Below are 144,179 nucleotides of genomic sequence, written 5' to 3'. Positions count from 1 at the left end.
ATGATGAAAAACGGTGTGCTATAGCCGTACGATATGGGCTATAGCCCATGGTCCAAAATGATGACGTTCTCTCTACCGCAACATACTTAAAAGTATAGCGGTGTATGAGAATGGGTGTTGCGGAGGATGAGAAACATTAGCATGTTTTGCTAACAACAGAGAAGCCTACGTACTTACACCTAGCAACCCCATTCTAGCCTACTAGGTTCATCTTACGGTGGACATGTTTGCCTGAAAAGGAATCTTTGAAATGTTTCATAGTTTTAGAAATATAGTGCTTTCAAATTTACAATGGGGCTCAATGGCAGACATTGGCACGTCAAAAATCACTTTCACCTAGAAACTCCATTCACACTTTTTATTACTCAGCTTACTGTGGAGACACATGCTGGAAATTTTTACTTTGAAATGTTTTATAGTTTCTGAGTTATTTAACTTAAACGCCCAATGCATTCTCTATGGCAATAGCACAAACTTTGGCATGCTACTAGTCCTACATACAAAATGATGAAAAATTAGGATAAAAAAAAAAAAAAAAAAAAAAGAAAACGATGGGCTATAACCATTTTTTTCAAATCCTCAAAAAGGATGAAAAACGGCGTGCTATAGTATGCCCTACGATATACAGTAGGCTATAGCCCATGGTCAAAAATGATGAAAAACTAGGATTTTCTTTTTCAAAACTTCAAAAAACGATGGGCAATAACCCATCGTTTTTTTAATTTAATTGTTTTTTTCAAATCCTCAAAAATTATGAAAAACGGGGTGCTATAGTTTGCCGTACGATATGGGCTATAGCCCATGGTCCAAAATGATGAAAAACGAGGATAAAAAAAAGAAATAATAATAAATAAATAAAATGATGGGCTATAACCCATCGTTTTTTTTCATTTTTTCATTTTTTTTCAAATCCTCAAAAATGTAGAAAAACGGCGTGCTATAGTATGCCGTACGATATGGGCTATAGCCCATGGTCCAAAATGATGAAAAACGAGGATTAAAAAAAATTCAAAAATTCAAAAAACGATGGGCTATAACCCATCGTTTTTTTCATTTTTTTCAAATCCTCAAAAATGATGAACAACGGCGTGCTATAGTATGCCTTACGATATAGGCTATAGCCCATGGTCAAAAATGATGAAAAACTAGGATTTTCTTTTTCAAAACTTCAAAAAACGATGGGCTATAACCCATCATTTTTTTTATTTAATTGTTTTTTTCAAATCCTCAAAGATTATGAAAAACGGCGTGCTATTGTTTGCCGTACGATATGGGCTATAGCCCATGGTCCAAAATGATGAAAAACGAGGATAAAAAAAAGAAATAATAATAAATAAATAAAATGATGGGCTATAACCCATAGTTTTTTTCATTTTTTCATTTTTTTCAAATCTTCAAAAATGATGAAAAACGGCGTGCTATAGTATGCCGTACGATATGGGCTGTAGCCCATGGTCAAAATGATGAAAAACGAGGATAGTTTTTTTTTTCTCAAAAATTCAAAAAACGATGGGCTATAACCCATCATTTTTTTCATTTTTTCATTTTTTTCAAATCCTCAAAAATGATAAAAAACGGCGTGCTATAGTATGCCGTACGATATGGGCTATAGCCCATGGTCCAAAATGATGACGTTCTCTCTATCGCAACATACTTAAAAGTATAGCGGTGTATGAGAATGGGTGTTGCGGAGGATGAGAAACATTAGCATGTTTTGCTAACAACAGAGAAGCCTACATACTTACACCTAGCAACCCCATTCTAGCCTACTTAGGTTCATCTTACGGTGGACATGTTTGCCTGAAAAGGAATCTTTGAAATGTTTCATAGTTTTAGAAATATAGTGCTTTCAAATTTACAATGGGGCTCAATGGCAGACATTGGCACGTCAAAAATCACTTTCACCTAGAAACTCCATTCACACTTTTTATTATAAAAAAAAATAAAAAAAATAAAAAGATGGGCTAAAACCCATCGTTTTTTTATTTTTTTTATTTTTTTTAAATCCTCAAAAATGATGAAAAACGGCGTGCTATAGTATGCCGTACAATATGGGCTATAGCCCATGGTCCAAAATGATGAAAAAGTAGGATAAAAAAAATAATCTAAAATTCAAAAAACGATGGGCTATAACCCATCGTTTTTTTTTCATTTTTTAATTTTTTTCAAAATCTCAAATTATGATGAAAAACGGCGTGCTATAGTATGCCGTACGATATGGGCTATAGCCCATGGTCAAAAATGATGAAAAACAAGGATATTTTTTTCTCCAAAAATTCAAAAAACGATGGGCTATAACCCATCGTTTTTTTCATTTTTTCATTTTTTCAAATCCTAAAAAATAATAAAAAACGGCGTGCTATAGTATGCCGTACGATATGGGCTATAGCCCATGGTCCAAAATGATGGCGTTCTCTCTACCGCAACATACTTAAACGTATAGCGGTGTATGAGAATGGGTGTTGCGGAGGATGAGAAACATTAGCATGTATTGCTAACAACAGAGAAGCCTACATACTTACACCTAGCAACCCCATTCTAGCCTACTTAGGTTCATCTTACGGTGGACATGTTTGCCTGAAAAGGAATATTTGAAATGTTTCATAGTTTTAGAAATATAGTGCTTTCTGAGTGATATTTTTGCTCCGTTGAACCCTAGATAACTGACATTGATTGACATTCCGTTAATTCCGTGAACGGGAGGTTTGTATTTTTAGAAATATTCCGTTTTTTTCGTTAATTGTAGCCCAGGGGTTAACTTAAACGCCCAATGCATTCTCTATGGCAATAGCACAATCTTTGGCATGCTACTAGTCCTTCATACTAAAACCTACCAACCCCATTCTAGCCTACTTATGTTCATCTTACGGTGGACATGTTTGCCTGAAAAGTAATCTTTGTAGGTTATAGTTTTAGAAATATAGTGCTTTCAAATTTGAGACTTTTAACATGGGGCTCAATGGCAGATTATGGCACGTCAAAGGATCACTTTCACCTAGAAACTCCATTCACACTTTTTATTATTCAGCTTACTGTGGAGACACATGCTGGAACGTTTTACTTTGAAATGTTTTGTAGTTTCTGAGTTTTTTAACTTAAACGCCCAATGCATTCTCTATGGCAATAGCACAAAATTTGGCATGCTACTAGTCCAACATACTTAAACCTACCAACCCCATTCTAGCCTACTTAGGTTCATCTTACGGTGGATATGTTTGCCTGAAAAGGAATCTTTGAAAGGTGTCATAGTTTTAGAAATTTAGTGCTTTCAAATTTGAGACTTTTAACATGGGGCTCAATTTTGGCACGTCAAAAAATCACTTTCACCTAGAAACTCCATTCACACTTTTTATTATTCAGCTTACTGTGGAGACACATGCTGGAACGTTTTACTTTGAAATGTTTTGTAGTTCCTGAGTTATTGTGGGCTCGCCTCAACGAGCACACTATTGTTATCCACAGATTTCAAAAACTTCTGTTTCCTATACAGTTCAATCGCAGGCCGTTTCGCCTAATTAGTGCCAACTTAGAGTGCGGGGCTTCTTTGACTAGAATGTGGAAACTGAAATTCTTTCCTTGAAAATTTACCAAACAAATTGTCGTCCCGACCAGAATATTCATTTTACACGCATGTTCTTTGGTCATTTTGTAGCCACACATGTCCTCTTTCACACAATGTGACCACCAAAGCACAGAGACATACAGAATGTGAACTACGGCCTTTTAAGTGACACAAATACAGTCAAGCTGCTCATTGACCTCCATTGTATAATTCTTACGAGGAAATTATCGCGATGACAATTCTTAACTCGCTCTTATAACCACATTTTCGATCGTACCAACACCACGATCGCACATGGTGTACCTCAATATCTCAAGCCACTCACAGCGAAAAAGAAATTTGCATTCGACTCGGCATAGTTTCCCCCATTCAGGACCATTGAAATATCCCAGTCATAGTGCTGGCAAGTAGTAGAACTCTTTTTACTTCCACAGCTGAGACATATAAGGGCTTAATTACAGGGCTTGACATTAAAGTTACAAGATCTCAATGAGTTGCTCTGCGATACCTTGTGAGCTTGTAGGTCTGCTATTTGAGCAATTGGCTGGCCTTTACACAGCTCTCGCAAGAGCACGCACGCTCGCACACACACACCCTGTCTTCCTATTGGCTGGCCTTTACACAGCTCTCGCAAGGGCACGCACGCATGCACGTACGCACGCACGCACGCACGCACACACGTTTAATTAAAAAAATAAATAATAATAATTAAAAAGAAAAAAAGAAAAAATTGAAAAAAATGAAATAATAATAATAAGAAAAACTTTAAAAAATGAAAAAAATGAAAAAAATGAAAAAAATGAAAAAAATGAAAAAAATGAAAACTTAAAAATATAAAACTTAAACTATGATTCCTCATAGTTTGGCTTTTGTTTTAGGTTGTTCTTCTGGTTGTCACTTCAGATGGGGCCTCCTTGGGATAATGTACAGAGCATCTTAACAAAGTTCCATCACTTTACTGTTTTGTTATCATGGAGAAACAATGATAGAACACAGATAGTGTGATAGCTCACAGTGATAAGTGTCTGGCTGTCCACATGATCCAGACATTGTGGGTTCAAATCCCCCTCTGCACTATACTCTGAAACTTTACTTTGAAGAAAGAAGATAAAAGCACACGGAAATCTCACCCAGTCTGGCAAAGGTATAGTGGTGGAGCAGATAGATCGCTGATACCTGCATGTTTGCACTGCAGCACTTTCAAGATTGGAGTTTCTAGGTGAAAGTGTTTTTTTTTTACGTGCTGAAAACTGCCATTGACCCCCATTATAAATTTCTACAATTTGAAAGCACTATATTTCTAAAACTATGAAACATTTCAAAGATAATTTTTCAGGCAAACATGTCCACCGTAAGATGAACCTAAATAGGCTAGAATGGGGTTCCTAGGTGTAAGTATGTAGGACTAGTAGCATGCCAAAGTTTGTGCTATGCTCCCTCAAGTACTTCAATGTTCCCCAAAAATCTGTTATATACAGGCCATCATCAACCTGAACTAGCAACAAAGCTACTAACCATGAAACTGCAAAAGGAGGATAGTATAGTTGAATGGAGGAATAATGTTTACGTATCCTTATTTTACTCAGCTTTAGTCTACCGTTGTAAACAAATTTCTGTTGTATATCTACCACACTGTCAAGGTCTGTCTCTCCACAGACCATGTCAGTCCCATTCATTCACCTGTCTCCAACTCCCTCGTCAGCCCACCTGTGAACACTTTGACAATTTACCTGCTCACTATATAACTGGACTCTTTACAAACACTCCCTGTCAGAACATTTGACATCTTCCCTGAGCTGTAGCCTACCCTGGTTCTGTTTCTCCTTGAAAGGGTTGCATTTTGGACTTTATGATTTACTGCCTTGTACTCGACAGTTTGCCTTTTTGGACTTCCTAGTTTATTTTTGTACTTTTAGAATGTTTGGAATTGTCTCCCGAGTAACCTGAGCTTATAAGCTACGTTTAGTTTGGTACCTGTTTCTGCCTTGGATTTAAATAAACCTTTTTGATTTTGAACCTTCCTGTTGTGTCTCTGCATATTGGGTTCAGTCATCCCCTTATCCTGACACACACTCTAAACATCAAATCAAATACATGCTCATAATTATTATCTAAGACCAAAGGCTTTGAACGGTCCACAAATACAAATTCTGTTACAATCTACAATGGAAAATGTTGCATATAGTTCTGAGGGGTGGAGAGTTTTGCTTTGTTTGATTGTAAATGTTAAAACATTTACCACAACAAGGTTCCAACGCTTCATACAGCTCAGGTGTCACAGAAAACATTCCACTGACTCAACTAGCCAATGACAGCGATTATCGTTCTGTCATGCTCATCATTTGACATTCAGTATAAAAGAGCTTTGTCACTGCCAACTTCATGCAACGATCTGACATATAGGAAAGATGCATCTGCTTTTAGCTGCTGTACTAGGTAAACTTTACTTCTTGAGGAAATTAATGATTTATTTCTTATAGGTTGCTCTTTGATAATCCAATAATTAATTTCGTTTTATTTTATTGTGCAGTTGAAGTGATTACACTGACATGGTTCACTTTCTTTTCCTTTTCTATTACTTTTTGGTTTCCAGGTGTTCTTTACGTCTGTCAGGATGGGGTCTTTGGATTAGAAGTGCAGATGAAAGTCAGACAAGGAGACAACATCACAATCCACTGTGACTGCAAACAATTCCCAACAAAAGGAGTTTACTTCAACTCTTAACGAGCTTACACTTAAGACGGAGGGTGGAGGTTGGAGGTGAGATTTATTGCAGATGAATTGATTACAGTATGGAGCTGGGATTGAGTGAATGGACAGAGAAGTGACTGACAGTATGATAACAGAATGATAACAGAATGATGACGGTACGAGGAGGAGACAGTGGAGGAGCTTTGGCGTGGGCCCCCTGGGGACGGACCAGAGCCTCGGTTCGGATCCTGCCTGGCGGAGGCAGGGGGGGCTCTTGAGCCTGCCCCCCTGGGGCCGACCTGGTGGAGCCTGCTGCTGGGCGGTCGTCGGGGAGGTGGCGGGTACCTGAACGGAAGCACAGATGAGCGAAGGGAAGTGAGGACCGTTTATAAAGGGGTGCGGACAAGGTAACGCAGATCTGATTGGAGCAGACGGATGATGGAGCATTACAGCTCTAAGTTGAACTAACGTTAACAACTAAAACTTCAACTCTTAACGAGCTTACACTTAAGACGGAGGGTGGAGGTTGGAGGTGAGATTTATTGCAGATGAATTGATTACAGTATGGAGCTGGGATTGAGTGAATGGACAGAGAAGTGACTGACAGTATGATAACAGAATGATAACAGAATGATGACGGTACGAGGAGGAGACAGTGGAGGAGCTTTGGCGTGGGCCCCCTGGGGACGGACCAGAGCCTCGGTTCGGATCCTGCCTGGCGGAGGCAGGGGGGGCTCTTGAGCCTGCCCCCCAAAAGGAATTTAAAGAACATACCTGGAGGTCGTTTACCGCTTGGGTTGCCCTAGGGCGCCATTGGACCGCCTGGGGCCTGGAGGAGAGAGAGAGGAGCCTGCGGAGATGGGACCTTGCAGAGGCGGATGGAAAAGAGAGAGTGGGGTTAGTAGCGTAGGAGTGGACGACCTCTCGGCAGAGGGTTGCGAGAAGGAGCAGTGGCGAGAACTTTGGTTCACCTGGCGATGGTGGTGAGACAGAGAGACTCCCGGCGGAGGAGGCCCGTGTGGCCGGAGGACGGGTCGACCGTCGTTTAGGAGGAAGTGAGTCATGGGCGTCCTGAAGAGGGAGAACATGTTTAGAAGTGGGCAGAAGAGGAGGTACCCGCCACCCGACACATCCACCAGTCAATGTAGGTACCGCGCTGGAGGACGCCATGGACTTCTGGGCATCGAGCACGGAGGCGGAGGAAGGTCTAACGTAGGAGGAGAAGGCGTTGGACGACCATCTGCCCAGGGCCCGCAGGGTCGGGACAGAGACGCCGCTGGCAGCAGCGGTGGTGGCGGCGCCGATCCTCAGAGAGTGGCTGGAGTAACGGTCAGGCGGGAGGCCACATCTTTGGAGCAGGGAGCGGAGGTGAGAGGTGAAGGCGTGCTGGTGGAGAGGGAGACCATTCGGGAGGCTGAAGAGAGGAAGGTGGCCGGAGGAGCGTTTTCTGGCGGAGAGGAAGCGCAGCATGGAGGAGAAGGGGCAGAAGCTGCCGGGGACCTTGGCCACCGAGACGAGGCAGCCTCTGTGGTCACGGTCGGCTTTTGAGTGTTTCAGAGATAGGTTGAAGCAGGTGGGGGTGAAGCGCAGGTCGGAGACGCAGACGTCTCTGGAGGGGTCGAACGCCGTGGACCTGGTTGTGAACTCGCCTACTCTAAGGAATCCATAGAAGGCGAGGAGAAGGGCGGCTTCGAGGAGGAGGTCTAAATACGGAGTGAAGACTCCTTTCCTGAGTTCCGAGACGAGGGAGTGGAGAATGTTTAGAGTAATGGGGAGACGCTGGTCTGGGGCGTGGCGTGACGATCGCTGAAAGCCCTTTAGGAGGAGTTTGATATATTGGTTGGTGAACAGGCTAGGGAAAAAGGGGTCATGAAGGCGGGCGTGGAACTGGACCCCTGCTAATAGGCTGTTCATATAGCTGTGGCTGAGGTGGTTAAACTTGAAATTAAAAGTGAGAAAAGGGGCGACGGTCGAGACTAGTACTGGGAAGAGGGGAATGGAGTGACAGGCGCAGAACTGACCGAACTTGCGCCAGGCCGAGGCATAGCAGGAAACAGTGGCGGGGGAGAAAGCGGATTTAATATAGATGTTGGTGAGAGCACGGAGGTGATGGATGTGGGGCATCAGGACAGAACCAGTTCTCGGTGCGCCGGGCAGATCAGGGGGAGTGGCTTGGCGGAAGGGCATCGCCGGTGGAACTCCTGGAGTTTGAAACGAGAGAGGCAGTCGGCGATATTGTTAAGGTGGCCGGGGACGTGAGCTGCGCGGACCGTGAAGTTGAGCATGACGGAGGACCAGGTGATGAATCTCATAAGGGGCATGATCTGATTGGAGGAGGAGCGGCCTTTATTTATGACGAAGACTGTGGCCTCATTGTCGCAGTTGAACACTATACGCTTGCGAGCCCAGCGGGACCCCCAGAGCTTGCAGGCTACGGCGATGGGGTACAGTTCGAAGTGGGCTATAGAAACCGGTGGCTGAGTTAGTTCGACGGGCCATCTGTCGGAGAACCATTCCCTTTGGAAGATCCCCCCAAAACCTGCAGAAGGCGCCGCGTCGGTGAATAAGTGCATTTCGTGAGCCGGAGTTACGGGGTCGTGATAGAAGAGGGAAATACCGTTCCAATCTTGCAATAACTTTGACCAAAATGAGAGATCGGACTGACAGCCTGCGTCTAGAACAACTACGTCGCTGAGGGAATCGACGCTGCTAGCCAGCTCCAGCAGCCGGGATATGAACGAGCGGCCCTGGGGAATTATTTTGATTGCATAATTAAAATGACCCAGAAGTGAAAGCAGCTGGCGCTTGGTGCGCGGTGAAGCGGCGCTCTGGATTAATTCTTTGACACGAGTTAGCTTTTCCAACGGGAGGGAAGCTTTCATTTCTACGGAGTCTAGGAGGATGCCGAGAAACTCGACGGACTTGGCCGGGCCGACTGTTTTTTCGGACGAGAGGGGAACCCCTAGGGCGTTAAACGTTTCTTTGAGTGAACGGAGGCTGGTGGGGGGGGACTGGGAGGGAAAATCTATTAACAGAAAGTCGTCGAGAAGGTGGAGGACGAAGGGTAGACGGTTAACGTTCAGCAGAACCCAGCAGAGCGCCTCCGAAAGCTGGTTAAAAATGTGGGGGCTGCTTCTACAGCCAAACGTTAAGCGAGTGGCGAAATAAAACAAGTTCTCCCATTTAACGCCGAAAAGGGACCACTGGGACGGATGGATTGGCATTACTTTAAAGGCGTCTGTGATATCTGCTTTTGCCAACCAAGCGCCTTGGCCTGCTATTTTAATGAGTTTTATTGCGTCGTCGATAGAAGCGTAATGCAGAGAAAAGTTTTCGAGCGGAATCATGAAGTTTACGCTGGGGCACAGGTCGTGACGGGGGGCTGACAGATCTATGATTAAACGTTTTTTCCCTGAATACTTTCGCGTAGCGATCCCGATGGGATTGCTGCGAAACGGATTGAAAGGCGGGGTGGGGTAGGGCCCTACCATGAAGCCTTTGAGAACCTCTTTCTCCAGGAGAGAAGCGACTATTTCTGGTTCTGACAGGGCAGATTGGAGATTAGGAAACACGTGAGAGTGAGTGAGGGGTGAGAGAACGCCGACGCGGAAACCTTGCGATAAGCCTGTGAGAAGATAGTCCGTGAATACTGGGTCGGGGTGAGATGATAGAGCGGCGGATAAAGCGTGAATGTGGATGGGGGTGGAGGGGTGGCTACTTAGAATGGTTTGGAGTATCGAGGAGTTTTGTGAGATGGACCCTCCCTGCTGGCATCCCTCGGAGGGCGGGTTCGCCTCGGGCACACGGACTTTGGGTGGGGGTCTTTGCAGTAGCTACAGACGTGAGAGAATTGGCATTTACCGAAAGTACAGACATTTTCGTTAAAGTTATTACATATGGGCATGTTGTTAAAGAAAGTCACCTCTCTTCCGCGGGAGTCCCTCTGGCCCGGGGGGGGCTGGTCCTGGGGGTAGGGATCTTGAGAATCGAAGGCGGAAGGATTCGAAGTTTTTGGGCGGTTTTCTTTTTTCACAGAGGGAGCGAGAAACACGGACTTGGGACATGATTCGGCGGAGTGATCTACTTGGTTGCACAGATGGCAGGTAAGGGCCCTGTGGCCGCCTACGTGCAGAATGAGCAGCTCTGTGTCTAGGCACGCCCAGTTGAGTCTAGAATTGAAGCGAGCGAGGAAGTTAGCCGCTTTAGCTGAGAAGGCTTTATGATAATCGTAAAACATGGGGCCGCCGTATCTACGTTTGATTTCGCTAATGAGAGCGAGGTAGGAGTCTAACTCGGATCTACGCTCTGGGAAGGCATCACACAGGGTGTCCCTAAACAGGCCGAAGGCTATGACGAAGTCGCAGAAGTCGAGGGAACGGTTAAGGCGGGGATCGGAGGCGCGGAACACGGCAGAGAGCTGGTCGGAGCCTACCAGCTTTCTGTCGCATTCGGGAGTGGGGAGGATGAGAGAGGCTAGGTTAACGTCCTTCCCTTCGGTTATTTGGGCTCTGAGGTGAGAGGAAATGGCGGAAAAGGGAGAAATGAAATAATTACCGGCAGGGGCAACTGGCTGGGCGGAGGAGAGTGTGAACCCGGACCGCGGGTGGGGTGGCACTGGGTTGTTTGGAGGAGGAAAAGAGGACGAGAGCGTGGCGCTGCCGGCCGCTGGAGGAGGGAGCACGGGCGCTTGCTGAGAGAGCCGTGATTCGAGTGCCCCGACTGCGCTGGCCAGGGTGGCCATGGCTGACAGCAGCAGGGCGGTGGAGTCGTGAGATGGCGGCGAATGCGGATCTTGAACGGGGCCAGCGTAGGCCTGGGAGCCGCCGGGTTCGTCCTGGGTGAGCTCGGCTGAACGCGGGGTTGCATTTTTCTTTTTACCCTTACTCTTGCCTTGGCTGGGGGACTCGTGCTGCTGAGTCTGCGAGGACTCGATGGTGGCGAGAAGGAGATCCACTAGCTGAGAGTGGGTTAGGCCCCGTTCGGGAACGATGCCGTGGCCGGAGAGCGCGGCGTAAATAAGTTCGTCTGGCCAGGAGACGTACTCGGCGGCAGCAAGCCTGGAGCTGCGGCGGTGAGAGGTGCTGTCATCTGGATCTGACATGATCGATGGGCGTTTACCTGACTACCTGAACGGAAGCACAGATGAGCGAAGGGAAGTGAGGACCGTTTATAAAGGGGTGCGGACAAGGTAACGCAGATCTGATTGGAGCAGACGGATGATGGAGCATTACAGCTCTAAGTTGAACTAACGTTAACAACTAAAACATTGTGTGGTTCAGAAACTGCTCTCATAAAAATCAACCCACTCTTGAAATTGAACTACAGGAATCATATGATCAAAATCCCTCTTCCTCTTTTAATTTCAAATGGAACCAATCTACTGAATCCTATGATCTGCTGATAGCGAATATAACTGATTCTGACCTGGGTCTCTACTACTGTGGAACTGAACATCGTAAAATAGTCGAGGATAAAGTAGGTCATATTAGAGGTGAAACATCCTACGAGTATAGTAACCTCACCACAAGGATTTCATTCAGTAAGTATTTTTAATACATTTTCTCCATCATTTACAGTGTATTGGGACATAATTGGAATTATTCTATGCGCATTTGACTAATGTTTCTCACCTAGTTTTAGATCTGCAAATTCATAGTAAATTCATACAATAACACTTGTTTGGCGTTATATCACAATTGGTCAAACGTATAGGAATAAACCTTTTCATGTCGTAAATTGAACTCATATGAAGTTTAAACAGTAGCTTTTAACATGTCAGTTTCAAATTTACATATGCTGCAATTTGAACAGTGTACAGTATAAGGTATACATCTGCTTTTAACAATACTTATTATAAAAAAGTTTATATTCCAAATTTCCATCCCAATTATCATTGTTAAGTGTTTCGTTGCTAGGCTAGAGTTTCTTGGCAAAATGTTGGTCTACTCTAGTGGCTACATCTGTCATTAAAAAAATATGATTTTCTTTAGTGAATATCTTAGTTATAATGATTTTCTTTTGTATAATCGCAATATTACACTCGAGGGTTGAGCTTTATCCATTAATGGCACTTCTGCACTGCTTACGGAACTCTCGGAGCGCCATTAATAACGGTAACGCACACCCTTTTGTGTGATATTGCTTAATTAAAACTCAGCAACATTAGGACATTAAAACAATACCAAAGAGCATAAAAACGGCAACATAGGCAGAATTAAAGTTCGGTGTGACTTGTACGTGACAATGTTTCCTTACAGCAAAAGGCTGACCATTGTGTGACAACGAGGTTTCAGCCTAATTTACAGTACGCTAAAAAGGTGTACTTTTATTTCTAAAATAATGTAATAACACAATTATCCCCAATTACATACATTAATTCCTACATTATAGTGTAATAAGGAACCACATAAGATGTAACGGGGCACAATTAGAAATAAAGTGTTCATTGTTTTGCCTTTATTTAATATTATTTCCACTTCCATTAAAGATAATTATAGAAGACAATTGTACCGCAAATTGTATGTACAGTATACAACCCACCATTCAGCTGAAGGTGGGCCTTGTTACGTCTTATGCGGTTCCTTATTACACTAAAATGTAGGGATTATTTCTTATCATTGGTGTAGTTGTGTTTCTGTCTAATAATAAACATATTGTTTCTAATAGCATGTTACGTGTTATTAATAAGACTTTAATGTAGGAATTATTGTGTATAATTTGAATATAATTTGGGAAAGGTTTCAGCCTGGTCAGAGCACCATTGACTTCAAAATAAAATAAATGTTAAATGTAAAAAAACATGGAACATTATGCTTGGCCTGGCATATATAGGCTATATCAGTGGGATTGGCGGAGCGACGGAGGTTTGAGACACATGAAAACGTTCAATTCAAGTAGGCTAAGAGCACGAAAAACATTCAGGAAAAAAAGAGTAACCACACATGACTTTGTGTTCGTCCCAGACTCCACGGAGGTCTCCCACCCTTCTCCTGGACAGAGCTGTGATGATGAGTGCTGCAGCCGGTGCATGATCTTGATCTTCACGCTGTGTCCTGCCACTGCTGTTCTCTTCTCCCTCCTCTCCTCCGTGCTGGTGTACCACTTCCACAGGAACACAGGTAACCTATACATTTAGCATAATTATTTTTATGTATTATTTATTATTTAAGTATAACATAATGCTTAAAACACCAAAAAGGGTTCCCGTCCTGAATAGGTCAAACTCAAGATCCTTTGTGTGGCTCACTTGAATATAAAGGGATATTTCATTTTCATGTGCATGTGCGGGATCATTTTATAGTCTACTCTGGCTTTTGTGAGCATCCCGCTGATCCCGGACAGCTTTTTTTATTCAGTATTTATATATTTGATATTATTTTTAACCTACTCCATTCTGAACATCTTATTACTTGGAAACAACCGTCCTTGGTTCTGGTTACTGATTGTCCTTCTAATACTTCTTTTATTTATTATTTTATTTCTCCAACATTAAAAAGAAAAGAGTAAATGGAAATAAACAAACAAACAGTACCCTCACACATGTTTTCAATGTATATAAAAGTTCAAATGTAATTTGAAGTTTTTGCATAGGTTTTGCATAGGATATTAAATCAAGTCTGGGGATTGATTGGGGTGCTAGATGATGAAAGAGTAGATGATGGCATGACCAGACACCCGTTTGAAAGTGAAATATCCCTTGAACTATATTCTGTATCATGTTATTTTCTACAGACAAAACACCTCAAGTCCATCAGAGAATACGTTCCACCAGAGAAAGCAGAGATCCTCAGGTAAACATTGTGACCAATTAACTTTTGTGAGCGTCACGTGGAGTGATGATTTAGTGACTATTGACTTTATTACTGTGTTGTAGAAAAGCAATGTGTTTGGTGTTCTGTCAAAGAGCCTAATGCTGTTCATGTTGTTTCGCACTCTTCCACTTTGGAAGCCATGTGTTTCTAACGTTAGATATGTCCACCTAAATGCACAACAGTAGCCAAAATTATGATTTGAAATCAATTAAGATTACTTGAATTACAAATGTCAAATTGTCTCTTAGGAGGAAGACGTGTGTTATGCTGCACTGGACATCCGTCCAGGAACAAGCAGAGCAAAGAAGAAGGCAGCGCTACAGACTCAGAGTCATTGTACATATGCTGCTGTTAATACTAGGAGGATGTGAAAGGCTACAAATTTGCGCGCACGCTCGCAGACTTCTTCTTGTGGAGCTCAAACTGTGATGCACTGTGGTGAAAGCACTGACTGATAGGCTGTGGTACTGGCTTCATGTCTCTTTAGATATTTCCTGGTCCATTGATTGATTGATAATTTTATTAGACAATAAAATGAAAACAGTACAGGGTACAGTCAAGCACATTGGTCCAAAAGGACAGCACCGAAGAAAGACCTTGAGGTCATGCATTCATTCACAATAATGTGATGTCAGAACATCCCAGCTCCATATATGGAGATCTATAGGGGGTGATCAGGTGTGATCAATAATTGTCCGGATCCCGGACAGAGGCTTTTGTGCTGGTTCTTTACAACCGGCTATCTGACGGACTTGACACCAGGCACTGCACTCCCTGTGGTGGTGTGGAACCCTTGTGTCAAATTCGAAGTCGGTTGGGTGAACGGTTCTGAAGTTATGTGGATTACAGACGTACGTACACATAGAGATGTGGTGCATGTACTGTATAATAGAATGTCAGCCAAGTCTGCGGACTTTTACTGTTTGTTTAGGGCAGCAGTTAAACAAACATTGACGACGTAAGATGTCATGTGGCAAATATAAATACATCTTGTGACTAATACTCTGGGCTTTCCAAACCACCTCTTTGACATAAAGTACATCAGTGCATGAGGAATGAGGATGGTCTGCTGACTAATTATTTTATTTGCCACTTTTATATCACAGCTGGAAAGATTTGTGTTATTTTTTTTCGGTTTATTTGTTTCCTTGCCAATTTACACCTGGATTAAATGTTTTGTTTTGTTTTTTGTTTCTGTATCTTCTGACAAAAACAAAATGCAAATTCTGAGGAACATCAGGTGTCTGATTTGAGGACTAGTCACGACTCACTAGTGACTGAAAATGTCAGGATTTGAATGTCATCGTGCCTGAGTCCTGACATAATGCCCGGGCGTGCGTAGGCTGTACTGTAGTCACCCACTGACAACTTGTATCCTCAATTCAACAAGTCAGACAATGTGGATATTAATCAAAAAATGTTTAACTTTTCTTTCCTATCACAGTGTAACATGAGTCTGAAAGAACCTTAATCAGGATATTCTGTTCAAATGATAGACTATATTAATTCCTTAGTTGTGTTTTTGTTAGTACTACATTTCAACCTTTTAAATTTACACCTTCTATAGTTAGAAGAAATGTGCATATTTCTATTCTATATTTCCTTCTCTGCCTCATACAGTAATTAGCCTGCAGCACTTGCTGTAGCACTTGCCCTAGCCTCGACGACCCTGCAAGGCTAAATCATACTATAATTCTAACAATGTCTGAGTGTCCGTGTGTGTGTGTGTCTGTCAGAAACAGTGCCGTAACTCCTTACTGCCTGCACCAATCACTCCCACTTGTCACACAGGCATTGACCATATGGAGGGCGTAACGAATCCCTTTTTCGATTTGACACATTAATGATTATTAATTAATTAATTGGTCAATTACAAACGCACCCGGGCACAGTACCCTTCACGGCCACAAGGGGGGGGGGGCGGGGCAAATATCTCACAACGGGTAAGGACTAGTTTATATAATTTAGAATTTTAGATATAGCAGAATGTAGACATAGTATTCTATAGTGTATATAATATTCTACTGCAGATGGATGTTAGATTCTTAAATTCTTAGCTAAGTTAAGATTGGTGGTCATTGTGTGTTTTGTTGAATAGCTTATTTTCATTAATTGCATGTTAATTGCTTTCTTACCTAATTTCAAATAAAGTCTGACTGCATACATACAATTAAAACTGAAATGGTCTATACTGTTACACAAATAATGATACAGTAGTCTACTGATTGGTGTTGTGCTCATGCATACAGTATGAAGTGCTTCTGATGATACTTATGGACCATCTGCAATCTGTAAACAGATCAGTCCGTGCACGGACGGACGGACGCGGACAGACAGACAGACAGACAGACAGACAGACAGACAGACAGAGTTGTGGCTCAACAAACCCACTCAACAAACCCAACAGAGGATGTGCTGCTAGATCGCAACACATACCCATGGTGGGAGTTTCACCACAATATCAGTTTCCCATGAAAAGCCCCACAAGTTTCCACTCAACTGATCTGTTGTTGTATCTTCAAAGATACAGTTTGCATCTTAACAAAACATGACAAGACGGTAGGTTGACAAACTTGACACTGTAGGCAGTGTATAAGTGTCAAGTGTCAACACCAAAGGTTCACATAGATTATGTCTCTAGCTTTTGCACTACTTGGCAAGTATGCTTTTTAATGTGCAATAGCCTCCACAATTGCTTTAATCCACATTTTGTCACACCATCATTAAACCTGCGGGTATATTTTCCCGATATAATAAATTCCATAAAATATATTTCTCATAAAAATATATTAAAGTGCAACAATACATGCCTGGCAATTTGAGGTACTTTGTTGGTGAGAATTGAGGTATTCTGACCAACAAATGTACATCATTTTTGTTTTGATTGTATTGTTGTATTGTGCTTTGGCAATGTAAACGCATGTTTTCTCATGCCAATAAAGCCAATTGAATTGAATTGAATTGAATTGAATTGAATTGAATTGAATTGAATTGAATTGAATTGAATTGAATTGAATTGAATTGAATTGAAATTAATCTGGCCATAGATGACCATGTCAGTCTCACTACATTGAAGCACTCTACAGCTACATATTATAGTCATTCACTTTCCTTTTTGCATAATTATCTGCTGCTATTTGATATGTTTTCTATTTCCACAAGAGACTGCGGGAATACGGTCACACACAAGGGCTCCAATTTCATCGCCACCTTTACCCGCAAAGCGGCACACAATTCAGCCGCTGCCCGAAAATATAGGAGCTTTCTCTGTCCCTTAATGGTATTTTCGTCCAGCATCACCCAAGGGATCTCTTAAAGGCAAAGGCACGTGATTGGTTTAATTATTGTAACGCCCAAACCACACCTATGCATAATATAACGGGTAACAAAGGTGTTTTAGGGATTTAGACAGGTAACCAAAATACCAACTTTAGTGGGGGAACACCCCTTCCCCACTGCTAAATCCCAAAACAGTGTATTTAGAAAGATCAGACGAAAATGGAGCCCTTTGGGCCCTATCTTGTGCCACCCCTTACCCTTTATCCCTAAACGTAAATTTGCAACTTTTTCCTATTTTGAAAAAAAAAACATTTTAAAAGTTCAACTTGCTGATCTACATCGACACGTTGTGAGCTTGTAGATCGGCTATCTGAACTATAAAATAGCAAAACATGGCAAATAAGTTTAGGGATAAGGGGTAAGGGGTTGGCGCAAGATATAGCCCATGTACCTGTATATTCAATATTAATTTAGATTTGTTTTATTCTTACTTTCTCCAATATTTATATAACAGTAATAGGTAGAGGGTATGCTCATGCATAAAGTGAGTGGAAAATCAAGTGGTAAAGTAAGTGGTAAAGTGAGTGGCAAATCAAGTGGTAAAGTGAGTGGTAAAGTGAGTGGCAAAGTGAGTTAACGTTGGTTAACGTCATTGAATGCAATCAGATATGACTTTTCTGTTTGGATGTATGGGCTGTCAAGGCCAGAAAGTAGTTTTTTGCCACTCAGAAGGCGTTCCCACATAACTTCCGGGTATGATGATGATGTCACGCGCATACCCTCTATAAGCTACACTGTCTTCAAATTTGAGACATTTTTAATGGGGCTCAATGGCAGCTCTATGGGATGTAAAAAAGTCACTTTCACCTAGAAACTCCATTCACACCTTTTTATTATTCAGCTTACTGTGGAGACACATGCTGGAACTTTTTACTTGAAATGTTTTGTAGTTTGAGTTATTTAACTTAAACGCCCAATGCATTCTCTATGGCAATAGCACAAACTTTGGCATGCTACTAGTCCTACATACTTAAACCTACCAACCCCATTCTAACCTACTTAGGTTCATCTTACGGTGGACATGTTTGCCTGAAAAGGAATCTTTGAAATGTTTCATAGTTTTAGAAATATAGTGCTTTCAAATTTGAGAAATTTACAATGAGGCTCAATGGCAGACATTGGCACGTCTAAAAAGCACTTTCACCTAGAAACTCCATTCACACTTTTTATTATTCAGCTTACTGTGGAGACACATGCTGGAACTTTTTACTTTGAAATGTTTTGTAGTTTCTGAGTTATTAACTTAAACGCTCAATGTGTTTTCTATGGCAATAGCACAAAATTGGCATGCTACTAGTCCGACATACTTACACCTATAGCAACCCCATTCTAGCTTATTTAGGTTCATCTTACAGTGTACATGTTTGCCAGTAGTTCTCTATTTCATGTCAAGGACGCCCAACTGAAAATATGTTGTTCCAGGGACTCCCGCAGAAGCAAAGATTTGAGTTAAAAACGCGCTGAAAGAATATATTCAAAGATTTGCACCACATTTTCACGATTTTTGCCACACTGTGAGCTTGTAGATCTGCTATTTTTCAATAGCTAAAGTATAACATAATGCTTAAAACACCAAAAAGGGTTCCTGTCCTGAATGGGTAAAACGCAAGATCCTTTGTGTGGCTCACTTGAATATAAAGGGATATTTCACTTTCAAACATGTGCGGGATCATCATTTCTGAGTTATTGTGGGCTCGCCACAGCGAGCACACACTAGTTACTCTCAGTTTATATTTATTCCAATTTCCGCCGTTATTTTTGGCACCTAACTACTTCCACATACTTTATGCTAGAAATTTAGTTCAAACTTCAAACTGTTCAGCTCTTTGCAGTTATTTATGCTCCAATTAGAATTTTTACAAAGTTTTATACTTTTTATACATTTTAACTTTTAAACTTTTTTTTACATTCTTTATAGTGAGAGTCGATGGAAGAAAGGTCCCATTTTTCACAGTTAACTTTTTTGAGCTCTTATAACTCCGTCATACTTTCACTTTGAAACTTCATTCAAACTTTATAATGTTCATCTATCTTTGAACTTTCATTGGTGAAAAAGTTGTTTTGAAAAAGTTTATACTTTTTAAAATATTTAACTTTATTTATAGTTTTTTCCTCCCATTGACAATGTATGGGATTTATCTCTAAATCAACCTAACTTTTGCAGCCTCATTACTCTGGCATACTTTGTTGTAGAAACGTGATTTAAACTTTAGAAAGCTCACACGACTCTGGACAACAAATTGTCGTCCCGGCCAAAATATTCATTTTACACGCATGTTTTTGGTCATTTTGTAGCCACACATGTCCTCTTTCACACAATGTGACCACCAAAGCACAGAGACATACAGAATGTGAACTACGGCCTTTTAAGTGACACAAATACAGTCAAGCTGCTCATTGACCTCCATTGTAAAATTCTTACGAGGAAATTATCGCGATGACAATTCTTAACTCGCTCTTATAACCACATTTTCGATCGTACCAACACCACAATCGCACATGGTGTACCTCAATATCTCAGGCCACTCACAGCGAAAAAAATATTTGCATTCGACTTTTACTTTTTGCGATAGAGCAATTTGTTCGGGCATAGTTTCCCCCCATTCAGGACCATTGTAAAATAGCAGACCTTCAAGTTGCGCGCCACTCCCAGTCTTTTACACTTCCACAGCTGAGACATATAAGGGCTTAATTACAGGGCTGAAATTAAAGTTACAAGATCTCAATGAGTTGCTCTGCGATACCTTGTGGGCTTGTAGGTCTGCTATTTGTGCAATTGGATGGCCTTTACACAGCTCTCGCAAGAGCACGCACGCACGCACACACACACCCTGTCTTCCTATTGGCTGGCCTTTACACAGCTCTCGCAAGCGCACGCACGCACGCACGCACACACACACACACACACACACACACACACGCACACACGTTTATAAAAAAAATACTCTTTTTAAAAAAGTTTTTAAAGATAGGCCTATATGCTATTTGAACCTTCTTTTTACATGTAAAAGTATGCTATTTCTGTTAAGCTCATGAATGCTTTTATATGTATACTCCATTGGATTTACTTTTTTTTTTTTACCTTTTCTTAATTCATCAAGAATACATTGTAAAGCATTATTCATACATTACAAATCATTAGTAGACAGTAATACTTTACTTACTTTATTCTGCCACTTTTTGGGCATCGTACTACTTCCACATACTTTATTCCGCTTTATGCAGTTATTTATGCTTATTCTTTATACCAATTTTTATACATTCTTTTTTTAACTTTTCTTTCAGCTTTAATACATTTTCTACTGTACATTATATACATTGCGTCTTTTGGCGAGCCCACGCAGTTTCTGCAGGGAACTGCTTTCTAGTTAACTTAAACACTCAATGCTCTATGGCAATAGCACAAAATTGGCATGCTACTAGTCCGACATACTTACACCTAGCAACCCTATTCTAGCTTATTTAGGTTCATCTTACAGTGTACATGTTTGCCTGAAAAGGAATCTCTGAAATGTTTCATAGTTTTAGAAATATAGTGCTTTTAAATTTGAGAAATTCTGAATAGGGGTCAATGGCAGCTCTATGGGACGTCGAAACCATGATAGAACACAGATAGTGTGATAGCTCACAGTGATAAGTGTCTGGCTGTCCACATGATCCAGACATTGTGGGTTCAAATCCCACTCTGCACTATACTCTGAAACTTTACTTTGAAGAAAGAAGATAAAAGCACATGGAAATCTCACCCAGTCTGGCAAAGGTATAGTGGTGGAGCAGATAGATCGCTGATTCCTGCATGTTTGCACTGCAGCACTTGCAGATTCAAGATTGGAATTTATAGGTGAAAGTGTTTTTTTTAACGTGCTGAAATCTGCCATTGACCCCCATTATAAATTTCTCAAATGTGAAAGCACTTTATTTCTAAAACTATGAAACATTTCAAAGATTCTTTTTCAGGTCCACCGTAAGATGAACCTAAATAGGCTAGAATGGGGTTGCTAGGTGTAAGTATGTAGGACTAGTAGCATGCCAAAGTTTGTGCTATGCTCCCTCAAGTACTTCAATGTTCACCAAAAATCTGTTGTATAAAGGCCATGGCATCATCAACCTGAACTAGCAACAAAGCTAGTAAGCTACTAACCATGAAACTGCAAAAGGAGGATAGTATAGTTGAATGCTTTATAGTGTACACATGCAAAAATAATGTTTAGGTCTCCTTATTTTACTCAGCTTTGGTCTACTGTCGTAAACAAATTTCTGTTGTATATCTACCACACTGTCAAGGTCTGTCTCTCCACAGACCATGTCAGTCCCATTCATTCCCCTGTCTCCAACTCCCTCGTCAGCCCACCTGTGAACACTTTGACAATTTACCTGCTCACTATATAACTGGACTCTTTACAAACACTCCCTGTCAGAACATTTGTCATCGTCCCTGAGCTGTAGACTACCCTGGTTCTGTTTCTCCTTGAAAGGGTTGCATTTTGGACTGATTTACTCCCAGCTTGTACTCGACAGTTTGCCTTTTTGGACTTCCTAGTTTATTTTTGTACTTTTGGAATGTTTGGAATAGTCTCCTGAGTATCCTGAGCTTACAGCTACGTTTAGTTTGTTACCCGTTTCTGCCTTGGATTTAAATAAACCTTTTTGATTTTGAACCTTCCTGTTGTGTCTCTGCATATTGGGTTCAGTCATCCCCTTATCCTGACACACACTCTAAACATCAAATCAAATACATGCTCATAATTATTATCTAAGACCAAAGGCTTTGAACGGTCCACAAATACAAATTCTGTTACAATCTACAATGGAAAATGTTGCATATATAGTTCTGAGGGGTGGAGAGTTTTGCTTTGTTTGATTGTAAATGTTAAAACATTTACCACAACAAGGTTCCAACGCTTCATACAGCTCAGGTGTCACAGAAAACATTCCACTGACTCAACTAGCCAATGACAGCGATTATCGTTCTGTCATGCTCATCATTTGACATTCAGTATAAAAGAGCTTTGTCACTGCCGACTTCATGCAACGATCTGACATATAGGAAAGATGCATCTGCTTTTAGCTGCTGTACTAGGTAAACTTTACTTCTTGAGGAAATAATTATGATTTAATTCTTGTAGGTATTATTCTTTGATAATCCAATAATTAATTTTGTTGTTTTCTTTTATTGTGCGGTTGAAGTGATTACACTGCCATGGTTTACTTTATTTTCTTTTTCTATTACTTTTTGGTTTCCAGGTGTTCTTTACGTCCGTCAGGATGGGGTCTTTGGATTAGAAGTGCAGATGACAGTCAAACAAGGAGACAACATCACAATCCACTGTGACTGCAAACAATTCCCAACAAAAGGAGTTTACATTGTGTGGTTCAGAAACTGCTCTCATAAAAATCAACCCACTCTTGAATTTAAACTACAGGAATCATATCTTCAAATCAAATCCTCTTTGAATTTCAAGTGGAACCAATCTACTCAATCCTATGATCTGCTGATAGTGAATGTAACTGATTCTGACCTGGGTCTCTATTACTGTGGAACTGAACATACTGAATTAGTCAAGGTTAAAGGTAAACTTAGAGAGGAAACATCCTACGAGTATAGTAACCTCACCACAAGGATTTCATTCAGTAAGTATTTTTAATACATTTTCTATTTTTTCCATCATTTACAGTGTATTGGGACATAATTGCGATTAGATGTGTTTTTTTGTTATTCCCAGTTGGAGTTGGAATGATGTACGTACAGTACATCATGTCTCTGTCGTCTTGATCATCTTATTGAATCTTATTCTATGCGCATTTGACTAATGTTTCTCACCTAGTTTTAGATCTGCGAATTCATAGTAAATTCATACAATAACACTTGTTTGGCGTTATATCACAATTGGTCAAACATATAGGAATAAACCTTTTCATGTCGTAAATTGAACTCATATGAAGGCTAAACAGTAGCTTTTAACATGTCAGTTTCAAATTAACATATGCTGCAATTTGAATAGTGTACAGTACAAGGTCTAGATCTGCTTTTAACAATACTTATTATACAAAGTTCTGATATTCCAAATTTCCATCCCAATTATCATTGTTAAAAACTGTTTCGTTGCTAGGCTAGAGAGTTTCTTGGAAATGTTTTGGTCTACTCTAGTGGCTACATCTGTCATTAAAAAAATATGATTTTCTTTAGTGAATATCTTAGTTATAATGAAATTGAGTTGATTTTTTTTTTTTTTTGTATAATCGCAATATTACACTCGAGGGTTGAGCTTTATCCATTAATGGCACTTCTGCACTGCTTACGGAACTCTCCTATTGGCTCGTTCCTGCAGCAACGAGGAACGAGCAGCGCCATTAATGACGGTAACGCACACCCTTGTGTGATATTGTTTAATTAAAACTCAGCAACATTAGGACAGTAAAACAATAACAAAGAGCATAAAAACGGCAACATAGGCAGAATTAAAGTTCGGTGTGACTTGTACGTGACAATGTTTCCTTACAGCAAAAGGCTGACCATTGTGTGACAACGAGGTTTCAGTCTAATTTACAGTACGCTAACAAGGTGTACTTTTATTTCTAGAAATAATGTAATAACACAATTATCCCCAATTACATACATTAATTCCTACATTATAGTGTAATGGAACCACATAAGATGTAACAGGGCACAATTAGAAATAAAGTGTTCATTAATATGCCTTTATTTATTTAATATTATTTCCACTTCCATTAAAGATAATTATAGAAGACAATTGTACCGCAAATTGTATGTACAGTATACAACCCACCATTCAGCTGAAGGTGGGCCTTGTTCTTACGCGGTTCCTTATTACATAAAATGTAGGGATTATTTCTTACCATTGGTGTAATTGTGTTGCTGTCTAATAATAGAAATATCGTTTCTAATTGCATGTTACGTGTTATTAATAAGACTTTAACGTAGGAATTATTGTGTATAATTTGAATATCATTTGGGAAAGGTTTCAGCCTGATCAGAGCACCATTGACTTCAAAATAAAATAAATGTTATATGTAAAAAAAACATGGAACATTATATGCTTGGCCTGGCATATATAGGCTATATCAGTGGGATTGGCGGAGCGACGGAGGTTTGAGACACATGAAAACATTCAATTCAAGTAGTCTAAGAGCACGAAAAACATTCAGGGAAAAAAGAGTTACCACACATGACTTTGTGTTCGTCCCAGACTCCACAGAGGTCTCCCACCCTTCTCCTGGACAGAGCTGTGATGATGAGTGCGGCAGCCGGTGCAGGATCTTGATCTTCACGCTGTGTCCTGCCACTGCTGTTCTCTTCTCCCTCCTCTCCTCCATGCTGGTGTACCACTTCCACAGGAACACAGGTAACCTATACATTTAGCACAATTATTTTTAATTTTAATATCATATAATGTTACTTAACCCATTTAGACCCGAGGACGATTTGACAAGTGTCTTTTAAATCACAACAGTTTTCTGAAAAACCCATGTTTCCATCAGTATAACTATTTCATGTCAAGGACGCCCATCTGAAAATATGTTGTTCCAGGGACTCCCGCAGAAGCAAAGATTTGAGTTAAAAACGCACTGAAAGAATATATATTCAAAGATTTGCACCACATTTTCACGATTTTTGCCGCACTGTGAGCTTGTAGATCTGCTATTTTTCAATAGCTAAAGTATAACATAATGCTTAAAACACCAAAAAGGGTTCCTGTCCTGAATGGCTAAAACTCAAGATCCTTTGTGTGGCTCACTTGAATATAAAGGGATAAAGGGTCTACTCTGGCTTTTGTGAGCATCCCGGACAGTTTTTTTGCTTGCTTCAGTATTTATATATTTGATATTTTTAACAGATACTCCATTCTGAACATCTTAGATTACTTGGAAACAACCGTCCTTGGTTCTGGTTACTGATTGTCCTAATACTTATTTTATTTATTATTTTATTTCTCCAAGTGGTGTACCACTTCCACAGGAACACAGGTAACCTATACATTTAGCACAATTATTTTTAATTTTAATATCATATAATGTTACTTAACCCATTTAGACCTGAGGACGATTTGACAAGTGTCTTTTAAACAGTTTTCTGAAAAACCCATGTTTCCATCAGTATAACTATTTCATGTCAAGGACGCCCATCTGAAAATATGTTGTTCCAGGGACTCCCGCAGAAGCAAAGATTTGAGTTAAAAACGGAAAATGGAAATGGAAATAAACAAACAAACAGTACCCTCACACATTAGAATGACACACAGAAACAATTAAGGACATGTTTTCAATGTATATCAAAGTTAAAATGTAATTTGAAGTTACAATGGGTTTGCAACTTTGCATAGGATATTAAATCAAGTCTGGGGATTGATTGGGGTGCTAGATGATGAAAGAGTAGATGATGGCATGACCAGACACCCGTTTGAAAGTGAAATATCCCTTGAACTATATTCTGTATCATGTTATTTTCTACAGACAAAACACCTCAAGTCCATCAGAGAATACGTTCCACCAGAGAAAGCAGAGATCCTCAGGTAAACATTGTGACCAATTAACTTTTGTGAGCATCACATGGAGTGATGATTTAGTGATTATTGACTTTATTACTGTGTTGTAGAAAAGCAATGTGTTTGGTGTTCTGTCAAAGAGCCTAATGCTGTTCATGTTGTTTCGCACTCTTCCACTTTGGAAGCCATGTGTTTCTAACGTTAGACATGTCCACCTAAATGCACAACAGTAGCCAAAATTATGATTTGAAATCAATTAAGATTACTTGAATTACAAATGTCAAATTGTCTCTTAGGAGGAAGACGTGTGTTATGCTGCACTGGACATCCGTCCAGGAACAAGCAGAGCAAAGAAGAAGGCAGCGCTACAGACTCAGAGTCATTGTACATATGCTGCTGTTAATACTAGGAGGATGTGAAAGGCTACAAATTTGCGCGCACGCTCGCAGACTTCTTCTTGTGGAGCTCAAACTGTGATGCACTGTGGTGAAAGCACTGACTGATAGGCTGTGGTACTGGCTTCATGTCTCTTTAGATATTTCCTGGTCCATTGATTGATTGATAATTTTATTAGACAATAAAATGAAAACAGTACAGGGTACAGTCAAGCACATTGGTCCAAATTTGAAGTTGGTGGGGTGAACGGTTCTCAAATTATGTGGATTACAGACGTACGTACACATAGAGACGTGGTGCATGTACTGTATAATAGAATGTCAGCCAAGTCTGTGGACTTTTACTGTTTGTTTAGGGCAGCAGTTAAACAAACATTGACGACGTAAGATGTCATGTGGCAAATATAAATACATCTTGTGACTGATACTCTGGGCTTTCCAAACCACCTCTTTGACATAAAGTACATCAGTGAGGAATGAGGATGGTCTGCTGACTAATTATTTTATTTGCCACTTTTATATCACAGCTGGAAAGATTTGTGTTATTTTTTTTCCGGTTTATTTGTTTCCTTGCCAATTTACACCTGGATTAAATGTTTTGTTTTGTTTTTTGTTTCTGTATCTTCTGACAAAAACAAAATGTAAATTCTGAGGAACATCAGGTGTCTGATTTGAGGACTAGTCACGACTCACTAGTGACTGAAAATGTCAGGATTTGAATGTCATCGTGCCTGAGTCCTGACATAATGCCCGGGCGTGCGTAGACTGTACTGTAGTCACCTACTGACAACTTGTATCCTCAATTCAACAAGTCAGACAATGTGGATATTAATCAAAAAATGTTTAACTTTTCTTTCCTATCACAGTGTAACATGAGTCTGAAAGAACCTTAATCAGGATATTCTGTTCAAATGATAGACTATATTAATTCCTTATTATTTTGTGTTTTTGTTAGTACTTTACATTTCACCTTTTAAATTTACACCTTCTATAGTTAGAAGAAATGTGCATATTTCTATTCTATATTTCCTTCTCTGCCTCATACAGTAATTAGCCTGCAGCACTTGCTGTAGCACTTGCCCTAGCCTCGACGACCCTGCAAGGCTAAATTTATATAATTTAGAATTTTAGATATAGCAGAATGTAGACATAGTATTCTATAGTGTATATAATATTCTACTGTTGGATGTTAGATTCTTAGCTTCTTAAATTCTTAGCTTAAGTTAAGATTGGTGGTCATTGTGAGTTTTGTTGAATAGCTTATTTTCATTAATTGCATGTTAATTGCTTTCTTACCTAATTTCAAATAAAGTCTGACTGCATACATACAATTAAAACTGAAATGGTCTATACTGTTACATAAATAATGATACCGTAGTCTACTGATTGGTGTTGTGCTCATGCATACAGTATGAAGTGCTTCTGATGATACTTATGGACCATCTGCAATCTGTAAACGGATCAGTCCGTGTACGGACGGACGGACAGACAGACAGACGGACGGACGGACGGACGGACGGACGGACGGACGACAGAGTTGTGTGTACAAAACAAAGCTCAACAAACCCACCAGAGGATGTGCTGCTAGATCGCAACACATACCCATGGTGTGAGTATCAGTTTCCCATGAAAAGCCCCACAAGCTCAAATGTTTCCACTCAACTGATCTGTTGTTGTATCTTCAAAGATACAGTTTGCATCTTAACAAAACATGACAAGACTGTAGGTTGACAAACTTGACACTGTAGGCAGTGTATAGGGCCTACAGTGTCAAGTGTCAACACCAAAGATTCACGTAGATTATGTCTCTAGCTTTTGCACTACTTGGCAAGTATGCATTTTAATGTGCAATAGCCTCCACAATTGCTTTAATCCACATTTTGTCACACCATCATTAAACCTGCGGGTATTTTCCCGATATAATAAATTCCATAAAATATATTTCTCATAAAAATATATTAAAGTGCACCAATACATGCCTGGCAATTTGAGGTACTTTATTGGTGAGAATTGAGGTATTCTGACCAACAAATGTACATCATTTTTGTTTTGATTGTATTGTGCTTTGGCAATGTAAACGCATGTTTTCTCATGCCAATAAAGCCAATTGAATTGAATTGAATTGAAATTAATCTGGCCATAGATGACCATGTCAGTCTCTCTACATTGAAGCACTCTACAGCTACATATTATAGTCATTCACTTTCCTTTTTGCATATTTGATATCTGCTGCTATTTGATATGTTTTCTATTTCCACAAGAGACGGCGGGAATACGGTCACACACAAGGGCTCCAATTTCGTCGCCACCTTTACCCGCAAAGCGGCACACAATTCAGCCGCTGCCCGGAAAATATAGGAGCTTTCTCTGTCCCTTAATGGTATTTTCGTCCAGCATCACCCAAGGGATCTCTTAAAGGCAAAGGCACGTGGACTGGTGATTGGTTTAATTATTGTAACGCCCAAACCACACCTATGCATAATATAACGGGTAACGAAGGTGTTTTAGGGATTTAGACAGGTAACCAAAATACCAACTTTAGTGGGGGAACACCCCTTCCCCACTGCTAAATCCCAAAACAGTGTATTTAGAAAGATCAGACGAAAATGGAGCACTTTGGGCCCTATCTTGTGCCACCCCTTACCCTTTATCCCTAAACGTAAATTTGCAACTTTTTCCTATTTTGAAAAAACATTTTAAAATAGTTCAACTTGCCGATCTACATCGACACGTTGTGAGCTTGTAGATCGGCTATCTGAACTATAAAAAAGTAAAACATTGCAAATAAGTTTAGGGATAAGGGGTAAGGGGTTGGCGCAAGATATAGCCCATGTATATTCAATATTAATTTAGATTTGTTTTATTCTTACTTTCTCCAATATTTATATAACAGTAATAGGTAGAGGGTATGCTCATGCCTAAAGTGAGTGGAAAATCAAGTGGTAAAGTAAGTGGTAAAGTGAGTGGCAAATCAAGTGGAAAAGTGAGTGGTAAAGTGAGTGGCAAAGTAAGTTAACGTCAGTTAACGTCATTGAATGCAATCAGATATGACTTTTCTGTTTGGATGTATGGGCTGTCAAGGCCAGAAAGTAGTTTTTTGCCACTCAGTAGGCGTTCCCACATAACTTCCGGGTATGATAATGATGTCACGCGCATACCCTCTATAAGCTACACTGTCTTCAAATTTGAGACATTTTAAATGGGGCTCAATGGCAGCTCTATGGGACGTCAAAAAGTAACTTTCACCTAGAAACTCCATTCACACTTTTTATTATTCAGCTTACTGTGGAGACACATGCTGGAACTTTTTATTTGAAATGTTTTGTAGTTTGAGTTATTTAACTTAAATGCCCAATGCATTCTCTATGGCAATAGCACAAACTTTGGCATGCTACTAGTCCTATACTTAAACCTACCAACCCCATTCTAGCCTACTTAGGTTCATCTTACGGTGGACATGTTTGCCTGAAAAGGAATCTTTGAAATGTTTCATAGTTTTAGAAATATAGTGCTTTCAAATTTGAGACATTTATAATGGGGCTCAATGGCAGCTCTATATGGGACGTCAAAAAGTCACTTTCACCTAGAAACTCCATTCACACTTTTTATTATTCAGCTTACTGTGGAGACACATACTGGAACTTTTTACTTTGAAATGTTTTGTAGTTTCTGAGTTATTTAACTTAAATGCCCAATGCATTCTCTATGGCAATAGCACAAACTTTGGCATAATACTAGTCCTACATACTTACACCTAGCAACCCCATTCTAGCCTATTTTGGTTCATCCTATGGTGGACATGTTTGCCTGAAAAGGAATCTTTGAAATGTTTCATAGTTTTAGAAATATAGTGCTTTCAAATTTGAAAAATTTACAATGAAGCTCAATGGCAGACATTGGCACGTCTAAAAAGCACTTTCACCTAGAAACTCCATTCACACTTTTTATTATTCAGCTTACTGTGGAGACACATGCTGGAACTTTTTACTTTGAAATGTTTAGTAGTTTCTGAGTTATTTAACTTAATGCATTCTCTATGGCAATAGCACAAACTTTGGCATGCTACTAGTCCGACATACTTACACCTAGCAACCCCATTCTAGCTTATTTAGGTTCATCTTACAGTGTACATTCTTTGCCTGGAAAGGAATCTCTGAAATGTTTCATAGTTTTAGAAATATAGTGCTTTTAAATTTGAGAAATTCTGAATAGGGGTCAATGGCAGCTCTATGGGACGTCGAAACCATGATAGAACACAGATAGTGTGATAGCTCACAGTGATAAGTGTCTGGCTGTCCACATGATCCAGACATTGTGGGTTCAAATCCCACTCTGCACTATACTCTGAAACTTTACTTTGAAGAAAGAAGATAAAAGCACATGGAAATCTCACCCAGTCTGGCAAAGGTATAGTGGTGGAGCAGATAGATCGCTGATACCTGCATGTTTGCACTGCAGCACTTGCAGATTCAAGATTGGAATTTCTAGGTGAAAGAGTTTTTTTTTACGTGCCGGAATCTGCCATTGACCCCCATTATAAATTTCTCAAATGTGAAAGCACTATATTTCTAAAACAATGAAACATTTCAAAGATTATTTTTCATGTCCACCGTAAGATGAACCTAAATAGGCTAGAATGGGGTTGCTAGGTGTAAGTATGTAGGACTAGTAGCATGCCAAAGTTTGTGCTATGCTCCCTCAAGTACTTCAATGTTCCCCAAAAATCTGTTGTATAAAGGCCATGGCATCATCAACCTGAACTAGCAACAAAGCTAGTAAGCTACTAACCATGAAACTGCAAAAGGAGGATAGTATAGTTGAATGCTTTATAGTGTACACATGCAAAAATAATGTTTAGGTCTCCTTATTTTACTCAGCTTTGGTCTACCGTCGTAAACAAATTTCAGTTGTATATCTACCACACTGTCAAGGTCTGTCTCTCCACAGACCATGTCAGTCCCATTCATTCCCCTGTCTCCTACTCCCTCGTCAGCCCACCTGTGAACACTTTGACAATTTACCTGCTCACTATATAACTGGACTCTTTACAAACACTCCCTGTCAGAACATTTGTCATCGTCCCTGAGCTGTAGACTACCCTGGTTCTGTTTCTCCTTGAAAGGGTTGTATTTTGGACTGATTTACTCCCAGCTTGTACTCGACAGTTTGCCTTTTTGGACTTCCTAGTTTATTTTTGTACTTTTGGAATGTTTGGAATAGTCTCCTGAGTATCCTGAGCTTACAGCTACGTTTAGTTTGTTACCCGTTTCTGCCTTGGATTTAAATAAACCTTTTTGATTTTGAACCTTCCTGTTGTGTCTCTGCATATTGGGTTCAGTCATCCCCTTATCCTGACACACACTCTAAACATCAAATCAAATACGTGCTCATATTATCTAAGACCAAAGGCTTTGAACGGTCCACAAATACAAATTCTGTTACAATCTACAATGGAAAATGTTGCATATATAGTTCTGAGGGGTGGAGAGTTTTGCTTTGTTTGATTGTAAATGTTAAAACATTTACCACAACAAGGTTCCAACGCTTCATACAGCTCAGGTGTCACAGAAAACATTCCACTGACTCAACTAGCCAATGACAGCGATTATCGTTCTGTCATGCTCATCATTGACATTCAGTATAAAAGAGCTTTGTCACTGCCAACTTCATGCAACGATCTGACATATAGGAAAGATGCATCTGCTTTTAGCTGCTGTACTAGGTAAACTTTACTTCTTGAGGAAATAATTATGATTTAATTATTATAGGTTGCTCTTTGATAATCCAATAATTAATTTTGTTGTTTTCTTTTATTGTGCGGTTGAAGTGATTACACTGCCATGGTTTACTTTATTTTCTTTTTCTATTACTTTTTGGTTTCCAGGTGTTCTTTACGTCCGCCAGGATGGGGTCTTTGGATTAGAAGTGCAGATGAGAGTCAGACAAGGAGACAACATCACAATCCACTGTGACTGCAAACAATTCCCAAAAGGAGTTTACATTGTGTGGTTCAGAAACTGCTCTCATAAAAATCAACCCACTCTTGAATTTAAACTACAGGAATCATATAGTCGAAATCAAATCAAATCCTCTTTGAATTTCAAGTGGAACCAATCTACTGAAACCTATGATCTGCTGATAGTGAATGTAACTGATTCTGACCTGGGTCTCTATTACTGTGGAACTGAACATCGTGAAGTAGTCAAGGATAAAAGTGGTATTATTAGATATGAAACATCCTACGAGTATAGTAACCTCACCACAAGGATTTCATTCAGTAAGTATTTATAATACATTTTCTATTTTTTTCCATCATTTACAGTGTATTGGGACATAATTGCGATTAGATGTGTTTTTTTGTTATTCCCAGAGTTGGAATGATGTACGTACAGTACATCATGTCTCTGTCGTCTTGATCATCTTATTTAATCTTATTCTATGCGCATTTGACTAATGTTTCTCACCTAGTTTTAGATCTGCAAATTCATAGTAAATTCATACAATAACACTTGTTTGGCGTTATATCACAATTGGTCAAACGTATAGGAATAAACTTTTTCATGTCGTAAATTGAACTCATATTAAGGCTAAACAGTAGCTTTTAACATGTCAGTTTCAAATTAACATATGCTGCAATTTGAACAGTGTACAGTATAAGGTCTAGATCCGCTTTTAACAATACTTATTCTGATATTCCAAATTTCCATCCCAATTATCATTGTTAAAAACTGTTTCGTTGCTAGGCTAGAGAGTTTCTTGGAAATGTTTTGGTCTACTCTAGTGGCTACATCTGTCATTAAAAAAATATGATTTTCTTTAGTGAATATCTTAGTTATAATGAAATTGAGTTGATTATTTTTTTTGTATAATCGCAATATTACACTCGAGGGTTGAGCTTTATCCATTAATGGCACTTCTGCACTGCTTACGGAACTCTCCTATTGGCTCGTTCCTGCAGCAACGATGAACGAGCAGCGCCATTAATGACGGTAACGCACACCCTTGTGTGATATTGTTTAATTAAAACTCAGCAACATTAGGACAGTAAAACAATAACAAAGAGCATAAAAACGGCAACATAGGCAGAATTAAAGTTCGGTGTGACTTGTACGTGACAATGTTTCCTTACAGCAAAAGGCTGACCATTGTGTGACAACGAGGTTTCAGCCTAATTTACAGTACGCTAACAAGGTGTACTTTTATTTCTAAAATAATGTAATAACACAATTATCCCCAATTACATACATTAATTCCTACATTATAGTGTAATAAGGAACCACATAAGATGTAACGGGGCACAATTTGAAATAAAGTGTTCATTATTATGCCTTTATTTATTTCATATTATTTCCACTTCCATTAAAATAATTATAGAAGACAATTGTACCGCAAATTGTATGTACAGTATACAACCCACCATTCAGCTGAAGGTGGGCCTTGTTCTTACGCGGTTCCTTATTACATAAAATGTAGGGATTATTTCTTACCATTGGTGTAATTGTGTTGCTGTCTAATAATAGAAATATCGTTTCTAATTGCATGTTACGTGTTATTAATAAGACTTTAACGTAGGAATTATTGTGTATAATTTGAATATAATTTGGGAAAGGTTTCAGCCTGATCAGAGCACCATTGACTTCAAAATCAAATAAATGTTATATGTAAAAAAAAACATGGAACATTATATGCATGGCCTGGCATACATAGGCTATATCAGTGGGATTGGCGGAGCGACGGAGGTTTGAGACACATGAAAACATTCAATTCAAGTAGTCTAAGAGCACGAAAAACATTCAGGGAAAAAAGAGTTACCACACATGACTTTGTGTTCGTCCCAGACTCCACGGAGGTCTCCCACCCTTCTCCTGGACAGAGCTGTGATGATGAGTGCGGCAGCCGGTGCAGGATCTTGATCTTCACGCTGTGTCCTGCCACTGCTGTTCTCTTCTCCCTCCTCTCCTCCATGCTGGTGTATCACTTCCACAGGAACACAGGTAATATACATTTAACACAATTATTTTTAATTTTATTATCATATAATGTTACTTAACCCATTTAGACCAGAGGACGATTTGACAAGTGTCTTTTAAATCACAACAGTTTTCTGAAAAACCCATGTTTCCATCAGTATAACTATTTCATGTCAAGGACGCCCATCTGAAAATATGTTGTTCCAGGGACTCCCGCGGAAGCAAAGATTTGAGTTAAAAACGCACTGAAAGAATATATATTCAAAGATTTGCACCACATTTTCACGATTTTTGCCGCACTGTGAGCTTGTAGATCTGCTATTTTTCAATAGCTAAAGTATAACATAATGCTTAAAACACCAAAAAGGGTTCCTGTCCTGAATGGCTAAAACTCAAGATCCTTTGTGTGGCTCACTTGAATATAAAGGGATATTTCACTTTCAAACATGTGCGGGATCATTTTATCGTCTACTCTGGCTTTTGTGAGCATCCCGGACAGTTTTTTTTAAGTTGCTTGCTTCAGTATTTATATATTTGATATTTTTAACAGATACTCCATTCTGAACATCTTAGATTACTTGGAAACAACCGTCCTTGGTTCTGGTTACTGATTGTCCTAATACTTATTTTATTTATTATTTTATTTCTCCAACAATATTAAAAAGAAGAGTAAATGGAAATAAACAAACAAACAGTACCCTCACACATTAGAATGACTGCACACAAGAACAATTAAGGACATGTTTTCAATGTATATCAAAGTTAAAATGTAATTTGAAGTTACAATGGGTTTGCAACTTTGCATAGGATATTAAATCAAGTCTGGGGATTGATTGGGGTGCTAGATGATGAAAGAGTAGATGATGGCATGACCAGACACCCGTTTGAAAGTTAAATATCCCTTGAACTATATTCTTTATCATGTTATTTTCTACAGACAAAACACCTCAAGTCCATCAGAGAATACGTTCCACCAGAGAAAGCAGAGATCCTCAGGTAAACATTGTGACCAATTAACTTTTGTGAGCATCACATGGAGTGATGATTTAGTGACTATTGACTTTATTACTGTGTTGTAGAAAAGCAATGTGTTTGGTGTTCTGTCAAAGAGCCTAATGCTGTTCATGTTGTTTCGCACTCTTCCACTTTGGAAGCCATGTGTTTTTAACGTTAGACATGTCCACCTAAATGCACAACAGTAGCCAAAATTATGATTTGAAATCAATTAAGATTACTTGAATTAAAAATGTCAAATTGTCTCTTAGGAGGAAGACGTGTGTTATGCTGCACTGGACATCCGTCCAGGAACAAGCAGAGCAAAGAAGAAGGCAGCGCTACAGACTCAGAGTCATTGTACATATGCTGCTGTTAATACTAGGAGGATGTGAAAGGCTACAAATTTGCGCGCACGCTCGCAGACTTCTTCTTGTGGAGCTCAAACTGTGATGCACTGTGGTGAAAGCACTGACTGATAGGCTGTGGTACTGGCTTCATGTCTCTTTAGATATTTCCTGGTCCATTGATTGATTGATAATTTTATTAGACAATAAAATGAAAACAGTACAGGGTACAGTCAAGCACATTGGTCCAAATTTGAAGTTGGTGGGGTGAACGGTTCTCAAGTTATGTGGATTACAGACGTACGTACACATAGAGACGTGGTGCATGTACTGTATAATAGAATGTCAGCCAAGTCTGTGGACTTTTACTGTTTGTTTAGGGCAGCAGTTAAACAAACATTGACAACGTAAGATGTCATGTGGCAAATATAAATACATCTTGTGACTGATACTCTAGGCTTTCCAAACCACCTCTTTGACATAAAGTACATCAGTGAGGATGGTCTGCTGACTAATTATTTTATTTGCCACTTTTATATCACAGCTGGAAAGATTTGTGTTCTTTTTGGTTTATTTGTTTCCTTGCCAATTTACACCTGGATTCAATGTGTATTTATTTATTTTATTTTTTCTGTATCTTCTGACAAAAACAAAATGTGAATTCTGAGGAACATCAGGTGTCTGATTTGAGGACTAGTCACGACTCACTAGTGACTGAAAATGTCAGGATTTGAATGTCATCGTGCCTGAGTCCTGACATAATGGCCGGGCGTGCGTAGGCTGTACTGTAGTCACCCACTGACAACTTGTAACTTTTTTTCCATCAGTGTAACATGAGTTACCTTAATCAGGATATTCTGTTCAAATGATAGGCTATATTAATTCCTTAGTTGTGTTTTTGTTAGTACTTTACATTTCACCTTTTAAATTTACACCTTCTATAGTTAGAAGAAATGTGCATATTTCTATTCTATATTTTTCTTCTGTACAGTAATTAGCCTGCAGCACTTGCTGTAGCACTTGCCCTAGCCCTGCAGGCGTATGCAAAGGCTAAATTTATATATTTTAGATATAGCAGAATGTAGACATAGTGTATATAATATTCTACTGTTGGATGTTAGATTCTTAGCTTCTTAAATGCTTAGCTTAAGTTAAGATTGGTGGTCATTGTGAGTTGTTGAATAGCTTATTTTCAATAATTGCATGTTAATTGCTTTCTTATCTAATTTCAAATAAAGTCTGATTGCATACATACAATTAAAACTGAAATTGTCTATACTGTTACACAAATAATTATACAGTAGTCTACTGATTGGTGTTGTGCTCATGCATACAGTATGAAGTGCTTCTGATGATACTTATGGACCATCTTCAATCTTTAAACAGATCAGTCCGGACGCCCGCGCGCACGCGCACGCGCACACGCACACGCACACGCACACGCACACGCACACGCACACGCACACGCACACGCACACGCACACGCACACGCACACACACACACACACACACACACACACACACACACACACACACACACACACACACACAGTTGTGGTTTTAAGACACCACCCCTGGAGAGGCCAGAGAAGAAAACAAAGCTCAACAAACCCACCAGAGGATGTGCTGCTAGATCGCAACACATAACCATGGTGTGAGTTTCACCACAATATCAGTTTCCCATGAAAAGCCCAACAAGCTCAAATGTTTCCACTCAACTGATCTGTTGTTGTATCTTCAAAGATACAGTTTGCATCTTAACAAAACATGACAAGACTGTAGGTTGACAAACTACAAAAGTGTCAACACCAAAGATTCACATATATTATGTCTCTAGCTGCACTTTCTTTGGTGGATTTTGTGCTATCACTTGCCAAGTATGCATTTTAATGTGCAATACCCTCCACAATTGCTTTAATCCACATTTTGTCACACCATCATTAAACCTGCGCGTATATTTTCCAGATAATAAATTCCATAAAATATATTTCTCATCAAAATATATTAAAGTACAACAATACATGCCTGGCAATTTGAGGTACTCAAAGGTTTCAACATGAAATATCTGGCCTAGACCCACTGTACTTTTGATTCTGTTTTGATATTAATCTGAAGATTCTGACCAACAAATGTAGTGTACATAATTTTTGTTTTGATTGTATTGTTGTATTGTGCAATGTAAATGCATGTTTTCTCATGCCAATAAAGCCAATTGAATTGAATTGAATTGAATTGAATTGAATTTAATTTAATTTAATTGAAATGAATCTGGCCATAGATGACCATGTCAGTCTCACTACATTGAAGCACTCTACAGCTACATATTATAGTCATTCACTTTCCTTTTTGCATATTTGATATCTGCTGCTATTTGATATGTTTTCTATTTCCACAAGAGACTGCAGGAATACGGTCACACACAAGGGCTCCAATTTCGTCGCCGCCTTTACCCGCAAAGCAGCCCGCAATTCAGCCGCTGCCCGAAAATTATGAATATAGTAGCTTTCTCTGTCCCTTAATGGTATTTTCGTCCAGCATCACCCGCTATCTTTTTTGCTGACACCAGTATTTGCGCCTAGAGGTGTGGTCATGGGTGTGCTGGCACGCTTTCCCCTAAATTGCTATTTTGGTCAAACATATTTGGGAAAGCGATGCATTTTAAAAGCACCCGTAAACCGTAGAAAGATCAGACGAAAATGGAGCCCTTTGGGCCCTATCTTACCCTTTATCCCTAAACATATATTTGCAACTTTTTCCTATTTTAAAAGCCTTTTCAAAATAGTAAAACATGGCAAATAGGTTTAGGGATAAGGGGTAAGGGGTTGGCGCAAGATATAGCCCATGTATATTCAATAATAATTTAGATTTGTTTTATTCTTACTTTCTCCAATATTTATATAACAGTAATATGTAGAAGGTATGCACATGCAAGTGAGTGGAAAATCAAGTGGTAAAGTGAGTGGTAAAGTGAGTGTCAAATAAAGTGGTACAGTGAGTGGCAAAGTGAGTTAACGTCGGTTAACATCATTGAATGCAATCAGATATGACTTTTCTGTTTGGATGTATGGTCTGTCAAGGCCAGAAAGTAGTTTTTTGCCACTCAGTAGGCGTTCCCACATAACTTCCGGGTATGATGATGATGTCACACGCATACCCTCTATAAACTACACTGTTTTTATTTAAAATATAACTGCAATTTGTGGGAATATTGCACAAAATAATTTCACCCCTTATTATACACCTGTATACTTGTGATTTGATTCAACTAAAGTTGAGTTGAAGTTGATGTAATAATTATGTAATTTATATGCTATACAGACATGAGGCCCCTTAAAGTGTAAACGCTTTACGCAACCCTAGTGTGAAAACATTCCACTCAACTAACCAATGATAGCTTCTCAACTAACCAATGATAGCTTCATTAGTTATGTCTGCTCATCATTTGACATCAGTATCAATGAGCTCTGTCACCATCCAGCAGACATGGGAAAGCTGCATCTGCTTTTAGCTGCTCTACTAGGTATACTTTAATTATCTTATTGAGGGAAACATTTTGATTTAATTGTTAGGTTGCTCTTTGATAGTCCAAGGCAATAATTACAATTATTTCTAGCCGTCATCTTATACGGTGGAGTTGAAGTGAGTATGGTTCATCTTTTATTTTTCTTCTTTTTTTGGTTTACAGGTGTTCTTTACGTCTGTCAGGATGGGGTCTTTGGATTAGAAGTTCAGATGACAGTCAGACAAGGAGACAACATCACAATCCACTGTGACTGCAAACAATTCCCACAAAAAGGAGTTTACATTGTGTGGTTCAGAAACGACTCTCATAAAAATCAACCCACTCTTGAAATTAAACTACGGGAATCATATGTTCAAGATCCCTCTTCCTCTTTTCATTTCAAGTGGAACCAATCTACTGAATCCTATGATTTGCTGATAGTGAATGTAACTGATTCTGACCTGGGTCTCTATTACTGTGGAACTGAACATACTGAATTAGTCAAGGTTAAAGGTAAACTTAGAGAGGAAACATCCTACAAGTATAGTAACCTCACCACAAGGATTTCATTCAGTAAGTATTTTTAATACATTTTCTATTTTTTCCATCATTTACAGTGTATTGGGACATAATTGTGATTAGATGTGTTTTTTTGTTATTCCCAGAGTTGGAATGATGTACGTACAGTACATCATGTCTCTGTCTTGATCATCTTATTGAATCTTATTCTATGCGCATTTGACTAATGTTTCTCACCTAGTTTTAGATCTGCAAATTCATAGTAAATTCATACAATAACACTTGTTTGGCGTTATATTGGTCAAACATATAGGAATAAACCTTTTCATGTCATAAAATGTACTCATATGAAGGCTAAACAGTAGCTTTTAACAGTTTCAAATTTACATATGCTGCAAACAGTGTACAGTATAAGGTCTAGATCTGCTTTTAACAACACTTATTATACAATTTTGATATTCCAAATTTCCATCCGAATTATCATTGTTAACTGTTTCGTTGCTAGGCTAGAGAGTTTATTGGAAATGTTTTGGTCTACTCTAGTGGCTACATCTGTCATTAAAAAAATATGATTTTCTTTAGTGAATATCTTAGTTAGTTAGTTAGAACATACTGAATTAGTCAAGGATAAAGAAGGTAAACTTAGAGAGGAAACATCCTACGGGTATAGTAACCTCACCACAAGGATTTCATTCAGTAAGTATTTTTAATCCACTTCCTATTCTTTCCGTAATTTACATAAAGATCAACCTATTACCTACTCTTGTTGTGTCAACAAAATATGAATCCGTTGAATCAGACCCAAGTTACTTTCAGTAGTGGAATTAACCTATAATTCCTATGATCTGCTGATAAACAATGCAACTGATTCTGACCTGGGTCTCTACTACTGTGGAACTGAACTTATAACAGTATAGTCACAGATAAAGATTAAATTAGAAAGAAACTTTTCTTTTTTTACATATGGTTTACATATGGTAATATCACCACAAGGATTTATTTCAGTGAGTATTTTGATCTGATTCCTTTTATTTGAATGATTGAAAAATCGTTTGAAAAATATTTCCAATATTATGAAGGGAGATGAAGTCAGACAACATCACAGTCTATTAACTATTAACTGGAGTTCTCGTTGTGTGGTTCAGCAACGGCTCTCATAACAAACAACCTACTCAATCATTCAAGATTTTGAAATTCAAGTGGAACCGATACTGATTGCTATGTTAGAGAATGTAACTGATTCTGACCTGGTCTCTACTGTGGAACTAAAGTTACTGGGAATATTGGGAGGTTATGGGAATATAATCTCAACACAAGGATTTTTGCACTTCCTATTTTTTATTTACAATTAATTAGGACTAGGATTTTCCATAATTACAAATAGATTAGGCCTACACAAATTACAAAAATAATACGGTGGATGTGGAAATAATTTTAGTCTTTTTAAAATGAACCTGGCGGTGGCTCAGGGGTAGGTAGAGTGGCTGGATGGTTAACCGCAAGGTTGCCAGTTCAAACCCAGGCTCCCCCAGAGTTAGTGTCGAAGTGTCCTTGAGCAAACCCCTAATTGCTCCTGATGTGCTGATTGGTGCCTTGCATGCTTTCCTCCGCCATCGGTGTGTGTGAATGGGTGAATGTAATGCACAATCTATGTAAAGCACCTTGGAAAAAGGCTCTATATAAATGCACCATGGCATTTACCTATGAGACGTCATCCCAAGTATTATGTTGGGTGAGCGTTTTAGTTTGTGACCACTATCGCTAGCCTGACATACGCTTTGCTTTGTACTGTATGTCAAGCTTTCTTCGGGTGTAGAACAGGTCATATAGTTACTGATTTGAAAACGAGTCAGTTTCCAATGAAAGTTAACTTGGATGAAGAGTTTGTCAAATTAATTGATTCGAAAATCGAATCGTGAAAATAAGATAATTTAATAAAATAATCAATTAAAAATAGATCCCTTTGGGCATGTTAATATAGGGGCCACATTCCAACATGTCAATGCGTTGTGCGATGGCTATGGTTACTCTTATACAACAACTCTTCAGTGGTTAATCTTTTTCTTGATATATAGGCCTATCATAATGATAAAAATAATGAATTATCATCATTATGTATGCTTCTTGATTATTCAATTAATTGAAAACCCAATAGATCGCTAGCAAAGGTTTTCAGTGCCCTTTCATACAATGTCCCAGTATGATTACTTTTCCATGACATACTGTATGTGTTTTCTTTATTCTCAAACATAAAATATTTGCATGAGCTAGATATGACCGTAGTAGAAATGTACTAGTAATGGCATATGTCATTATTCATCAGATCATTCTCTTACCGAGATCAAGGGTGACAACGCTGTGAGCTGTGACTGCAGTGTGAGCTGGCTCCTGCTGGTTCTCTCCAGACTTCTGCTGTTTGTCCTTCTACCAAGTGCCTACTATATTGGAACCATCTGTGGTAGGTCATCATTTACATCACAGATTCTCAACCTTCTTAATTTCAAGGACCCCCTGTTTTTTAAATGCATGATATTAGGCCACGCACAGGCCGACACTGTCGTTTGATACGGTCAGTGGTGGAAAAATTACTCAATTTTTTTTACTCAAGCAAAAGTATCAATACTGCAATGAAGAAATACTCTGTTACAAGTCAAAGTCAGGAATTCAAAAAGTAAATAAAAGTACACAAGTATCGGCATCAAAATATGTACTTAAAGTACCAAAAGTAAAATACTCATTATGAAGAATGTCTCGTTTCAAGTTTTGAAATGTATAAAAAAAAAGAAATCAAAATAGCAGATCGACAAGCTCACAATGCGCCTCATCGTGATGCATTGTGAGCTTGTAGATTGGCTCTTTTCAAATGGCCGAAATGTACCTTGTAAAAAAAAAAATGTACTTCCCGTTGATTTCACCATTTAAAGATCTGGGTCCGGATCCACTTTCGGATCCAGTCTGGGCTTTCTTCCTAATAGAAATGGCAAAATCAAGAGGAAGTTAACATTTTTATATTAAACAGTAAAAGGTTTGGTGATGTTCTATATTGTCTGAATCAACTTTGTTTGTGTTTGTTTCATCGTACAATTTAAGTCAATGAAGAGCTCATTTTGAATTATCAATTCAAACCTCTACAAAAGTGGTCTAAGTAAATGTACTTAGTTACTTTCCATCACTGGATACAGTTTCTGGATTATGGACTATGCTGTCAAATTGTCTCGAGTACAAAATACAAACGGATGCCATAATCTAAGGGTCCATTTTCAACACGAGTTAACGAAATGACGATTGTGATCCAGCTATATACACTTCACATGCTTGTATGATTCTATATTTCACTTTTGGTCAAAATAGATGTATCCGTTCTCTAATTCCTCTGTAACCATGCAGAGATCAACCGTAGGAGGAGGGCAGATCTTGAGAAGAGCAACAGTGATACACGTGTTACCTGGCAGGGAAGACGTCATGCTGACCTCCAAGGACACTCACCCAGGGGGAGACGTGGCCAGGCCACCCAGGCCACAGTGACCACCGTCTATGAATGCCGCAGATAGAGGGATCCCTAGTCCTACTGCATAATGCCTAGCACAGTGTTAGTTTTGACAGAACATTTAAAATGTTGACTTTTGAATAACACACCATTTAGTTTCAGTCATTTGAAATTGTTTAGTCTATAGTCTCGTCTTAGTCGACTAAATGGACACTGATCTGGTATTGTGGGAATGGATTCACACTTTTGGGTGGCCATAGCTAAGTGACCGATTTGACCCTTGGCTCGGCCAGATGGCTGTGTCTGAAATCACTCATTAATGACATCATTGCTGTCCCCGGGCCAGATAAACATCAGCATTTTGCTTTCAGCGCAATGCATGATGGTATATATAGGGTTTACTTTTCACAATGCATGATGGTATATAGGGTTTACTTTTCACAATGCATGATGGTATATATAGGGTTTACTTTTCACAATGCATGATGGTATATAGGGTTTACTTTTCACAATGCATGATGGTATGAGTTTGCAAATAGTGACCATTGGTTGTGCCCTACTTCTCACAATGCATTGTGGGTTAACTAAGATGGTAAAATTATCACTATACTGGACACCAGTAAACAATGGTACTGTAAAGTAGGGAGTGATTTCGGACACCCTACCCAGGCGCTGTATTAATAGTCCATTGTCATCTGACAAATATTCCAGGTATGTGCAAACATACGGTAATTAAGTCATTTTAAATGCCACAGCTGTTACCTGACAATCTCTGTGTGCGCGTGTGTGTGTGTGTGTGTGTGTTTGAGAGAGAGAGAGAGAGAGAGAGAGAGAGAGAGAGAGAGATTTAATTTTTAAATTGCTTGCAAAGGCCTTGCATGTATACACATACTGTTAATAAGAGAAGAATTGGAACAGACCAGCCCTGATGTATGTGTTTGCTAATGAGCCTGCGCTGACCCCTAGTGGCACGATTAAGTCACATATAGCAAACAGCCATCACTGCAGAAGTATTGTCTTCACTCGTTATGCTATTATACTGTATGGGTCTACTGTAGGTATCCACTTAAAATGTAGGGAGAGGGATTCCCTATATTGTCCGACTCCTAATTTACGATACCGGTATCAACCAATATCAACCGGTTGTGGAATCAACACATTAGGCCTAATTGTATTGTGATGCCTTGATGGATGCATTCATAAATGTAAGGTTTTCCAAAAAAAAAAAAAATCATCATAAATTCAGGAGAATTTTTAACACACTCACTGCCAGGTATTAATTAATTCATTCTCACTTAACCGCCAAGAATAATTTTCCAGCATTAATATACCCTGTGTTCTGTGTCATTTTGATTGCTTATCTCTGTGAAGTAAAGTTGGAAAAAACAAGACGCCTATTAATTGTCATAATATGAATCATGTGATCACAACTACAAACCCATTGCCCTCTACTGGGGACAATGAGTATTTTTTAAATGTCATAGTTCAAGATCTCATATTCTCCAATATTTGTTTATTCCAAAGTTATCATGAGCAGTCATGAGATATCAGCAGACCTGCTATACTATAATAATAATAATATTAATAATCATTATTATTATTATACTTCAGTGCACATCCTCCAGCGGAAAACCTTATGTTGCAATGGCTTTGCTTTTAAGACTCAAAAGACAGAGTCAAAAATAAATAAATAAATAAGCAAACCAAAAACATCATCATTAGGAGATCTAAAGGACTGATTAATATGATATATCTCAAATTCAATTCAAGAAAATAATTCTGATAGCAATATTTCAAAATCACATAACATTGAAATGTGCTCAGTCAAACTCATAACCACTCCAAATGCTTTTAAGTCAAAGATAAGCTGCAGGCTATTACTTAATTACCTATACTGCTCTCTCTGAACCAAACAAAGCTCAATAAATTTACTAAGCAAACGTTTTATAAACATGATTATGCCTAACAGATGTTAAATAAACAAGTATTCGATTAGACTAAATAACACAGCTCTTTCCAAATAAAATGTCCCAACATGAAAAAGACTAAAATCACATTTTAAGTTCTATTTCTGTTAAACAGAAAACACCGCTTAAAAAACAGTTTGCTTCAACCAGAAATATTACAACGTAAGTCTCTCTAATAAAAGGCATGGCACCCATCCTACCGGTATGTCAATGTAAGACTCAACTGAGACAAAAATGTATCTTCATATATATAAAATATATCTTATAAAAAACATAAATCACTTTCAATTAAATTTCACATGCCACTTGGTTAGTGTCCGTAGCTTGGTGGGAAGAGAGGCCATCATCAGTGGTTCTCTCCCACGGTACATGTCAAAATGCCCCAGAGCAAGACACCTCTCCCCTTACAGCTCCCTTTGATAACTCATCATGGGAATCTGAACAGTGATGTGTCATTCATGATCGATTCGTTCATAAGAACTAGTTCTTTGCTGTAAACGTTTTAAACTGTTACGTTCGCGCTTTCGTTCATGCCGTTCACCCCCCGCGCACACAGGCTGTTCCTCCCGCGATGGACAGACCATCAGACACATACAGACAGTGGTGCGGCAACGTTTTTCCCTAGACAATAGACATGCATGCGTATTGCCATTTTAATTGAAATAAAGGAAATAAAGCCTACTGTTGTTCCTGGACAAAAGACAGATAGTGTTAACATATCAAAATAAATAAATAGGCATGGTCCTAGTATAGACATAGGGTTCTAAGGGCTGTGCTGTGTTTCTGTGCAGTCAAGTCAGTGGGATCGGATGGACACTGTTGCTTGCAATAATAGCTCATGTGCTCCGCCGGGACCGGAAGCAGAATTGAACGTTGAGTGTGAGCGAATCAGTTGAACGGATCATTGCCGTGAACATGAACACAATCGTTCGTTCACTGATATGAACTGTTTTGCCCAACACTACCAAACAGCCATCAGCTGGGTGAAGCTGAAACTGAATTCCCCCCGGCGGGGTTTCTTATGTTTCCAAAAACATTCCATCAAATAAAACGTCTGTGTGTTTCAGACAGACTAAATGTTATGCCCAGTTGCATGCATCTGCATCATGCTCTTCTTTCCACAGTGCATCCATGGTGTGATTGTCATTTAATTTGATTTGACATGATTACAAACAGCACCGACTTAAAAAAATAAGTCATAATTCCATGTTCAAGATTATGTCTGTCGGCACATTGTCATGTCCCTCTTCATGTGACATACTCCAACAAGGTTAATCCCAGCTCGGATTCAGAGTTTCTGGAGACCACTTTGAAGCCTTTCTGTGGCTGAATCTTTTTTCTTTTTGAACAGGCTCTTGAGTTTTGAAGACTTCTTGCCCTTTTCTTTATCTTTGCTCTTTTCCACTCTTTTCTCAGGGGGTGATGTAGTGACAGATGGGTTGGCCACCATTTGCAGTGGTAGTGGTGGCTTCACCTCTCCCCTCATCATTACGCTCTGGGGCAGGTTGGGTGTCGAGACAGACAGGCCAGTCGGGGTGGCAGCCATGGACATGCAAGACTTCTCCAGGATTCCATCGTATACAAGCTGGCTTAACGGGCCGGAGGTGAAAAGCTCAGAGGATGTATTCCGTGGTGCAGTGGAGGTCATGGTGAGGTCGGGCTGTCCAGTACGACCCGGAGCTGAACTTGATTCAGATGCTGCAAAGTCCTCCCTCAGCACCCTCGACATAGGAATCTCCATCGCAACGTCGTCGTCATCTCCGTCACAGGAGATCGTTCCTGTAAGTGTGTCAACGGAACTCTCAATCGTCTCTCTGGAGATTCTTAATCCCAGAGAAGTGGTGGGCATGTCAACTTCATCCCTCAATAGTCTCCTGTTTGCCGGGGGTTCTAAACCCAACTCCTGCATCTCTCTAAAGACCTTACGTGAAGAGACATCTATGAGTGCTTCCGTTTTCTCTCTGGGTAGCATCGTTCTGCCGAGGCTATCTGTACAATACTCCTGTTCATCTCTAGATAAACTTCTGGTTGGGATTGAAGCACTCTCAGTCACCTTGTCCCATGACGCTCTCATAGGAGAATCGAGTTGTTGTTGTTCTCCTTTATCCCAACCAAAGTTTCTAGAACCTGCATCTATAGACATTCCCTTTGGATCTCTGGTCAATGTCATCCTCCTGGATAGTGGGTCGAATGGAAGCTCAAACTCATCTCGGAGCATCTTTCTTGAGGCAGTGTCCATCGAACCCCCCATCGTGCTTCGGGATAATTTTCTTTTAACCATATTTACTGGTGTGTCTAATTCATTACGAAGCATCATTCTGTCACCATCCAATGATAAATCACTTCTATCACTTCTATCTGAATCTGTAGCTTCTATAGATTTATCTCTCACCATCTTCCTGCTGGATACCACTGTGAATGGAGAATCTGTAGCTTCTATAGATTTATCTCTCACCATCTTCCTGCTGGCAACATCTGCAGAAGCTTCCGTCTCCTCCACAGAGGTCTTACGCACAGGAGATTCAATGGAATCCACCTCCATCTCATCACGATAGAACTTGCGAGAGGATAGGTCGATGGCGGTGGTGGTGGGTAATTTTAGACTTTTAATAGAAGCAGCAGGCATGAAGTCTGTGTCTGGGAACATCTCCAGGGAGTCTCTGTTGATGACAAGAATAGGAGAGAAAGAAAAGAGGAAGGAATTTAAGATGAGTGTCTGTCTGTACAGCAATCATTACAACACGGCAATGATGTAGTTAAAAGCAGCCCAATATATGCACACAGAATAACTCTTCCTACTTCCTTCACAGGTGTTACCAATGATACTAATTAAGGCTCTGTTCCATTAATAGGGGATTCACATTATGGTGAATGATGCATACCGTTCCCGGAAATGGATCGCCCAACCGTACCCGGGATCGCAATCAATCAAGTCTTGCTGCACCGTTACATTGCGCTGTTTAAGACCATCAGCGCACACTGCTTTAGTTGTGTATTGTTGTTATGTTATTATTATAACTCAAGACAATATCAGGAACACAGCCAAACTTTATTATTTGCTCTAAACTCTGAAAGTGACTCTTCTTCTGTGACAGGACATTTTCTGTCTCCCAAAGCCCCATAGTCCACAGCGCCCCTCTGAGGCACATAAGTTGAATGAAGCGAACCCGGGTGAGCTGTTGAATCTCAGCAAATGTGAATCATGGCCAGCGGGGACCAGGCAACCGTATTCAGGAATGGTTCGAATCAGACTCATTCCGTCTCAGTGTGAATCCCCTATTTATTAGAAAGTCTGAGAACCACTGCACACTGAGTGTGCAAATAATGGAACCAAATGGTTCCATTTGTACACTCTCAGTTACACACCCGCATGGGGCCATTTGGAACCCACTCAAGGACACTTTGAGACCCAATGGTGTAGCAGAGTGTTTCCAGTGAGCCAACATGCACAATAGCAGCACCCTGACTCTGTTTGACCTGAATGGAACGGACCCTTCATTAGTACCATCGGTAGGGAAGGAAGTAGGGAAAGGGCCCAAGTTCTTTCCAAAATGGGTGCATATAGCCCATTTAACAGCGAAACATATTCGTCCCAAAACGTCTCGGGATGCATGCAGTACGCACTCTCTCTTCTGGCTGTAGATGAACATCGCATCCTCTTCCTCAAAGCAGGGGAGCGGGGCTCGCATGGGGACCAGAAGGTCAGGGTCAGAAGAAATCGTAGAGATTGAGGGCTGGGTCACGACCCCCAAGCGGCGTGAACGGCAACTGGCGGAACCCTGAGTCCGCGGGGAGCGCATTGGTGGAACTGGAGTAAAAGGCAAAGAAATTTAAAAAATCACACCCGTGTGAAGTGAGGGGCTCTTATCATCGTGCATCATCAAGACGTCAAATAGTCACTATGCCTATTTGCTCAGACACTATGACGTAAAATTCTCCATTCATTGTCAATGGGAATCTACACTAATAGCCGAGTATAGGAGGGGCTAGTGCCCCTCAATAAAACAAGTGTGAAATGAAGATTTTCATCGCTGGAGTCACTTTAACCATCATTAGTGTTACCCACCTGGCGCCTGTGGTATAATGGGAGACCCGGGGTCTTCGAACAGATCCTCCATGGATCCATGGTGGGAGCTGTGGCCTGAGTAGGACGGCTGAGCTACCCTGGCGAAGCACAGAGCGTTGGGGTCCGAGTAGAGCTTGGTTGTGAGGTTTGCCAGACCGGCGTTCCTGATGAGGTACAAGCCACAAATGCGCTCGATCTGCTGCCAGCGATGGAGGCGCTCTCGAAGGCAGGCCGTCACCTCGCACAGGGAGTTTCTGCGGGGCGTAGAAGCATTCATAAAACAGGGGTGCACAAACCTGTTCAACAATCTAGGAAAAAACATTTCCTGGGGAGGGGGGGGGGGGGGGGGGGGACACCATCCAGATCGGTCATCGGACCATCATCACACTAGTCAACATGCTCACAAGCTCGAGTTTGTCAATGTATTGAAGGGCTGTGCAAAACAATAAGACACACCTGAGTACCGCCATATTCGTTTTCATAATGCTGAATTATTATCCAGATCCTCATATGAATATATATCCAGGACTTAACGTTCTCCGGCACTACATTGCAGACATTTTTCTCTATGTTTTAATATCCAACTGGGATGCATTTTAAACGTCAAGGCATGAAGGTCCCAAATGGCAATCACATTCACAACACAAAACACATCAATACATTATCAGGAAATACGGTCAGATTTTCATGCATGCATTTTCATAACCATGCCAGAGAGGGATGTCCGTGTCTGCTGGAATGTCCCATAGGCCAGAGGGACTGATGCCGTTTATGTGCAAGGTGGTTAACCCTAAAAACTCATCATCAATACAAACATTTACTCCTCAGTCCTCTCTCACGCCCACACATGCACACAAACACATCTGACACACTCAACGGACATTGTGTCCGACTTACTTTGCCTCCAGTATCTTGTGGTCCACCAGATCCAGAGAGGAACTGTGAGCCACATGGAGGGTACCAAGGAATGAACTCCTCTTCTTCTTGATCTTCTCTGCCTGGATTCAAGACATAAGGACACATGTCAGCAAGTCTTTAGCCTCTCACTTCATAGACTAAAGTCAGTAGATTCATACATAAATACACAAATAGACAGATCAATAGATACAGATATATAACTACCTTTTCAGACAGACAGACAGACAGACAGACAGACAGACAATCCATTACCTCTTCTTTGGCACTGCCCAGTTGCAGCTCAGCGCCGTGCTTCTTGACGTTGTAGTACTGGACCTCTACCTCATGGGTCAACTGCAGCCACAACTGGAGGGCTTCTGTTGCAGACCAGCTGGCTTGCATGTCTTTCTCTGCCTGTTTAAGAGCTCCTCGAACCTGGGGCATAACACACCAGCCAAAGGTCAGCTAGGACTTCAAGTACCTGCCTTTTCATTTTATTTATTTATTGATTGATGAAAAGTTGTGAATTTCTAATATTTAGAAATAATGCAACCCATGAAAATGGGTCCCGCGACCTAAACATGGGACCCCGACCCAGTGTGTGGGAATGAGTGCTCGACGCTCTACACACCTGCTCCAGCTCCTCCTCTGCGTATCGGAGCCGGCTGAGCTCACTCACTGCTCCCCGTCTCAGCTGGTGGAAGCGGTGGGCCTCCTCCTGGGCCCCCATGATCTCGTCTCTCATCTTCTCCTCCAGGTTCTGCTTCTCCTCGGCCACGTTGCGCTTCTCCTCCTGGGCTTGCTCCAGCCTAACACAATCACAACAATTCTTTTGAGTGCACAGTGCACCAATGCACGCGCACACAGACACACTACAGCAGTGATTCACAAACTATTTAGCCTGTGAGCCAAAAGAGATGTCTCCCCGGGACCCCAAATTAGTGTCGCTAGTGGCTCCGCAGCACATTGTGAGCTTGTAGTTCAGCTATTTTCACTACTACATAAACATTTGTTTTCTAAATTATGGAATTATTTCTTCATGGAATTAAAAACAAAATGTAGGGAACAAAACAAATAAAGGGACCCATATAAATGTCCACGACACACAAATGGGCCCCGACCCAGAGTTTGGGAACCAGTGCACGACAGTATAAACTCACTGCTCCTGCAGCTCTCGGAGGCTCAGTTCGGCTGTCTGTAGACTCTCCAGGTCCTTCATCATCCTGGTGATGTGGATCTTGCTGGACTTGCTCTGGGCCTGAGCAAACCAGCAGCCTCCCACTCCCATCACCACGGACACTACCAGTAGCAGATCCTTCATGTAGTTGTGAGGAGGACCTACACATATAACAGGGGAACAGGTCAGGAATTCAACTCAATGAAGACTTTTGCTAATGTAAGTTGTGTCAATGTGTGCGCTGTACATTCAAATTCAAGAACCAGTAACTCCCCACCGGGTAACTTTTATTTTTTTAATCCAAACAAACCGGCCCATTGTGAGGACAAGCCACAGACAGAGGACAGGCAGGTAAAGCCAGACTAAATGGGAACTGATTAAATGGTGGTAGATGGGCAGAAGGTAAAGAAGTTAGAGTGGTGTTCTCCTTACGTGTGGGTGGTCCAAACAGCACCACGTCCAGAGCTTTGATGCTAAGCTTCTGTTTGTCTCTGTGGTCCTGGACCTTGAGGTGGCCGCTCAGGAATGATGGTTCTTGGGCTGCAATCCTACACACAAACAATTATAATAGTAACCATGTTGCCCAACCAATCTTCCCCATGGGAACTATTACACTTCTACCTTACGATACATGCGTAAAGTAGACCTACATTTAAAGTATACCGGTATGAAACATTGCATGACTGTATCAGTATTTTGGAGATGATTAGTACTAGTTCAAGTATCGGAAAGTACTCTACCTTAATTCGTATCATAAATTAAAATTACTATTCAAATGTGAACTGGCCATAGTGTAGCCCTCACCTGGGGAGGGTGTTTCCATTGACCCTGAAGTCTTTGAAGTTCCTTTCGTACTGTGGCAACTCCACAAAATCCTTTAGCCAGCGAAGCACATCCTCTTGAGTCCAGTTATGAACTGAGAGGAGAAACCACAAGGGAATGCCACGTGAGAGATGGAAGTGTGAGAGGGAATTGCTAAATACTTTGGACAGAGTCAGAGACACAGTTTCATTCTTACCTTTCCCTGACTATCTCACACACACACCCCCCCACACACACCATCCTTTTATTGCTGTATATGATATTCTACTGATTTTTATTAATTAGATTAATTTTATAAACTCTGACACTAGAGGTTAGAGGTTATAATTTCAACCCTGAAACCCTAAAACAGCCTCTTGAAAAGTGAGGACTAGAAAACTTTCATAACTTTCCCAAAATGTCTATTGTGATGACAATTGTTTCTCATAAAGATACCAGCGCGCACACACACACACACACACACACACACACACACACACACACACACACACCTTCAGACGTCTTCCATCCTCTCCAGAGCTCCTCTACTGTGATATGTTGATCTTCTCTGTGCAGGTGGCTGTGTTTGTTGGTCTGCTGTTGCTTCATGTCCTCAATTATGAACTACATGACAGACAGAAAGAGACAGACAGACAGACAGTGACAGGCAGAAAGAGAGAGAGAGAGAGAGAGAGAGAGGTGTCAAAGTCATCATCAACACAAATTCAATACATAAGGCTAGAGGTCACAGAGAGACAACATTAGCCGAACAGATACTCGACTCAGTATTAAAAATAAATTAGCAGTTGCAAGATTTTATGGGTCGCACTCAGAGTGCCTCAGAGTTAGTTTATTTTATTTATCCATGTCTTTACAAGAACGGACAAACGTTTCGGCTATCCGGCCTTCGTCAGTGTCAGATGTGGTAAGATTATGATTTTTTTTGTTCCCATGTTTCGATGTGGGAAAAGAGTGGATCTACCCCACGCTAATTCAGCATTCATTGATGTATAATCATGTTGTGTATTTTATTTTATTTGTTTTAAATTAAAGAAACATGATATAATGTTCATTGGAGAAACGTCAAGGATACAAACACAAGAAAGCCGTGCAACTTGTTTCCATTGTTGGGAATAAGTCCCCATATTCATGTGGGGGTCGTTGACATTAAAGAGTTTCTGAACCACTGCTGTGTATAAGTGCGTGTGCACTTGTGAGAAAGTGTGCACAGGGAGGCTCCCGGGGTGTGTTTTGGGAATGTGTCCTTGGCTGTAAATGGAGCCTTCATGTGATGGCTGTAGAAAAGCTAATGGCTGTCTTCGGAGGAACTCTTGCCCCTCCCTTCACGTCTCTATGGTTACGGCAACCCGAGCCGTGGGATAGTGTATCCTATGGAAGACATTCTGGAGCAGCGTCATAACCTTCTGGAATTCTGAGTTTACAACCAAACCTACTTATAACTAGAGGTCCATTCACACTCTGGGTGGAAACACTTAATCACTCTGGACGGGAACCAAAACATGCAAAAATATCAAATTGCATGTCCACATGCACGGATACATACTGTTGCACGTGCGAGATAAACTGAGGCATCCACTTTCATAGCCAAATGGCCAAACTTCTGTAGCTAGAGTTGATTTGACCATCTAACAACTGGACAAATCTTAACACAGTTATATTTTTGTCTCACTGACTTGGTTCACTAATTTAACATGTCAACTTCAAGTACACTTTTACGTCTGGTCTGCCATGTGAGCTGAAAATATTTGCCTTACAGCGATTATTCACTCATATCTTAAGGGCATATTTCCAGCATATTATTATTTATCACACTTCTCTTTTCCTTAGAGACAGCAAAAAGAAACAAAATGTAATTTATTCATTGTCTTTTCTTTTTCTTTGTTTGTTCATTCTACTTTTTGTTTTATCCAAATAATGAAAACTGTGCTAATGCCAGTTCAAGCATTTTTCAAGGACATGATTATGAATAAATCTGGTCTGGAGCCTCAGAACAAATGTCACTTGTAAAAGCAGGATTACTCTGTTGCTATCCTAGTATTCAAATTGTGGGATCAAATCATAGCACCTGTTGTCATACATCTGTTTTCCTGTATTATTTTCCTCTCCATCAGCCCCATAACACGCTTCCACAGCACACAAACACACGTCTATGAAAAGCACACGTTCATACGCACACATGCAGAACACACACACACACAGACACACACAGACACACACACACACACACACACACACACACACACACACACACACACCATGTGTAAACAACCAAAATGAAGAAAGCATCTGAAACTGTAATGTGCGTTTACAAAACTAAATAAAATCATTTCCTCATAGTTTTTGCTTTTGTGAATAAATTTTTATACTCATACAAGCATAATTTTCTTAAATGCATCTTGCAATTTCTTAGATTTCTTTATTGCATGATGTTTTGTTGAGATTTCACACACACACACACACACACACACACACACACACACACACACACACACACACACACACACACACACACACACACACACACACTGCTAAGTTAAGGTTTGTGTACCTCCACACTCTCCTCCACTTCGATGCCTCCGTCCTGGTCATCGTCCATCATCTGGTGGATGTTCCTCAGAGCCTCCAGGCTGTAGCGGTCCGCCTCGCTCATGCAGTGTGGAGACACCATCATGCATGGGTCTGCACGGTCCAGGGGAAAGGCAACATTTGCGCATCAGTCACATTCTCGCCATGAAAGGATTTGCAAAATAGACGTTTTTTCTAAAATAGCAGATCTAGTGCTATGAGATTGTAGATCTGCTATTTTTGCAGATGCTTAAAATGATTGTGATATAAGTGACATAGGTGCTTTCACGTTTGTAATGGGTTAACAGAACCTTTTCTTTTTACAGCCTGAACCTGCTCAGGATGAGAATAATACATCTATGCATGTTTATTGCATATTGTGGAATAAAAATACTGACTTTTACTGACTGTAAAAATTGTCCATTCAGCTTAGAATACATAGAGTAAGGAGTTTTTTTATCCCACGATTTTGCAACCCATTTTCACCCAGTGTCAATTATCTAATAATAATAATAATAATAATAGAGTTTTCCCGGCTGGACGTAGCACATGGAAGGAACACGTAATTGCGACATGTTCCTTTCCCCTCCATCAGGCGCCCCGGCTGGCCAGGTGGAGGTAGTTTAGAGACCAGGATTACTGCATGTTTTTTGTGAGGGTACCTACCCTAGGGGACACGGGGAGAACATGTAGAGAGAACACGCCCCCAGCGGGAATAGAACCCAGGACCTTCTAGCTGTGAGGCGACAGCACTACCGACTGTGCCACCGTGGCCCCTAGTAGTAAGGATTTTTGCCCTGCTGTTGATTTGCACTGGTAAATGGAAGGAGGGATGAGAGGTTCTAATTGATTTAGTCGTTCATCCCAAATTATGACGGTAACTTGTCATTGTTCCGACTGCTCATTAGTTTGACCCATACTAACCCTAACTCAAACCCTAACCATAACCACCCGCGGAAGCCACAGGGTGAGTCTTAACTGGCCAAGTAGTCGGACTAACAGGATGTCGGACAAATGCGCAGTCCCCATGAACGTTTACTCTTACTCTTTTTTACTCTGAAGAGCGGCTACCTACCTAGGACATTGTAACCATAGCTAAAATAAATATACTGTATATTTATCACTTAAGTTATCAGTACATTATTTGTATATAATTTTACCACATAGACCTCATTGTGGTTGACTTCACTTAGGTATTTGAAAGGTTTTGCATACTTAACTGTACCTATTTGCTGTATATGGGTGTTTACGAGTGTAATATGATGACTGAGCACTTTAAATTCAGTGGTTCTCAGAGTATGGTCCGATCAAATTATTTTGTGCAATTAAATGGGCAGCTAGATGATGATAAAAGGGTGAGCATGTGAATACCAATGATAAGTAGGTCTACCATTTCAGGATGTTTATTAATGAATTAGCCTACATTGTTTCGGTACTTTGGTGTTTAACCTTTTAGCATTCCTACTTCCTCTAGTGTTAACTCTAAACATGCTGGAGTTCTTGTCCAGCCTAGAGTAGAGCACAGGCTTAAACTGTGGAAAGTCCACACAAGCCCCTGGACTCATTTTACCACTCAGCTCTGAGATGAATTACTGGTGACAATAATCGTTGGCACCTCTTCATGTATAAAGGCCTGGTTGGAAAATCAGTAATTTCACCACCATATATTTAATCCATGTTAAATCAGAACACTCGTCGGTCGTCGCATTTTAACTCGTTCTGGCTGGTAGGGCTGTCACGATTACAAATTTAAGTTGCAGATTAATAACTGCGATTAACAGTTTAATTGTGTTTTTGGCACTGAACATTGGAACTTTGTTATGAATCTAAATACATTTTCAGCTTCCCAGCTTTGTAATTAAACATTGCACAAGGCATATATGACAAGTAACTTAAATATAAATAAATGAATGACGCAATAGCTGATCTAAGCGTGTAGATCTGCAATTTCTGCCTTTTTTCTTTTTTCTAATAACTATTATGAAAAAATAATATGAAAATGTTGCAACCCACTGCTCAAATGTACAGTATGGTATAGGCCTATTAGCCTATATTCCATGTACAGCATCCCTCCAGTCCAGTCTATTATATGTTCTTGGTGAGTCAGAGTTGTTTGTTCTCCGTGACTCATACAGTTAAAGGGATTGTGGTTCAAAGGTCTGTTGGTAAAGACTAAAGAGCCCCTGCCAGCCAACAGGGTTGAAGTTATTTTGTTAAGAGATAAATCTCTATATTCCGGTTAATTCTTGGAGTGTTTGTTCAGTAACAGGGCTCTCCAAGTTTAGTGAGCAGAAAATGCATTTTCAATCAGAGGATAGAACCCATACAATATAGCCTACATAAATAACACACAAATAAATTATCAGACAAAATTGGAACTGGAACACTATCAAATTGTAGCTGATAAATGGATACGGTGTCTCTCGAGTGGATGAAATTGACAACCCTGCACCTGCAAATAATTTTCTGTTTACTAAAGAGCTGAGAGATCGGTTACTGAACAAACACTCCATTACAAATCAGAATATAGAGCTTCAACTTGTAAGTAGGCATACATACATAAACAAACAAGCAAATCACTTTCTCTGGGACAATTGTTTAGCCACTGTTTGATTAAATTCAGCCCAAGACTAAAGTGGTATCTAGGCTAACATGATTTAATCCAGTAAAATGGACCAACACTAATTTGATTGAAGTGTTTCAATGCGTCACAGGGTGCAGAAAGAAGTAAACAAAACAAGCATGACATTTCTGAAACAAATGCCACAAAATGAGATAGTTGACTGAAATTGCAAAGTAAAAAAATATACCCCTTAGAATGTCCATTGCAGAAACATGTACACGGTATATCATTAATAATGAATGTGCTCATGTTCACCACTTTAAAGTTGCAGCTGCAGGTTGAGCCTATAGCCTACTCAGGCCTTTAGGTAGTTTAACCTATACATTATACAATATATCATAATTTATTGATTAATATTTTGTATTAATAATCTCAAACTGCAAAACAGCTAAACAGTGGAGTATAAAGTAGCCTACAATATTTTCCTCTGAAATGTAGGTAGGCCTGGAGTGGAGTGAAATGGAAATAAAGTATAGGTAGGCCTACAAGCAAACGCCTCTAAAATTAAGCAGCCTTTTTTGTACCAATTATGGCCATGCCCGTGGAATGGAACGAACATTGATTGATTGAAATATTTATTAACAGTTTGTAGAATGTACAGTACATTTTAAGCACAAACTCAATACAAAGACTGTCAACTGTGAGTGGACGACCCAATTAAGCATTACACTTCACATCAATCCTGTCTTGGACTAATAGACGGACAGATTTATTTGATCGATTAGCCTAAACCAGCAGTCCAAAATTAGCCTGCCCTGGCCTGCATCAATGCCATATTTGTTGATAGAACATGCATTTCTCACAGAGGCCAGCATTTTTGTTGCGCGCACACGGTCAGACAGACGCAAATACGAGTATAATTAACAGTATAATTTGGAGCAGCTACGTCATCATTTCGTCTTTGCATAGTCATGTCGCTGGCTTCCATTGACATGACTAGATAGACGGCATCTTTTACATCTGCACGTGTGAACGCACCATTCACCTCATCAGTGATGAGAACTCAGTTGTTCAAATATCAGTTCAACCTGAAACCAACTAACTTCATCGCGGTGTTGACAGAGTATGGAAAGTGCCCGAGTGCATATATAGACTATAGGCCCCAGGGGTGCGTCTAGTCACGCCATATGTTATGTGTATTGGGTTAGGGGCCAGGGCGTTATAGGCTACGTGTCCCCATGGGACCTATAGGCTATCTCGTCCACCACAGGTGATCCAAAGATGTCGGACACGACGGACAGTGACTGAATTTGAGGCACGGTCAACTCTACCTGGACTGAATGCGAGTGGCCTACCTGTAGGGCTGAACATTGTACTTCCACCGGGGAAGCTGTACGCTGATCCGCGGTGGTCGTCATGGTGGGAGCCGCCGCTGTCGACACCTCCTTGCCCGGCTACAGAGAGGGCGAAGCGGCAGAGCAGCAGCACGACCGGGGTCAGCAGCAGCATCATAGCAGCGGTTGACTGTCGGGTGGCCAGCAGCGATATAGGATCCACAAAACAGATGGGAGTGGTGACCGGGTCCAAGTTGGGCCCAGTGCCTGACAGTGCGCGAGAGCGTTACACGATCTGGGGTTCTATTAACGGCACCTCTAAACACTAGCAGTCAGCGAAGTTGTAAAATGAAACTGTTTTAAATGTAATTGTTACACAAGAAGAAAAACATAACTGAAAAAGTGCTGAAAGTTTAGATATGATAATGTCATGTCATCCACAGAAAGGCCGTGCGTAAAAATGCTCCAACATGGACAATATGCCATGTGAATGCTTACCTATAGGCCTACTCGCTCTATTGGGAATTATCGACTTTGCCAAACTAAAACTCAAATGGACCTAAATGTGAGACAGCGAGAAGAAAAACAAAACATCCACGACGGTTTAAATTCCATGATGGCACACGCCGCACACCGGTTCCATAATCCAGATTCCACGGAGAGCAGATCTTGAGCGCAGACGCAGTAGTTCCAAATCCCATTCACATAGTTTAGGCTAGATCATGTAAATTCTAAAGTGCATGTCATGGTGGTCCGTAGAAAAGTGAAAAACAAGTGTGGCAAGAGTTCTTCCGTTACCGTTTCCAGAAACTAAAGTGTCTCTTCTAATAGCACTGCAGCCTACAGAACCTTGAGCTTGAGCAACGAACTCATCCCTTCCCGAACAGAGTGCGTGCGTACTATATGGTAAAACGCCTTACGCCGGCCAGTGAGTGACGTCCATTGCTTTTCCGAGAGCCGCAAGCAACGGACATGACACCCTCACACACGCACGCTCCCACGCCACGCGCACACACACACACACACACACACACACACACACACACACACAAGCTTGCAGACATGCCAGACATACACACACCATAGAGGCACGGTGACGGTGGGCACCCATACAACAGAGCAAACTTCTTAAGTATCTACATATCTGGGATTTGGATGGATTTAAATTGTTTGGTCAGCTGTTGCTGCCTGGATACAATATATCTGGGCCTCTGACTTGCCTATACAAGTTGCATATTGCTGCATTCCTCCTCACGCACGTGTGCGCATGCATGCACCATCATCGCTGGGCTATATTTGAGATTAAATTGAGTGAACTATATATTAGGTTTAACCTCAGAGGACAAGCAGCACGCACACAAACACAGTCAACAGTAGGGTTAGAGACAGTATCAGCTTTCTCTCTTGCAAGTCTAAATATAAAGTGACCCCCTACCCTGCAGAGCATGTGCAGATGACAAATGTCCATCAAGACCTCAGTGGGAGCCAAAGCTCGGCTGTGGGGGGGGCAGTCGAGGGGACTGGAATAAAAACAGCCTGGGCTTTCTTGAAAAGCAAGACAACTGCTGTGACACTTTGAAGTAAAAACCTGTCTGAATACCAACACTAAAACAACACAGATTATACCAACTTCAGCTTTCTTTCTCTTCTTTTTAATTCATGACATTTCATTGAAGAACACTGGCAGACTGATTCACTTGTAGAGGGACTGGAGAAGATGGGAGATGGCAGGATTAGCGAGAGAAGACGTAAAGGGGAGAGATAAACCCTTTGTTGTATGATTTGTCACACATCCAAAATAGAAGATGTACAAGCTCATAGGGTGTTTCTGTGTCGTACGGGAAACTGGGAAAGTATTGATCTGATTTAAAGAGACAGGATTAGGGCAGGTAAAGCTGCCTGGATGAAAACATTAACCACTGTCGGCATATTGAAGCCGACTTACTATAAACCTGGTTCTGTAGAACACTGGCGTTTTAAAATCAGGGAAATTAAAAGACACAAAACCGAGCTGCTGAGTCCATAGCAATTAAGGAGACTGAAATAGTCTCCTTAAGGATCCAATTACTTTGAGCAGAGTAAATCACACCAGTTGTTATTCAGGAGCCGCAATAAAACCATATTTTAGAAATGGACTGAGGACTTACACAGCAGTGGCAGTAACTAAAAAAACATGCCCAGGCTTGAATCTTGTTTGAAGAATGAGCAGTGTGTCAAGTGTGTTCAAAGCCTTTGTGATAGTTCTGTAAACCCAATGCTAGTAGGTAAACACAAGTGACAACAACTGCACCAACCCTGTTGCAGAACAAAAATGAGGACAGGAAAATGATAAGAAAAGGTGAGAACGCATGTAAAGGGATAGCATTAAAAAAATTAAAACATCATAATGCTATAGTTTAGACGGGATCAGATAGTGGTCAATGTAACAGAGCTCTAGGGGCACTGGTTCCAAAACCTTTAGGCTCGAGACCCAAAAGAGAAATTAGACGTCTCCCAGGACTCCAAAACTAGAGAAAATAGAAGATCTAAAATTGGCGCTGCATTATAAGCTTGTAGATCGGCTATTTTCAATACTTCTTAAACATTTCTAATTAATTAAATGTATTCGATTCTTTCTTTGATTTCGTCATGAAATGAAATTACTAAAAAGATAAATGAATATTAGGTTTTTGGGAATGTTTTTTGAAAATGTTTTGAAATTAATTAAAAACTAAATGTAGTAGTTGTAGGTTTCCAAAGTGGGATCCGGGGACCCCAAGGGGTCCTTGAGGGAGTTCCAGGGGGTCCTCAGCTAAATGATAGTTTGGAACCAAATTGACCCTTATGGGTCTGTAACTCTGAGTGTACACATTTGTACACAGAGTTAAATTAACATTGATTTTACAATCGAAATTGGGGGTCCCAGAGATAGAAATGCCATTAAACGGGGTGTCCTTGAAATTAAACGGGTTGAGAATCACTGCTAGAGCCGTGAAAATGTTCCCAGGGGTCCCTGGCATATCTTTTCAAATGGGGGGTCTGCGGGCCAATTAGTGTCAATTTGGGGGTCCTTGACATGAAAGTTTGGGAACCACTGCTCTAGTCTATGTCTAGGGGATAAAGCACATGACCGATGATGATGCCAAACCAACGTGAGCGGAAATGTTCCTCCTTTGCCAGCTTTAGATTTGCAGCTTATTATGGTTAGTCCAAATATGAATCCAGAATGAAAACAAACAAACAAACATTCTAAAAAAAACAGGCATTGTAAATGTTGCAGTAACCCACTTCTACAGCAACAATCCCTTTTTCATTGTATTACAGCACCAGTGATAGGAAAGGTATAAACGAACCCATTTGAGGTTATCGCAGTAAAACCGATGTCAATTTAACCCAAGTCTACACAAGTATGTAACCAAATGGACCAGAGTTAAGTTAACACCAATGATTTTACAGAGTAGAGCCCATGATGTAAATACATAGCTGATTAATATAGAGCAGATGCACTTTGTAGCATTTTAGGCATGTCCCAACAATAAACAAACTGATTCCCTCATTGACATTTAAAAATACCAATTGGCAGTAAGCAAGTCACACTAGGACATTCATGACTTTAGTGTAAATATGTACGCAGCTACACTGTGAGAAACAGAGCAGGATGAACTCTCTCACTTTAAGTAGTGGTTTTCAAGGCAACACAATTTAATTGACACGCACGCCGTGGTATTTCTGACACCCCGCCCCCCACCTTTACAGGTCCATTTTTACACCGGTCACGAGTTAAACGGACACTCAGGACTTTAGTGTGTGGACTTGGGAGAACATAATGTGGAGGTATCAAATTCCGCATAGCGCACTTGTTACCGGACCGTGCCGAGACAAGACCCACAACGAGGGACGAAAGGTCACCTTAACGGCACGACTGAAGCCATTTTAGTGTTTCGGCTGGTCAGGCCAACCGCACTTTGTTAAATAAAAGAGCCGGGGGTGGGGGGGGGGGGGGTGGGGGCTGGAGCACAGCATGCTACAAGGCAGAGATGGTGTTAAAGCTCTTCTTCCAACGCTCGACACAGACTCAAATGCCAAGCGTAATCTCCTCTGAACTGTTGATGCGTGCACAGGAACAGGATGGGTGAGAAAAGGCGGAATAGGCAGAGGCGAGACTGCCTTCCTTATACGCTACGCTACGCTACACTACACCCTTTCTTTCTTTCTTTATCTCTTTTTCCCTCCACCCACTGATATTCTGCTGAAACCGGAAGCAAGAAGCGCACCGTCTTCTATGTTACAACCCTCCGTTTCTGTGCAGCTGATTGGTGAGGGGCCAGGCTTAAATTTGATTGAGCGCTCTGGTACAAAAAACTGCAAACTGATTAGATCACACAGGCCTTATTGGTCTCTTGAGAAATACATGGATGGTGTATTAAACATGGTCTCACACACGCGTGTACACTACACACTTCTTTTTCGTATAAAAAAGGTCTAGTAAATGTCGGTTGAGGCCAGAGGCCCCAGGAAGATCAAAGGCAGCTATGCGCAAGTCAGCGGTAGGTGCAGGTCTGTCTGTCTGACGACAGTTTAACGGGTGTCCTTCCTTCTATAGCCCTTTGTTTGTACTGCTCTGGAACTACAGCTTTAAATGTCCGTTTAGACAGGGTCTGCATGTAGCCATCCTGTCCAACACATCAGAGCAAATGAAAGAAAGAGGCATATAAGTGAACGAGACCTCACAATATAGAATATTCTTGAGCTAGATTTATACTTAGTTGCGCAACACAGGAAATAGCAGATCTTCAAGCTCGCAGCGTGTCGCAAGCTTTTAGATCGGATATTTTCAATCGATGAGACCCGCGCACAACTATGGGTATAACTTTATCACACCCCGCTGAGACCAAAACTCTCATAAGAAAAGTTACAATTCAATCTATTTGGTAACAAAAGTGAACTTACTATGCGTTATGATACAAAATAAAAATGTGAAAATGTACCTTAGCTAAAGCTTATAAAATACCATACGAATAAAATAATATAATAATAATATTCCTTGGTCCATAGAAACTATGTTACTATTAGAATGTATCACCCCTACAAGGTTCGCCTTGCACAACAATGATAAAATCACCAAGCTGTTCTGCTGTGAAAGCGCAGTCTTGATAGAAAGTAAGCGTGGTGAAATGATCTTCCAAACCCAGAAAAAAATATATATAAAAAGTGTCTTTCACAAGAGAGGCTACGGTGAATGTCAAATTGTCTGACTGAGGATGTTGTCGTGTCCACAATCATCCACACGAGGGAGCTAGAGTGGAGACAATATATCAGTCTGAACTCCAACTCATTTTTGTCACTCCTGGTTAAAAACTCACTTGCCCTCCCGATGAAGATGCAGAGTCACTGACTCGGTGTGTCGTGTCCTCCACAGGTCCATGAGCCTCTTTGGGAAGTACACGCACACGTCGTCTCTCTCTCGCTCACTCAACTCATTCATTAATTACACAAGCGCAACAGAGGGAGTGCAAACACGCCGTCACTATGAGAGCACGGACATGGCCGACGCCCCTGATGACATGCTGCTGGCGGAGTCGCTGGTCGTGTAGGCGACCTGGTGGCCGCCGTCCCCGAGGCCGCCCAGCGACGACGAGGACGACGGGGAGGACGAGGAGGCCGGCGACGACGAGGAGGTGCTGTGCGAGCGGAGGATGGCGCCCGCCGCGCTGCAGTGGGGCCGCGGGCCCGGCTCCGGGGTGTAGGTGAAGGTGAGCGCCGTGGCGTAGATGATGCCGTCGTTGCGGACCAGCGTGACCGGCACCTGGACCGGCTGTCTCACCCAGCGCCAGCCCTCCCTGAAGGCCGAGATGTCGGGCACCACGCACAGCACGCTCTCTCCGCACCTGGGGTGGGTGATGAATGATGATGATAACGCATGAGAGATGATGGGGTGAGTGGCACAAACACACGCAAAAATAAATAAAGCCCAACCAATGTGAGTCCAATGATGCCGATCCAGATTCTGGAGGGTCCTAGACCAACGAATACCGATGTGACTATGTGATTATTGTTATTTTTGTTATCAATTTGAAAAACCTCATTGAAGTTTCTATTTCAGAAACTTTTACTCTAAAACAAGACGGACACATGCACAACTTCTCTAAACATTATTAAACATTGTTATTCGCAAGTGTTGGCCCTTGACTAAAATGATGTAGGCATTGGAAATTTATTTATTTATGGATTTTACAGTTAATAAATACATTTTCTGACTACTTGCATTCCTAAATATCGTCTGGTGCTAGAACCCTGCAGAATTAATTAATGAATGAATTAGTAGGTTCCGCACAGAGACAAACGCTGTAATGACCGGAAGTTCACTAGAGGCGTTGCCACAAAGAAGAAATGAAAGTTACACATGACTGTATATCAGACTACAAAAATGAAAATAACACTAATCCTTTAATTATACAATAAGTAAAAAAGTTAATATGAAATACACAAACTTGACGTCATTTTTAATTAACCACTGTAAAACATTTTCAGAAATAGCTGATCTACACACTCACAACGTGTCCCATCTCAATCTGTTGTGAGCTTGTACATCTGCCACCGTGAAACATTTTAAAAGGTTAAAAATCAGGACACATTGGCTGCATAAACTGTCAATACCGATTCTGCCAGTAATAATGGCAGATAGATTGTCCAAACCTATGCATGAGTCAGGCTCGACAACAAAAGCAAGAAAAACATATGGGTGGACAGACGGACACAGACAGACAAACAATAAGCCCCTGCCTGTACATGGTGTCGGCCTCTACATCTCCAAACCAGACTCTGAGGCTAGGGGTGAAGTTCTGTCCTGTCAGCTCCAGCATGGCAACATCGCCTCCCCCATTTAACTAGACAGAGAATGAGAGATGGAAGAACACATTTCCATTTGTCTGTGTACTGTGTGTGTGTGGTGTGCGCATCCAAATGAGACTCAGTCACAGAGGATGTGGTTAGAAAAGCAAGGTACTCTTACTACATGATTAGTTGTGCCGAAGAGAAAGCATCCCATTGTTAGATAGAATAGTCCATACTCCTTTGGGGTGTTTTTTGTCACATTCGTATATATGCACATTAGGTGGAATTCGTCCCCTTTACCTGCATTTAGTAAATGACTCATCCTATAATATAGCAGTGAGCAGCCATTCTACATCGCTCGGGGAGAAATTCGGAGTTAAGAGCCTTGCTCAGGGACACACATGACCTGGAATCCTCCCTGGGACAACCAGCGGCCCTGGCTCCCCAGGCTCACTAACCACTCAGCCTTTTAGGCTGTATGGCCGCCCTGTTCTGTTGTAAGGAGATCAATAATATGGTAATACTATGCATGTAACGATATATCGATGATTCGATATTAATATTAAATCGATTTCCTTTTTTAGGAGGGCCGATATGAAATGTGAGCTTTAATCATATTCCATCATAATAAAGTGAATTTGGAGAGAAATGAGACAGACTCCATGCAGTGACTTTCAGTAGTAGAAGCCTGCAGTGTGTCTGTGCCCAAGTGATGGTCGTTGATGCTCATTAATACATCAAGGAAGGCAATTATGTTTCTGCACTGTCAAATAGGTCTACATCTATCCTAAGATGTCATCAAAGAAAGCCTTTTTTTAACTCGAGCTAGGTTCTAAACAAGAAAGCATGTTTACAGTTGTTGCACAGAAATTTGTCTGGAAAATTATTCTGTGTTTAAAATATCGTGAAAAATCTTATCGTGAACCTCATATCGTGATTAGGGGCGGGACTTTAACACGTTAATTGAGATTAATGAACTACAGAAAAATTTACGCACTTAATCGCACCGCGGAACGTTTCTCACTGGGCGCGTTTCTAGTACTGAATTGGCTGCGGCACGCCTACTCTACACTCTGCTCCATAGAGCGAGGCTAGCAGCAGCAGCAGTACACTCTACACTACAGGCTACAGCTCCGTCAGAAAGCCCAAACCCAAATGAATCGAATAATTCATCGCTTATAACGCTTTTGCTCCATGGATGTGACATTTAGATGTAAAAGCTATCGGATGGACGCGTGGATAGTGGCATGGCTGTGTGCAATGTCAGAGGGAAAGGATCAACCAACTTTAGCTTCCATGCTAGCTGCTTCAGTTTAACATGTCTCACAGGACACCGGAGACGCGCGGTGATTTCACCACAGCACAAAGCTGTCCTCGATGCGAAACATACTGAAGTAGCAAGCGTGGGAATTCCGTGGTCAGACAATGGTCTGCCCCAACCTCATGTCATGTGAAATGTTTCCCCCCTAATAAAGTTGTTTTTATTTGTTTTCTCATGCCCCGCCATGTAAAGCACATTTGAGTATTCATATACACACTGAAGACACTTTATATAGGCACTTGCTGCACTTGTCTATCTGTTGGGATAAAAAAGTTTTATTGCTTAAAGGGGAATACCACTAATTTTCAACATTTTTCTATGGAGTTGTGTGCACTGGAAATAATAAAAAAGTCCCCCCAGTACAGTAAATTTTTGTGATGTCACTGTACTGTACTTCATAATGTTACTGATTTCTTTCAGACCTCCAGTTCTAGGCAACACAGAATGGGGGGGACTTTCTTATTATATCCACACAACAACTGTAAGGTATATTAATGACAGTAAAATGTTGAAAATGAGTGGAATCCCATAGTCACTATTCACTGGGATATCAAAAAACATTTGAAAAAAAGGTTTCACTGTTCTCGGGTTGAATATTGATATGCAATTAAAATGCGATTAATCAAGATGAATTAATTACAAAGCCTCTGATTAATTAGATTTTCTTTTTAATCGAGTCCCAGCTCTAATCGTGATACGTATCGTGAGTTGAGTGTATCGTTACATGCTTAATACTAGATCTACAAGCTCACACCGTGACACGCTGTGAGCTTGTAGATTGGCTATCTTCTTAGACTGTTCGCCTCGGAATATGTACTCTAGGGTTCAGGTGGGTGAGAGTGATGATACAGTAACATGTCAAATGTTATGAATTGTAGATGCAAATGCAGATTGGACAGTGACATTACCTGTAGGCTCTCCACCACAGGGACAGGTGTGACCGGTGTGGGGACCGGGCCCATGCCCTCATAGAAGGTGTATTCTGCCTTGTCTGTGCTGATGATGGTCCAGGATGCCCCGTCGTTGATCATCTCCTTATTGGCCTCTTTGGGGCAGGGCGTGGCCTGCAGGACGGTCCAGAACAAAGTCCATCGTCATTACCTTTGTACAAAAAGTGTGTTCTCAGGGCTCAGGCAGGGGTAGTGGAGCAGCCGGTTGGGAACTGCAAGGTTCCCAGTTCGACCCCGAGCTCCCCCAGAGTTAGTGTCGAAGTGTCCTTGAGCAAGACGCTGAACCCCTAATTGCTCCTGATGTGCAGGTTGGTGGCTTGTATGGTTTCCTACACCATCGGTGTATGAATGTTCGTGTGAATGTAATGTACAATCTACGTAAAGTGCTTTGGATAAAATCACTATATAAATCCACCATTTACCAAAGACCCCCTTAAAACACGATTACATATCTCAAGCAAGTGTCATGTCTTTGCAAGTGTATTTTCATACACTGCTGAAATGAACGGAATCACGTGATATGCTTTGTAAAATGGTTGGCAGTAAGGGCAAGTTTGTGAGTTATATAGTAGGGGTGTCAAAATAATCGCGATTCAAAATCCAATTCATAATTTCCAAAAATCATTTTCAAGTAGATTGTGATGAAATCCTATGTATTGAATCGAGAATACTTTTGAATAGAGAATCGTTTTTAATCTGGAAAAAAAAATTATATCGATTTTGAATCGAATTGTGACCCCAAGAATCGGAACCGAATCGTGGGACAGCCAAAGATTCACAGCCCTATTACATAGTTATTGGGTTATCATGCCAAACCAGGTGCGCGTGTCCAGGTGTGCATACCTGGAACTGGATGATCCTCTCCTGAGACAGACAGAGATACATTCGGTCTGTATCTTTAAGGTAGAAGGCACACTTGTGGAGCTGTGACACCGGGTCATCTGCATCCATTAATGCTGTCTGTTTGTCCACTTTACGAATGACCTGTACATGATGTGCACGACACATGAATGCTTAGGTTGACTTGTGTAATATCACACACACACACACACACACAACCATAAAACAAAATGTATCTTGTGAGGACCAGGAAACTTGTTATTTCTCAAATTCTACTATACTTTTGGGGACGTTTGGCACTCACAACTCAAGTATAGTAATATACGCGCATGTTCACTCACTCACCAGTCTAGGCAGAGCCATGCCGGTAACAGAGCAGACCAATTTCACCGTCTGGCCATAGTGAACGTAGCCATCTCTCACAGCAAACTCTTCTCCCTCAGACTCATCATCCTCCACTAAAAACACACAAAAAAACCATGTTACTTCTATACCCTGACCCACCCGTCCATTACAGCAAGAAAGACAATCTTCACAACAATGAAAAGGGAAGAAAAGAAAATGGAAAGAATCAAAACGAGGGCGGAGAGGACGACAACTAAAAAGGTTGGACATGTGGCTCACGTAGGTGGATGAAGAAAGCCCCCCATTGTTGGGAGCTGGCATGGAAGTTCCCCCCCTCCACGTGGAGATACCTGGTGCTGACCGTCTGGGAGCGCAGGCGGTTGAATAAGGCCACCTTGGTCCCTGATGCTATGCACACTGGAGAGAGACCAGATGGACAGGGCTATCACCATTACAAATTTAAGCTGACGATTAAATGTCACGCAAATAATGTGCGATTAATTATTTAATTGTGTTTTTTGCATTGAACATTGGAACGTTACAATTTGTATCTCGGTTTGCCTTTTAGGCTTCGTAAACACAAATTGCACAGGGCAGATAGAACTAAATGACGTAAATATAAAAAGAAATCACTGACACGTTTAATATATTTTTCTTTCCAAAGAATGTTGGTTTACTATAGCAGAAAATCCAAAATGAACTGCTCCTCTGAGCGCATGTGTCCGCCATGCCGGGTTGCCTACCCTGGGGTCACAACATTTGGAAGTCAGCCATAGCCAATTGAGAATGGAATGTGAAAAACATAACTGGAATAGTAGCAAAAAAGTGTGTTTTGAAGAAAACGCTAAATACCTTTGGCCGTACGGGCTTTGGTCGTCCGGCCTGGCGGAGACAAAAATGTGAACTATTTCGTCAATCTTTCCAAACCAGCAAATACAGATCTACAAACTCAGTGATTTTCATTATGATTTATTTAATTTTTGTGGCTAACACGGTGAAGACAGCGGGTGCCCAGTGAGCTCTACTCTGTACCATACATGTAGTGTAAGAGACCATCTGTGTGTGTGTATATGTGTTGTGTGTACATGCACGCCTGTGCTTTCACCCTCACAGTCTGCATTCTTGAGAGACTGCTTCTTCTTGGAGGGCTTGGAGATGACCTTGATCCTCTTGCTGAGGAAGACGCCTATGTCGGAGCTGTTCCCATAGAACATCTTCACCGTCAGCATGAAGTGTTTCCTTTTGTCTGAGTCACTGATATACAGCGTCTTAGCTGTGCAGAAGTGCTGATAGGGAGAGATAGGGGTTAGGGGCTTTGCATTAGGGCTGGGCAATTAACCGAACTGCCTTAACGAATCGATACGCAAAGATCCTAATAGATTTTTATAACCATATTATAATGGCATATAGTCTCACGTCAAGTATCATAATTGTTCAAAATTGCTGGTCAGAATCATAGTGTATTAGAATTCTCATAGTTGGAATACTATACATCACTTTATAATACATTCTAATCCGTTTTAACACGCTTTATAATGTGAATATAAGTCACCATAAGTGGTTATTATATGCAAAAACAACTTGTTTTAGTCTAAAACTCCAGGAATGTCATTACTTTACATAAAGCACTTAAAGATCATGTACAGCACTTATAATCACACCAACAGTGATTAGAATATATAATGAGATTATGATGTCTTAAAACCGCATGTGTATTTTAATACACTATGAAAAAACATGCCTGTGTCCGACTGATGATACTTGACCAAAGTCAAGTATTATAATACTTCATAATTGCGTGTCACTTGTGGACAGACAGACACAGGCATATTTTTGGCAAGGATCATATTGTATTAAATAAAGAAAGTGTATTAAAGTCATCTTCATAAAGTCATAATATGCATTATAATGTCTAATGTGGAATCATTACAAAGTATCTGCAGGAGTTGTTTTCTGGCAAATGCCTGTAATAGATGCCATTGTGTTGAACCATTAGAGTTGAGGCTGATTATACAAATGCTCTCTAAATAGAGTACTTCTCAAACTTCTTACATTTGTCTGAAAATATTATTTTACACGGCTGGCAATTGGAAATATTCGTGAATGACGTTGTTGTTACAGACAGTGATTCAGTGACAGTGATCCCTTGACTGAGGAAATCCTGCAAAATGTATGATTTACTTCATACCAAACACTGTATTCAAAGTTGGATACAGTGATTAACTGCTACATATGAGACCAAAATATATATGTGTGCGACTGGGAAGGTTATTATGCTGATGTGGCTTCCATTTAGAATTGTTCCATTCTTCCTGAAAAATCAATAATGGTGCCAAACTACAAATGGACAAAATGTTTCAGAACATTTAGACACCTAGGGCTCCTGAGCTTTTGATTATAACCATAAGAGCACTATGTTGACATTCGCTCCATCATAGAACTCCATACGCTGTAGGCAGAAAGCTCCTTTACACTTCTGACAAGGTATGAAATAAAACCGTGTACACATTCCCCTTCAGTCCTAGACCTGAAATTAATAAGCTAAAAATGGTACTCATTCACGTGACATGAACACATTTTGGGAGCACGCATTCATGCAGAGACAAAACGTAATCTGGACGGCACAAAGTCACATTTGGACAAATCTAACCCACAACCTCAAATTAATTTGACACCTCTGAACTTCCTTGTATGTAGTAAAACGAGAGTAAACTGTGGTCAGCGTGAATGTGTGTAGCAGGAGTCATCTATGTCCGTACACGGACAACATTTCTAGTTTTCTAGTTGGACCACTAGTCCAACTAGTACTAGTGGTTCTCAAATGTTTTATTTGCAAGGACCCCATTACTCTGAGAGTACACAAATGGAACCAAATGGTTGTACACAGAGTTACGAAGCTGTTATGGTCATTCAGGGCTTGCTCTTTATGTGTTTCTGATGTCATTATTGTCTGTTCATTTTGTATGTCCGTGCCAATTTTTGTGTCCGTGCCAATTCATGTGTTTGACAAAGATGTCCAACACAAGAAAACATGCCGATGAATGACCCCTGGTGTGTAGTTTATGTAGTACCACAACAACAAGTGAGAGGAACTCTTCAGCACTGTGTTATGAACTGTGGTGCCCACCTTCCCCTCCAGGTTGAGTTGTTGCATCTCCTGCTCACTGTTGCCTATGCCAATAAAGGCACAGGGTTGGGCCTCCTGCTCGGAGCAGCCCTCTCGCTCCATGCTCTCCAACTTCTTCTGCCAGCCAGTGCCCATCAGATAGACACAGGGAGGAGGGCAGAAGAACCTGGCATATTGAGAAAAGCACAATTTAGGCATTTAGCAGACCCTCTACATAGTTTTTGAGATATGTCGATTATTATTGTCATTGTTGTGTTTGTGAATGAATGCATGGGACCCGAATGGAAACAAGTCCTTTTTTCGGTGCCATCCTTTTGGACCAATGTGCTTTGACTGTACCATTTGCATTTATTATTGTCCAATAATAATCAATCATAAAAACTCTTAATCCAGAGTGATTTACAGTAAGCAGGTAAATACGCGTACGCACACTACTGTGTTTCCCAAACAATGGATTCTTAGGGTTGCGACAAAGTAAATATTCGGTTATAACTTTGCTATAAAATCCAATGTTTGTTTTGTAAACGCATTGACAATGAAGGGCAAATGTACATAATGTGTCATTTACGTCATATTGTCTCTTTATTGGTAATGGCGTTTAATGTTTATGTTCACCTAATCAACATGAGTTAGACTTTAATATATTAGCGCCCCTCACTTCACACGGGTGTATCCCACGATTTCGTAACCCATTTTTTCAGTGGTAAGAGGAGGGACTGCAGGCGGACCCGTGGAAGTATGAGGAAACCCCGTGCAGCTGGGCTTTAACGTTGAGCGCGTTTGCACTTCCTTATTTTGGGCACCAAATTTTGGTGCCCAAATCGAAAAAAGGCGGAAGTAGACGGTTCTTCTAGCGTGGGGGGCGGGGCTATCGCGCCTAGTCTCTATCCTTCTTTATACTCTATGATCAGTCACCCTGGCTGGCCAGGGGGAGGCAGTTTAGAGACCAGGATGACTGCATGTTTTTTGGGAGGGTACCTACCCTAGGGGACACGGGGAGAACATGCAAATTCCACACAGAAAGGCCCTTTCGCCGACCCCGGGTATGGGCACTGATGACGCGGAGGAGAGAACACGCCCCCAGCTGGAATTAAACCCAGGACCTTCTAGCTGTGAGGTGACAGCACCTTTTTTGATATAATTTCCAATTCAAAGTAGCTTTAAGTTTACTGGCATGAGAGTGAGAAAACATTTACACTGCCAAAGCAAGTGTCAAAATGTAATAAAATCTGTTTATGAAAATAGGGTAAATATATATAGTTGGAGGTGGTACAGCATAGGAGGTGGTACAGGCTACAGAATTGCGTTTTATATATATACACACACACATAATACAATTGAAAAATACGTCCACACACTGTTAATCTGCTCGGTACAAGAGGATAAATGTATTAAGTAGGCGCTTCGGTCACTACTGACTGACCACACGCGCACACACACCTTTTCTCGTTGCCATAAGACTTCTGAGCGACTTTCGCATGCAGTATGAGCACCGTTTGATCGTCTTTCTCCTTCAAGTAATTCCTCATAGCTTCCCTGTGGGAAAACACACATTACACTTGTATTGGATGAGACACACACACACACGCGCGCGCGCACACACACACGCACGCACCCACTTGAAATGGGTTTTAGTTGGCTGGGGTGATGTTGGTTTTACCTTGTCAAGCGTTGTGGATGAGGTCGCTCACCAAACTTCCTAATATACAAATAGAATGTTACTTTGCAGTTCGTACTTAGTAGTAGACACTGTAGTAGACATAGTTTCATGAGGGGGTCATATTGCCAAACCCATATTAAAGCAGTCTATGTGACTTTGTTGCTATGCTACAAAGAGACATGCATAAGAAGAACCTGAGGGAACATACTGGGGCTAAAGAATAACCCAACACACACACACGTACTCCAATGCGACAGAGAAGCGCTACTTTAGCGTTACTAAACTTATTAAAAGTTAGTAACTTGTATTCTGCGATAAAGACATCGACGAATAATCACACGCAGAATGTTAATAAAAATGATGTTTTCCTGGAAGAAGCCAATGTTGGACAGGAATCCAGCAAATAAATTAATAATTGAGACGTGAATCGTGATGATACCACGAAGAAGAAGGAGAGGGTGGCGAGTTCTGGAGAACTGGCCCAACAATTTAGACACAAAGTAAAGTGTAGTGAAGAGACGCATGGGACGACACCAGCGCTTCCAAACACACACTCCGCTTCAATGCAACGGAAAGGCAATGGCTACAGAACTGAAACGATCTATTTCAACTTGTTTTCTTTTTTTTTAAGAGTTTGACTTCATTTTGCTCCGAATTTCAACACTTACCCCGTCACAACGGGCGCCATCTTCCAATAACTCTCCCCAAAAAAGTCCAACAATCGCGAGATCCCTCCCCCTTCAGCCCCTTACCAAAGCCAACAGGACAACAGAAGAACCAGACTCTGTGTGTGTGTGTGAGTGTGAGAGAGAGAGAGAGAGAGAGAGAGAGAGAGAGAGAGAGAGAGAGAGAGAGAGAGAGAGAGAGAGAGAGAGAGAGAGAGAGAGAGAGAGAGAGAGAGAGAGAGAGAGATAGAGGGGGGGGTAGAGTGAGAGAGAGAGAGGGGATAGAGTGAGAGCTGAGAGGATAGAGTGAGTGTGTGTGGGGAGGTGACGGGGTAAAGGGGTGAGAAGAGAGGGAGGGGAGGGGAGGGGGTGACGGGCAAAGGGCAGACGCCACAACAACAGGCGTGGGAAAGTTTTGATGTCGCGCGAGAGCAGAAAAACTCTCACAATAGACAAGAATAAAGATCGACCTAACCTCTCGCGAGACGCAGTGATACCCTCATAACCTCCTCCTCTTTTTTTTTTTTTCACAAGGTGCCGCACTGTAACTGGATTCCCACGCCTTATTGAGCAATAAACCAACTACACCTCTCCACACTGACGGTTAGAAAGCACAACCAGAGGACAGTGAGAAGTATTATTTAACTGAGGTCATGATGATACTGTTGTTGAGATAACACCAAAAAAACTAAAACAACCAACTACATGACCTACACTCCCCCTCTTGGGAAATCAGTTATTGTTTTCATGATACTTTTGGGGACTGAAAATAAAAACAAGAAAAGTAACTTTCACTATCAGCATAGATATCAATGATGTCGAGCTAAGGATAGTTTTTAGCTATGATGGCCTGTCATTGCAAAAAACAGTAGTGGAAAAAGTACACATTTTGCATTTGAGTAAAAGTATCAATACTGCAATATAGAAATACCAAGGAATTCAACATTTACTTGAGTAAAAGTACAACGTAAAGTGTACAAAATGTACTTAAAGTACCAGAATGTTTTCATTTGTCTCATTTTAAGTTTTGTAAATGTATAAAAATCTTTTGAAAGTAGCCGATCTACAAGCTTGTAGATCAGCTATTTTCATCCATCCTTCTTCAACCACTTATCCGTGGTGGGGTCGCGGGGGCAACAGCTCCACCAGAGAGCTCCAGACTTCCCTCTCCAGAGCAACATTAGTAACTTCCTCCTGGGATCCCGAGGCGTTCCAAGGCCAGTGAGTTGACGTGATTCCTCCAACTGCGCCTTGGTCTCCCCCAGGGTCTCCTCCCAGTGGGACGTGCCTCGAGGACCTCCCTAGGGAGACGCCCGAGAGGCATCCTAACCAGAACCAACTAAGCTCATTTCCAAACGAAGAAGCAGTGACTCTACAGAGTCTCTCTGCTGTGACTGAACTTGTCACCCTATCTCTAAGGTAAGGGAGATGCTAGCCACCCGTCGAAGAAAACTCATTCGCAACCTTATACTTTTGGTCATGACTCATGAACCATAGGTGAGAGTAGGAACGAAGATTGATCGATATAGAGAGCTTTGCCTTCTGGCTCAGTTCTCTATTTTCAAATGTACCAAAATGTGTATAGGGCTGAAGTGGGTAATGTTTTGTAATAAATAATGGTCCAAATCTACAAAGTAACTAAAGCTGTCAAATAAATGTAGTGTAGTAAAAGTACAATATTTGCCACCGAGATGTAGTGGAGTAGAAGTATTGGAAATTGGAAATACTCAAGTACAAATTTGAGTATTTCAAATTTGTACTTAAGTACAAAATAAAAGAATGCAGTAGTCAGTTCTATTTAAATTATCCTTTGATGTCACAAATTGAAATGTATAAAATATTGAAGTGAAATACATCTGTCAAGACCATATTAAATGAGAAATACACTTTTAAACACAGTAATAGAATTTTGATACAAAAGTCATTTACATATGCATACAACATAAGAGCATGTTTTACATTCATTTTCAAATCATAAGACATTGGTACGGGAGCAATGGAAAAGCCTAATGAATTGAATCTTTTTTACATTACATCTTTTATCAATTATAATAACAAAGTCTTGGCTTGGCACTAACCCTAACAGAAATTGTTTATACTACCATGTCACATGGTATTAAAAAAAACAGAAAATAAATCACTCTCCCCAACAAAACAAAAGGTCTTTATCGAGACACACACACACACACACACACACACACACACACACACACACACACACACACACACACACACACACACACACACACACACACACACACACACACACACACACACACACACACACACACACACACACACACACACACACACACACACACACACACACACACACCTCATTTTGGCTGTGGAATGACAAGTACACCGTCACCACATGTATTTTATATAACAAACAGATTAATTATTGTCAATTGTACTGCCGCTACAGTGTTCAAATTGACCAGTCCTCCAGTTCTTCCTGAGTCGTGTTCAGCCATGTCCAGGAATCAGCTGGTTCTAGTCTAGTCCAGTCTTTCTCTTTGGAGAAAGTGAACGCTCAGGTTTATGTTGGGTTTTCCTGACAGTTATTGAATCTAAGCAGCTATAACAAACGGTATACTGTAGCTAGTACTAGCTACACTACAGTGCCGAAACAAATTCCACGTTCTGTTTTCAAAATACTTAAGACTATAAATCATAAGTACAGTTCGCCTGGTTGTGTCAGAACCTCCCAGACACAGTGGGTAGAAGTTCTCCTAAATTTTCCAGAAGATTCTCTTCCTGTAAAGCAGATAGGCGATGAAGACCCAACAGGAAGTAGCGAAGAGATTTTGGGTGAGGTGCTCGCCGTGGGATTGGATGTTGGCCATGCGCCAGCGGAAGGGGAAGTAATTCTCAAACACTTCATGGCCCATGTACACCAGGATAGAGTTCATGCCTGGAACACAAGCACAGAGCAAGGAGAGGTGAGGTTAAGGAACTCACTCTACATGAAAACACAATAAACATGCCCCGAAACAGAAATCTCAATTCTGGGGACGTCACAATTACAAACTTTGACGATTAATTGTCACACAAATAATTGCGATTAACAATTATTATTATTATTATTTTTGTCACAATGTGATACAATAACCCATTTAGACCCGAGACCAGATTCTACAAAATGTCTTCTAAATCCTGAAAGATGTTTCTATGTCAGTGGTTCTCAAACTATTTCATGTCAAGGACCCCATTCTGATCTGTATTTGGCCGAGGACCCCCATCTGAAAATATGTAGTTCCAGGGAACCCCCCCCCCCAAAAAAAAAGAATATATAATTCAAAGAATGATATGATCTATGAGCTTGTAGATCTGCTATTTTTCAATAGCTAAGTATAACATAATGCTTTAAACACCAAAAGGGGTTCCCGCCCAGAATGGGATAATTGCGATTATCTCAAATAATTGTGATTAGATGATTGTGTGATAATTGTGACAGGCCTATAGCAAGCTGCTCACCAGGGTAGTAGAAGGGAGCTCCTGACCACCACTGTTTTACATCCACTGTGTAGTACACCAGCACCAGTGCTACATAGGCAAAACAGGCTAGTGTTGTCACATAAGACAGAGACCTGGAAGGTAGACAGACATGCAGAGCACAATTTAAGGCATAATCAGCTCAGCTGCAAAGAGAACACGTATGACATCTTTACTGAGGTAGACAAATATAAATATGCACGCCATCTTATAAAAAACATCCCTTTCGGGCAGTTTCAACGTCTACAGTACACTGTATATGCGACAGTGACTTTAGTCAGAAAGCTGCCAGACATTTAACCTCTTACCTGACTCCGCCAGATGGCGGCAGCAGTGAGTTCCTCCAGGGAACTTGTGAACTCAATACTGCCGCAATCTCAGGTTAGTCGACATGACCACCAGATTTAAAGACAGAGGCTATAAGCCGGTTAATGTACTGTAGCTCGGGAAGGCAGTAAAGCACTTGGCATCAACCGAACAGAAACGCCCTTTTGTTGTCACCCAATATAGTAGCATGTCTTCACATATTCAACGCATTATAAAAATAAAAACTGGTTCATTGTGGAGAGTGACCCCTCCCTGAGAGGATTGTTCCGTGAACCCCCCTATTTTCTCCTTCAGAAGAGCCCTCACTTTGAGGGATAAACTCATGCATAGTTACCTTCCGTCTATTAAAAAGCAGACTTGGCTTAACAAACCATTTGGCATGTTCAAATGCATGAATTGTCCCCACTGCTCCAATGTCTCACAGAACTAATCATTTATTGATTTTAAAACACAGATTAATGACTTTATTCATTGTAACACCACCCACGTTATATATCGCCGGACATGTACCTGTCCTAATATCTTTTATGTTGGCAGGACAAAGCGCCGCCTCCGTAATAGATTGGCTGAACATAAATACGTTATCTGCATCAACAATATGAATTACAATATAGTTAGACACTTCAGCCAATGCCTCTTCGGCTTCTTCTGGACACTCTCACCCCTCCTGGCCTAAATGAAGATATTGACTTCATGTGTTTTCTTTAGCTTTTTTTCTACTTTTTTATTGATTATAATGTGCTTTTTCATGATTTGTAATAAAGTCACTGTTCTTCCTTTTGCTGAATATTTGATGCTTAGAGTATAGCTTTTGCCATTTTATTATCCGCCTCAGGGCTGTCACACACACACACACACACACACACACACGTGTGTGCCTATATGCATAACCATGTAATTAGTAGTAATTACCTATGTATTAACTGATTGGCTGACTCACGTGCTTCTGACACCTGCATTCATTGCAAAGCTATGTTTCTTGTTGCTATACAATGAGTGTGTTTGGTGATGCTCTTCATTCTCTCCCTGATGAGACCAAACCATCGCACCTGATCTGCTCCCCTTCATCACCTCCATCATCAACACCTCAGTAACCTCAGGCTGCGTCCCATCTGCCCTCAAGTCAGCCAGAGTAACACCACTCCTCAAAAAACCAACCCTTGACCCTTCAGATGTCAAGAACTACAGACCGGTATCACTCCTTTCATTTATTTCTAAAACCATTGAACGTGTCGTCTCCAAACAGCTCTCTCTCCATCTCTCACAGAACAACCTGCTGGATCCCAACCAGTCCGGATTCAAGAAGGCCCACTCCACAGAAACTGCCCTGCTGGCAGTCACAGAAGCACTACATGCTGCCCAAGCTGCTTCCCACTCTGCAGTACTGATTCTCCTAGACCTATCAGCAGCATTTGACACAGTGAACCACCAGCTGCTCCTAGACACCCTAGCGGAGCTAGGCATCGGTGGAACGGCACTAAAGTGGTTCTCCTCCTACCTCACCGACCGGACCTACCAGGTTTCCTGGAAAGGTCTGTTATCATCCCCCCGAACCCTCCAAACTGGGGTCCCACAGGGATCTGTACTTGGTCCCCTCCCTTCCTCACATCACAGCTGTCACTCGATCCTGTAGGTTCACACTCTATAACATACGACGAATTAGACCGTTCCTCACCCAGGAATCAGCCCAGCTCCTAATCCAGACAACAGTCTTATCAAAACTCGACTACTGTAACTCCCTCCTTACTGGCCTACCAGCATGTGCACTTAAGCCTCTCCAGCTGATCCAAAATGCAGCAGCTCGCTTGGTCTTCAACCAGCCAAAATTCTCACATGTCTCCCCCCTGCTCCGCTCCCTCCACTGGCTCCCGGTCGCTGCCCGCACAGAATACAAAACTCTGATGCTGGCATTCAAAGCAACCAAAGGTATGGCTCCCCCATATCTTACAAGTATGATTGAACCCTACAAACCCTCCCGCGCACTCAGATCAGCCAACGCAGGGAAGCTGGAAGTACCCTCACTAAAAACGCCGGGACAACGCTCCACACGTCCCAAACTCTTCTCCCTTCTGGCTCCAAAACTGTGGAATGCACTTCCCATTGCAGTCAGAACTGCAGCATCACTCCCAATCTTCCGCCGTAGCCTGAAAACCCACCTTTTCAGACTCCATCATGGCCCTTAGCACTTACCCTAAACCCTTAGATAGCATTTCTGTTGGATTATATAGCATTTGATACAGACTTATAGCATGTTATGTAGACAGCACTGTAATTGTATTGTATGTAGTCATAGCACGCCATAGTACACATATATAGCATAGTAGTAAAGATGTATAGTTTATATGTATAGTGTATGTATAGTTTCACTATATAAATATTCCACTGTTACTTTCTTAGCTTACGCATGTTTCATGATAAATGCTTTTTATGTGATGTATTCCCATGCTTTGTTCTTGCTTAAATGTAAGTCGCTCTGGATTAAGAGCGTCTGCTAAATGCCTAAATTGTAAATTGTAAATTGTAAATTGTGATGAAGAGTAAAGACCAGTTATGATCGAAACATGTTGTCTGTTGCCTTTTTTATTTAATAAAGGCTTTCCTCTTTTTAACTTTGAGCGCCCGGATTGTCGCAATTTATTTTCTATGTGCACTGGCCACTTGGGAGTTGGGACACAAAGCCAAAGAATCCTGTGTCCAAAATTCTAGAAACATATTTTTATGTATATTTAAATAAAATAAAAATCAGTCAAGAAATATTTATTTCTAAAAAGGAAATGTTTATTGCAAACTACATCTAGCTGGGCATGTATTGATATATGTTTTCTAAATGTTTTGCTCCCTGTACGAAAAAATGTCTCGTAGTGTCTGCTAATACAAGTCACACTGCTAATACAAGTGGGTTTACCATAGGTTCTTGTTGACAGGAATGAAGCCCTGATCTCTGGAACATAGGGTAAGAACAGCTGAAAGGATTCCCTGTGCAACACAAAAATACGCCGTGGCTCAACAAGAGTTGGACACATTTCACAGAAAAACCAAGTGCATACACCCCTTTGAGAAAAGGCACAGGCTGCTTTCACACAGCGAGTCAGTATGTTGGAAGAGATAACAGATGGATTTACACATGAGCTGCACAGATGTGATATAGCAAAATAGTCTGCTTACCAGCACGAGGCCCCATACGAGGAACCTTGACATTATTTTTGAATGGAGATCTTTGTAGTGTAACATAATCTTTCCTGCCTGGCAGAGTCAAAAACAGAAACACACATCCACAACACAATTGATTCAGTCTGATGATGGATCCAGCGACCTTAATGATAATCTCCTCTGCTCGAGGAAGATTAAAAAGAGAGAAGGGGGGGAAACTGAAAAAACAAACCTGTAATCCGAGGAAAGCCATGACAATAGAGTTGATACTCCCTAGAACACCCTCCGGGTCATATGGCACGTGAGTCGCATAAATGACCTTAATTAAAATGTGAATACAATTTGATTATTGTAGACATATGAAACACAATAATAGTCTCTAGTTTATTCTTCCACCTCAGACTTGGTAATGTTTATAATTTTACCCTACGTTTTAACAGCGGGCGAACACTGACTCTGGGCTATAAAACGTCTCCTAGTGGGCGTTACTGTATATAATGAAACTTGTCACCGTTCTGCGTGGAGGGTAAACAAAGCAACACATGAATTTCATTGGCTATCGCCAGACAATGTCCTCCAAAAGATAAAATATTTTCATGTTTTCGGGCACGTTCCTCCGCCCACTTTTCAACTATCTTTCGACTTTCGACAAATAATGCATTTCCGGAAAATATGCCAAGCTGACGGCCACTGTTAAAACGTACCGCTGAGTAATGACAAAACATATAGCGAGAGAAATGCTTCAGCTCATCATATCCTCTTATAATTAAGACTAAATTGCTTAGTGTGTTTTTGTTTCTAAAGTTGGTCACTAACCCGGGAGGAAGGGTTCTGGTAGATGTGATTGACGCCCAGAAGCCAGCGGTCAATGTACCCAGCTGCTCCCCCAGTGCAGTTAGCGTACAGACCCATGTCCCCAATTCCACCTGGACCCAAATAGCCACTGTACAGAAAGAAGGGAGGGGAGTCCATTATTTTTTCAGCTGTGGAATCATGCCCAAACTCTTTTAAAAGGTTGGTGTTGAATATTGTTCATACTTAAAGTCAGGCTAAAAACTCTTTACATGGTAAACGTCATGCAGCTTTAGCCGTTTGAAGCTTAGTTTAATCCAAGTTGCATTGAGCATAGTAGTGCAAATCCCTCTCCAGCTTTCCTGGCGGTTGTTTGGAACTAAGTCGCTAACAGCTGCACACATTTCAACTTTGTGAAAATAGTTGAATGCACTAGCCAGTGCTTGATTTCAACATCCATTACATTATTGTACATAGATTCGGAAATCTAATGTCTTCACTGTTCACTGATGATTCAGGCCCAGGTTTGGTTACTCTCCCTCTTTGCTACTCTTTCAAGTCGACAGCCTTTCATTCACGACACCCATTTAGCCATTTTATTGTAGGTTGTTTTTCCCCCCTCTCACATATAAACAAGCGTTACTGCTCTGCCAGTGCTAGAAGAAAAAATGACATGCTGGATGAAATTATATCATCTAGGAAAAAGATGATATTATCTAGTGAGAAAACTATTTTGTTTCACATGACTGATTCTTTTTTAATTTCTTTGTGCAACTGTCAAGTTGCACACAATTTCCAAACTGTAACTAGATGGTGAAAGTTTCATGATTCAAAAGCAGCCTTCGGAATGATGTTAACGTCCAAGCATAGGCATGGCAACGCCCCACCTGCCTCTGATTGGCCTACCGACACTGCCTGTCTTGATTGTCCTCCGAGGTGGATATAGCGGTATGATACAAGAGAACCGTCTGTAACTTGTACGTTTTATTTTTGTAGAAAAGGCCGTTTGCTTTGATGGAATAATTGATTGAAGTGGTCAGGAGGTGCACGCACATCCCGGGTAAATTCAACGGGTGCTCGAACAAAAAAATAAAAAAGGAAGAATAAGTCTGCACACCATTTTGAAAGCTCCCAATATTTAACAAGGCGGGGTAAAAACAACGTTTCGGCCTCTGTGGCCTTCGTCAGGTCAATCAATAATTGATTGAACACACGTGTACCTTGTACTATGATTTGATTTGGGTGGTGTGTATTTCTAAATAAAGTGTTAGTGATTATCGTGCATTATAGTAAACTAATACTATATTATACTAAAAAGGATAAAGGTGAAGGGAAAACAGACCTTTTTACAGTACAATGTTTCCCGTTTACTTACACATACAAATAAATTACACAATCAACACAAACACTTTATTTTGAACACACCCAAATCAAATCATATTACGGCGTACATGTTCAATCAATTATTCCATCAAAGCAAACGGCATAAACAATATTAGTTTGCCTCAGGCTCTTCTACAAAATAAAACGTACAAGTTAGTTACAAGGCTGCATTCTGTCGCGCGTGCCAAGCTGTCATTCTCTTGTATTATTTCCCACCACGGAGTAACCTCACATCTCGGAGGACAGTCAAGACGGGCAGTGTCGGTAGGCCAATCAGAGGCAGGCGGGGCATTACCATGCCCAGACCATGCCTATGCTCGGACGCAAACGAGATTCACGCCTTGCCCGCATCTCTTATGTCACTTGCCCAATGTTCCTCTTACATCACATCACATACATACAACACAAAACTTTATGTGCACACACATGCATGTGCACACACTCATGTCTGACTCACGTTGGGCAGCCAGGAACAGGGAGTAGGAAGGTAAGGCAAAGCCAGATGCATTCCAATACGATCACACACACCCAGGCAGGCCAGTAAAGTAGAATCTCACAGCCAGGGTACCACCAAGCATCCTGGGAAATGAAGAGGCGAGTTTGGACTAAGCAGCACACACGCTTATAAACAAAGCATCTATCATAAATAAATCACAAGATTACTGTAATAATAATAATAACTTTGTAAGAATGTCAGAAAACCTATACCCTTTCATTTCATAGCCACAGAAGCAATATTCTAATCTATACTATACATGTGCTAGAAAATTAACCACGTTAATCTTGGCATTCCATCTTTGGGCATGTCATCAGGCCAAAACAAAATCAAACAAATTAGAAACTGTTTTGAATGTCACACTGCAATGGGCTGCGAGCTTGTGGATCGAGTATTTCCGGAATAATTTGTTTTTTGGTTAAGTGGTTAAAAGCTTAGGGTAAGCAACAGTGGTTGACTGACCATGGGCAGGTTGTCGAGGCGAGTCCTGGCCACCAACAGATCCAGACAGGCTACAACCAGGTATGACCAGGCCAGTCGCTGCAGCACACCTGGGATCCGTAGGTTGTCCCACGACACTGCAGACGAGAGCAGAGTATGTATGAGCATACATAGTACACATTACCTGCAGCCACAAGCAAACACACACGCACACACGCACACACACACACACACACACACACACACACACACATGCCTATACAGGCAACACAAGCAAATGCAGTAAAAGACGGGTGAATGTGGCTGAGATTGTTACAGTACTACAGAAGTAGTGTGCGTGTGTGTCTGTGCTCACAGGGTCCCTGGCAGTAGTTAGGGTTGATGATGATGAGTCCTATGATGAAGAGCTGCAGACTCCTCCACACAGTCTTCCACAGTAAAGTAGCTCGAGATGTGCCTCTGCGCAGCACAGAGTTGACTGAGAGGGCTATTGATGTCCCCATTATAAACACAAACCTTCGGGTGTGGGGTGGGTGAAACATAGGGAAGGGAGAAGTGAGGAGAAAGTGAAAGGGGGATAGAAAGTGTAGAGAGAGAGAGGAAATGAGATATGCACACAGTGGGCTGAGCAGAGGACTTGTTAGGGCCTGATCTAAAAGCGCGACCAGGGAGGGTCCACGTACAGCGGTTCAGCGCAGTGTGGAGTTTAGTTTTAGTCAGTCTTTTGAATAGTTTTCATTTCGTTTTAGTCACATTTTAGTCACCTGGAATGTTTTAGTGTTAGTCTGTTGTTCAACACTGGTTCAGCGGTAAAGTTCTACAGTCTACCCTCCTACACATTCTAATATACAGCTTGGTGTCTGCAGACACGCACGTGCATGTGTTCAAGAGTAACAGAATCATGGGCTGCACTCAATCCAAAGCACAACCCAATGTCCTGAAGGAGCCGTGCCCTGGCAAGAGGTCTATTCTCTTAGTTAATCCTATTTTGTGACAATTTACAATTTAGGCATTTAGCAGACACTGTCAATCCAGAGAGACTTACAATAACCAAGAACAACACATAATAATCAAATGCATATAAATAGTCATCTTATTTTGGTTAGGTCAGTCTTGATGTACACTTAAGTTCAATTTGTCTTTATTATTTTGGGCCTAGCCCTAGAATTAATGATTGTCTCTCTTTGCCGACCAACTCTGGTCCCTGACCTGAAACTATAAAAACTATACAATGCTATAGAATACCAGATCAATAATGACCTGGCATCCGTCTACATTACATGCCATCTAAATTGCATATTTTAGCCTTTGCATGAGCCTGCAAGGTCTTCAAGGCTAGGGCAAGTGCTACGGGCTAAGGTGGAGTCGGAAGAGGTGAGTTTTTAGACAATTATTTCTGTGCGTTACAGATATACTCTGACCTTGGCTAATAAATTCCTTCAACAAAACAACAAGTAGTATTTTTTTCAGGTTTGCATTGTGTTTTTTTCGTGAACGGCCTTCATCAGGTGATAGTAATCAGTATATGATAACATCCCTTGTATAGTGGCCGTCACGTCACGTGACTGGTTAACAACAGGGCAGGTAATTTTCAAACACCATAGAGTGATAAAATTAGTTGAATCACCACGACAACAAGCAAGTTCACAACATTACGACAAAGTTTACGACTGTTTAAATATTTTTAAATGAAAAAATTGCAAAATCTCAAATGTAAAAAATATTTCAAATATTTCAAATATTTAAAAATATTAAAGAAATATTTAAACAGTTTGTAACAAGCTAAATGCCAGCCAGTTTTAAACTTTGTCATAATGTTGTGAACTTGCTTGTTGTGGTGGTGATTCAACTTATTTTATCACTCTATGGTGTTTGAAAATTACCTGCCCTGACGTGACGACCACTATATAAGGGAGGTTATCATATACTGATTACTATCACCTGATGAAGGCCATTCACGGCCGAAACGTTGTGTCTTGATTGAGAATGGTGTTTTAAAACAATAAACACTGTTGGAGCAAAGACTGTGTGCGGACCACTCCTTCCCTGTATGTATCTACCTTTTGTCCAGCACCAGCAAAGAAGTGGATGTGTGCAAGCCATCTGCTTTTTAAACTGATATTGTCATATTGTCATGTTTCATATTGTCATATTGTCATGTTTCATACCATTTATGAAACCTGCCAACGGAACAACATAATATACCGTTAGTACGGTAAAGTAATACATTTGTCTTTTCTAGGCTACATGTGCAGTCAGTGTAATTGTCCGCACTTTAATATATGGCATGCATGTGTATGTAGCATGGCCATGAGCAGATGCTGAACTTTACAGTATGTGATGCAGAGTTGCGGCCCCTTGCGTCCAAGTATACATTGGCCTATACAGTAGCTCAAAAACTGTAGAACAAAGGAACCTTTTCATAAGTGCTGAGGGGAGTTGGGGGAGTTTAAAAAAAAAGTGAACCTACCATGGGAAGACCAGGTCAGCTACAGTAAGGCCTGTACAGAGACAAATTGAGATAACAGATTTGCCCATCAATTCCACAAACAACCACTTCTGGCATGAATAATTGGTGACAAGGTTTGAAAGAACCGAAAATTGTGTGCTCACCATTCCAGCTCTCATGCTTGAAGAACCAGTATCGTCCTCCTCCATAATTCACAAACACCATGATGACCAAGGAGATTCTGAGATGAAATATGTATTTATTACACAACATTTATTTATCGATTTGACCATTATGCCAAATAATGTAAGTGAGGTACATGGAGATACAGTGTACCAATCAAGAAGGAACTAAAAGGTTTTAAAAGACAAGATAATCTGTTCACCGTTCTACTTCACGGGCCAGTGTCATTATTCCGACAGCGCATTGTCCGACTCGCCCCATTACTAACCCTGTACCTAACCCTAACCGCACGCGAAGACTAATTACGAGTGGATCCCCTACTTCATGCAAGTAAGATAATACAAACAATTACTGTTTCTCCATGGTTGGTGGCTCAGAGAAAACCTTTAAACTCAGTGGTCCACAGGCTCATTTCTCAATATGTCACAGTCAATCCAGTAATCCTTTCAGTATCTTTAAACGAACAAAGTGAGAAGAGCTGGACAGAGGAGCGGGGCCTACCCTCGAAAAGTGTCCAAGGAACGTAGCCTCTTACTGGGGGTCGGCGGTGGTGGGAGGATGGTATCATGAACTACCTCCACTGACCTTCCTGGGGGGCCCAGCTCCTGAGAGATGGGATAGAAATGATCAATCGGCTCTGATATTTTGCTGCTTCTCAACAAAAACAAAATAAATAATACAGGACAGGTCTTTAGTTAGCACTATTTAAATAGTGATGGACATGACCATAAAATTAGTATATGATTACTCCGCAATGTATCAGCTATCTTTTTGTTCCAATTCCAGAAATATCCCTGTCTAAATCATGTTTTACTGTGCTCACGAGTCACCACACAAACATACTCACAGAGTTGATGAGCCTCTCTGTCTCCATGGTGTTGCCCAATCGGAAGAGGGCACTTTTCACCACATCCAGCCTGGACATAATCAGTCAATTACTATGATTTTCTGTTTCTACTCATTACACAGTAATAGAACCAAGCAGGGAGTCTCAATTACCATGCTGTGTAGCATGGCGCTCAAATGCAATCAAAATGAATGCCAAAAACACATTAATTTAATATACGTTTTATTTAACTTTGCATATAAATAAGTAAATGTTTTACCCCAATATTGTTCCTCCGATGGCAGATACAACGGCGAGGCCAGTGAGCAAGAGGAAGGCTATCAAGATAGCTGAGGGGAAATGTGGTCCATATATTGAATATAATTAATGTATATTTTGTAGTAGGCAGCAGGTGTTAATGTGTCAGAGAGACAGAGAAGAGCAGAGAAGAGAAGAGAAGAGAAGAGCAGAGAAGAGAAGAGAAGAGAAGAGAAGAGAAGAGAAGAGAAGAGAAGAGAAGACTCACGTATGTAGCTGTTAACAGGTTCTGTTTCGGTCAACAAGGTGCAGTTAACAGTAGCAGGGTCATTCAGATTTTTAACCCACAATGAGTAGTTACCATACTCCCAAAAGTGGAATGGAACCCTGGGTGAACAGATCAAAACCATGAGATCAACACACACACACACACACACACACACACACACACACACACACACACACACACACACACACACACACACACACACACACACACACACACACACACACACACACACACAGTATTAAATATACCTTTTAACTAAATATGTCAAGATGCTCAGAATTGCATTGTTCATATATATTTATTTAAATTTTAAAATATATTTCTGCATAAAGTTAAATCATTGATATGCTGAAATTAAATGAACCAGCTTTTTAGTGTACTTACGTGCACAGCTCCAGGCTGATAGGGGAGCTGTTGAGCTGCAGTGTAATGCCATGCTGTGTTCCCACAATGAAGTCCGCTGAGCTGGCCATGCCAGGACCTGGCACTGCGGGCACCACCCCTAGAGATTGGTACAAACACTGACACACACACACACAGTCACACAATCGCCTGATCGCAACTACTATCTTTCCTTCATCTGTATATTCATCTGTTGAAAGCTCTTACCTGATAGCAGTGGTCTGACACCCAGGACACCACCAACTCAGTGCTTAGTTCATTGTTTACTGTCAGAAAAGCTTCATCCATCTTCAGGGTTACAGACTTGTGTTGCTGATGACGATGAGGACGACCCACTGGAACAGAGGCAAGATACACACTGTGCAATGCAATCTAGTTGATCGTAACATTTCTACCAGAAACATACATTGAAAATAAAATTAGAAAGAGACAAAGACTCAGTCAACAAACCACACCAAAATGTACAGCCAATGTTTACATAATGTAATTAACGCTCAGGTTCAAACCCGGGTCTACCGCGTGGGAAGCCAACACCCAACATCTTAACCAAGTAGCCAAAGGGAATTCCCCCTAACTCGAGGGAGATATTAGACTTTTAGGTCATGATCTGGCTTAGCTCTGGTCCATAGCTGCAATGGCAGCTCTGGTCCATAGCCCCCTGCAGACCAGAACTAGATCTGTCTGGGGTTGTGAGCCACTCTGCTACACATACAACCTTCTTGTCAATAGCAATGCATCCATAGCAGTAGCTTGTATATTGGATGGACTAAACAAGCATAGCCTGGTGGTACTGTAGTTCGCATGCTTCAGTGCTGTCAGGCTGTCATAGATGTAAACATACAGCAAATGTACATTAACGTTTAATCTTTTCAGTCGTACATCTGCTGTCAAGCTGCAAACTTACCTTAATGCTTCTGATTCAGGTCTAAAAGAACAACTATCTGTTTATTCCATCTTACTAAGCAGCAAGCAGCCAAGCAAGCAGTAATAATAACTGGCCTGACTGGCTTACGGGAGGCATGTGAGTGTGGGGGTTGAGTAAAGTTATCCCTGTGTGCAATGCATCACACCCGGTGTGTCACATGTTCCAGCAATCCACTTCAAGAGGATACAATAACTCCCTGGGAGGGAATTTCAAACCCTGAGGCCCATTCGATATTGGACTGACTACTATAGATGGTTCATTCATCCCTCCACTTTCCTGGAGACATAACATGTTTTTAGCTACAGGCACCGGTATCTACAAACATCACATGACGATGCTGTAGTCTGGAATCTGGACGGTTCAATAAGGATAAATTAACCCACTCGTGTCTTGTTGCTGCTGGTATTTAAGCTGGCAAGTGTATTAAACTTGTATGTAGCCTAACCTTCAAGTTGACATCAATGAAAAAGAATGAGATAAGTGCGGACAACAGCTATCTATGTAGGCTTGTAGTTGTAGCCATGTTATGTAGAACTAGCAGTCTGCTGCTGCCAACACTTCACTTACATGAAGACATGATGTCAGCTGCCAGGGGAGCCACGCAAACGGCTGCAATCAGACCAACCACTGCAAGAAAAAGCAGCTCATAGTTCTTTGGTTGAGCCATTTTGGCACAGTCCTCCTCTGCTCCCTCTCTTCTCCCCGCGTCCCAACCACACTTGTCTTTTTGTTGTGTCTCTGATTTATCTTTTTTCATAATAACACACGTACTTCCACTGTTTCCCCCTTGTTTTGACACAGACTGGGGTCAGTTCACTTTGCAGGTTGCTGATCCGGTAGAGCGGATAGGGAAACGGTGTATGTGTGTGTGTGCATATTGCAGTAGGTGGGCTTTAGACCGGATCAGAGCACAGAGCAGCACATAGAAACCATGCTTTCCACAGGTACTGCAGAAAGTCCCTGGGGAAGCCTGCGTGACGCGATGTTATAATATAGTGGGAGAGAGAAGGGACAAAACCGACAAAAATAGAGACTGGGATGTTTTAGACTAGAGTTTATTTGTCGTTTTTTTGTATTGTATATTGTATTGTGTTTGTAATACATTAATATTGTATTATTAAAAAAGAATGAAGATATTGCATTATTAAAATATGTAATATAATAATTATTATAATATTGTATTATATATGCTATATTTTATCGCATGCGCACGCGTAGCCATCTCAAGGGTAAGAAATCGATTGTCGAGTCGAGGGAGCGGATTCAGCGGAAGGAGTTGATGAGGGTGAGCTAGCTTCCGTCATGGCTGATAAACAAACTATTCAGAAAAGGTAATGAAGGCCAAAGAAAAGTTATTTTACATTACAATGTGAACATCATATAGAATAAAGAATAGAGTGGAACTGAAAAGCAATAACCACTAGCCGTTCTTGTAATGTTAGCCATCTTAAATATAAACGCGTGTGCTGGCAAAAAAACCCCAACGTCTATCGTTTTTATTATGATCATTGTTATACATTTTCATTTCTCGCTTCTTTCAGCGTCAGAATCGCTGCTGGAGCAGTGGTGTGTGTTGAATGTGAAATTCGAGGAGATGTTACTATTGGTAAGATAAACACTATGTTGACTTTTTTAAACTAACAGATTCGCGATTTTAATGAAGTATCCTTGTTTATCTGTATGTGTTAATTGTGTTTTGATCAGGCTCTAGGACGGTGGTCCATCCCAAAGCTCGCATCATTGCAGAGGCAGGACCCATTGTCATTGGAGAGGGCAACTTGATAGAGGAACAAGCTCTCATAATCAATAGGTTATTAGTAATCATCATTTATGTTCTGTGTTAATTTAACTCAGTCTACAAATAGAACCAAATATTTGTAGACGTTATTATTGTCCGGCAGTAGCGTTTGTGGAGTTGGAAATTTGGTATAGGTCTAAAATATTGTCTATATACATACATTCATGAATCCACTGACCTTGGGCTAAAACAGCCATAGCCACTTGCCCAAATGTGCTGTCCTCATCACATTTGTCATGACGGCTAAGGAGTGTTTTTTGTGCGAAACTAATGCTGGAATGGATTCAGAATCATGAAAACCCCCTACTTTGACATGTCACATTCTACTTAAAGCATAAGGAAAGTTTGACATGTTTGCCATATATATATATAGGAATAGGATGTTAATGGTAGGGTCACATATAAACCCCTATAAAAATGTCTCAATACTGACAGCCGGTCAGCAAGTGGATTCATGAATGTATGTATATAGACTATTTTAGGCCAATAAAAAAAATACGATATACCAAACAAAAGAAGCCTGTTTGCTGCCGGGCTGTTATATTTGTAGTTACACGTCTGTAAAGGTTCCATTTGGTCCCGTTTGTTGTCTTCATACATTCATTTCAAGCTATTTTGTCTGGCACCTCAACAGTTACCCAGAGAACATCACACCTGATTCAGAGGGAGTGGAGCCCAAGACGATGACCGTTGGCATAAACAACGTATTTGAAGTAGGATGTGGTATCCTTTGACTGGTCTGAAAAAGAGTAACAGTGAATGAAACTCATTGGACCTGGTCGTATGTTTATGCTGTGCCTACTTATGTACTTGCCCTTAACCTCCTTCAGTATCACAAGCCATGAAAATTGGTGACAACAATGTTATTGAATCTAAAGGTGAGAAAGCCTTTCTGCATCTTTTCGTGTCAGTCAATGACTCGCTGCATAATAGGATGAAAGATTATCGTAGTGTGCCATATCAAATGTGCTCTTCTCTTGTTGTCCAGCCGACGTCGGGAGGAATGTGATCCTAACTAGTGGCTGTATCATCGGCGCTTTCTGCCAGGTGAACACCTGTGAGGTCATACCTGAGAACACAGTAATCTACGGTTCTGGCTGCATGAGACGAGTACAGACGGAGAGACCACAGGTACATACATAGCTGCATCCATTTGTGTTCATTATATCCGAAACCTGTGTGTGCAAACTGTGCACATGCACTATTGTGAAATAAGGTGAGGCAGCTCTGGACTAGACAAGATTAAGTTCATGGTTAATATACAGTATGTCCTCTGAGCAATCTTGAAGGCTAGTCTTGCAAACACCATTGGGCTGATCAGCACCAAATTGCCAGTAGGCCAGTGAAGTAATGTCTTTGTTTTTAGATCGTTATTACCCATTGTCTTATTGGGCAAACCAGCTAAATTAAAACATTGCCAGTATACTGGTAGAATGTTGTGACTGAGCGTACCAATATGCCCTGAGGAATGAATGGAATCAAGATCTTTGGAAATGGAAAATGCCTCTTGAATATAAAAAGGTATAAAATAAATAAAAGCACCACTTTCTTCCAGCCCCAGACTCTTCAGCTCGACTTTCTGATGAAGATCTTGCCCAACTACCACCACTTGAAGAAAACAGTCAAAGCCGTCCACAGTACAGCATAACCTAATAATTGATTGACTTGTTTTAAGGGCTGAAACCGTTTATGTATAAAAGTATTGCCTGGTTTGCACCAAAACTAGTCACAATATGACTATTGAATACTATATGAAATGTTTTGTATTTGCCTATACATTTTCCTACTTCCACTTATATATTACTTAAATAAATTCTAACTTGTTAAAAGCAGCGAATGGTTGTTGCATTGACTACTTACATTTGAATAGGGGTATTTTAAGTAGAACTAAACTGTAATTACATTTACAGTACCTTTAGCCATGTTTTTTTTCCCCTCCCCCATACAAAATACATTATGGGTTTGTGCGTTGGTCGTGCAAACGCATGAATGAGTGATAGTAGCCAGGTGTGCAACAGATCCAACACACCTGATCTCAGTCTATACATGATGTGAGTTTATTACCATAGTCACAAAGTTAAAAGAAAAACACCAAATGGTTCTGTACTGCATGGAAACAATTGTGGCATGATTATACTGTGTAGTGTATACCACACAACATACATCAGCTCTGATGACATACCAAAAGCCTGTTTCTAAGGCCGTTCTGATGAAACAATATAGAAATTTGCTCAATATTTATTGTTTAAATCCAAATAATGATAAACGTATGGAATATTTAGCATTTTACCGTAAATGTACGTAAGTGTTATACTCAGTAAAGCTTTAAAAAAATATGTACAGCTTTGCATTTTGCTTAAGAAGTAAATGCCAGCGCCCACTTTTCGGTTTGTAGTTTTGGCACAGACATCCAGTGACTTACAATAATCCAAACTGTCTCTCATTCCTCTGGTCTCTGCTATCAATATCAAATAGCAACTGGACACCATTTAATTGTACAGCTTCTATTCAGTCCATGACTCCATGTCCTGCGAGATCATCACTGAGAGACACCCATACAGTCTTTGTGTTGTTGTTGATCCATGTAATTTCTGGACAACCGCTTCTGCATCAAACCTCTCTGAAGTCTAAACCATAAAATAAGAGGCAGGGGAATCTTATTTCTTTGCAGGTACACCCTCTGAATAGTCCTCCAGCACTCCAGCCAAATGGTCATTGTGAATCTTGAAGCGCCTCTTCTTCTGGCCGCCCGGCTTCTTCCTTTTCTGCACTGGTAACTGCGAAGAGTAAATCATCAAAACCAGAGTTATCATCTTATTCAACAGCTCAGTTTGTGATTGTAAACTCCAATTCAAATGTTAAATTTCCATAAAGGGGATTACAGGTGCATTTTTGATATATACAGCTCTTTGTCCTTAACTCGTGTCACATTTGCCATTGACAATGAATGGAGAATTTACGTCATATGTGGACAAGCAAATCGGCTTTTCTAACCGTTTTAATTCAGCTCGGGGCTTATATATAGTATATAACTATATATCATAAATTCAGTTGTCATCTTACATGATGAAAAGATGAGTTTTGTAAAACATTGTATCATGGCTAAAAGATAACGTAAGTTGACAAATTAATTCATAAAAAGGTATTTTGGCATTTTGGATGATGACAACAAGAGCGCCCCTCACTTCACACGGGTGGGATTTTTAAATGACAATAGGGTACAGTAACAGGAGGGTCAAAAAGGCACTGACCACTTTCTTTGGTCCCGTCTCTTGCATGGAGGAGATGCCCTGTCTCTTGAGATACTCCTCAATCTTCTCTTCGTCCATGGAATCAACTGGAACACTCCTCCACAGCTTCTGGAATTCTGGGCATTAAAGCGGTTCAATTTAAAACACCAGGTGATTATATCATGACAAAGTGTGAGGTGAAACACATTTTGAAGCCGCTAGCTTAAAAATGCTAGTAATGTATACCATTTGTATACTATAATAGAATACGCCAACCTCTGATGATGAATAATCTTCCCCAGATGGAGAAATATTCTTGAATTTACCCCCATAAATCAATAAAGCAAAATCTAGTTCCATCTAAGAATTAAGATGACAATCACTACAATAATCAACAGTACTCACCATCATCCACCACAAACTGGCAGTGTTTGTCATTGTAAAATAGGACCTTTTTCTTGTCTGGTCTGGTCACAAAGATGATCTGATCCGCTAAAGCCTGTAGGGGGAACAAAGGGATTGACATGGTCTTATGTCTGATTAAAACTTGATTTTGTATTCTCTCCCAACACAACAGTGGTCTCCAGGTTGATTCTTAGTCAGTGTGGTGGTCCCTGGGGTTTACAATAAGTTGAAAACCCCACATTTCACAAGGAAATAAGTAGTAAATAGTGTGTTTTACCTTAATGGCCTTGGCCGAGTTGGGAAGACCCTCCTCCACGTCATCCAGCAGGATCCCTCCCAGGCCCAGCTGGTCGTGTTTGTCCAGCAGCCTCAGCAGGGACTTCTTGTCCCTCAGCTTGTATTTAGGCTTAAAGGCATACTTCCCATCCTGCACATCAATCTTTGGGTTGTTGAGCAAGGCCTGGGTTCAAATGGGTAGGAGATGTTCAGGTTTTAAGTTCAATGGTCTAAGAAAGGTTCTGGCTTGTTTTAATATGTTCGCAGAAAGTTCTTGTCCAGAATTGGCATAGACATGCCCAGAATAGGGACGCTACAGTTCATGTGGTTTATGAATGTTAATCCAAAAAGAAACACACACAAACACACACACACCTCGGATATAAGCCACTGTTTCTGCTTCATCCCGATGTCCAGCAGTTTGGTCTCATCCAGCATTTCCTCAAGGGACAGGAAGTGTGTATCTCCTCTCTGATGCCTCGTCTGATTGAGAGATAGAAAGAAAACATACATGGAGTTATTGAACACCAGTTTCATTTAAAATCTAAATTAATGTAAATTATAGATTCAACTTGTGTGATACTGATAATAGTTTCCACCCGACAGTAACAGATGATTGAATAGTATTAGTTTATAAGACAGAATGTATAAAAAGCAAGAGAGTACAGTCATTTAGGCCCTATGCAATCAACACCTGTTACACAGGCGATTTAATAAATAAAGTGACTCACTGACCGGAGCTTTGGAGCACAACACAATGTTCCATTTTTGAGGCTTTGATAGACAGTCTGTATTTCAAATCTAACACTTGCAGAGGGCTTTAACCACTTAAAACATGTAAAAAAAAAAAAACGATCTACAAGCTCGCGTCGCAGTGCGTTGTAAGCGTGTAGATCTAAGCTTGTAGCTTAGATTAAATGAATTCTTAAATGAAAGTTAAATGAATTCTTTATTTTTGATCATCAAGTGCTTGCTCATTCTAAAACATTTTGACAGGAATATACATCTGTAAAGGAATGAGAATACTGTACATCCACACTTGGCCACGGCCACGCTTATATCAGTGGGGTTGTTTTGGTGAGACTTGCCGAGTGTCTTACCTTCATGTAGTTGACGATCTTGGCCAGGCAACCAAACTTGTAGCCAGAGCTACCCGTGAGAGCCTTCAGACTGAAGTTGCCATTGTCTGGAGAACAGAGAGAAAGAGGTGTTTGTTTAAAATGCTCAGAGTCCTGAGGACCAAATGTTACACAGGGGATGTAACCACCAACCATGAGAGAACTATGGCTGTCATGATTACACATTTAAGTTGGCGATAAATTGTTGCACAAATAATTGTGATTTAATTGTGTTTTTGGCATTGACCATTGGAACTTTGATATATGAATCAAAATGAAAATGTATAATTGCCTTTATGGCTTCATAATTCATAATCAAACATTGCACGGGGCAAAGAGGACAAGTAACTTGTCTTAAAAAAGCAAAGGCATTAATGATATATATTTTATACTTCTGCATGAAACGTAAACATGTCATTGACTGAACACACCACGTCAGCACAGTTCACAGTGGAATCAGTGGATGCACCAAAAACAACAGAAAAAGGCTACAAAAGCAGCATGTCCGTGTAATGTGATAAGACAGATTTTATGGACCCGAGGCCTCGCCAGCTGCACCCCCACCCCCACCCCCCGGGGAGACCATGCTGCTCCGCCTGAGGTCTGTGCTGGAGGACAGCCAATCAGAGCTGTCCGCTGGCAACCGACTCATGAATGATTCACGGTGTGGGCGGCGGCAATGGTTGAAAACGTATTTAATTGTTTTAATTAAGTAAAAGTATCAATACTGCAATGTAGAACTACTCCGTAAAAGCCCGGAATTCAAAGTTTACAAAAGTACAAAAGTATTGGCATCAAAATGTACTTAAAAGTACCAAAGTAGAAAGTACTCATTATGCAGAATCATGTCCAATTTCAAGGAAGCTTGTATAAAAAACTTTACAAAATAGCAGATCTACAAGATCGCAATGCGTCACATCACAACGCATTGTGAGTTTGTAGATCGGCTATTTTCAAATGGCCAAAATGTTTATAGGTTATAAGTGGTTAATGTATGTTTTGTTATAATAATCAAAGTCTACAAGGTAAACTAACTAGTAACTAAAGTTTTCAAATAAATGTAGTGGAGTAAAAAGTACAATATTTGCCTCTGAGAAGGAAAAGTACGGGAAATTGGAAATACTCAAGCTAAGTACAAATACCTAAACATTTTACACAAGTACAGTACTTGAGCAAATGTACTTAGTTACTTTCCACCAGTGGTGGGCGGGAGGCGGGAGCTGCTGTTGCCGTGTGGTCCTCGGAGGGCGGGGCGTTTGATTTGAGTGACAGGCCGGCTGGCTAATGGTGCATGGGGGCAAGAATTCAAGTGTAGCCAATGAGAGGAATGGATGTACCGTTCTCTGGTAGGCTGAGAAATGAAGAGCTGCAAGGAGTGGCACACACAGAAAGAGAAAGGGAGAGTGAGAGATAGAGAGAGAGATAGAGAGAGGTGGGGAGCGTGCTAAAGAAGACGATTAGAATAAAGCAGAGATCGCGGGAGTGGAAGAGTGAGCGAGCAATAAGGTGGAGCAGCAGAGAGAGGAGAGAGCATCTCTTCACTGGCATCATCTGGAAACTGGCACCGACACATAGGTGAGTGTGCAGATTTGTTGTGCATATTATGGTTGTGAGAGCGAAAGATAAACTGATTATATTAGGACATTTAGGCTACGAGCTACGATGTACGGTGTGTGTGTGTGTGTGTGTGTGTGTGTGTGTTAAAATTAGTAGTCTAGTAGATTACACAACTCTGTCCATACTAGTGCATTTTATTCTTTTGCAGTCTGACTTTGAAGAGGAAATGATTATGTACATTTTCACAAACACCTAGGTTATATCCAGGAGAGATCAAAGCTGGTAATGGAAAATTATATAATGATAATTATGGTTAACTTAACATGGACCTGGCTGTCTGCACTGTCCTTGAATGACAAACATCCATTATGTGTTTCTGTTGGTAAAGAGATGAGATGCCTCTCTGACCACTTCCAAGCTGCAGCTCTGAGTCTCAACAAGAAATCAATGCAGGACCGACAGCTGTGAGGAGCCAGCTAGAGACATAGGGTGTGTGTGTGTGGGGGGGGGGGAGGGGGTAAAGGGGTGAGCATCTGTGCACAAACAAAAGCAGTTTGTGGTCCTACAACACCTTTTAGATGGTTAAATTGGGGTGAGGCTTCATTTTGGGATGGGATAACAGATGTCATAGGAGGCCAGGGGCAATCGGCGTGTATCCATTGAGAAGAGCAGGGGGGGCAACTAAGGCCAGACAAAACAACATACAAGGTGGATGTCAAAGAGGTGGTCGTCATGGTGACGATGGGTAGAGCTGAAGTTGAAACGATGGGTTTGGTTTGAGATGGGTGGATGCTCTGAGAAGACTGAAGCCAGCCAGCAGCACACACACACACACACACACACACACACACACACAACACCTCTATAAGATCACATTACTGACACACTACCTGATGACGCCAATGACCCACTTTAGCATTACAGGATGGAGTGCTCACTTATCTCGACATGTGAACTGACAAACATGCAATCAACATTGTGTCACAGCAGTGCTCACTACCAAATGACAACAACGGTCCGCTGTGCATAAAACAACTCTTTTGCATGATGGAGAAAACATTTTAGACTGGTCTGCGGAGGCATTTAAAAGCCACTTTCTTATACATGCTTCCATGTTCCCCATCCCATCTCTTCAGTTCACTCAAGCAAAATGGGTCACCACCACAGTGTGTGCATGTGCGTGTCAGTGTGGTACAGAGATGTTTGTGTTGCATGTACAGCATGTGTCCATGTGTTAGTGGAGACTAGAGAGCCACGCTGCTGCCTCAGGGAGGTGAAGTGGTAAGAGTAGGCTGTAGTGCGAAAACTAAGTAACAAGTGTGATAATCTGTGTTAATCCCATCAGCCACATAGTCTGATTTAAACCATAATGAAGATCTTGTGGCCAAAATGTTGCTGCGCGTCAAATGACTGTTGCAACATGGCCATTTTGGTATCCAACAGATGGCCCCATTACTAGAGGAGGTGCAGTTTGTCATTGTTTTCTTGTAGCAATGCCTAAAGCCCTAAACCATCTCACTGTATGACTGGCCTACACAATATTGACTTGGATGCAATGACAATATGGCAACCTAGCACCACAAGACTTAGGGCCGATTCATAATCCTATTTTACCGCTGTAGTGCCGAAATGATTTCGGCTCGCCAGAATTTTTCAGTAGCGCCAAAGAGCCGACTTTAGGACGGTACCCCCGAATGTTACATTGTAGGTTCTACAGAGCCGAACCGACTTTTATTCGGCTCTAAAATAGGAGTATGAATCATGCCTTAGGCATCCTTCATGCTTTTACCTAGTGCTTCCCCCATAGAACCAAATACCACATCTGCACATACTGACATTGTCCTTCTCTTTCTCTCTCTAATCTCTAGGCAGAAATCATGGCCAATGTCAGTACCACCCTGCTCTCAAGTGCTGTGCCCTGGCATCCAGAGGTGGACCCTCTCTCCCGGGTCTCCCTGCAGGTACAGGAGGTCTACCCTTTCCATGACGGATGGAACATAGCCTGCTTTGTCATCCTACTGCTCTTCATCCTCACTGTGCTGTCCCTGGCTGCCCTGGCTGTGCTATATGAACTGTTGGACTGTTGGTGCTGTGTCAAAGGAAAGACTCATCGCCAGCTTCAGGAGGAGGGCCCCGGAGGCTTCAGCAAGCTCATGAGCAGCCTCCGTCCATCACAGTCCGAAACGGAGGTGGTGTAGGATGAATATATGAGGAGAATGGAGGGGTGGGGGGGATATAACTGGTGCAAATACTATGACTTTGACCGTGGCACCAAAATAACTGAACATTTTGTTTTAGAAACCACCCAGTAGTGATATGTTCAGTCACAGTTTACAGGAAGAGAAGCCAGGTGCGCTGATATGAGGGTTAGGGACATGGCAGGGTGACAGGGTCATGTAGAGAAGAAAAGAAGTCAAGAGGAGAGACGGGACAACCCTTCTTTGTTTTGCTCAATGATTTGTGTTAAAGTTTACCGTAGCTGGCCTCTCATTACATTTAGAAGTTCATGCCTCTATTCACCGTCACTTCAGGACACAAGGAGAATGCTCAGAAATGAATGCCTTATGTAATGCAACCTTACCACCAGAGCAAAACACAAGGTTGCTCTATTGATCTGATTTAATAAAGCAAGCATGGCGGTACTTTAGGATACATTATGTGTTTGCAAATTACCGGATACAGAAGGCGGGTTGTAGAGTAGACAGGATCTGTGCATTATGCAGTGACCACTAAGACAAAGTTAGGAATAGGATGCATACACTATGGCTTCCAAAGATGCTGGATCATGTTGCGTGATGTTTATTCCACCTAGTAGGCTAGTACACAACACTGGATTTGTCAATTTCAGAGCTTTCTATACAAGTAGCATGGCCAAAGGTTGTCATAATGTCAAATAGGTAATCATGTCTCTAAGGCAAATGTTATTTGGCCAGATCAAAATTGCTATTATATATTTGAGTGTAGCCCCAGATTGTGGCCTGCTTGAAGCAAAAATATGTCCAAGATAAAAAATAAAAATATGTCCAAGTTCAAGAGATCTCCAAATGCAATGAATGCTGGGCTTAGTGAGCTATAACAGTTGTGGAAACAAAATGTCACAAAAAACAACAGCCATAAACCAATGCAATCAGTTCGTATTGGGAGGGACGGTGATTCTTTTCTGCAAAGCAGTCGGCATAATTTAGGTTTGTCAACATTGTCTACTAGCTTGTCAAGCCGTGGCAGGCAATCATTCTGAGTTTAGGTCAGGTAATCTTTTGACTGTGTGTATTCCACAATGTTGTTTAATGTTTTCTTTAACATATTTCACACTGTAAAATTACCATATGACATGGCGATATGTGGCACCACACAGCGATGCAACAAGCCACGCTGGTTTATATGCCTTAAAACACAAATTTCCTAATAAATGGTGATTTAAAAAGTGATTATCTGGCTTTCTTCTGTTGAAATCCTAAGATGGGAAAAGTTGCTCATTGTGTTTGATGTGCAAACTTTATTTTGTATTTATTATTTTAATAGGAGTGCCAATGAAACCTGTATAATACTGTACTTCTCCTTGAATAAAGAAATTATAAAAAAGGTCCTAAAATATACAATGAATGCGGTGATGACAAATCATCTTAAGTAATTAGTCTCATATATAGACCAAGGCTGATCTATGCTAGGGAAATGTGTCCAGTCAGTGACAAAGTAGTAGTAGTAAATAGTTATTTAAAAAAAATGCTGGGTAAATCTTTAGATTTTCAACATGGTTCAACACAACATTCACATCAACTTCCTGCAAGATTTCTCTGAATATTTTAGAAATGGTGGTGCATACTAAAAATGTTTGGTGTTTTGAAGTAGCCTGGAAACCAGACAAATCTGCTACAGAAAAAGAGAAATCCCTGGGGTGTTTGGTGGTCTGGCATTGCTCAGAGCATATTATTCAAAGTGACACTTTTTTTGCTGTGATGTTGGAATCTGTTTGTAACCGCCCCTTGGAAATCTTCCACACCAAAGTTCCAGACTAATATCTATGCAGTGATATTAATCTGGCCATGCATGCCAGGCTAATTTAGGGTCCTGGCATCTACTCTACAAAGAATGGGGCAGTAATGTATTTGGCCAAAAATACATTAGTAAACTGTGTTATGAACTTCACAGAATTTACCATAAATTTGACATAATTGCAGTTATTGCTTAGATACTAAAATATATTGAGCTCATACATAACATACAATGCAAGTATTGTGATTTAAACAATTATGTAAATTATCACAAAATTGTCGAAAACATTGCTTGCTCTAGACCAGTGGGTGGGATCTCTGTCGGTCCTTTGCTCTATGTAAAGAGTTGAGACAACTGCAACATTTCAATCTCCCTTATCGAATCAATAATGGTCATTAACATAAACAGACACATTTATATTCTTAAAGCCGCACTATGTGATGTTATAACAACTATATAGCAAATTTTGTCCCACCAAATTATAAAGTTACATGTTTAAGGAATCATGAATGACAATCATCCTTCCATAATAGACTCAGGGAAGTCGGTCCCTGCAAGGGGCTTGACTGTATTACTATGTACAGGGCAGAGTGTAGAGTAGGAGAGTAGTGACACGCTTTGATCTTGCCGCAAAGCGGGTGCCTATGGGCTATAGCTCCAAACATATGCTCCTATGGCTGGAACTATAATATTGAGATAGAATGAGCACTTCCGCATTTCATTGTTACAATGGGAGTCAATGCTAGTGTGGCCACTCTCTTACTATATTACTCTGGTACAGGGGAGACGATGAGTTTCATCCTGGCATTTGCCAAGGCACCAAGGCAGAACTGCCAGGCAAAGCGTGCAGACTCTTGGGTAATTAAGTCAAAGATGTTGGCTCTTGGCTGTAATGTTATTTGTGTCCAAAGTAACCAAAACTACATAATTTGTATGTATTTGATTTGATACTGATTGGTAAATTAAAAGGAGAAGTTCACCCAAAAAATGTCTTATTTTCAATCAATTAGCTGACACACCCCATGAAGCCTTGATTATATCAAAATGTATCAAATTACTGATTGTGGTGATGTGGGTCCACTTCGTGTCCTGCGTTCACCCTATCCGTGTTTATTCTCTCTTCTCATAATGGATGCACTATCCCTTACATTAGTGTTTCCCAGAACCATAGAGTAAGACAGAGTTACGCAAACTCTGTTCACTTCATGGGGCCAGTCCAACGGCGGCTCTCCTACAACTACATAGACTTCTATTGAGCATGGGGATAACTGGAAGTTTAAGGAATGCATTGGAGTCTATGGGCTCGCGCGAGTACATGAACCACGTGACCGGGCAGTTTTCTGCCCCCTCAATATCGCAACTCTTCTATTAGATAGCTCTGGTGTTAACCAAACAGTGGGTCGGGATCACTTTTAAAACTACTCTGAGAAATGCTGAGTGCCAAAACTGAGCCAGTCTTGCATGTTGGAGTGCCGCTTTTTCCATTTTTATGGTCACTCAGTAAGTATAATCGTGGCAGCCCTAGAGTTGACAACACTGTAGGTAAGTCATTCACCATGACAGTTCCAGCTGCAGCTCCAACTTACCAGCATTGTGTTTGGACCCAGAGGACCCTTCCTTGTCAGCTTTGGCCTTCTTCTTCTTGTGTGAGTCAGAGCCAGTAGGTCTCTTCTCTACAGCTGGAGTGGACAGAGCCCTCTTCTTGAAGAGCTCTCTCTCCCTCAGTAGTGCAGGATCCATCCTGACAATGACAGAACAACCAGCCATTATTATTATTATACAGCCTTATGTGTGCAATATCCTGTTGTTACATACACCTGTTCAAAGCATACGGTGCTTCACTGTTCTATAGACTGTGATATGAGCTCGGGGTTATAAGCCACGTAATCTACTTCAATTACTAAGCTATTTAAAAAGGTTAAAGAGGGGTAGCCCTGGTCCAGTGTGACTCGCTGTAAGCACTGGACCAGGGCTAAAAGAAGGGCAAACGCAATCAATATAGCAGACATTTGCTAGTTACATAACATAAATAGTCTATGCATGTGTGTAACCAATTAAACTAAACTAAGCAAGTCATTAGCCCCTCTCGGAACCCTCCATAAAGCTTTTCTCTCCATAAAGCTTTTTTTTCGCTTTGTGTAGGGTCACTGTTCATATTTATATTTTCGTATGGGAATTTTGGAACGCGGACATAAATATGCTCACTAACATCGTATCTGCGCCGTTTGACGGCCTGTTTTCCTTTGAGGGCTTCTGAAATCGTGAACTATAAGTACCTATACAAACCGCTGCGAATATCTCCTGTGGTGCGGAAGCCGTTAAGTATTTTTAATCTTTGTTTGACCGATTTGGTCGCTTTATTTCTTCTTGTTTGTTTACCGTTTATTGTACCGCCTCCCGGTGTGCGGTTGGCTTGTGCGGCTACGTCCCTGCCTCTGATCTGCTCTGTCATAGCTATAGCGCCACTAGCTAGCCAGATAGGCGGTACAATGAGGTGTCAATAAACAAGGAAGGAAGAGAAGAATCATAGCAACCAAATCGGTCAAACAAAGATTACAAATACTTAACGGCTTCCGCGCCACAGGAGATATTCGCAGCAGCATGTATAGGTACTTATAGTTCACAGATTCAGAAGCCCTCACACGGAAAAAAAAGTCGTCAAAGAGCGCAGACAAGCCGTAAACACGGTGTTTATGTTTTATTATGTCCGCGTACCAGGTGGCAGGATACTGCTGGAACAGGACCCCATGGTCTGTGTCGTCAAAAATGTCAGAAACTTCAGTACCATTGGGTTCTGCTTGGAGGGCTAGCAAGTCATGTAACTATTTGGCATTATATTAATGTAAGAGGTTTTATATGAATCTAAAACCTCTTACATTAACAAGAACAAATATTGATATCCGTCTACTAAACCGACCGCACCTACTGTACTGATTAAATAACCAAGTTCAAAACATCAACATCCGAAACGTTAGTTAGATGGTTTGCTTAGTTCTGCTAAGCTAAATGCTAACCTTACCTTTCTCTGAAACTGCTCCTGTTTTCAGACAAACTGGTATGTTGGACACAAATTTAAGAAATAATTTCACACGTCGTTAGCCAAAGAGAGTGATGTTTCTAAACCTAAATGCTACCGCAGTGGTTTCCCTCCCAGCATTCTTCAAAAACTGGATTATTTTATCACTAAACTACATTATTGTATTACTGTAGCTCCCAACATGCACTTCCGTTCCTTGTTCGACTTCTCGGACATAGACAGGTTTTCCCTCAAACAAAACCAAACTGATTCAAACAAAGCAATGGTGCGCCACCTACTGTACATCCTGAAAACGGCATTTTAAAACTCACCATTTACCGGTATCTCAGTTATTATGCAGTTAAATCCACAAATTCCACATGCTTAATCTAAATAAAATGTAGCAAACGTTATGTATAGCTAAACTGCCAGTGCCAGTGGGCTCTATTATGTAGGTAGGCTATAGTAGCCTAATACTTCCCTGATACTTGTTTGCTGCCTATAAATCGGCGTTCTCTACCGCGTCAGTGCATATTCACATCATACATATAGGATTACTTTACATTAGCATTTTTCAATATATCTACTAGTGCCCACCTATCCTATATCCTTTGTTAGTATATTGTTCTGGGCAGGTGCACAGAGTTCCGAAAGGAAAATACTGTGAAATAGGCCTATATGGAATTATGGATGTCTCTCTTAAAGATTGTTACACAAGGTCGTCATCAATAAGGACAAAAGGCCCCAGGCTAATACAATAAGTCTTGAAAATTAGCTAGAGATTTTAAATTTGATGAGATCACACTTTGCTATCACTGCACATTTTTGTTGTTAACTGCAAATCTGTGTTGTTGATCCAATGGAATAATTTGCCTAAGGGTATGTGTAAACAAGTAAAACAACACCATTGAGACACACACAATCCAAAGCATACATTTATACTTTATTTTTATTTTTACATTTTTTGGAGAAAACAGACAATTTAAAGTGTAGGTGTCCACAAGGTGTAGGTGTCCACAAGGTGCAGGTGCAGATGTCCACAAGGTGCAGGTGTCCACAAGGTGTCCACAAGGTGCAGGTGTCCACAAGGTGCAGGTTTAGATGTCCACAAGGTGCAGGTGTCCACAAGGTGTCCACAAGGTGTAGGTGTCCACAAGGTGCAGGTGCAGATGTCCACAAGGTGCAGGTGTCCACAAGGTGTCCACAAGGTGCAGGTTTAGATGTCCACAAGGTGCAGGTGTCCACAAGGTGTCCACAAGGTGTAGGTGTCCACAAGGTGCAGGTGCAGATGTCCACAAGGTGCAGGTGTCCACAAGGTGTCCACAAGGTGCAGGTGCAGATGTCCACAAGGTGCAGGTGTCCACAAGGTGTCCACAAGGTGCAGGTTTAGTTGTCCACAAGGTGCAGGTGTCCACAAGGTGCAGATGTCCACAAGGTGCAGGTTTAGATCTCCACAAGGTGCAGGTTTAGATCTCCACAAGGTGCAGGTTTAGATGTCCACAAGGTGCAGGTGTCCACAAGGTGCAGGTGTCCACAAGGTGCAGATGTCCACAAGGTCAAGGTGCAGGTGTCCACAAGGTGCAGGTGTCCACAAGGTGTAGGTGTCCGCAAGGTTGGTTTAGGTGCCCACAAGGTTATAGGTATAGTATCCTCCACTGGTCACTGTCTGGACCTGTATCGATAAGATGTAGGCTACCCACATCCTACTCCAGCCCTGGTCACTTCAACCAGTCTCTTCTCTTCCTTCTCCTTCATCTCTATCATTCTCCTCATCCTCCTCCTTCTTCTTCATCTCCATCATTCTCGTCATCCTCTCCTCCTCACTACCAACCACGCCAACACCAAAGCTTTTTTTCTTCTATCCATGAAGCAACTACGGATATAGCCCTCAATATGCAATAATCGAAATCGATCCAGCTCCATGGCCACTTCAATTGCAACCGCTCTTTTCTTCTTCTCAGCCTCCTCCATCATTCTCTTTCTCGTCCTCCTCGCCACTTCAAGTTCAACCGCTCTTTTCTTCTTCTCGGCCTGCTCCTTCATCATTCTCCTCCTCCTCCTCCTCCTCCTCCTCGCCACCAACAATGCCAACAACAAACCCCCTTTTCGTCTAGTATACATTGTGCAGTGTCACCACCAACTTGCACCAAGCAACAAACAACCACGACGACCAAGTCAAGAAGCTGCATTTGCGTCTCACCTGTGTCTGATTTGGGCTGATTGGCTGAGCCTGTGAGCCTTGATTGACGTCTGCTACTGCTGGTCAGGGCAGGATTCTTGGATTTATCACAAAGAACGAGAGTAGGCTACTCAGATTCTTTTTAAAGTTACTTTTGAAAACAGGGCTCTACGCACAATACACATTTAACAGAACATCTATATTTGGCAAAAAATAATTAAAAACTTAATTAAAACAATACAAGAAGAATAAAACCCCGATTATGTATAAGCGGGCTTCGTCTCAGTGGTTAAACTCCCTGTCACCTAGCCAGATATTATCGCTTATATCTTAGACCTTACTTATTATAGTTAATTATTAATTCTCCCATGAGGAAATCTCTTATTTCCACAAAAGCACCAGCGGAGTGAGCGGAGGTCCAAATGACGTCCATACAACGTCCATACAACGCCCCAGTCAGAACACAGCTGCTTGCGAAAAGACGTTGAAACAACGTTGATAAGACGTCCGGTAGAAGTCAGAGCTTGTTGCAAAAAGAGGGTGCTGATGGGAATACTGAAAATGAATAAGAAATGGCATGGCAGAATATGTCCCCAGAATATGTCCCTTCCCCATCATCTAAAAAATAAATAAAGCAAGATATAATAACTCTTTGAAATAAGCACGTTGATGTTAATACATTTGATTGACTACAAAAAGAAATCGTGTCACGTAACCGTGATCAAGTTTTGGTCCCATGTTTCCATGACACCTGCTGGCTGAAAAAGTAACTGCAGTGTTTACAAACTGTTATAGGCTATCTGATGTCATAGTATATATGGATATAGGCTATGTCAGAACCTGTTCTGATATGTTGATCCTTCCCCATCCATCTATCTACTACTTCCTCTTCGATGTCTCCCTTTTGACTGATACCTGTCCATTCAAACGAAAACTAGATTTCTCAACAGGCCTTAAAATTAAGGCTCTTCAAACCCTGTACACTTTTCGTATGTTGATCTGACCCACTGGCGGTTGGAATGTCCACCCCATTGGACATTGGTTGTCCAGAAACACATGGTTTCTGGACAACCAATATGTTTCACAAATCTCATCAATATAGGTGGTTATAGTGGTATAGTCCTATCAATATCAATATTTTATGTATTTTTAGGAGCCAATGAGCCAACATTCAAGAACTTTATCGTTCTTCAGAGAGCCTATACAAACAATGTCCTCACTCCTCAGTACTTGATATCCCGTTGTTTATTGTAATCAGATTGACTTTCTTCATGCATCACGCTAGGAGACTGCTTAATATTCAGCCAGCACTCTCTCAAGTTCATTGTCCACAAATGTTAGCGCAATTAAGGAATGATAATTTCATTTGTTTTGAAGCATTAAATTCTGTCTGTGAGGCAAACCACGATTTCCTTTACCATGCAGACTGCATGCATTCACCCATTCTCATGCATTCATTCATTCATTCATTCATTCATTCTCTATTGATGTCTTTGAAGTGCTTGCCACGGCTGACTGTGGTGGATCTCCTCATCACTGCCTTCACTTCATCTTTAATTCTAATTTATACTTTATCAAAGGGCTTTGTCCCTCTGAAAATAACAGATTTTCAGTTCAACTTTTGTAAATGGAAATCAGATATGTTTAGCAACAGCCATTGAAACACCCAACTGCTTTCACGTCTTATAAGATGATAATGTCATTTCAGATGAACAATCCAAAGGTGAGATAAATTCTGAGAAAATATCTTTGATCATGACCTCAAAAGCAGTGGTGGAAAAATAACTACAGTATCAATACTGCAGTATATAGTACTACTCCATTAACAAGTAAAAGTCCAGAATTTAAAATGTACTACAGTAAAAGTACAAAAGTATTGGTATCAAAATGTATACTTAAAGTACCAAAATTATATTATGTCACTCCCATAATCCTTTGATTATTACAAGCTGGATTACAAACTCACAATGCGTCCCATCACATCGCAATGTAGATTGGCTATTTTCAAATGGCTGAAATTTATTTGGGGCTGAAGTGGTTAATGTATACTTCGTAATAATAATCAAAATCTATAAAGTAACTAGTAACTAGTGTTTAAATAATTGTAGTGGAGTAAAAGTACAATATTTAGATCTGAGATTTATAGTGGAAGTAAAAGTATTGTAAATACACAGGTAAAGTACGAATACTTGAAAATTATACTTAAGTATAAGTATAATTTCTTTACACCACGGCTGCTTGCTCAAAAGCACAATCTGATCACCGTCCTAAACAATGTTTTTTCCACCCCCTGTGAGGCTCAAAGCAGACCAGCAGAGGGAGTACTGCTAGTAGAAGCTAAATATAGCAGCGCTCCTACTTGGGCCTTTGGGGATCCTTCAAAACCCTGAGGGGAAAAGAACACTGTTGGAGTCACTAAGAAGAAGATGAGTTTAGCAAGCAAGTAAACAATGAACCTGGCAAGTTCAAATGTTTGTGTTTGTGTGTGTGTGTGTGTGTGTGTGTGTGTGTGTGTGTGTGTGTGTGTGTGTGTGTGTGTGTGTGTGTGTGTGTGTGTGTGTGTGTGTGTGTGTGTGTGTGTGTGTGTGTGTGTGTGTGTGTGTGTGTGTGTGTGTGCGTGCGTTTTTAGATTACATTTTTAGTATTATTATTATTACCTCCAGCAAGGTGACATTTGGAGGAGCTATCGTGCTCAAAACATTACCCTGCTGCTGGTAATCTAAATGAAAAATACCTCGAGCTGGATCCAGTGTGCTGACTCTGTTCTCTATTCTTAGAAGTTGAGTTTAGGCCAATAGAAATGGCAGTTCATTTTTGCATTAAAAAACAGAGACAACTATGGGAACTACGGTATGTTACTTTAGCCAAGAATATGACGGGATCAGATGTTTTTTGTTTGTTTGTTCAGATTCATAGTGATAAATGAGAGACAAAGGTTCCAACAGCTGCGTTCATACGGCAGATGCAAAAGATACAGATGCAAATTAAGCTACACCAGTGTATGTGTACGTAGCTGTTGTAGCTTTTGCAGCAGCTACAAACGTTGGATGCATCTTTGCATCTTCATGTCGCTGGTTTCCATTGACAATGAATGTATCTAGACTGTATCTTTGAATCTGCCCGTGTGAGCACAGCCACATCATAAGGCTATATATCACTGATGATGATGATCATGGTGAAAATAAACATTAATCCAAAACACTATGAATTAGTTTGTTGAGCACAACGGAAATAATGTAGACGCAGAGATTTTGTAATAGATCTAAATAGGCTACAATAAATAGACAACATTTTTTACATTCCTTTAATTTCAAAGTGAATCACATCACTTCCTCTTCAAAACATGCTATAAGACCTAATATAGCATTCACGATTCATGCATGTTGACACTTGACAAAGTACTAACAAAGGTCTAAGACTGGAGTGGTACAACGTGTGTATAATGCAACCAATTTTATACTGTAGTGTATATACCGGGATTGACGCTGAAACGTGTAAGTGTTCTATCTGCTCTGCAGTATAATGGGCCTTAAAGGTGCATGGTATTCTCTTATAGAGAAGACTCCAACTCGTTTCAATATTATACTGAGCTTTCTTACCGGCTGCATGTGGTCTAGGAGAGTAACATTACAAGAACCCTCCTAGACCATGCACCTGGTAAGAAAGCTCATGTAATATTGAAACAAGTTGGAGTTGTTCTCGCACCCTTTATGTAAACAACTACATTAACACAAGTTGTCAGAAGGCATGCAGCCATGCACACATCCCAGGTTTCCCTAGCAGGGTGGAGCGCTCTAGCCTCGCGTAGCCAGCCTTTGCAATGCATATTGCTCCAGGCAGTTTGAGTCTGGTGTCGCTCAATTGTGGGCGTATTTTCGGCGGGACCAGCAGTAGTGGAGGACCAACTGGTTGACATCAGCTGGAGAAGGGGATAGCAATGTCTCTCCTATCCTTTTCACAGCAATATTTGAGATCATCCTAATTGGTGGAAGACAGATGCAGGTCGATTTTGAAGGTGCGGTTTACCAATGGAAATACATAAATTGGCCTCGCTCTGCGCACATTCATATTATGAAAGGCATATCGGCCCGTGTTGAACGCACTCGGCCCGTGTTGAACGCACACACATTTGGCATACCGCGTCCCTGAATATTTTAGCATTGTGGGAGTGTCCATATGTTAATTATTCTCGCTTTGCGCAATTTGCTATTAAGCCCCTTGACCTAAAGACACTCAGCGCATAACGATTAGACGTGGGTCTGACCACCTCATAAACGCAAAAAGCACTGTTTGATTTGACACTTGAGCGGCTCTGGGAAGCTGGTAGAGTGTTGCCATGTCTGTTTATTATAAGCGGCTTATTTTTCTGTAAAGTTGCTTTCTGTGTGATTGCTTTTCTTGTTTCTAAAGTGGTTATTTGGGCTTTTCTCCTAATGTTGTTTAAACCAGTGCAAAACAAGCACATTCCCATGTCAAGGATCCCCAGATGAATGCATTTGCCCAACTAAGGACAGCTAATCCAAAAATTAAATAAAAAGATTACTTTTGAAAATAGCAGATCTATACCAGCTCACAATGCATCACATTCATTCATTAAAACTATGAACTCTGACTGCAGGGGGATATATAATGATCATTATAACAATGTGCAAGAACATATTTAAAAAGAAGGAAGAAATTTATATTTGTGGACAATCAAAATATGTTTTTTTATTTTAATGTGGTGTCATTCAAATTAATCTGGATATGGCAGACTCACTATTTAGAAAATAAAAACATGGCACTTCATTTAAAATAGGTTACAGACCCCTGTTATATGCGCTTATTTTTATAGACCCATTTACTTGTTTCTATGAGACATGGCCGTTTTGCGTCTATTTAAAAAAAATGTTGAGATTAGAAACGGCCATAATTCTTTCATTTCTCAACCTTAAAAATAAATAAAAACATCTCCATAATCCGTGGGAAATGTGCTTTCATATGCTGTATCACACCCGATTCAAGTCTTCTTCAATAAAATGCTACGAGCGAACTCAGCGAAGACCATACCATCGGGGCCACAGCATTACAGCACGCATTCAACTCATTCCTTGACTTGAATGAAATAAAATATAATAAACGTTATTTTACTGGTGTTTTTCAATAGAAACAAATAAAGAGCGTGTGTAGGCTACTGCAAGTGCAACAGTGCATATACATGCATGCACTAGGCTATATTTCTTCCGTGTCGGGATGGTGATTGAGCTCTTCAAGTTCACAGCCCGTTTGGTCTTTCATAAAAAAACGTTGATATTAGCCTATAAACACTCATGGTTCTCTCATTTCTCAACCGTTTTATTAAATGTAAAAATCTCCATATTCCTTAGGAATCTTGCTTTCATTCGCTGTATGGTACATGGTTCTATCGTTATCGAATTAATTAATTACGCATGGATTGGCAATTTGCCAATATGCTGCTATCTACTCGCAATTCCATTCCGATCTGAAAGGTGGGTCTGTTCTTTTGAGGCATAAAGGTGACAGCATGCAGTGCAATAGGAATAATTAACCCAAATGTGACAAAGGCATGTCATGTCTTCTATGGTGCCAGCCTGAAGAAATGTCATACCACGACCCCCAAAGTGCGCATTCCGTATGTGACATCAGCTGACTGGTAAAGAGAATAGTACGGACATGTTGATTGGGTACGTCTCAAACACGCCTTAAACACACCCATGACTAATTCAAGGCCGTTTTGCGCACTCCGCGGGGTGTCAAAAGCGCTTCTTAACATGCCCAAAATTGCAATATGACATACTACACGCCCCCAGATCATAATACTGTAATTAGATTAGTAATATAGAAGTAAGTAACATAGAAGTCCTTAATCGACCCCATGGTCTGCAGAGTCATATCCCAATAAGGTCAGTGACCCCTACGGGGATGATGTAATCACCCTCCTTAAGACAGCAGCATTCACTGCCAGACTCTTAAAAAGACTTGAGGAGCTGCAAGCATGGGATCAGATGAGAATGTAACCAGCCAAGTCCCTCAGCCTCTCAATGTGGATAGGAGCCAGGAATGACAATATCTCTTTCTCAAGTGATGGTCCCGCTTCCGCTTGTGGTTGACCAACGTGTGCTGCCAGCTGGATTGTATGTGCATATGACCACAAAAAGCCCTTGACAGGCACAAGGCAACATGGATATACCTGCAGTCTCCTTTTTGTTGTGCAGAGAATGAAATACCTTGGTGATCGAATTCCAATTGAAAAGGTTAATTCCTGCATGAACTTATCATTGATTTATTGAAAAAGTATTATACAGTATACCAGTAAGACGCCTGATGGTGAGAAGCGTGCACGCATCCGCCTGGGCGACAGCAGACTGCTGGGCGAGCGCTGGCGCTTTGGAATGGGGATCAGATCAACATATGGAATTAATTCTGTACTGGCCATATATGGAGTGTGTCTTGAGTGTACAGGGTTTGATGACTTCAGATCAACATATGGAATGTCAGAACCGGTCAGCTTCATATATGGAGATCTAAGGGTGGCAGCAGGGGTAGTGTCTTGAGTGTACAGGGTTTGATGAGGGCCAGGAAGGGCCTTAATTTTCGGGGAGAAATTTTGAGAACTCTAGTTTTCGCCAGCTGCCGGGCGCGGCTGCACTAATAAATGTGGGGCAGGCCCGTCTAGAGTTTAAATGGACAGGTATCAGTCAAAAGGGAGACATCGAAGAGGATCAACATACAGTATACAGTAGAATGTCAGAACAGGTCAGTTCCATATATGGAGATCTAAGCGTTTGAGGTTTGAGGTGAGATGTAGAGTCGCTGGCCAATACTGATGACTTCAGGGATCTCCATATATGGGCTTAATATTGATGACATCACGTGATGTCACGAGGCATGACCATATATGGGGCGTGACTGACACAATTTGCACAATTTCATAGTCACAACAAAATAAATTAAATACATGATCAGAATTAATCACGTAAATATTTACAACAAATATACACCTTGAACCAAGTGTAATAATTAGGTGTTTTGCAGGAATATTAGATTGTGCATGCTTTTGTATAAACATCTAGGTCTAGAGACACGATATTGACTTGTGTGTATATCTTACTCTTGATCCTCCATCTGTGCTTGTTAACAGACTCATATGTTGTTGTTATCTACAAGCTCATGCACAGCGGGTCAGGGATGCGATAGGCTGAGCTTGTAGATCTGTTGCTTGCGTGCGTGCGTAGTGTGTACGGGGTGTTCGTCTTTGGTTGTGTGGGCTGTGCTCAGTGGATAACAGCAGATCATGTACATTAGAAACCACCTCAGATAACGCACTGTTGTTGTAAAAACAACAACAGTGCCGCAAAACAACCCTCATTCAAGTCCATCCGACTGTCAGATGTCCATGCAGATCACAGAACAAATTAGCATTTCCAAAACTCAAATTAAAGATTCAGCAGGCCGGTCAAAGAAAAGAGCCTGCATTAATGATTAAATATGTGCTAGCCTAATTTGGAGCTCAATCCATAATGAATGAATTTACACTGTTTAGTCATTGCAGCCAAAGAGTGAGTCGGGATTGGAGACTTTTTTAGACATCAGAGGAGGCTTAATGATGAACATAAATTATTCTGCTTCAGATGGCCCGACTTTAGCATCTGTCCACCATTATCACTTTGGAGTCCCAGTGAATATGACAACGAGGCTGGGCTGGATCTCACTAGGGCTAGTTACAGCAATACATGTCACACATCAGAAACTGGAGTATAGGACTGCAACTGTTGATTATCTTCTCAGTGATTACTCTTCTATCTTCTATCTATTACTTATTTTTTCTCGATTAATCCAATAATCTTGAAGCACAATGTATCTTTTTATCAACGAATCCACACACTAAATTTTGATTTGTCTAATTAACCATTTAAGTCCTATTTTATATACAGTACATCATTGTACAATAGCATCGCCTCACGGAGCATTGTTTGCTTGTATATATCGGCTATTTTTGGAAAACTATTTAGTAAATAATCGATTAAATTTCATGATCAATTAAATTGATTATGTTGATTAATTGCTGTACCCCTCAAATAGACATGGACTGGATTTATCTAGTCCATCTACATTGTGTAGATATTAGTCTATAATGTGGATGATTTATTTCCAAGGGGCGGTTACAAACAAATTCCAACGTCACAGCAAAAAGGTTTCACTTTAAATAGTGGGCTCTGATTGATCACCCACAACTCTGGGGTGAGCAAAATGTAATTCAGATTGAGGAGTGCCAGACCATTGTCCCCAGGGATTATTCTTTTCTTTTCCTGTGGCAGATTCGTCTGGGTTTATACAGGCTACTTGTGGTTAAGTCGGGGGTTAGATTCCCCCGGCCGCCGGCCGGATCATACCAAAGACTATTAAAATGGGACCCCATTGGCCATACCTCCCTGCTTCAAGGGCCAAGGGTTGTCGGTTTGTTGGGGGGACGGACGACCAGTGTCGTGTCCCAAAGGGGTGTACATTAAGCCGCCTCACACTACAGAAACACGAGAGAGTCTCCTGCCCCATGGGACACATGGCTCGGCATGGTTACTTTAATACTTTAGCGTGAAGTTTTTTGGACATTGAGTCTAATTTGTCTGCCTATGCGTGTGTGCACAGACAGACTTCACACATGCGTTGAAAGGGGACCCAGATGAGAGAGAGAGTAGGCTTATACACACTGGAGTGCTGAAGTGAAGTGAGGGGTGATGTCAAAGACATGAAACCACTGAAGTCCTCAAGCTACCGTCAAATCCCCACAGACTGACAGCTTTCAATTACAGCGCTATGACGAAGTGAGAAACTGTGTGTGTGTGTGTGTGTGTGTGTGTGTGTGTGTGTGTGTGTGTGTGTGTGTGTGTGTGTGTGTGTGTGTGTGTGTGACGTGTGTGTGTGTGTGTGTGTGTGTGTAGCACCTGCAGGCTTCACTGAGATTTCAGCACACGAGCAATTGTTCTTCTGCTACACTAAGCAGAGCAGCTAAGCAGAGCAGGTGTGTCCTGGTGTTGAACTATGGGAACCGCCGACAGGAAGTCTTCCATGTAAGAACATAACCTTACTTCCTTTCCTTCCTTAGGAGAGGCAGAGATCCAACGAGATTGATTTACTGTACATTTCATGTGCCTCTGACGTGCGTGCGTGCGTGTGTGTGCGTGCATGTGCGTGTCAGTATTAAGTGGGAAGTCTCTCCTTTCACATGATTGAGTAAAAGGAAACAATGGATATGACTGATGAACTGAGGATTAGTCAGAACTGTTGGTCAGGTCAGGGTAATTCAACGGGAAGTGTTTAACACAATGCTTGACAAAGTTCAGCAGGCTCAGTTCAAATCACTGCATACAAGAGGCGTCGTCGGACATCCATGTCATCCTTGTGGGGATTGCATTTGAGGATTTCCTTAGCCACTTTTAGCCAGGCATGCCTATTTGGCATGTCATCATATGGGCCGGTGGTTCTCAAACCTTTTAAGAAGCGCTTAAAAAGTGGTTTTGTAACTCCGAGTGTACAAATGGAAACAAATGGACCTGTAATTTAGTGCCCTAGAAGCAAACACCGCAGCCACTTCCACCACCGATGGTTGTGTGCTCAGTCTGCTCACACTGAAATGGCTTTTACAGGTTATTTTTGTCATTCAGTAAGAGTGAATTGAATCGCCACTTGCGGTTCCTTGCTCACAGAATCAAAGATATGATCGGGACCAAGGTTATAATGTTGTCCATTTGACAACATTATAACCCAAGGTTATAATGTTGTCCATTTGACAACATTATAACCCAAGGTTATAATGTTGTCCATTTGACAACATTACAAACCAAGGTTATAATGTTGTCAACAGAGTTCAGATTGCTACATAAAACAATTAAAAACAGAATGGAAGAGTGGGTGTTTTACAAAAGTCGGCCTCCTGGTGGTGCTATATAAAAGGCAGATGTGAAAAATGCAGGTCAAAGGTTTGTCCTTGGCCTCTAGGGAGTACATGTGCATGCAACGTTTCATGCAGCTCGGTGCAGTTATAGGTAAAAATGGTGAAAAGCTGCCTCATGGTGGCGCTATAACAGACAATTCTGGAAAAGAGTGTGTGTGCAAAGTTTGGCACCAACCGGGTTAACGGTGCCGGAGATTAGCTGTTAACAGACGGATGGACACACGCACACACACATGGACGAACGAACGAACGGACGAACGAACGGACGGACGGACAGACGTAGTGCAAAACATACTCTCCCCATGCCTTCTGCTGGTGGAGTCAATAAAGTCAAGTTGGTTTATGTTTCCAGGTTGAAGGACTTTTTCTTTTTGAGGTGAGTATAAACACTGAAGAGGTCTCATAAGGTGCATGGCAGCAAGGAAATGAATACTAACTTTATTATCTGACCAATGTTTCGGCAGTATAGTCTTTTATAGTCTTGGTCTTCCATAATGCAAACTGTCGTTCTCCTTTATCAAGGACAAAGAAGATTTAAAATGCATTTAGCACATGGTCTCTGGAGGATGTCGCACCAACATGTCACTGCTTGTAGTTGTGAGTAGTGAGTGACAAATACACCCCTTTGAATTTGAATAATTTACTTTCCTACTAGGCTGAGGAATATATCTCACCCTTTTCACATTGGCCTGTTATAGCGCCACCAACAGGTGGATTTTTGCAAAACACATTTTTGGAACAAAATGCCTCAAATCATCCAATTGCCATCCAAGGCATAAGAAGAAATGGCACCCTTTTCACATTGGCCTATTATAGCGCCACCAGGAGGCCACAACCTGAGGTGGAGATGTGCCGAGCGGCACTTTTTCTAGTTTCACTTGAAATGACAGCAGTGCAACTTTAGCATAGGATGGTAGAGGTTCCCCAACTTTTAGGCTCAAGACCCAAAAGAGAAATTACTGTAGATGTTTGACCAGGACGTTTGGAGACCTGTGCCCCGAGGGGCACTTTATCTAGTATTCTAGTTTTACTGTGGGAAACTATTTCTTTAATATAGTGGTTCTCAAACTTTTTCATGTCAAGGACCCCCAAATTAATTATATATATTTGAAAATATTTTGTGTAAGGGACCCCCCCATTACAAACTTTTGAAACTAGCAGCTCTACAAGGATATTTTTAAATAGCCAATGTATATGGTATAGGTTAAAGCGATTTTGATCCTTTTTAACACATCTTTGCTGGGGACTGCCTGGCACCCCCCTCAAAGGCCCATGGGGGTCCCCCGAACCCTACTTTGAGAACCACTGCTGTAACAGAGATTGGTTCAGTCAATTCAATCCAAATATGGACTCGAGCTTTATTGGCATGAGAAAATTTACGGAATTTACATCGCCAAAGCAAGTGTCAAAATACAATAAAAATACAGTTAGGTTTACAGGTAGACTACTAAAAAGTGTTAGCCTACTTAGTTACCGACTATTTAAATAGTAGCTATACCTATACAAAAAAAACCTTCAGATTTAAGATGTGTAGATGTGTAGCAGCTCGATCTGTTTACACATGTGCAGTAGGTCTACTGTTTCCACAAGGTGGCAATAGAACAGCACGGTTACGTTCCATCCCAGCAAGTGAGTCATCTATCCAGGGAGAGACGCTGAAGGCTCTCCGTCAGACACGCAGGCACACAGGCGCAGATAGAAATAGCCAATTCTGCTTTTTAATGACCCCAATCTCTGGACTATAGCCCAATTGCTAACCTTTACAAAATGAACAGTATGCTATGGCCACATGAGAATCTAAATGGCATGGCTGAATAGATAGTGGGGGATTATGGAAGCAAGCGTCTTGTAATAGGGGAGAGAGTGGGGAGGTCTATTATGCGGTCACAGTCAAAACCGGGTCAGTGGTCTAGGCTGCCTTGCTTACAAAAAAAAAAAAAAAAAAAAAAAAAAAAAAGGTTTACTTCAATCAATCTTTGCCATAGGGAAATCAGTGTTCAGACTTCAGTGTGGTGTGTAGAGTGTGAGACTGTGGACAGTGTGATTCAGTAGAGTTATGATTCAGTGTTAGGAGGAGACGTGTTGTCTGAAGGAATCTGAGGAGCACACTACTGAGAGGAATGGATGGAGGGAGGGAGGGATGGATGGATGGATGGATGGAGGGAGGGAGGGAGGGATGGATGGATGGATGGATGGATGGATGGATGGATGGATGGATGGATGGATGGATGGATGGATGGAGGGAGCAGCTTAGGGAGGCTACATTTGTATAAATTGTGGGTAGCATGAGCTTATGTAGGCTATATACATTTGATAGACATTGTGGGTAGCATCAGGTAGGCTATACATTTGATAGATACATTGTGGGTAGCAGCTTATGTAGGCTATACATTTGATAGATACATTGTGGGTAGCAGCAGGTAGGCTATATACATTTGATAGATACATTGTGGGTAGCAGCAGGTAGACTATATTAATTTGATAGATACATTGTGGGTAGCAGCAGGTAGACTATATTCATTTGATAGATAAATTGTGGGTAGCAGCTTATAGGCTATACATTTGATAGTTGGCCTCGTGATGCAGCACATTGTGAGTTCGTGGATCTGCTATTTTCAAAAGATTTTCACACATTTGCAATGGGACATTCTCAAGTAAAATTTGAATTACAGACTTGTTTCTACATTGCAGTATTGAAAGTCAAATATTTGAGTATTTCTTGGTGAAAAAATAAAATAATAAAAAAGACAACAAGCTTGGTTTCCAGCCGAGACCAACGTTGTTATGCTGGCCGTGCAGCAGGCCCAGCTGTTGAGCTGTTGTTTTGTAAGATAGATGTAGACACACAAGGGCTGCAAAACTTTTGTTGCTGAGGCAGTTTATTTCTCTCTCTCTCTCTCTCTCTCTCTCTCCAAATATCCTCCTCTCTGCTTTTATTGCTTGCAGAAATAGTGTCCCAGAACGAGGGCCTGTAGGCCTGTGAATCCAGGACATGGAACGAACGGCGTTAATGCATTATTCTGCAATAATGGAACTGAAAGAGGATAGTGTTCTTGAGTGTAGAGATAAGGGTTGACGGTTCTGCCTCGGACTCTTCCTCTCTCTATCACGTGTACACACACACACACACACACACACACACACACACACACACACACACACACCCTCACACACACACACACACACACACACACACACACACACACACACACACACACACACACACACACACACACCCTCACACACACACACACACACACACACACACACACACACACACACACACACACACACACACACACACACACACACACACACACACACACACACACACACACAGCTTCTAGCCAAACATTGATTCTGCCACTTTGGTCTAATCGCGTCAGCCTGTCCTTTATTGTCCGTTATTTCAGCATCTCACACTGAGACCATCGGCCAGTTTTGCTCTCTGCTTCTCTTTTGACATTCTCAAAGCGTGTAGCTGCACAATGGCAAATAATTTGTAAAAGATGGAATTCATAAAATCGCAAAATACAACTCTCTCTCTCTGTGTGTGTGCGTGCGTGCATGCCCTGCGTGTGTGTGTGTGTGTGTGTGTGTGTGTGTGTGTGTGTGTGTGTGTGTGTGTGTGTGTGTGTGTGTGTGTACGTGGTGTGTGGGGGCGGTGCTCATCGATGCGACAGCCAGGTGAAACGTGTGTGTGTGGTCCAAACTTGACAGGGGGGTGCTAATCCTGGTTCTCATGCTAATCTGAGTATTGAGCTGCTGTATGGGGGGCCACACTGACACCTGATGGTGTGGAGGTCATGGATCTGTGTGTGTGTGTGTGTGTGTGTGTGTGTGTGTGTGTGTGTGTGTGTGTGTGTGTGTGTGTGTGTGTGTGTGTGTGTGTGCCCTCAGTGCCCTTTTCAAAATGTCACAGAAGAGGCAACTCCTGAGCAGGGGGCACATAATGTGGGTACACAGATTTGTGTGCGTGCGTGCGTGCGCGTTGAGTGCCTGCGTGCTTGCGTGCATGCACTGTGTTGAGTGCGTGTGTGCATGTATGGATGTCATTTGAACTCATTTGTATTTTACAGTGCACATGTTTGTGTGCGTACACTACAGTACACTTTCATCTCTCTCATATCCCAGTCTCTCTTATGCTAGTGAAACATTCATGGTCTCTGTCTGCAGCATATATAGTGCAGTGCATTGCACTGCATTGCATTGGCAGTGCAGTGTACAACACACACACACACCCACCCACACACACACACACACACACACACACACACACACACACCCTCACACACACACACACACACACACACACACACACACACACACACACACATGCTCTTTTAGTCTTCAAAACAACATCCCCTGAAGACACAATGAAGTCAGTTCACCATAAAGACAAGAGTGCTTCATACATATTTGGCCAGGACTGTCCGGGTTTCAAGCAGCGGAGGTGTCCCGAGTCCCAACAAATATCGCAGAAACGACATACGAGTTTTCAACCCTGTAAACATACTGTAGGTGGTAATAGCCTGGATCAATTTTCATTTGTGTGTTACCTTGTGAACACAAAAGACCAGACCACAAAAGAGAGCTGTTCTATCAAAAGCAATCAGAAACATGCATACAATAAAATAACTTTCAGAAAGCAGCTTCGATTGATACAGGTCACTGCAAACAAAAATAATGTATATATTTCAAATATTACGACATAATTCTTGTATCGTTGTTTTTTCAGCAGTGCACGTACCATATCAACCATAATTTATTCATGGTGTGGCTCAGAGAAGGCGAAACAAACCTTAAGGCAAAAGGAGTTTTTGAGATATTAATTCTCTTCTCCATTACGCGCTTCTGTTTTGTCTCTGGCTGATGGTGGTTGACGTGGTTTCTAAATCCTACAGTGTTGCTTTGTGCCGGTAGCCCTGAGGCTAATCAAGGCCACAAACACTCTGTTCACTCTGGCGCTTTTGCTCTCAGTCTAATATGGGGTTAGACTGTTATTCCTTCGTGATTCTAATGTCCATTTTATGATAATACTGTTCATATACTATCATTTGAATTACTGTACATATATTATAGTATAAAGTATGGAGGGCCGGGTAATCTTTTTCCTGTAATATATACCTGGTGTCTGGTTAGGTACTGCTTTCAGTCCCAGGCCAGGGTGTTGCTACAGTATACCTGCTGACCCTTTTTGTATATCTCTATCATTATGAGTAGTATTTTGTTTGCTAATCTTACTGTAGCTGTATCTCTGTAGAGTGTGTAGACTATCTGTCCTGCATGTGTTTACTGCTGTACTGCTATTGACAACTGAATTTACAGATTGTCTTACTGTTGCCTGTAGGCCTACTCAAAATGCGGATGCCAGATTGAAGGTGGTTAATCAACAACTTATCCATCTTATTTTATCCTTTCTCTCACCAAGTGAGTGAATCACCACCAGGAGCAGCAACATAAATGGAAGTGAGGACGCTGGCGTCGACTGTTCGCCGCTTCACCTCCCAATGTATGAATGAATGAACCATTGTAAGCGCTTTGAGTAGGCACGTAGTGCATAGAAAAGCGCCATAAAAATGCAATTCATTATTATTAAATGCTGTGACTCACACCTGCTTTCTTAATATGAAACCTTAATTCTAAGAAAAACTAAATTACGCAATGATCATCATAACTCAGTATCTCAAATGGGGCAGACGATTCCGTCTAAATCCTCTAAACTGGCCTTGTAACACAATACAACATTTTGAGCTTCACTTTTAATGGTGTCTTGAAACCATTTTACGTTGTGGAACACTTTGAACCATCAACCCCTTTTTACCATCAAGACCATCCGATTAAAACACAGATCACCTCCACAACTCTTGGCCTACTATAGTAGTAGTTCAGTCGGACAACTCTTAGAATGAATTCAGAATATATATTTATTGAGCATAATTGAGCATAGATATATGAAGCATATATTGGCGTCAGGGCTCTGTCCCCATTCATTCCCCTGTAACTTTAAAAATGTAGTTAAGTTATAAATAGAATTACAGGGAATGAATTAAGACCCCATGCAGGAGGATCTATAGAAACAGAGCCTACAGGTGGATGCTGGGCAGGCGGCGGGATTTGCAAAAACTTCATGAGCAGCAGCTAGGTTAGCAGCAAGCGAGGCAGGGAGGAAGCAGCAGCGACGCACGTCCGCACAGCAGGACGGAAGCCAGGAATGAGCAGGTAGGCAGAGAAGTTTAAATAGCCACTCTGATCATGCAAAGAGTCACCTGATCGGGTAGGCGTGCTCTTGTCCGCCTGAACTAGCTACGCCGGCTGCGCATCATTAATTCAATATTCAACAAAGGCACAGCAGAGTATGAATTAATTTTCCAACAGTAGGCCTGAACATCTTTTTATTTATTTAATGAAATTATCATGTGAAGGGTTTATGGTCTATAGCTTTCGAACAGTCAGCACACCAGTCGCCAACTGGCGGAAGCGAATGTGGAGTCATTCCTATACTTCCTATAGTCATTCCTATACTTTTCAAAAAACAACGCCTCACTCCGAGTGTATTATTATCCCACTTATATCATGCCCATTTGCCAAACAGTGAAATTAATAAATGTTCCTTCATATTCTGCTGCATTTTGTGTTGAAAATTAAAACTTTAGCTGGCACTATCCACAGCAAAATAATCTTTGTAATGGCCATTCCAGTTCCACATCTGATTAAAAGTCTGTAAACAGTGGGGGCATTTTTAATGCAATTAATTCACCCAAACTTATATATTTTCTGAACTGTGTGTGTCAATAATGAGTGAAATTCACACAGAACGTGAATATTTTATGGTGACAATTTCTTTGAATGAGGTTGATTTTTCACTATATAAAGGCATGAACCTATATGAATGAGGTATCAATTCGGCCTATATGAATAGTTTTGATGCAAAATACTTAGATCCCTGATGTCTTAGTAAATGCGACCTGCTGTCGCATTTAAGCCCATATATGGAGATAGCTGATGTCATCAACATTGGCCAGCAACTCTACATCTGACCTCAAACCTCAAACCCTTAGATCTCCATATATGGATATATGCCAGAACGTGTTCCTAACATTCCCGACATATGGAATCAATTATGTACTGGTCATATATGGAGCGTGTCTTGCGTGTACAGGGTTTGATGAGGTCAGATCAACATATGGAATGTCAGAACAGGAAGGACGGGTGAGGAAGGACCTGTTCTGACAGAACAGCTCAGGTCCATATATGGAGATCTAAGGGTTTGAGGTCAGATGTAGAGTTGCTGGCTCCATATATGCAGATCTAGGTGATGATCCAGTCTTCTCCATGTATGGTTATCCAGGGTTAGATGAGGTCAGTGTCGTGATCTTCATATGGAGATGGACATATGGTGGGGTGGCGTGTCACGACTCACGAGGCGTGATGTCATGAGATGTGACCATATATGGAGGGGTGATGTCAAGACTCAAGAGGCTTGACCATTATGTGAACTTGATATATCTGCTGCATGCTTTTAGCTTCTGTGGCCCTAATACATGGAACATGAGTTTTAAAACCTTGGTGAGGATACAGAAGATCCCCACAATATGTAACTGTAACTTTAGATTGTTTTGAAATGTGTTTTAGCTTTTAATTGTAAACCTTATGTAATCCACACGTATACCTTTTGTTTTCCTGTTCCTCGCTTTTTCCTTTGATCTTGTGATGTTTGTGTGTGATATTGTCTTACTCAATGGCACTGAAAATGAGTTAGATTACTCAGTGTAACTTTGAGAATAAATAAAACTTGAATGAATATGGAGTATAATAATGGTGATTAATTAACTAACTGGCAGCCGGGAGATGCAGATGTTCATAGTAAATGCGACCTGTGGTGGCAAATAAATTACAGTTAAATAATAAGAACAGCTTTGCCTGCTCCAGTTCCTTCCAGTACATTTAGATACATTCTCCATGGATAGATTCAGCAAGCAACTGTATCCATGAAATCTGTGTTGCCATGGTTTGGTCATGTTTCTAGGAGCCGTGGTTACAACAAACCATGCCATTTATAATCCTTATCGCACATCTACAGTCACCTGATACTTCACCATCTGCGTTCACATCAATTACAGTATCCAAATGCACTTACTCTAAATGCAAACGTGTCACTGAACAAACGCAAGTTTTAAGGTTTTTATTGAAAAAGAGTTAAGGGTTATTTCGAGGCATCTATCTAGAGATGCAAAATGGATAAAACAGCTCACACTACTAGAGCATATATAGGCTATATTAGAGTATATATGAATAGAGACGGCGCCGGATTTCTCCTCCCATCCACTTGCATTAAGTTGCTCAAAAGCGCATGAGGCGATTTCACTCCTCCTTCCGGGTAGGAACAGAGTGCCGTCTTTATTCATATATACTCTAAGGGCTATATACACACGCCATTTTGGAAAGAACTTGGGCCCCTTCCCTACCTCCTTCACAGGTGTTACCACTGATACTAATGAAGGCTCTGTTCTATTCTGGTCAGGGTGCTGCTATTGTGCATGTTGGCTCACTGGAAACACTACTACACGCCTACACCAGTGGGTCTCAAAGTGTCCTTGAGTTGGTTCCAAATGGCACCGTACGGGTCTGTAACTCTGAGAGTGTACAAATGAAACGGGTCCATTTGGTTCCATGTGTACACATGTGCATAGCATAGCAGTGGGCATGGTTTTCTGGACCCAATGAAAACTCTCCAAATCATTTTCCCATAGAGATTTACAAAAATATTTATATCAATTATGTAATGTTCATGCATTTGACAGTTTAACCTTTCATCCATAAGGGGGCGCTTGGCATGTCAGAATACTAGTAACACCACTGAAGGAAAGGTCCCGGATGTCAGTTGTATTATGTGTTGTCAGCGAAGCATGTAGATGGATTTCAAGCTTGCATTGATTCATGTGTTCATACTAAGAGAATTCAATAAACCAGTCTTTGGAGTTAAAGCAGTGCTTTGTGGATCAATTCCAAAACTTTACACTGGCGACGAGGATTTAAAAAAAAAAACAATAATAAGAAGAATAAAGACGGAGAAAACAACAAAAAGACGACAAAACCATGGCTGCTGCATTGCCGTCTTTCCCTGCTTTTGATGTCAATGATGATCAGAACTCTTCTGTCCGGTGGAAGAAGTGGTTACAACGGTTTGAAAACTTCATCATTGCTTTGGATGTAAAAGATGATACGAGGAAACGTGCTATGCTTTTGCACTATGCTGGAGAAGGTGTACAAGACATTTTTGACACACTCACGGACACTGGAGAAGCAAAAGATTACACACGTGCTAAAGACAAACTGAGTGAGTATTTTTCCCCTAAAATCAACGTCACCTATGAGACCTACAAATTCAGACAAGCTAAACAACTAGTGGGAGAATCACTCGACTCTTACCACACAAGGCTGAGGCAACTGGCAGCCACATGTGACTTCCATGATGTTGAAAGGGAGATCAAAACTATGATTATTCAAACATGCACATGCAACAAACTACGACGCCAGGCACTACAAAAACCAGAGATGACCCTGTCTGAGCTACTGTTATTAGGGAGAACCATGTTGCTTGCTGAGTTTCAAGCATCTGGAATGGAACAGTCACAACACAGTGCAATCCAACATACAAGGGAAGATGTTATGGCTGTGGAAATGGAAAGGGGGGCTGTAAAGAAGAGATGCTACAATTGCTCTGGTAATTTTCCCCATCGGGATGGTATGCTGTGCCCAGCACGAGAGAAAATGTGTAATGCATGTGGAAAGCAAGGACATTTTGCAAAATGTTGTCGCTCTAAACAGCCACAGGGAGGCACCAGAGGTCGACATGAAGTGCGTTATGTTCACACCAGTGGAGATGGTGGTATGATGTCCCAAGCAACAGGCACACAAGACACTGTGCCTTCTGAGGAGTATCTTTACACTGTGTCCCGCCCAAAAGCTAATCTCCCACATGCAAACATAAAGGTAAGGGACTGCAACATTCAAGTCATGCTTGATACAGGCGCATCTGTAAACATAATTGATGAAACTACATACCAGAAATTTGGGTGTAAGCCCACACTCACGAAATCCACAGTTCCCATTTTTCCTTATGGTTCACGCACACCACTACCTGCTATAGGGAAATTCAACTCACTAGTGGAATCCAAGCTACGTTTCACGAATGCAACTTTCTATGTACTACAAGGAAGCAATGGTAGTTTACTTGGATATGACACTGCCACTCAACTGGGACTAATTACAGTTGCCAACACACTTCATGCATCCCCACAACTGCCAAAGCAGCCCACAATCACCTCAAACCAGACAGAAGTGACTACAGTGGATGGCCTCCTCACTGAATATGCTGACCTGTTTCATGGAGTGGGCAAATTGAAGGACTTTCGGGTCAAATTGCACATAAACCCAAATGTCCCTCCAGGCGCACAACCTCATCGGAGGGTACCGTTTCATGTGAGGAGGAGAATTGAAGCTGAATTACAACGCCTAGAAGAGCTTGATATCATTGAAAGGGTGGATGGCCCCACCCCATGGGTCTCTCCAATTGTTCCTGTTCCGAAGCCAAAAGACCCAGAAGCAGTGCGTATCTGTGTTGACATGAGATTACCAAACCGGGCCATCGAAAGAGAAAGACATCTCACACCTACAGTGGATGATGTGATACAGTCACTCAATGGAGCCAAGTTCTTCTCAAAGCTGGATTTAAATTGTGGATATCATCAGCTAGAATTAGAGCCATCCTCCCGTTACATCACAACGTTTTCCACTCATGTCGGACTGCGACGCTATAAGAGACTGAGTTTTGGAGTCTCCTCAGCTGCAGAGGTGTTCCAAAATGCCATTCAACAAACGCTGGATGGCATCCCAGGAGTTATCAACCTAAGCGATGATATCTTGGTGTTCGGCAAAACTAAGGCTGCCCATGATCACGCTCTGAGAGCGACATTTGAGCGATTAAAGGAGAAGAACCTGACTCTCAACAAGGCCAAGTGCTCCTATGCACAAACTACTTTGGATTTCTTCGGATACACATTCTCAGATGGTGGATTCTCCCCGGATCCTAAGAAGGTTCAGGCACTACACAACGCTCCTGCCCCAAATAATGCCAGTGAAGTTCGCAGTTTGATTGGCATGGCCAATTACAGTGCCCGTTTCATTAAGGATTTTGCCACCATAACTCAACCACTGAGGGAACTCACAAAAAAGAACGCTCGTTGGAGCTGGACAGAGGATCACCAGAGGTCTCTGGATAAGATGAAACAAAGTTTGACGACTGATGCTGTGATGACCTATTTTGACCCTCATAAACTGACTGAACTGGTAGTTGATGCAAGTCCGGTGGGCCTTGGAGCTGTTTTGGCACAAAGAAATGGCACAAATGAGCCGGCTAGGGTGCTAAGCTATGCAAGTAGGGCACTGTCACCCATCGAACAGAAATATTCACAAACAGAACGTGAAGCTCTTGCCATTGTGTGGGGCTGCGAACATTTTCACATATACCTGTATGGCGCGCCCTTTACCCTAGTCACTGATCATAAACCATTGGAATGGATTTTCAACAACCCCAAATCCAAGCCACCTGCTCGTATAGAACGCTGGGGTCTACGTTTGCAACCCTATAACTACACAGTATGCTACAAGGCTGGGAAAGACAATCCAGCAGACTACATGTCACGACATCCTGCACAGGTGTCACACATCTCACATGAGGCGTCAGCAGATGAAGAGCAAGCAGAAGAATATGTACACTTCATTACTACAAATGCCGTTCCCAAGGCAATGACACTATCCGAAATCCAAGATGCGACTAAAGCTGACCCCACTCTATGTGAAGTAATTCGACTCATCAAAACAGGCTCATGGTGGTCACTGTCTGACAAGCAGGATTTTCCTGCTGGGGTTGATTTTGCTGCGCTGCTGTCATACAGGAAAATCAAAGATGAACTGACTGTGACTGCTACAGATGACACAATACTAAGGGGCACAAGGATTGTTGTTCCCCATTCTTTACAAGTCAGGGCAATATCACTTGCTCATGAAGGCCACCAAGGAGTCGTCAAAACCAAGAAGCTGATCAGGGAAAAAGTCTGGTTCCCTGGTATTGACAGACAAGTAGAAACGATGATAGCTGGCTGTCTCCCCTGTCAGGCTGTCGTGCCCACTCACACACAAGAACCTCTCCGCATGTCTGAGCTGCCGTCATCACCCTGGGAAAAGGTTGGTGTGGACTTCTGTGGTCCTTTCCCGTCTGGTGATTATCTTTTAGTGGTGATTGATGAATACTCCAGATATCCAGAAGTGGAGATTCTACAGTCCACATCGGCCAGAGCCACGATTCCTAAACTTGACAAAATTTTCTCTACCCTGGGAATTCCAGTTCAAGTTAAAACAGACAATGGTCCTCCGTTCCAGAGTTCTGAATTTGCTGATTTTGCAGGATATTTGGGCTTCAGCCATAGGAAGATAACACCACTGTGGCCTCAGGCCAATGCAGAAGCCGAACGCTTCATGCGCACCCTTGAAAAGACCATACGTGCTGCTCATGTTGAGGGCCGTCCATGGAAACAGACTCTGTATACATTCCTCCGCAACTACCGTGCCACACCTCACTGTTCGACTGGCATGGCTCCTGCCAATGTGCTGTTTGGTAGGCCGCTCAGAATCAAACTACCTGAGTCTCCTCTTCCCATCCACTCTCACATGGATACGCAGCTGCGTCAAGCGGATGCAGTGGCGAAGAACAGGATGAAACTCCATGCTGACAAGATGCATCGTGCTGTTCCGTTGTCTCTGAAAGTGGGCGACATGGTCCTGTGTCGTCAAAAGAAGGATGGAAAACTATGCCCTGCTTACAACCCCCGACCTTACAAGGTCATTGCTATCAAAGGTTCCATGGTGACAGCTAGAAATGACAACCATGTCATCACCCGAAACTCATCCCACTTCAAACGGGTGGTCAAGGATCTCCACACTCAGTATGGATCGCAGACTGTGGATGACGGAGGAGGTGTCATGGACTGGTCTGAAATACAAAACCCAGAGCCCCTAGCCCCAGAGCCCTTAGCCCCTAACACACCTCAGCCACAGTCACCTGTCCGTAGATACCCGGTCAGGATCAACAGAGGGCCCCCGTCACATCTGGCTGATTTTGAATAATGTGGATGGACTCTGGTTCCGATACAATGCATGCCGTGTGTTTTGTGTGTTGACAATAGCTGTTAAAAAAAAAAAAAAAAAAAGAAAAAAGTGTTGAACTGAATATCAGTTAAATGTTGAGTTTGTTGACAGCTGTTTAAAAAAAGAAAAAAAAACTTTAAGGAGAAGAGGGTTGTAATGTTCATGCATTTGACAGTTTAACCTTTCATCCATAAGGGGGCGCTTGGCATGTCAGAATACTAGTAACACCACTGAAGGAAAGGTCCCGGATGTCAGTTGTATTATGTGTTGTCAGCGAAGCATGTAGATGGATTTCAAGCTTGCATTGATTCATGTGTTCATACTAAGAGAATTCAATAAACCAGTCTTTGGAGTTAAAGCAGTGCTTTGTGGATCAATTCCAAAACTTTACAAATTATTCTAAGCCTAGAATCAAGCCATCCAGGATCCTGGTGAATCATGAGTCATGACCATAAAACCTTTGATTCTGTGAGAAAACAAAAGAAAATATTTAATTATATGATATACTATATTTAATAACGTTTCTGCCCGACAGCAACTATATAGTAATTAGTTGTGAAGTATTCATATCAACACGTCTATGATCTGTGTTGGACCAAATCATTGTCATGCCCTTCAGCCCTTGTGAGTTCTGTTTCTCATTCTAGAATGTTGCATTGTGGTTGCATTGTGGTATACTCAGCCAACTGGACTCTGTGGGAACATTAAGGGCTTTGCCTGTGTGTGTGTGTGTGTGTGTGTGACTGCACATGTGTGCATGCGTCACTACGTGTGTGCGTGACGTGCGTGTGTGACGTGCGTGTGTGTCAGTGTATGCATGCATGCATATGAACGTGCCATTGTGTGTGTGTGTGTGTGTGTGTGTGTGTGTGTGTGTGTGTGTGAGAGAGAGAGAGAGTGAGTGAGTGTGTTTATGCAGCTGTGCAGGCTACTGTGTGCGTTTGTGCGTGTGTGCATGAGAGATACAGAGAGACAGAGAGAGAGAGAGTAGAGTAGACTACATATTTGACTCAGGAATTCCCCATATATCAGCTGGCACATGTAACTTTCCCAGCCTCTTCCCTCATCTCCTCTGCTTTAGTTGGGAAGAAAACCCAACCATTTCACGAGTCATGATGACACATGTCTTTTGCTGACTCTTGATCACTGGACTGGTTCTCAAACAATTTCATGCGGACCCCCATCTTAAAAATGTTGTGCCCCCAGAGAAGATTTGTGTTCAATTTGTGTCAAAGATTTTTCTAAAATGTTACTCACAACTCATCATGATGTGACACATTGTGAGATTGCAGAGTTGCTATTTTTTGGAGCATAAAATATAGGGTTAAACTTCGGACCCCACTTAAGGCCCCCTTTTCCACCGGTTGGGAACCGATGCAGTTCAGAACCATTTAGTCCATGAGCCAGACCTCCAAAATTGGAACGTTAATTATGAATTGAGTGGGCAAAACCATACCTATAATAATTGTTTATAGGATCAATATAAAATATCCACAGGAGTAGGTTTTTCATATTTATCACACATTTTGAAATTTTCATAGTGGGCCTATACAGTACATGATGTCAATAGGTAAAAATTGAATTAATAGTTATCACCATGAAACTTCCCCAGTTGATTACTTACACGAAGACAATGCATGATTTATTGTATTACACATTTTCTGAAATGCTACATTTAAATACTGCATGGTATGCAAATTTGGCATTACATAGGAAAATATGTGAAACAATGAAAAAAGCTACTACTGTGAAAGGGTTATCATTGATTACATATATTGACAACTTAATATAGGTATGGTTTTGCACACTCAATTCATAATTAACGTTCCCATTTTGGAGGTCTGGCTCATGGACTAAAAACTGATTCTGAACTGAACCGGTTCAGAAAAGGGCTCTTTGAGCACCATGTCTGCTATTAAGCAGTGCATGTTGTTTAGAGTCTAAACAACATGCACTACTTTTTTCTCCACCAGGTCGAAGGCATGGGAAGAGAGTATGTTTTGCACTCCGTCCGTGTATGTGTTATTGTGTCTGTCCGTCTGTCTGTTAACAGCTAATCTCCGGCACCGTTAACCCGGTCGACGCCAAACTTTGCACACACACTCCCTAGATGCCAACGATGAACCTTTTCCAGAATGGCCTGTTATAGCGCCACCAGGAGGCAGACGTTTGTAAAACATTTTTTTTATATTACTCCTCCATATTTTGTCCAAAGATCCTGCTAATCGTTACACGCTATCTCTATAGGCATGTGCTCAACACAGATCTGTCCGATATTTCATATTCCAGCCTCAAATCATGAACGCAGGGTGCAATGTACGTGAAATCTTTCACAGACGTTCCTACTAGGCTGAGGGATATATCCCACCCTATTTCATATTCCATCCTGATTGGCTGTCTTCAGAAACTAGAAGCGGAGACACAGGCTCCTCCAATTTGGGTCAGATCAAACAGCAATGACAAGGTGATTGCCTCTTTTTTCATATATCCTCGCCACCTACACACTCATACCCACTCCCCCCCCCCCCCCTTTAATAAGCCTCAATTATATTTTATACCTTGCCTTACCACGTTGTTGCGCATTGCATCCACCACGACACGTTGTGAACTTGCTGCTCATCTTTTTCCGACGCACAACGAAGTATAAATCTGTATTAGAGCCTCCAATCCACACTAAGCTCAATGTATGCAGCGGCACAGCCGTCATAAGACACAGCACACGCTCGCTCTCTGTGTGTGTGTGTGTGTGTGTGTGTGTGTGTGTGTCACAGTGTGTGTGTCACAGTGTGTGTGTGTGTGTGTGTGTGGTGGATTGAGTGCGAAGCACATAAAGCGAGAGAGAAAAGGTGGGCGAATTTGTATGCACATGCATTGACTCATCTCTGTGTGTGTGTGTGTGTGTGTGTGTGTGTGTGTGTGTGTGTGTGTGTGTGTGTGTGTGTGTGTGTGTGTGTGTGAGAGAGAGAGAGAGAGAGCATGCACATTTGCGTGTGCATGCTGTCATGCAAGTGCATGTATGTGTCACATGCATGCCAATCTGTATGTACTGTATGTGCATGATTAACCTCAGAATGTGCTGAGTTACGCATTCTGTGCTACGATATAAGCCAGATCAGCGGATCTTGGTCAAAATGTGCGTTATACTTTCAAAAAGGTGTCGGAAAATTACAGGGCCTTAAATGTGCCTTAAAGGGACATGCCAGCTCATTTAATCACGGCGCCCTAAAATGGCGGATATTTATGAAAAGAAACAAGATTTGTCTTTTGGAACCGACAGTCTGCTCCGCCCATCCCTCCTCCTTTGTCAATCCTTCATCCGCTTCTTTCTTTCAAACATATACCCCTTCCCAGTGCACACACACACACACACACACACACACACAATCTTCCTCTCCCCTGATACCTGGGTTTATGGTGTAGGCAGCAGTGATATCTCAGCCCTGGGTATTATTAGTGCCTCTGGAGAGCTCTACCTGCAAATAGTCACACCGCTCGCTGTCAGAAAGGGAATAGGGAAAAACAATAGCGAGCCATGGGAAGCCGAGAGACGGCCGGGGCACCGCACGGTGCAGTGCAGCAATCTGAAAATGACCACTGAGCTACACTTTATTTATTTATTAAAGGGACACTTTTCTTCCAAAACAACCCCATTGCTGATTGATTCGTCCATATGAGATCACACCTCCAAGGTCATTGCACATCAACAAAACATATTTCGGCTTGACACACACTGAGATTGAGTGTACGTTTAACTCTGAGAGTGTAAAAATTGAACAAAATGGACCCATACGTCAGTGAGTCATTTAAGGCAGCTCATGCTGAGTGTTGACAATCAATGGCACTGTTGAGTGGAGGACCTCTATGTCATGTTTAAGTGAAGAAACAGAACCAACTGGTTTACTGGCATTGTCTAAAAACATCCATGAGGCACTGTATACTGATGGGAGGAAATACCCTTTTAACATTTTGTCTTGAACACGAAACAAAGCACAATCAAATCAAAAAACATCATCATTGATGATTTATTTATGAGAGACAACACAACTGTTCGATCTATATGCAATACAAAGGTCATGGTGTGGATGGTTATATAGAAGGAAGTGGGCAGTGCTCACATCTACTACATAGAACAGCAGCAGACACCCATGGGGCATGCATGGTGATGAGGCAATTAACCATGACCCCAAATGACCAATTCTCAATCGAAACACATAACCACCCTGTAATAACAAGTCAGCAATCATAGTGTCAGAATGAACATTAAGGCTTATAGAAAATGAACAGATCAAAATTACAACTCATGATCTCATCAGGTTTCTACAGCAAGGACAATATAATCAATTACGCAAACATCAATATCATACAGGGTTGAACATCAATCAGACTCACTAAAGACATGCACTGGTCAATACGGAAGTATACCTGCATGGATCCTTGGTTTTTGCCACCGTGCATTTGGTGTTTGGCCCAATCTGTGTTTCTGTTGGGCCAGATTCTGGGGGGGGATCAAACATGTAGATATGAGTATGATTATTATTGATTATTACAAGTATGGGCCTCATTGGGATATTCATAGATACGCGAGGGCATAAATAGTCTAGAGGTCTACTTTCAATAGGGAGTCTAGGGACATGCAGTATTTGCACTGGTGGAAAAGGTACGAGCAGGAAAACTAGTAACTACTAACTAAGGTTTTCAAATATATGTAGTGGAGGAAAAGTAAAAGTATTGTAAATTGAAAATACTCAAGTAAAGTACAAATACCTCAAAAGTCTACTTAAGTACAGTACTTAATCTAGTTTCCACCGCTGCATTTTTGGGAGAAGAAAAATACATGCTATGAAATAAACACACGCACCAGAGGACAAGGACATATAGCAGGGAAAGGGACCATGCACGCAGTTTGAGGAATGAGTATTGGAGACCACCCCCCCCCCCAAGGTGGGGGGGGGGGGGGGTGGATAAGGTTGCATAAGGTTTGTGCATGCATACATATAGGTGTAAATACATTGTGATTAACAAGGGCAAAAACAAAATACAAGGGGTGAGGTTAGGGTTTGCGGGCGTTTCGCCCAGTAAGCACAGTGATATAAGCCATCGAGGTGCACGAGAAGACAGGATTCTGCTTGGTTGACACATACACTCATGCATGAATTGGGCTGCTCGACATTACATCTCAGTAAAGTCCACCCTGTGGTTGGAGTTAACGCTGGCAGGTCAAGTCCATCACTGTGCATATCTGCCCTGTCCTGTATATCATTTCCATGAGGAATGCCGGAACCATAGCAATGCTACTCTTTCTCCATGTGTTTCGAAGTGAGACTGAATAGTGAATAGAATAGAAATTCAAAATTCAATGTCATTCAAATGAATATAGCAAATATCCGACCTTGGACCTTCTGTCACCTGAGGAGAAAGCCCCCCAAAAAAGCCATTTAATCACTTCCTTTGTTATAGAGCCATGGTGTACATAGAGCCATGGTGTACTTATAGCCTAGTACGTACGCCTACATGCAAAAATAAATGTGGGAATACTGAGTGGGAATGAACTGTATACCTCCATAAATGTGATGTGAAATATCGTTTAGTTTAAAATTAAATCAACTATTTTGTGGCGATGGCCACCTTCTGGATTTCAACCACATTAAATTACTTTGACCGACACATGGGGGTTGATAATATACTGTAATATAATATTATATGATTTATTTAATTCCCCAAAATGCAGCTCAGGTTCAATTCCACGCCTCTTTTCCCATAACGGTGATGTGACGCTTTCCATTTCCGCACCAAGCGCAGTCCTTATGCCAGAGATATGTCAAAACCACAACTCCCCTATTGCGGTCTCCTTTCTCTCCTTGCTTATTATAAGTCACACTTTTAATATCACTTTCACTTCCACTGTCTTCACACATTTCTTAACAGAGCCATCTTTTTTTCTAACCGTCTCTCCGTGCTTGCGCTGTCTCATTTCCTCAAACGCCCAGCAATCTCTTCCAAATCGCTTCCTTGATTCACATCTTTGCCCTCCCCGTCTATAGGAGCGCTTTATTGACAGGCAGAGAGGTGGCAGAAAAACAGACATAATTGCCTGCTGGTGCAAAGTTATTGGAGAATGGATGAATAGCTTTTTTTCTCCTACCTTTTCCCCCCCTTTCTTTTAGGCAGGAGCAGTGGAGGTTGTTAGGAATGAAGAAGACTCCTTAATATCGCCGAAGGTCAGGCACAGGGATGTAGGGGAGTGATTTTCTATGCTGCAGCATGAATAAACACACGTAGCAGTTTTCTGTCTCCCTCTCTGCATATGCAATATATCAGTGTGTGTGTGTGTGTGTGTGTGTGTGTGTCTGCGTGTGTGTGTCTGCGCGTGTGTGTGTGTGTGTGTGTCTGCGTGTGTGTGTCTGCATGTGTGTGTATGAGGGCCAAATGTCAATGACAATGCCGCACACGAGAAAAGGTTTCTTTATGATAAAAATGACTGTGAGCTTGTAGATCAGCTATTTTCGGTTAAAAATGGCAACAACCATAAACAGGCAAAATTGCCCATCCTATAATGTCGATGTCCTCACAAGCATATCAATTGATAGAAACGTGTGTGTGCGTGTGTGTGTGTGTGCGTGCGTGCATGCATGTGTGCGTGCGTGCGTGTGCACGGGTGTGTTACGTGCGTGTGTGTGCGTGCGTGTGTGCCTCTGTGTGTGTGGTGACGCGTCTAACGTGTGCAATATGTGAGGGCTGCTGACATTGTTATTCCTCGCCAGCTGGGCTTGGCTCTCTCAGGTTAGGGTTCATGCCGCGGCGTGCCCCGCGAGGGTCATTCAAGTTCATCACCATGGTTACGGCGAGACACCTGAAAGATGGCTGAGTGTGGCAAAGTGAGAGGGGATGAAGACAAGTGAGGAAAGAAACTGCTACCGCTGAGGGAGGCAGACACAGTCAGCTGGCCTAATGACATCATCATTCTGCCCACTTTCATCCATGCAGTCAATACTGCGTGTGAATAATAATATGTGAGGGTGTGTGTGTGTGTGTGTGTGTGTGTGTGTGTGTGTGTGTGTGTGTGTGTGTGTATATTACTATAGGCCTAGTAGAATTTGAGAAATAGACACATCATAGTGAGGACATTTTTTCCTGATCCTCAAAATGGTTAAAAAAAACTATAGTAAAACATGGCATTCAGTATATAATACAATTGTGTGTGTTTGTGCGTGTGTGCGTGCGTGCATGCATGTGTGCTTCTCTACCAGGTGACAACAAGCATGCCGTCTTGAAAATAAAGCCAATGAGGAAGTGGATTTAAAGGCTGCAGTTCCCAATAATCGCCTAGGTGGTGATATTCCACTGCTGGCTGCATGAAGAAGAATTAGTCATTGATTTCAATGGGGATCATCACTGGACATTACGCTTGATTAAATTACCTTGGTAATTTTTGTCATAATAATGCTTTCAGTCACTAGTTTAAAGTCTTCTTTCAATTATCATGACTAGACCTGCACATGCCCGTCGGCCACCGGCCTACTTGAGAACGATGCAAATTGGGAACGTAATAATACCCGTTGTCAACTTGTCATAGCACCCGTTTAACTGTCTGTGTCCCTTTTGTGCCAATACTGTATATGGAGATCTCTGTATCTGTCTGTCTAGCTTTGCCTGAAGAGTGCAAACTGACTGTGAAAAGTGGACTGGTTAAGTAATGCAATGGCAATCAATTGGCTGAGGCAAAGACTGGAAATTGCACAGGTGAGGGGACTTGGCCTCATTAGGTGCACTGGCAGAGCCCATAGAGTATAAAGAAGGATAGAGACTGAACCGGAGCGATAGCCCCGCCCCCCGCTATTCATATCAGTGGAAGTTGCTCAGTGGCGTTTTGAATCACCCGGAAGGACCGTCGATACTTCCGCAATTGCCAACCAAATTTTGGTTGGCAAATGCGGAACTGCACCCTAGCGCTCAATGTTAAAGCCCAGCTGCACGGGGTTTCCTCGTCATGAATCCACGGGTCCGCCTGCAGTCCCTCCTCTTACCACTAGGGCCGAGCGCGTCAACGTTGGAGAGCCTCACTGGGGTCTTGGCAGAGCCTGACCAGGGCCTTTTGTGGTGTTTCTGGACAACATTGTATGCCACCGACTCAAGGCCGGTCACTGCACTCCCTGTGGGGGTGTGGAACGCGTGTGTAAAAAAAGTTGGTGGGTCAAACGGTTCTCGAGTTACATGCATTACAACCGTACACACACGCACACAGACAGACAGAGACGTGGCACATAATCGTGCATTTATAGTATTTATAGATTAGGCCTATGCGTTTTTCAAAATTATCGTAACGTTTTTTTTTAATGGATAAAGTAAGGTGAAATTCTAGGTTTTCTACTGGTTCCCCTGGCCTGAGTGAAGACCCGCCCTTGCTCCCCTTTTTAACAGCATTCATTTCCAGTTGCTTTTCGCGACCAGAAATTCCAAGATGGGTGATTCATTCGCTGAAATAGTGGCTTCAAAATGGAAGCGAGCCATAGCTTCGTCCATTATTTTTAACAGTCCGTATTCTCCACACTGCATGTGTGCTTCTCTCCATTTTCAGTGTCTTGTTTCCAACCATTTTGAGTCTATGTTTAGATTTAGAAAATCCAGAAAAGGATACAATGACATTGCAGCCACCATGTGTGTTATACCACTGCAAGCTTCTTATTGCATCTTTATGTTTTCTATATTTATATCTACAATGAGTCTTAAAAGGATAACTCCATCCTGTGACAGTTTTTTGTTAATATGGATATTCTGGATAATGTAACCTAGTCTAGTGCTTTGATCATAGTTTAAGTAGTAACAAGTGTGACAGTAGCAAGTAACAGGTGTGACACTTTCCTCAGTTTATGGATTCATACAGCTTCAGCCACACAGTTTTTTTGAGCTCCTGCCAGATGTTTTCATCTCGCTTAATCATTCACAGTAAATGTGAGCTGACCTGCGTCAACTAACGTACAATTAGACTGACTATTTTAGCCCAAAATTCATCCCTGAATAGAGACACTGGGCTTCATGCAGCTAGGAGAGATACTGTAGTATGGTGGTTCTCAAACTTTATACAGTTAGGAGAGATACTGTAGAATGGTGGTTCTTTATGCAGCTAGGAGAGATACTGTAGAATGGTGGTTCTTTATGCAGCTAGGAGAGATACTGTAGAATGGTGGTTCTTTATGCAGCTAGGAGAGATACTGTAGAATGGTGGTTCTTTAAGCAGCTAGGAGAGATACTGTAGTATGGTGGTTCTTTATGCAGCTAGGAGAGATACTGTAGAATGGTGGTTCTCAGGCTTTATGCAGCTAGGAGAGATACTGTAGAATGGTGGTTCTTTATGCAGCTAGGAGAGATACTGTAGAATGGTGGTTCTTTATGCAGCTAGGAGAGATACTGTAGAATGGTGGTTCTTTATGCAGCTAGGAGATACTGTAGAATGGTGGTTCTTTATGCAGCTAGGAGAGATACTGTAGAATGGTGGTCCATTTTTACGGCTCTAGCAGTGATTTAACCATTTTCATTTCAAGGGCACCCGGTTTGACCTGAATTAGGCTACGGTCCCCGATTTATATTGTAAAATCAATGTTAATTTAACTCTGAGACTGTACTTGGAACCAAATGGACCCGTTAGCGTAAGTATCATTTGGCTGGGGACTCCCTGACTACCTGAAGGACCCCTAGGGGTCCCCGGACCCCACTTTGGGAACCACTGCTGTAGAATATGAATTATTGTTTGTGCACAGGGTATATGCTGCGATTCATAGGACATGAGGCCTTCTCATAATTAGCAGCCTTGCAGGCTGCCCCGGATCCGTGGATGACAACAAACATTTCAGCGGCGGTGCAGTTCTGAGAATTTCACTATTTGAAAACATGGGAACATAATGCGGCTCGCATACTGCACTGTGTGATCCCCAAGGGAGCCCTGACGTCACACGCACACACGCACACACACACACACACACACACACACACACACACACACACACACACACACACACACACACACACACACACACACACACACACACACACACACACACACACACACACACACACACACACACACACACACACACACACACACACACACACACACACACTTCCCAACAATCTCTTTAAGGTTCTCAGAGAGAAACTGGGACAAACTGTTCTGGTGGAGAAATACATCTGTGCTCAGAGAGCAAACCTATAACTGTTAGGCAGTCAATGGAGCGAATGGGACGCACTGGAATGAGCACCGAAAGTGCACGCATGCACGCACACATACAGTACACACGCATGTACGCACACAGCCACACACACACACACACACACACACACACACACACACACACAGCTGTATGTACATAAAAATGTACATACAGTTACAGTAAGCAGAGAGTTGTGAGTGAGGTATAGAGTAGCTAGCCCACAGAGGCAAATGTAAAATGGATGACATCTGGCTGTATACCGGTAGTAAAGTTCCCTTTCCATACAGTATCTGTTCTATTATCCTGAGGAATGTGGACGGAGAGAAGTGGCTAAATATGGCAGCGGTACTTTCCTAAGGTCCTGAGGCGGACATGATCTCTCTGTCTGACCAGCAACACAAAACTCATGCAGTCTGACCTTCACAGAAACAAATGGAGGGGTAAGGGAGAGGAGAGGCGAGGAGGGGAGGGGAGGAATGGGTTCAGAAAAGTGTAGCAGTGATGAGCAGAGAAGCTTTTTTGCACAGTGCTGTTTTCAACTCTCTCGCTCTGAGCCAACGACTCTCTCTCTCTCTTTCTCCATCGTGCACACACATGCACGCAAACACACACACACACACACACACACACACAGCTATCTCATGGGGACTAAGTTCTGAGTTGCTTCAGTTGTTTGTAAGTTTAGTGAATATATCGGTGTATCTGGGCATCAGGGCCTGAAAGTGTGTGTGTGCGTGCGTGTGTGTGGCGCACATACGCGACTGCATGCGTGCGCTTGTGTGTTTGTTGTGGGAGGTGATAATTGAGCAGGTGTATCAGGAACAACTCCATGCTGTGTGCATGTGAGCTCAAGTTTGCATACAGGTGTGTGCGCACGCACGTGTGTGTGTGTGTGTGTGTGTGTGTGTGTGTGTGTGTGTGTGTGTGTGCGAGAAGGAGAGAATATGTGTGTAACACCTTGTCACACACTAAAACTGTCGACCTGGGGGATTTTTAAGGGGAAAACAACACACGGTGAATCCTACTTAACGTCCCTGCACACACACACACACACACACACACACACACACACACACACACACACACACATCATCAGCCATAACAGAGGGCTGACGTACGTGTGTTTCAGTATACTGTACACTTTCTTGTTGTACATCTGACATATGACCTCTGCATGTGCATCTATAAGGACAGCAGGGGATACAAATAACAATGCTTTTGTATTTGTTGCAGTAGACAACTATTGCGCAACAATTAAGTAATTGTGCCAGTATTTGTTATGGTAGGAAGGCACAGGAATATTGGGGTTAAGGAGGACAACATGGGACTGACTCTGCCAGGCCATATTTGTTTTTACCCAGCAATGTACCGGCATTCTAGTTGGAACCAGCTATAAATTACCTCTTTGTCAAATATCAGAGGTGTCTCAAACAGACACACTATTCACCTAAAACGCAAGTTTTGGCACTACACATTTCCTTTGATTTCTCTATCCTTCACTTTCCGATGCTATAGCCTACTTGAAAGAATGTCAATGAGGTGCATTGGGTGGTTCTTCTCTATACTATACTCTGTCTATTCTATACTTACTTTACTTAGATCCTCCCGTTCCTATTGGAACATTGGGCGACGAGTCCTCTCCATTTACTCCGGTCTCTGGCGACCCTTCTTGCTCCGTGCCAGTCTATTCTATACTAATAATATAATATAGCATTGTATTGTATGTATTGTAACATTTTTATGTGTCCCTTTATTTTTTGTGTCCTACATTTTGTTTCAAAACATAAAAAAAAAAACATTCCCAAACAAGAGTCAGAAGTCAGTTGGATCAGCGATTGTTGGAAAGATATCGATACATCTGAAAATCCCCATACGGTGGAGTACACTGATATCATCACTATGTGATGATATCTCCATATTTGGTCATGCCTGACATCATCATATGCATAGGCTACAGTAAGAGTATACAGTATATGGGCATAAAAGGGACACAGACACTTTAAAAAGGTTTCGTTTCATTTTCATTCCCCTAAAGAAAACAATCAATTAGATTTGTCACAGGTGTTGAGAATGAGCGCATTGCCAACAATCTGTTATTGAGCACACTGCTATCCACAAATAACAAAACCCAGATTGACCAATCAGAATTGAACGTCCAACCGAGTACTAATGAAAAATAATGCACTCCGCAGAGCAAACTGCGGGGGTAATTAGGTGATTATAGGCTCAACATCGTGCTTTCTTTTCCATAACAATGAAAACAGTAAATGAAAAAACACAGGCACCTCACGTAATATAAAAAAGGACGGGTGTTTTCGATCAATATAATATGGTTAAAATGGAGTTTGTATAGGAAGGAGCTAAAATCAATATCAAATATCTAAATTCTGAACCATGAAACTTAAACACTGTCTGGGGTGTTCACATAAGCCTGAGTAGACAAAATGACCAAAGGTTTTTTTAAAGTGAAATATCCCTTTAAATAAACATCCTCTGAACAGGCACGTTGCTCACCCCACTCTGACCAAGTGGTCAGATGGTGGCGCGTGAACGCTTTTGAGATATTCAAGTGGGCCCTGGCTGCACTACTAACGTAGCCTATCTCTTAGTTCTTTCTACCTCTGTTTATAAATGCTGTGAATGTTTGCAGTGTTTCCAAAGTGAAGAGCTAGGCAACATTCAATCGTGTCAGTGTTTGAGAGGAACGGACAGAGGGAATAAGAAAGTTGTTTTTTGACCAACAAGACAAGTAAGTGTGTGTGTGTGTGTGTGTGTGTGTGTGTGTGTGTGTGTGTGTGTGTGTGTGTGTGGTGTGGTGTGTGTGTGTGTGGAGTCATATCAAAACTTGACAATTGTAATTATCTCCTTACTGGCCTACCGGCATGCACACTTAAGCCTATCCAATTGATCCAAATGCAAAATGTAGATTTTAAATGGGATTTTTACTCGAGTCGTGACCCATAAAAATTGGTCCGTGACCCACAAATGGGTTTGAGAAACAGTGGTCTTGAGGGTTTAAGTGGTTAAAAAACCCATTCCTGAAGCATTTCCTTAAGCCCACCACAACAGTGTAAACTCCTCGTGATAAGCAGCTGGAGGCAGCTGTTCAACTTGAAATAGCCCTTTGAATGGACACTCTTAACAAGTCTTGTTAATATTCATGGGGAATTTACTGTTGTTAAAGGCAAGGTACAGCCTCTTATTATGTCAATATGCTAGGTCAACTGCTACCTGTAAATCCTAAAGCGCTGCCCGTTTATGGTCTTTAGAGCTAAACGCCAATCCCTTGTTCCTCGTGTTTCATAAGAAGTACGGCACTGTAGCTCATAAGGGTTTAAGGAGGTCACGGTGGAGGAAGGGATTGGGAAGAGTGGAAATATATAGGAAGTTATGAACAAAGACGAATGAGAGAGGAATGGCGGGTGGAGAGGCTGGCAGGGGGAGAGGATACAGAACAGAGGGGAGAAACAAAAAAAGGAGTAGGAAGTAGGGCAGGAACGATGACGAGAGGGAAGAAAAACAACAAATAGGATATGGTGGAAGCAGAGCCTTAGATATAGACGGAAACTGCGTTTGTTTTGAAGTAATAG

The 144,179-nt window shown here is 41.4% G+C and overlaps 5 protein-coding genes across 8 annotated transcripts; 1 reads left to right on the top strand and 4 right to left on the bottom strand.

Annotated features, from left to right (window-relative positions):
• Positions 1–44,064: 44,064 nt before the first annotated feature.
• Positions 44,065–59,415, bottom strand: LOC310859132 (stromal interaction molecule 2-like). Its single transcript, XM_083765533.1, has 12 exons — positions 58,533–59,415; positions 54,598–54,728; positions 52,541–52,652; positions 52,032–52,143; positions 51,660–51,775; positions 51,211–51,388; positions 50,682–50,859; positions 50,324–50,485; positions 50,051–50,151; positions 49,154–49,407; positions 48,712–48,895; positions 44,065–47,747 (listed from the first exon to the last, which is right to left on the bottom strand). Exons 1-12 carry the CDS (start codon positions 58,687–58,689, stop codon positions 46,376–46,378), a joined length of 3,057 nt encoding a protein of 1,018 aa, XP_083621659.1. The 5' UTR covers positions 58,690–59,415; the 3' UTR covers positions 44,065–46,375.
• A 734-nt stretch (positions 59,416–60,149) lies between these two features.
• LOC310859364 (recombining binding protein suppressor of hairless-like) lies at positions 60,150–74,355 on the bottom strand. Of its 4 annotated transcripts, XR_014569295.1 has the most exons (13): positions 74,236–74,355; positions 73,568–73,606; positions 73,348–73,443; positions 71,908–72,073; positions 69,892–70,066; positions 69,633–69,662; positions 69,060–69,197; positions 68,781–68,893; positions 68,439–68,579; positions 67,554–67,709; positions 65,274–65,377; positions 61,020–64,378; positions 60,150–60,973 (listed from the first exon to the last, which is right to left on the bottom strand). XR_014569295.1 is itself a non-coding variant. In XM_083765866.1 (12 exons), exons 1-12 carry the CDS (start codon positions 74,253–74,255, stop codon positions 64,018–64,020), a joined length of 1,539 nt encoding a protein of 512 aa, XP_083621992.1. In that variant the 5' UTR covers positions 74,256–74,355; the 3' UTR covers positions 60,150–64,017. The 4 variants fall into 4 exon arrangements, 3 of the variants coding, with proteins under 3 accessions (XP_083621992.1, XP_083621993.1, XP_083621994.1); XM_083765866.1 differs by having other exon boundaries at positions 60,150–64,378; XM_083765867.1 differs by lacking the exon at positions 69,633–69,662 and having other exon boundaries at positions 60,150–64,378; positions 69,886–70,066; positions 74,236–74,354.
• A 1,747-nt stretch (positions 74,356–76,102) lies between these two features.
• hgsnat (heparan-alpha-glucosaminide N-acetyltransferase) lies at positions 76,103–90,382 on the bottom strand. Its single transcript, XM_083765161.1, has 18 exons — positions 90,219–90,382; positions 88,934–89,061; positions 88,709–88,845; positions 88,304–88,422; positions 88,058–88,127; positions 87,799–87,868; positions 87,453–87,556; positions 86,933–87,009; positions 86,790–86,820; positions 84,675–84,835; positions 84,341–84,456; positions 83,840–83,961; positions 82,024–82,150; positions 81,440–81,526; positions 81,223–81,300; positions 80,963–81,033; positions 77,713–77,825; positions 76,103–77,149 (listed from the first exon to the last, which is right to left on the bottom strand). Exons 1-18 carry the CDS (start codon positions 90,316–90,318, stop codon positions 76,968–76,970), a joined length of 1,893 nt encoding a protein of 630 aa, XP_083621287.1. The 5' UTR covers positions 90,319–90,382; the 3' UTR covers positions 76,103–76,967.
• Positions 90,383–90,895: 513 nt separating this feature from the next.
• LOC310859593 (dynactin subunit 6-like) lies at positions 90,896–93,281 on the top strand. The gene is made up of 7 exons (XM_083766218.1): positions 90,896–90,982; positions 91,193–91,257; positions 91,356–91,461; positions 92,084–92,172; positions 92,280–92,327; positions 92,438–92,580; positions 93,005–93,281. Exons 1-7 carry the CDS (start codon positions 90,954–90,956, stop codon positions 93,095–93,097), a joined length of 573 nt encoding a protein of 190 aa, XP_083622344.1. The 5' UTR covers positions 90,896–90,953; the 3' UTR covers positions 93,098–93,281.
• A 207-nt stretch (positions 93,282–93,488) lies between these two features.
• On the bottom strand, positions 93,489–105,255 carry gtf2e2 (general transcription factor IIE, polypeptide 2, beta). The gene is made up of 8 exons (XM_083766217.1): positions 105,048–105,255; positions 103,615–103,769; positions 96,461–96,546; positions 95,736–95,843; positions 95,362–95,544; positions 95,085–95,178; positions 94,701–94,816; positions 93,489–94,226 (listed from the first exon to the last, which is right to left on the bottom strand). Exons 2-8 carry the CDS (start codon positions 103,766–103,768, stop codon positions 94,107–94,109), a joined length of 861 nt encoding a protein of 286 aa, XP_083622343.1. The 5' UTR covers position 103,769; positions 105,048–105,255; the 3' UTR covers positions 93,489–94,106.
• Positions 105,256–144,179: the final 38,924 nt, after the last annotated feature.

The sequence above is a fragment of the Protomyctophum parallelum genome (genome assembly GCF_964188405.1).
Source record: "Protomyctophum parallelum genome assembly, chromosome: 5".
Lineage (NCBI taxonomy): Eukaryota > Metazoa > Chordata > Actinopteri > Myctophiformes > Myctophidae > Protomyctophum > Protomyctophum parallelum.
This window is presented reverse-complemented; position numbering and strand designations above follow the sequence as displayed.

Coding starts and splice junctions, on each gene's coding strand:
- LOC310859364 (XM_083765866.1), bottom strand. CDS start 74,255: ATGGCGCCCGTTGTGACGGG. Junction 70,067..71,907: donor AACTCAACCTGGAGGGGAAG/GTGGGCACCACA, acceptor TCTCCCTATCAG/CACTTCTGCACAGCTAAGAC. Junction 67,710..68,438: donor AGAGGATCATCCAGTTCCAG/GTATGCACACCT, acceptor ACCGTCCTGCAG/GCCACGCCCTGCCCCAAAGA.
- gtf2e2 (XM_083766217.1), bottom strand. CDS start 103,768: ATGGATCCTGCACTACTGAGGGAGAGAGAGCTCTTCAAGAAGAGGGCT. Junction 95,545..95,735: donor AACAGTGGCTTATATCCGAG/GTGTGTGTGTGT, acceptor ATTTGAACCCAG/GCCTTGCTCAACAACCCAAA. Junction 95,179..95,361: donor ACTCGGCCAAGGCCATTAAG/GTAAAACACACT, acceptor TTCCCCCTACAG/GCTTTAGCGGATCAGATCAT.
- LOC310859132 (XM_083765533.1), bottom strand. CDS start 58,689: ATGATGCTGCTGCTGACCCCGGTCGTGCTGCTGCTCTGCCGCTTCGCC. Junction 51,389..51,659: donor GCTGTTTGGACCACCCACAC/GTAAGGAGAACA, acceptor TTATATGTGTAG/GTCCTCCTCACAACTACATG. Junction 50,860..51,210: donor CTCCGAGAGCTGCAGGAGCA/GTGAGTTTATAC, acceptor TGATTGTGTTAG/GCTGGAGCAAGCCCAGGAGG.
- hgsnat (XM_083765161.1), bottom strand. CDS start 90,318: ATGGCTCAACCAAAGAACTATGAGCTGCTTTTTCTTGCAGTGGTTGGT. Junction 84,836..86,789: donor GCTGACCTGGTCTTCCCATG/GTAGGTTCACTT, acceptor CCACACCCGAAG/GTTTGTGTTTATAATGGGGA. Junction 81,301..81,439: donor TGGCTTTCCTCGGATTACAG/GTTTGTTTTTTC, acceptor TGACTCTGCCAG/GCAGGAAAGATTATGTTACA.
- LOC310859593 (XM_083766218.1), top strand. CDS start 90,954: ATGGCTGATAAACAAACTATTCAGAAAAG. Junction 91,258..91,355: donor TCGAGGAGATGTTACTATTG/GTAAGATAAACA, acceptor TGTTTTGATCAG/GCTCTAGGACGGTGGTCCAT. Junction 92,173..92,279: donor CGTATTTGAAGTAGGATGTG/GTATCCTTTGAC, acceptor AACCTCCTTCAG/TATCACAAGCCATGAAAATT.